Source organism: Poromitra crassiceps (assembly GCF_964638095.1).
Source record: "Poromitra crassiceps genome assembly, contig: HAP1_SCAFFOLD_132, whole genome shotgun sequence".
Taxonomy (NCBI): Eukaryota; Metazoa; Chordata; class Actinopteri; order Beryciformes; family Melamphaidae; genus Poromitra; species Poromitra crassiceps.
Window position 1 is genome coordinate 115,479 of NW_028152229.1, and position 144,179 is coordinate 259,657.

The 144,179-nt window shown below is 43.3% G+C and overlaps 4 protein-coding genes across 11 annotated transcripts; 1 reads left to right on the forward strand and 3 right to left on the reverse strand.

The window, feature by feature from the left end:
• Nucleotides 1–10,789: 10,789 nt before the first annotated feature.
• LOC310800900 (stereocilin-like) lies at nt 10,790–18,912 on the reverse strand (the record flags this gene model as incomplete). Its single annotated transcript, XM_083664785.1, has 5 exons — nt 10,790–10,986; nt 17,154–17,304; nt 17,485–17,582; nt 17,732–17,880; nt 18,872–18,912. 5 exons carry the CDS (start codon nt 18,910–18,912, stop codon nt 10,904–10,906), a joined length of 522 nt encoding a protein of 173 aa, XP_083520911.1. The 3' UTR covers nt 10,790–10,903.
• On the reverse strand, nt 17,790–53,976 carry LOC310800917 (uncharacterized protein). Of its 3 annotated transcripts, none has more exons than XM_083664797.1 (17): nt 53,839–53,976; nt 47,057–47,222; nt 46,845–46,888; nt 45,511–45,800; nt 43,917–44,023; nt 40,882–40,984; nt 39,703–39,779; nt 39,426–39,532; nt 38,847–38,923; nt 38,492–38,639; nt 35,581–35,798; nt 33,727–33,929; nt 29,155–29,357; nt 28,954–28,997; nt 23,255–23,410; nt 22,910–23,052; nt 17,790–17,880 (listed from the first exon to the last, which is right to left on the reverse strand). In XM_083664797.1, exons 10-16 carry the CDS (start codon nt 38,530–38,532, stop codon nt 22,949–22,951), a joined length of 969 nt encoding a protein of 322 aa, XP_083520923.1. In that variant the 5' UTR covers nt 38,533–38,639; nt 38,847–38,923; nt 39,426–39,532; nt 39,703–39,779; nt 40,882–40,984; nt 43,917–44,023; nt 45,511–45,800; nt 46,845–46,888; nt 47,057–47,222; nt 53,839–53,976; the 3' UTR covers nt 17,790–17,880; nt 22,910–22,948. The 3 variants fall into 3 exon arrangements, with proteins under 3 accessions (XP_083520923.1, XP_083520924.1, XP_083520925.1); XM_083664798.1 differs by lacking the exon at nt 53,839–53,976 and adding an exon at nt 48,661–48,678; XM_083664799.1 differs by lacking the exons at nt 45,511–45,800; nt 46,845–46,888; nt 47,057–47,222; nt 53,839–53,976 and adding an exon at nt 44,200–44,331.
• Nucleotides 53,977–54,320: 344 nt separating this feature from the next.
• LOC310800918 (PDZ domain-containing protein 2-like) lies at nt 54,321–113,996 on the reverse strand. Of its 6 annotated transcripts, XM_083664801.1 has the most exons (8): nt 113,896–113,996; nt 89,035–89,217; nt 79,352–79,830; nt 68,728–68,897; nt 68,177–68,310; nt 67,669–67,775; nt 57,887–57,935; nt 54,322–54,483 (listed from the first exon to the last, which is right to left on the reverse strand). In XM_083664801.1, the coding sequence occupies exons 2-4, from the start codon at nt 89,152–89,154 to the stop codon at nt 68,735–68,737; spliced, it is 762 nt and encodes a 253-aa protein (XP_083520927.1). In that variant the 5' UTR covers nt 89,155–89,217; nt 113,896–113,996; the 3' UTR covers nt 54,322–54,483; nt 57,887–57,935; nt 67,669–67,775; nt 68,177–68,310; nt 68,728–68,734. The 6 variants fall into 6 exon arrangements, with proteins under 6 accessions (XP_083520929.1, XP_083520927.1, XP_083520926.1 ...); XM_083664803.1 differs by lacking the exon at nt 57,887–57,935 and having other exon boundaries at nt 54,321–54,483; nt 68,728–68,868; XM_083664800.1 differs by lacking the exon at nt 57,887–57,935.
• Nucleotides 89,233–112,077, forward strand: LOC310800901 (Golgi phosphoprotein 3-like; the record flags this gene model as incomplete). Its single annotated transcript, XM_083664786.1, has 5 exons — nt 89,233–89,241; nt 90,992–91,227; nt 91,330–91,390; nt 101,406–101,520; nt 108,972–112,077. The coding sequence occupies 5 exons, from the start codon at nt 89,233–89,235 to the stop codon at nt 109,394–109,396; spliced, it is 846 nt and encodes a 281-aa protein (XP_083520912.1). The 3' UTR covers nt 109,397–112,077.
• Nucleotides 113,997–144,179: the final 30,183 nt, after the last annotated feature.

The window sequence follows — 144,179 nt, forward strand, 5'->3', positions numbered from 1 at the left end:
TGATATCTTAAAACCGTAGGTCCCTGGCACATCTGTCACCAAGTATTGTAGTCGACAAATGTCGACAAAATGTGTAACCCCCCCCCAGACACACACACACACACACACACACACACAGTGTCTCACACTTGCAATTGCAACATTTCAATAGGAAGAAATTCACAAGTTGATGTACAGTTGTTTTGCTAATGAGTTCTACAACAACGGACATGACGCAGACTACCACAGACATCACAGATTTCGACCAAATGATCAATTATAGAAATGAGGATGATAAACGACAAAAGATCAACAGGCAGGTGAAAAATCTGTGGATAATACAGGATGAGACCTGAAGGGAGAGTAACTGCTAAATCGATAGCAAAGGAATCTATCAGATTCTGTTTCAATTTACAAATATGCATATTTCCCTACTAGTAAACAAAGTTAGCCGGTGTGACAGCCTAACTGGTCGCTCCACTATCCTGTCTCCATACAATATGCGTGCGTGTGATTGTTGTTTACTGTGCGTGTGATTGTTGTTTACTTCCTGCAGCAGCTGTTGTGCACTTCTGTCCGCATATTCAACAACTCCACAATGAAACACTGAAGTCTCCGGCGGATGAAAACTACCCTTCTTTGCTTTTTTACCATCTTTTAATCTCCACTGTGCCTGTCCAACAAATAAATAAACTTAGGCTGTCACACCAGGGCTAGAGTCAGACACTCACGCCTCGCGCCACTTGGCGCTAATGGAACTAGGTTCCATTGCCGTTGCCACCCAGTGACGCGGTTTGTTTACCAAAATACTGCTCGGCTGATCCCTCGTATAGCACTTGTCTTAGTGACAAGCAAGACAACAGTAAACGGACAGGTTTTGGCATTGAGTTTGGCGTTAAGAGAGCGAGCTCCGACCCCCAGTAAAACAGCAGGAGTAACGTTAACTCTAGCCCCATAACATGACGCCACTGTACTTACTGTAGCCTACAGCAGTCAGTAAGTACAGTAAGTGGCGTCACGTTAACTCCAGAGTGTCCCTACTTAAGCTTAAGCTTAGTTTTCATTACATGTAGCAGCATTTAAATACAGTACTGCAAAATGCTGCTGATTAAACTGGTAGCTTGTTGGCTACCCCGCTAGCCGGGCGCTTCAGTATGAGTGAGAAACGCTCAGACTCGATAACCTTACCTTTAGTAATTGTATCTTCACTATGGCTCGTTTCATAACTTCTGTCGCCATTTCAGGACAATGCTTTGCCCCTTTCGGAACTGCTAACATAGCTTACGCTACTACGCAGTCCCTTATTAGTACACCGCCGATGTAGCCTAAACAGGTCGCTCCGTCTGCAAAATTGTTCTAACTACTCGATAAAGTTTCGCAAATGAAATTTCAAATGTACTTACGGGTACTTAAGGGTTGTGTGAACCTCCGCGGATGATGTAGAAACACTAGCGCCACTAATAAACATGTTTAATCCCTCACTGAACCCCAGGTCTAATTTCTTCAAAATGAATCAGCTAGAAACACTCGTCTTCTTCTGCGCTGCTGTCATGGGTGGTGCGCAAAGCAACCATAGCGCTCGCTATCACTTCCGGCCCCTGGCGGCCGGAAGTGGCACTTTTGTAGTCTTTTGTAGTTTTTTGTAAGGTATCGGACTAGTGCCATGGCACCGGAAAATAGGGGAAGCTATTAACAGAATTACTGTAATAATCACATGGCTGGCTGTATGTTACTTTTTTTTTATAGCTAAATTATCGCTGGAAGATAAACAATGGAAAATAGGGGAAGCTATTAACAAAATTACTGTAATAATCACATGGCTGGCTGTATGTTCCTTTTTTTTTAATAGCTGAATTGGAGACATGTACTACCGGCCCCACAATATTTTTAAAATACATTAATAGAAACACATGACATTAAAAACATTGGCAAAGTCATGACAGATTGTAGAGTTTAGTTACTTTACAACAATATTATTCAAGTAGTACTTCAAAGTAATCATCAGTAGGGAAATAGTAGTAAAAATCAGGCTTATTACCTTGTCCATTAAATTTCCAAAAAGACCAAAGCAGGCACTTTTCCCATATCCAGTTGGCAGGACAGCAAATACATTTTTGCGGTATACCAATGCTTTTAAAATTGCCTTTTGTTCCACTTTTAATGGAAAAGGTGACACCTCTTCAATTAACCTGTCGACATCCATTCTCACGTGGTGAGGGCTTCTGACTTCATGTGTAATGTGATTGATATAGCGGTTCCGACCGCCAGGGGCCGGAAGTGATAGCGACCGCTATGTTTTTTTTTTTTTTTTTTTTTTTTTAACCATTGACTTTTAATTTACAACTGTAAGGCAATCATCACAAGTGTATACAACTTCGACAAGCATGAACAGACACAAGGCAGCACATTCACACATAATACAGGACAGACGGGGGGAAACACGAAAAAAAATAAAAACAATTTAAAATAAATAAAACATAAGATGGCTAGAGACTTGTTAAAGATAAATAGAGGTCTTTGGTAAAATTCGATTTAATAAATTTCAGGGACTTCATGTAGAGTTGGGTTTCATTAAAGTAGCAGGTAAAGATGGGTGGAGTTTTGATATATTTGCCCTTATGAATAAAGAATTTAGCTAAGATTAGTAACACATTGATCATTAGGTCCAATTTTTTGTCTTCTAATATTACACCAAAAACAATACTATTATAATCAAGAACAGGCATTACTGTGTTTTTTCCATGTAACCAATCGATGAATTATTTCCAGAACAGTTGGGTGTGAGAACATGAAACAAAAAGATGCTCAGTTGTTTCAATATCACCTTTACAGAATATACACTCATTGCTCTCAAATCCAAATCTTAATCTTCAAAATTCACTGGAAGGGTAGAAGTCATTCATTATTTTGTAGTGAATTTCTTTTGTTTTGGGTGGAACTGGATATTTGAAGAATTTTGTTCTCAATCTACATACTGCTGGTTTGTCAAAAATATTCAAAATATTATTTCTACAAGAACGGGCAGTGTATAAATCATTTGTTAGAATAGACCTTGTGAATTGGTTTGAGCACCTTTTATCAAGAAAATGTATTCCATTGATAAAAAGAGTGCTGAGATGAGAACACAACAGAATCTAGCTGTGGCCGGACTGGATAATGATTTAAGCGATGTTCTGTTGAATCCTTTCGTTTTTATTTTAATTTGTTCTTTGCAATTGCTGCATGTATGCTCCGACATCGCGAACACGAAGCCTGCCTGCGCTTCCAAAACTCTTCTGCGCGCATCTTACAAAAAACTACAAAAGACTACAAAAGTGCCACTTCCGGCCGCCAGGGGCCGGAAGTGATAGCGAGCGCTATGGTTGCTTTGCGCACCACCCATGACAGCAGCGCAGAAGAAGACGAGTGTTTCTAGCTGATTCATTTTGAAGAAATTAGACCTGGGGTTCAGTGAGGGATTAAACATGTTTATTAGTGGCGCTAGTGTTTCTACATCATCCGCGGAGGTTCACACAACCCTTAAGTACCCGTAAGTACATTTGAAATTTCATTTGCGAAACTTTATCGAGTAGTTAGAACAATTTTGCAGACGGAGCGACCTGTTTAGGCTACATCGGCGGTGTACTAATAAGGGACTGCGTAGTAGCGTAAGCTATGTTAGCAGTTCCGAAAGGGGCAAGACAATGCTAAGTTACCAACGAAAATACATAAATAAAGTAAAAAGTTGCCAACGCCTGCAGCCTGTCCACGCCAAGCAAACACTAGCAGTGCACTCCCACAACAAGAAACCTCGCGCCAAGCGCCACACGGCTTGTTTTGTAACTAGCTACTCCCCTCTGCGTTGTAACAAAATTCTAACAGCTCATTGGTTGATATTTCCATGTGACACACTTTAGGTCATGCGGAAGCAGTTGCGGAAACCATAGATATGGCGGAAACCAGTTCGAGGCATGGCCGCTCTGTCCTGCGTAGCGTACCTGATCTCTCCTTTGACAGAGGAGAGCCCATGCGGAGCCCATGGGGGAGATGCGTTACTGAGGCAGGAAGTCAGAAGAAGACCCGCCCCCGTCTTCCGGTGGCCTGTGCTGCAGTGTTTTCGTTCCCCCACAGAAATGCAACAGTAGGCAGTCGCTACGATTTAGAGAAAAAATAAGAAGCATGGCCATACCAAACGAAGTTTTTTTTTTTTAGCTAACGTTACCCAGCAAACATCGTCTTGACCGCGACGTCACCAGACGATATAATTGTGGTTTGGCATCTTACTCGCGTCGCCCATGTTTTCTAAACGGAACACAAAATTGAGCGGAATATTTTTCCTGGAGCACAGCACGGTCTTCCGCCCATAGCCGGAAAACTCGGAGTCGGAGCAAGGTTTTTCCATCCAGGCTACGTGAAACAGAAAGCAGTGGGTAACCGTGCATTCCTTTGCACTTGGAATTTTGAAACAAGACCTACGACAGGGAGAAGTGCAATTCAAGACGGAATTCCGAGTGGGAAACTTGGGCAGCAACACTCTGACGTCACAATCAACATGGCGGCGCACAAAGAGACACACACGGTGATAAGTAAGCAGTTACTTTTTCACAAATGTTTCACTTTGTGTTATGAAACAACTTAGTTGCCATTTCGATTCCCATATAGTTGATTTGTGCTTGATCGAAGCATGCACAGCGGTAGCCTTCTAGCGTCCATGTTTGTAGGCATCCACGCAGTTGGAACGCAGAGCGGAACATGGATATTCCGACTCCCGACTTTGAATGGAAGGCAGCAGCATGTGACCATGACGTCCTGTGCCAATACAGGAAGTAGCCGAGCAGCTGCTAGCCCGCTACCGCTACTAGTCATAACAATAATGATTATGATGAGTAACATTAAGTTAATCAACGAGGTGAATTAAACGATTTTGCGTGTCATAAACGTGGATTATTGTTGATGCTGCGCGAATCGGTAAAAAAACGAATGTTACCATTATGGCAAAAGCTGTCATGATCATCATTTTATCAGTCATTTTCTTGTCATCGAAGGTAAGTTGAAAGAGGAATAACGTCAAGTCAAACTCGGTCGACAGGCCTAACGCCTGAGAGTACTAATAGCTAGCTACTGTTAGCTGGTTAACTAGACTTTAAATCCAAATGTTCTGCCTGTTGTCATTTTTGTTTATGTTGTATGCATGGTTTTTTGAGTACGGTTAGTGAAACGTTAGGGTTTCCTGGAAACCTGAAAAAAATCATGGCATTTCAAAATCTTTGTTTTCCAGGCACTTTAAAAGTCATGGAATTAGTCAAATCCTTGAACCCGTAGGGAAAGTAATGGGATTTTGTTGCGACTGCACATGAGTGCTTCTTGTATTTTATGCTATTTTTTTAATGGAAAAATTCACGTTTTGTTTGAATAGCGTCCAGGTGAGGCAGTGACTCTAAGCACTAAAATCCAATATTAAGAGACCGGGGTGAAATTGGTTTTATATTCGATATTCGCCTGTTTTACCCGTTTCTAACTGTAATAGCTTCATGAAAACGGCACCAATTAATTCCAGATTAGTCTTATTTTGTACAGATACGCGAGGCCGACATTTCACAGCTTTGATCAACTCCCCAACCGCAGCGGTTATCGCGCAATTGCCGAGGAACGACTCTGAATATCCTTCTGAGTGCGTGCGGCAAGCTGAATATCTAGGGACCGTCGTCAAAGAGCAATATCCGTAGTTTCACCTTTGTAACAACGGTTGTATTTCCTAAAAAAATAAAAGAGTAGAAATACAAATAAAAGAGTAGAAATACAACTGTTATGGCCATTCTGTTTCTCCACAGTCTAGTCACAGCGCCACCTACTGGCAACACAAAAAGCAGTTTATTCTGAAGACCGTTTGCCCGATTGACCTCAAATTTGGCGTGTGTGCTGCTATGAACCAGATGTAGTCTGGCACTGAATTTCGGACATGTGGATGGTCATAGCGAATATGGTTCTGTGACATATTGATTGTCTAGCAAAGTCCCAAATGTTTTTTTCTGCTAAACAAAGGCTGTGGAACCTTAGCAGTGCGCTTAGCAAAAGATGAGAGGTGGTTTGGTGTCGATCGCTTGACTAACGGCAGAGCTATTTCAAAATAAAAGCCGCGAATATGGTTCTGTGACATATTGATTGTCTAGCAAAGTCCCAAATGTTTTTTTCTGCTAAACAAAGGCTGTGGAACTTTAGCAGTGGGCTTAGCAAAAGATGAGAGGTGGCTCCACGAAAATATTGTATGCTTTAAATCTAAAATGGTTCATGGATTACATTCTAATCTAACAAACCTATCAATTTAAAAGTCAAGCACGTTACCGTGGAAACAATTAAGCTTAGCCCAAAATCACAAATCAGAATGAGGTATATTTTCTATCTTGTAAGGGCTCCTTGGCTGAAAAACATTTGAGAACCTCTGTGTTAAACGTACACAATGATAAAATGTCAAAATTGTCATCTTCAAGAGTAGCATTCATACATTATCATCAACTATCAACTCATTATCATAAACTATTTAAATAACAACACAGAGACATTTTATTAGCTAATGACTTTATTGGGAAACATTGTGCAAAACGTGTGTTTTCTCACCTCTTCTCAGTTCTCAGTGTCCTGGTCTGGACTGAGGAGGCGAAACGGAGGCAGATGGGTCCAACCCATGGTCCAACCTCACTTGTAGACGGGGAGCAGTGGAACATGCCAAGTGTGGTTGAGTAGGGGGGGGGGGGTTAATTGATTACAGTTTTTCACAATTGCTTAAACACATTTCCTGATAGACTACCTCACTACCCATCTCAAAACTCACACACAAAATGCAAAATCCTACACTTCTCTTGCAAAAGCACACTTTGCCCTCAAAACGGTGTTAACTGTTCACATGACAAACACATACATCATATGAGTAGACATTTCTAAGCACCCATTGAACACTGGTGTGCAGAATGGAAAACACTATGAATAGACTACCTCACTACCCATCTCAAAACTCATACACAAAATGCTAAATCCTACACTTCTCTTGCAAAAGCACACTTTGCCCTCAAAACGGTGTTAACTGTTCACTAAATGGTATTTTCTTTTCAAATGACAAACACATACATCATATGAGTAGACATTTCTAAGCACCCATTGAACACTGGTGTGCAGAATGGAAAACACTATGAATAGACTACCTCACTACCCATCTCAAAACTCACACACAAAATGCAAAATCCTACACTTCTCTTGCAAAAGCACACTTTGCCCTCAAAACGGTGTTAACTGTTCACTAAATGGTATTTTCTTTTCAAATGACAAACACATACATCATATGAGTAGACATTTCTAAGCACCCATTGAACACTGGTGTGCAGAATGGAAAACACTATATGAATGCTTTATCAGTAGAATTATGCCTTTGCATGTTCAGTTTCAGGTTGTGCACATTGTGTCTAATGTGTTTAAACAATTGTGAAAATCTGTAAAACCAATTTTTGAGGGGTTAAACTACTTGGAGTCATTATAAATGATTAGGTTTGATGTATGGGAAAGTCAATGTACCGGTAATAATAGTTGTGTTGAAGGGGACTCTTGTTGTATTGTGTGGTTAATTGAAAACTAATTATGTTTGTCTCTGCATAGGAGGGGCTGCATCCTTCAATGGGGGATTCATGTCCCTGCTTCTGACAGGGGAAGGCACCAGGACTGCTGCCTACATACTGTAACTGGACCCATTTGCAGGGGCTTAGCCTACTGGTTTAGTTCAGTTTTGTCTTGTCAAGTTTTGAATAGTGATCTGTTGAATTTATAAAGTACAATAAAACCTTTGTGGGGAAAGCCATAACAAAACTGCCTAGAGATCCATTGTAAGTTACCCAGGCTGTAGGGGTTAAGGCGGAGGACCTCTCCTCTGCAGGCGCAATCCCTGCAGCGATGGTAGAGTGAACAGGGTGAGAGGAAGGAGGCGGGGAGATAGATGGCAGAGGAGGGAGAGGAGGTAGGGAGGCTAGAGAGAGGACAGAGGCAGGAGGGAGGCTAGAGAGAGGAGGCAGGAGAGAGGACAGACAGGAGGTAGGGAGCTAGAGAGAGGAGGCAGGAGAGGACAGGAGGGAGGAGAGGACAGACAGGAGGTAGGGAGGCTAGAGAGAGGAGGCAGGAGAGGACAGGAGGGAGGAGAGGACAGACAGGAGGTAGGGAGCTAGAGAGAGGAGGCAGGAGAGGACAGGAGGAGAGAGAGAGAGGACAGACAGGAGGTAGGGAGGCTAGAGAGAGGACATGAGGGAGGAGAGGACAGAGAGGACAAAGACAATGCAGGAGGTTGCACCTGCGTAGGGAATAGCAAGAGAGGCACCTCCCCCCCCAACCTCCTCCCTTCACTCCCACCTGTCTCCCTCCCCTTCAATCCCTCCTGTCTCCCTCACCCCTCCAACCTGTCCACCACCATTTCCCCCCCCCCCCCCCATCTCCTCCTCCCGTCTCCAACAAAATCCCCTCCTCTGCCATCTATCTATGTATCTCCCGGCTTCCTTCCTCTCACCCTGTTCGCACTCAACCACTCTACCATCTCCGCAGGGACTGAGCCTGCAGAGAGAGGGGAGCAGGCACAGTCCCTGCAGAGATGGTAGAGTGGTTGAGTGAGAACACGGTGAAGGAAGGAGGCCGGGAGATGGCAGAGGAGGGAGGGAGGGGGGGGGGGGGGAGGGAGGGATGGGGAGGAGGGAGTAGGGGATGGGGAGGAGGGGTGGGGGATGGGGGGGGGAGGATGGGGAGGAGGAGGGAGGGGTGGGGAGAGGAGGAGGGAGGGGTGGGGAGGAGGGAGGGGTGGGGAGACGACTTCAAATCCCCTGCAGGAATCAAACCTGCACTTCTCCGCATACAATGCGGCTGTTAAGGTGATCGCCTTAACCCCTAGACCATCAGCTAGGTAACTTACAATGGATCTCTAGGCAGTTTTGTTATGGCTTTCCCAATGAAAGACTTGAAAAGGTTTTAGTGTCCGTACCGGGATTCAAACCACAAACCTTTGGGTTGGAAGGCATGGTCTTTCACCACTGGACTACAGCCCAGCTCAAACACACAGCACATGCAGCAAGTCAAATAGATGTGGTTAAGATCAGGGTTTTCTTAACCACGACCATACCCTAACCCAATTGATATGGTGGTCGTGGTTAAGAAAACCCTGATCTTAACCACATCTATTTGACTTGCTGCATGTGCTGTGTGTTTGAGCTGGGCTGTAGTCCAGTGGTGAAAGACCATGCCTTCCAACCCAAAGGTTTGTGGTTTGAATCCCGGTACGGACACTAAAACCTTTCAAGTCTTTTTTGAATATTTTGTTTTCAATTATTAATATTATTTTCACATTTACTAATCATTAACCACTCTATTCAGGAATTGACCGACTAATCAGCAACTATCTAATGATTAACTAATATATTCACGAACTGACATGTATTAAAACAGTTAACTACTCTGAGTCTGCACTGAGTGCTCATAAGTGTCAAAATAGAAAACCAGATTCAAACATAGGCAGAATGGTTCCAGGTCCATGTTTATCATACCAGAATGTTAGCACAACAATACAAAACTCACAGCAACAAGTAGACCAGTGGTTTATTGATAGTATTCTGTGACATCACCACACAGACATCTTGGTCTGCTTGTAATCAATTAACAGGTGATTAACCACACAGCCAATGAGCTGTGTGTAGTGTAAAGTGCCATATTGGTCGGAAATGCATGTGACATCATGGGAATACTATGAATAGACAAGTCCAAGTGAATCAGTTGTTATTAAGCTTTATGAAGGCTACTTAAACAAGATAATTTAGGATAGATATAAATGTACCAAATGTTATAGCTATGTTATAGCAGACGTTTTGTCATTTCTAAAAAAATAGATTTTTCAGGTTCGCACAACATAGTATTGCATAAGGAGTTGCTCATAATAACTCTTTTTAAATCTTTAAAGTATTTTAGTTGCTGTTCTGGGTATGGCATTGCATCCCTGAGAAGGCTACATCGGTACAGCTGGGTTTCATTCAGGTTCATGTGTAAGGATACTCATTCTACAGCGGGTGTTTATATGATATACTGTGCAAATCTATATTTTTTAATCTCTTAAATTACATAATATTCCTTTGGTTTCTTCAGTGCGGTTTGCTGATATGTCAAAGAGATAGTTACACAAATAAATGACAAAACTCATAAGCAAACAGAAATGGTGAAGTGCTGCTCATTTCAGAGAGATACCGTATTGCACAGACAGATGAGATCATCTTCACGGTGGAAGAGGTTTCTCCTGCTGGAGCAGGAGTGAGCTCATCTGCCAGGGTTAAACAAGGTCGTGAGCCAGGGGTGAGTGAGGTCGTCTGCCAGGGGTGAGCGAGGTCGTCTGCCAGGGGTGAGTGAGGTCGTCTGCCAGGGGTGAGCGAGGTCATCTGCCAGGGGTGAGCGAGGTCGTCTGCCAGGGGTGAGCAAGGTCATCTGCCAGGGGTGAGTGAGGTCATCTGCCAGGGGTGAGTGAGGTCATGAGCCAGGGGTGAGCGAGGTCGTCTGCCAGGGGTGAGTGGGGGTGAGCGAGGTCATCTGCCAGGGGTGAGTGGGGGTGAGCGAGGTCATCTGCCAGGGGTGAGTGAGGTCATCTGCCAGGGGTGAGCGAGGTCATGAGCCAGGGGTGAGCGAGGTCATGAGCCAGGGGTGAGCGAGGTCATCTGCCAGGGGTGAGCGAGGTCATCTGCCAGGGGTGAGTGAGGTCATGAGCCAGGGGTGAGCGAGGTCATCTGCCAGGGGTGAGCGAGGTCATCTGCCAGGGGTGAGTGAGGTCATCTGCCAGGGGTGAGCGAGGTCGTCTGCCAGGGGTGAGCGAGGTCATCTGCCAGGGGTGAGTGAGGTCGTCTGCCAGGGGTGAGTGAGGTCATGAGCCAGGGTGGATGGGGGCAGATCAGGGCATGGTGGGGCAGGGCAGCAGCATCAGCATGAGACACAGAGGACTGGGGCTCAGTGCCAGCCCCGATGAGTCTCTCCCTACACACACACACACACACACACACACACACACACACACGGGTCAAACCAATAGAACTGGAAAATAGAATGCCCATTGGTCACACTGTATTTGGGCGTGTCACAAACAAAAGGCAAAGTAAACAGAGTTCCAGTTTAGATGATGCCGTCACACTTAGTTTCTGTTGCTCCATTAAGACTGAATGGGAGGAGCTGCTTTGTAAGTGTGGCAACACCTGATTCCAGCAATTCTGGGTACATGTTGTGTTTCAGAGCTGTTAGCTACATGTTGTGTTTCAGAGCTGTTAGCTACATGTTGTGTTTCAGAGCTGTTAGGTACATGTTGTGTTTCAGAGCTGTTAGCTACACGTTGTGTTTCAGAGCTGTTAGCTACATGTTGTGTTTCAGACCTGGCTACACGTTGTGTTTCAGAGCTGTTAGCTACATGTTGTGTTTCAGAGCTGTTAGCTACATGTTGTGTTTCAGAGCTGTTAGCTACATGTTGTGTTTCAGAGCTGTTAGCTACATGTTGTGTTTCAGAGCTGTTAGCTACATGTTGTGTTTCAGAGCTGTTAGCTACATGTTGTGTTTCAGAGCTGTTAGCTACATGTTGTGTTTCAGAGCTGTTAGCTACATGTTGTGTTTCAGAGCTGTTAGCTACATGTTTGTTAGCTACATGTTGTGTTTCAGAGCTGTTAGCTACATGTGTTCAGAGCTGTTAGCTACATGTTGTGTTTCAGGCCTCTTTTGGTATGGTATGGTGTTTATTCTTAATCCCCGAGGGGAAACATGGTTTGCCACCAGAGCGAGAACAGATACAAACAAGAAACAGTAACATACAGCACAATAACAATAATACAGTGGAGAGAGAGAGAGCCTCACAAAGCAAGGCTAGCAGTGTTCATTAAAGAATTTTACAGAAGCAGGAACAAAAGATCTTCTAAATCGCTCAGTAGAGCACCGAGGCATCAAAAGCCTATTACTAAACGAACTGCGCAGGGCATTAAATACATTAAACAAAGGATGGCCTTCATAAGAAAGAATAGAATTCAATTTTCTCCTTGTTCTCTTGGCTATAATCATCTCCAAAGAATCAGGGGGAAGGCCAATCACTGAGCCTGCCTTTTTAATCATTTTGTTTATCCTATTTTTGTCCATGACAGTGAGGCTGCCCCCCCAGCAGAGCACAGCATAGAAAAGGACACTAGCTAGGATACCTTGGTAGAACACATGAAGAAGTGACCTGCTGATGTCAAATGATCTAAGCTTCCTCAAGTGGAAAAGTCCAGACTGGGCCTTCTTGAACACAGAATCTGTGTTCTTCTTCCAGTCCAGCTTACTGTCCAGGTGGACACCGAGATACTTATAAGACTGGACTATTTCTACCTCCAGCCCTTTAATAATGACAGGGGAGACTTCTGCCTTCTTCCTCCCAAAATCAATAACTAGCTCTTTGGTCTTTTCAACATTGAGCAGTAAAAAATTGTCATCGCACCAGGAAACAAATAAATCAATCTCCTTTTTATAGGCCCGATCGTCACCTTTGTTGATGAGACCAATAAGAGCAGTGTCATCAGAGAATTTCTGCATATGACACATGGCCTCACTATGTCTGCAGTCCGCAGTATAAAGAATAAAGAAAAAAGGAGCTAAAACTGTTCCTTGAGGGGCTCCAGTTTTTGTCCAGATGATATCTGATACAGTGTCGTCCAGCCTAACAAACTGAGGTTGAGGCACAAGATATCTCATGCACCAGGCGATGGTTGAATTATGCAATTTATATTGAATCAGTTTATTTGCTAGAATGTGTGGCTGGATAGTGTTGTTCAGGCTCCATCTGGGCCCTTCTTGATCTAACTTCGTTCTCTCTCTTTCTTAAAAAAAAAAAAAAACTAACCAACCTTGTACCACTAACCTAAACTTGTACCACTGTTCCTTCAGAAGTTGTAGTTGTCATAGACTGTGCTCCATAGTTGATTGCTCTATTGCTGACAAAAAATGTGTTATTGTAAGTCGCTTTGGATAAAAGCGTCTGCCAAATGACGTAATGTAATGTAATGTAATGTAATGAAGGCGCTCGAAAAATCAAAGAACATTTCCCTAACAGAGTTTAAATAAACGTCTTACAAATAAAGAAAAGCCACTGTCAAATCATGCGATTTAAGTGAATGTTTTGAGCTTTGAGAGGTTTGTTCATGTTTACCCATTTTGGTGGATTGTCCCAAGATCATACAAATGATGTGATTTTTGTGAACTTAAAGGCCCAATCCGTCAAAACTCACTATTACTGACGCCGGTGGCCGTTAGTGTAACTGCAGGCAGCGTGTGAACGAGCTGACGCGCGGGCACCATACTCGCACGCGCACAAGCAGTTGCCTGGCAACAGCAGAGCTGTTCGTTGCTTTGTAACGTTAACTCATAAAAGTCACTTGAAAACGGCAACCTGGACAATTTATCGGTCAGATCAGCCTCGAGATGCCCAGGAAGGATTCTGGGTGAATTAGGGGACGTTATTGTGGCATGTTTGGTCGTGTTTTGGCTTGCGTTGACTGCGGGCAAGTCGATACTCATGTTAGCAAAAGCCAGGAAATAGCCTTCTCCCCCTGTATGTATGGTAATGCCTGGAGTTGACCAAACTGAACAATCAAACAATGTTTCATAAGCATAACAGTAACGTTAGGCATATTTAGGACTGTTAAATTCATTATCCACACAAGACGGTAACGTTATTAGTGGGGCTGGTGGTAATTTCTATAAATGTAAATGAATATTAGTTAGCCGCGATTAGCATCAAGCTAATGCTACTAGTATGTGCAGTCCCACTGCAGTCAGAGCCTGCTGGCTGCGGGAAGTGGATACTCATGTTTGCACAAGCCAGGAAATAGCCTGCTCCCCCTGTGTGTACGGTACCGTCAAACAATGTACCGTAAGCATAACAGACAGTAGGCTAACGTTAGGCATATTTCCGACTGTTAGATTCATTCATTATCAACACAAGACAGTAACGTTATTAGTGGGGCTGGTGGTAATTTCTATAAATATAGCTAAATCTATTAGTTAGCATCAAGGGGAGCGTGCCTATGTTCCCACAGCCCTATGTTCCCACAGCCCTTTCTTGACTATTTTATAGAGCAGCAACGCGTTGAAAATAGAACAGTGGCGTAACATAGAGCAGCGCGTGTGCTGCGCGTTGCATGCTGACAAGCCACGGCCGGTGTGAGACTTTACATTAAATATAATTGAATCTAAAAGGCGCGGCGCGTTTTTTTGCGCGACATACATGTTCGGTGTATTTTGGCCTTAAGGAGCTAAGTTTAGCAAAGGACGTGTCAAAATTATGCCAGAGAACAGCACATGTCCACAAGCCAGGGCTACTAGCAAACAATCAAAATAAGATTAATTTTTTATTTATTTAAATAAATAAAAATATTGCACTATTTATGCAGTTAACTCAACCTTTATTGCACTATTTATGCAGTTCACTCAACATTTTTGTGCCAGGAACAGGCAATCTGCAAGTGCTGTCCTTTGAAGACTATTTCAAGATTTATATTTCTGGCGCCAGCAACGCCAATGGATCTTTTCTCCTCTCGTTTCATGACGGTGGAAACAGAAATTCTGAACAACTAAAACCTTTCCTCCACGGTTTCCAGGGATCAAGCTTCCATGAATAGCAGCCATCTGAGCAAACACTGTGGACCACTCAGCACCAATGGGGCATGGCCGCGAATTACGATCAAAATATAAGGGGGTCGTCGGAACTACACCTCTCCACCAAATATCGTGAAAATCCGTGCTGTAGTATTTACGAAATAGTGCATTTGGTTTTTCAAACTGTCGCAATAGAAACAACTATGGACGGATCGTGATCAACAAAAAAGTGTTCCACGCAACACGCCTTCACCAAATTTGGTGCAAATTGGAACATTCTGCATCGAAACGTTTAGATCACATTGTGTTTTGTTATTTTTTGTGGTTTTTTGTCTCTTTGACCTTACTCAGTCATTCGTAGTGATGCATTGTGTAAGTTGGATTGTGAATGCCTTTTTGATTCTTCATTAATACAATAAAATAAAATTAAAAATTAAAATGCACACAGACAAAGAGTAAGTAAATCTTAGTAAACGTGGGAACATTATGAGAACTAGTGCAAACCACTTCTTGTAGTTTAGGGGGCTGGGGCCAAATCTGATATGGATGAATTGCTAACTAGTGCTAGTCATATTGTGTATTTTTTCATGATCATGTGTATTCTTGCATGATCAAAGGCACGCAAAACTTTGAGACTGGTGTGGTTGTGCAACAAGACTATTGTTGGGAAATGTGGGAACACAGGGCCTTATTTTGGAAGAAAAAAAAATCTAAGAAATGTGGGAACATAGGGCTGTGGGAACATAGGGCTGAAATCTTAGAAATGTGGGAACATAGGGCTGTGGGAACATTGGGCTGTGGGAACATAGGGGTGACCCCCGCATGAAGCTAACGACTCACCACCGCAGCTAAATGCAGTCAAACAATAATGTTCCATGACCATAAGCATAACGGTACTAACGTTAGGGTTGCATTACTTCACACAAGACGGTAATGTTAGCAGAGTTTCTGACCAGGTGGTCAGATACTTGTACTACGGAGTGACAGTAAAAATCTTGAAAATCCATTAGCAAGCAGCTAACGTTATCTGGTCAAAACCACATTACAGTAGCTACAAGCAGCAAGTTCCCTTCATGAACCGAAAACACAGTCCTGACTCTAGTTTCCCCCCCGATGTCGGTCACATTGCTGCTGTCTGGCCAGACGGGCTTCATTAGATAAATATTTATTTATTTAGTCTGGACTTTTTCTGGAGTCTGTGTTTGTTGTTTCCTTTAGCTAGCAGCTAGCGACGAGCGTAACGTTAAAAGCTACTTCAGCCATTTCCTGTTAGCGTCTAGACAAGAGACAAGCTCGACGTGAACGCGCGAGACGTCACATCCTCTAGCTGTGGCGGGAGATGCTATCCACTTCGAAACTGCGGTTTTCCATGTATCTTCTGAACGGCTGGTCGGAGAGAAACGCCCCTGGTCGCCATTTTTAACACCTTAAGTGCCATAGCCGAAATAATTCGTCTTACATAATCCAACGCTTGAGTGCCAGAGCCGAAATAACTCGTCTTACATGTTTTTTTGACGGTGGGACATCAATCAACCCCTTTTACATCTTCGAGATAACTATAGGAGCAAGAGCATGTGTGTAATCTATTTTACCGACCACTAAGTGGCGACAGAGACAGAGAGAAGCCACAGCCACGGGACCCGTACACCAAAAGCAGCCGCCTCCCGCGGAAATGGCTTGGCGATTTTACAGTCAGAAGCCCGGAGACACACACACAGAACGGACAGAGATACCCTCCCCCCAGAGCCGCGGAGCAACGCGAACACACACACACACACACACACACACACACACACACACACACACACACACACACACCGCGGGAGCAAGCCATTCAAGGAAATGGCTTGGCGATTTTACAGTAATCCATTTCAGACTCGTCCCCGCACGCAGGCAGGCAGGCAGACAGACAGGCAGGCAGCAGCAACGCGCTTCTGACACGCCCGCTGTTAGAGCCAGGAGGAAGGAGGAGAAGACACACGGAGGGAGGAGTTTGAATGAGAGGGGTGTTTCCTGTTGTTATGGAGGAAATTACTGTTCAAAACTATTGTTTAGAATGTCTGACGGTCTTACTGATGCCAAAAATGAATGGTTAAAGTGACTGTTTCACAAAAAGCCATTTATCTCTGAATAAATTTCCAGACGCTGAAACCATGCTGTACTCAACGGCTAATATCTACATAACTACTAACTCTGCAAACTAACTCTTTTAGACAGAGAAAGCACACATTCTATTAGTTATTTTTAGATGATTGGTGTTCATGAATTCTTAACAGAAAAGAATCCTCGGCTGTTCTAAAATGAGCCAGAATCGTCAAAAACACCCCTGGCACAACTTACCTACAGGAATGAAAACATGGCTGGCACTCAATGTGTTAAGTGACGTCAAAGCGCATTCACTCAGTGCCAATAATAAACACTTTGTGCACATTTATTTCTCGCCAGAACCAACGGAATGGGCCTTTAAGTACATGTTTCTAATTTATCAATGGGCTTTTTAATTTATTTTTTTAATGATCCAAGTTGCAGTGGTTTACCTCTGAAGTCGGCAGGCCTGTCCTCCCAAGGTGACAGCACAATACCCAGGGCTTTCCACTGGTTACCTGACAGGGCTGCTTCCTGTTCAGCTGTTACTGCCACAGCCTGCTCATAGGAGAACATGCTGATCTGGTTCGGGTTAAACACCACCTGCAGAAGGTGACATGAGCCAAATGAGGGGAGGCACGAATTGTCAAGATGAACACACCAACATAGATAACAAGACATTTCGGGTCCCAGAACAAAAGCTGAATAGAACTCCATAGACTTGTTTTGTGGAAGTCAGGTCAGTGTACAGTAAACTAGTAATAATAGTCATTTAAGACTTACACTAAACTGCTCAGGTGGTATCATTGAGATAGCCAGAGGTGTGATTCCTTCAATTTGGTCCCTCACCAAAGCTGACATGGACATATCTGGAAGACCAGCTGCACAACGAGAAAGTGAAGTAGCATCAATGCTCCCAGAGCTAAACAGCCACCAACATAACTGAGTGAAAAATCACATTTAGCAGATGATCACAGAGAGGATTGTTCATATCAGGGTGCTCAACATGAGGAGAGTGGATGTGTCTTACCTGCCAGAACTCCAATCTCAATGAAGACATCAGTCTTCCAGTTACCTGTGGGTCCAAATGCAAGACTGTGTTGCAGAAGGTCGACGAGAGCCAGCAACTGGTCTGGTGAGCAGGACAGCCTCAGCTGACCCAGCCACAGCACAGCCTTACTGCAGCCACCAGGGGGAGACAGCAGGTCACACAGTAAGTAAAGGGGACAGAAGTACCACAGGAATGAGTCCGGACCTGGATGTTAACACTTCCGCCTCTTATGTGTAAAAGTCAATGGGATTTATGTGTGAGGATTTTGGTTGAATGCTTGAAATAAGGTCTGTGGTTAACAAAAGTGTATGACTTTTATGATTTTCAGTACAGAAGCGTAGGCTACAGTGCAAATGAAGCTACAGTGTAAATGAAGCATACAGTGTAAATGCGTTTTTTTATGAGATTTTCAGAAAATGCTTCAACAGTCATAAAAGCGGTCCTCATATATCTACACACACACACACACACATACAGTACATATAGTGTGTGTGTGTATATATATATATATATATATATATATACACACACACATACAGTATATACATATATACACACTATATATAGATCTTTTTGTGAATGTACAGCCCATTTTTAAACCAGCAGTATTTATATATAATACTAGTATAATAATATTATACTAGTAAATAGATAATAATATTATAGTATAATAATATACAATATAATAGTATAATAATAATAGATATATATACACATACACTAGGGTATTCACGACTACTGAATTTTAGTAGTCATCGACTACTTCCAAATAATAGTTGACTAGTCGATTAATACCGCTGAAGATATATTTTTTTCACACAATAGAAATGATCAATTCTCATCAAAAGGGTCTCAAAAACAGCCAGTAAAGGGTTAACTTAATGTAGGCGGGACCAATGTGGAGATATGTGACACCAGCTGGCGTTTTGACCCTCAATTAGGCCGAGGGCATTTTTCTGATTTTTACAGATTCTGAAATGGCAGACTGTAAGCTTTCAAATGATGTGTCACACATTGTAATCTGAAAAAAATTGAAGGAGATATGCTTATTTGATTGTTCACACTCTGGGAAGCAGGAACTGAGAAATCTGCTCCCAAAGTTTGAGAAGTTTTTCACACCTGGGACAGCCAGCCAGGGGGGGTGAACAGTGGCTCCTCATTTACATTGACCACTCCCCACAGCTGATCACTGTCACTCTGACACACTGGGACACAGGCCACAAGTAAGACAATGATAGAATGTAATAGCCTACTGTTTAGGTGATGGGTTTCATAAACTTTCTGTAATAAAACATCTGAAAGCAAAAATCTTATCAAATATCTTATCTAATTTTGAGGTATCCATGCTTTTATCACTTCTCATCTGGATTATTGTAATTATTATTACATGTGTGCCTATTATGTTCTTTTTGGGCTCCTTGTGCAGAGAAAATTCCCTGAGGGGCAATAAAGGTTTCATTTATATAATAATAATAATAGGATATAATATGAATAAAGATTTGATAAGAGACAGGAGCTGCTGAACAAAAATAAAACACACACACACACACACCGTGGCTAGCAGGCCTCGCTAGCACGCTAAAGTTTTGTTCTCAACAAGAGATGTGTGTGTTTCGTGTGTTTCCCCTCATTGATTGTTACAGTTGATCTGAAAATAGGCGAATAATCTATGGTTTATGTCCCGCCAAAGAACTTATTGATAAGAAGTGCTGGAGAGGGTCAATCGCACACAAGAAACCCGCAATTTTGGAGACACCCATGACGATGACACCACGCAAAAGGGGACGATTTTCGGGCCAAAATGGCGGCAGCGCTGCGTTAACACTCACTTCTTTCTTTGCTTCTTTGTGTACTCTTCGAGCTAACGTAGCTAGCTGCTAGCTACGTTAGCTTCACGTTACCTTGCATGTAACGTTAGCGGTTGCTTTTGGAGACACAAACCCTGGACGTTTCATTTTGAGTAATGCATGAGGTTCTCTATGGTTTACGCAAGCTCTGGGAGTATGAAGTGCTTTAAATGCGGGGATTTTGGTCACAACAAGCTTGTGGACCGCTGCCTGCTGAACTACTAGCTAGGTAGGCCACAACCAGCTAGCCACCACACAACAGCTAACGTTAACGCCAAACAAATCCGCAACTCCTCCCCATGTTTGGTTTAGCGTAACGCCAGCTCAGACTTTCCCCTAATCTCAGAAACCTTGCGGGACATGTATTGCAAATTGCAATAGTGGTTGTTTTGTTATCATTTGAAACAGTCAGCCACACTGTCTGGAGGGACCATGTTTCGCCCCTCTGCTTGGGTTGTCACTTGTAAACAGAGCTTTGCTCCCCGCCCCCATGTAACACGCTGAATTCTATTGATGTGGCTCATTGGCCGAAACTCGGAACAATAGCAGACAGTGAGCCAGTGAAACGCCGCATGCAAATGAATGAGAAAACCCCCCTCAGCTAGGACTCAAGCCTGAAATCTTGATTTTTTAAATCGCTAAATATACCTATTTACTGATCCCAAAACGTCTTCATTTTATATGGAATGGATAGTTCAAATAATATATTTTGTACTATTGTAAAAAAAAGCAAAACCACATTTTTTCAAAAAAAAACTTTGATCCTCTGCTGTAGAGAACGGCCACGGCCGAATTACGGTACCTTCCGACCGCAGGCGTCACATATGTGAAATAGCAGAGTCCTGATTGGCTCTGAGAGGCTGTTTACAAATGAGCCATTACACCCCAGCAGCTTGTCTGAGTTGGAGATAGCGACTGTTTGACTTCAGTAACAACATAGATGAGTCTTTCTGTCTATTCACCTTATTCACCACACCCACTTTTTCTCTCTTCCGCGTTCAACGCAAACGTATTTGTTCTTCCGGTTCAGCGCTAGTTGCCTACTGTGGCTAATATTAGCCGCTAGTTAGTTATGTTATATGGCAGTAAAATGCCACTGAATGACCAAATTGATATAACTTTTAACCATTTCGAGTAACACTGTTTCCATACGGATCACCAGCGTTAGTTTGTTTTTTATAAACGTGGCTATATTCATAACGTTTCTATCTCGGATGCGTTATTTTGAATCCCACATAGGTTACGCCTGGCGCAACCTAGGTGGGTTTCAGGACAAAACAGTCTCGACTCCACTAACGTCATCTTTAGAGCACAATATTCCTGGAATGCAAGTTTAACTAAACAGTTACATGTCCTCTGCATTCTACATAAAATTAAGATATTACGGGTTGTTTTATTTTGTATGTTACATACTTATTGGCCAAGATATGTTAGTTTATGGGGGAGTAATTCTGCCAGTTTAGGAGGAGAGTGTGGGCGGCCATCTTGCCTGCGAGGTTTTTGGCAAGTCTAAAACGGAAATACTATTACGAAATGACGTAATGCGGAAGCGTCCATGTGTGGGCAAAGAATAAGGTGAATAAGTACCTTCAATTCTGTTGATTTAACATGGCGTCATGTGGAAAATGAGTGTTCAAACAAATCTATGTTCAATTTATGTATTTATTCTTCACCACAGATGAACGATTAGTTGATTATGATGCATAGTGTCGACTAGTGTTTTTTTGTTGACTGTGAAAGCCCTAATATACACGTATAAACACTAGGGCTGTGAATCTTCACTAGCCTCACGATTCGATTACGATTCAGAGGGCTACGATTCGATTCGATTCGATTATCGATGCATCTCGATACATCTTAAATCAATGCATCACTTTTTTCCCCCAATATTCCCCAATGATTTATTTTTTCTCACTTTCTTTTTTCTCACTGCGTGACTACTTTTAAAATAAAAGTGCATTTGGAATTGCATTGTATTATGATCCATAATTAAAATAAACAACTGCATGTACTTCCATTATATTTTATTTGATTATTAACACATTGACTGCCAGCCGTTTTTTTTTTGCTGTAGGTAGCTTCTGCCAGGCCGTTTTTTGAGGATTCTGGCTCATTTTACAAGAGCCGAGGATTCTTTTCTGCTTGGAGTTTGTGAACACGAAGTTCACAAAAGTACTAATAGAATGTGTGCTTTCTCTGTCTAAAAGAGTTAGTTTGTAGAGTTAGTAGTTATGTAGATATTAGCCGTTGAGTACAGCATGGTTTCAGCTGTCTGAGAGTGAAAGCTGAGATAATCGCAGTTTTGTGAAATTCAATCAAACAGGCAGAACAGTCACTTTAACCATTTATTTTTGGCATCAGTGAGAGATCAGACATCCAAACAATATAGTTCCGAACGCCCTCTCCTTCAACTCCTCCCTCCGTGGGCGTGTCTAGTGGCTTTCAGCCTGCGTTTGTCACAAGCGAGTGCTCTGCTGCTGCTGCTGCGAGTTTGAGCAGCCTCCCTCCCTGGCAGCGAGTTTGAGCAGCCTCCCTCCCTGGCAGCGAGTTTGAGCAGCCTCCCTCCCTGGCAGCGAGTGTGGATAGGGCTCACTCGTCTCTTGGGTTTGAGAGCCCCGATGAAGCCCCGTGCGACTCTAGGCTTTATGCTGCCCACCCAGTCCATTTCTGGAACCCCCCACCGCAGCAGCGCGAAAGCGTTCCCGCCTACAGTATGAGAATGAGGCTCGTTCGTTTCTGGGTTTTCGGAATGCGTGCGATTCTGGCCTTTCTGCGGGCGTTTCAAAGTGTGTTTCACCCATAATATATTATGCAAATTTGCAATCCCCCGTGTGCTGCTGCTGGCGCGGCCCGAGAGCGGCGAGTCTGGTGACTGATGACTGTAAAATCGGCAAGCCATTTCCTTGAGAATGGAGGAAGCAGCCGCGGGAGGCGGCTGCTTTTGGTTGACTTTCTCTCTGTCGGGAGGGCACCGTCGCCACCTAGCTGGTCGGTAAAATAGATTATACACATTCTCTTCCTCCAATTCTGGGATAGGAGACGTAAAAGGGGTTGATCGATGTCCCACCGTCAAAAAAAAAAAATGTTTATGTAAGCCGAGATATCTCGTCCTTGGCACTCAACGGTTGGATCATGTAAGCCGAGATATCTCGTCCTTGGCACTCAACGTGTTAAAAAAATAATAATAATAATAATAATCGATTCTTGACATTTGTGAATCGATGCAGAATCGTGCACGTCCGCATCGACGATGCATCTTATAATCGATTATTTTTGACACCCCTAATAAACACACACACACACGTCTCACCTGAACTCCACAGCATTGAAAAAACGCATCTCTGTTGTTTTAGCTCCACACACGATGTATCCCATCGCCACAAAAGTGCTGGAGTCCAGCTGTGAAGGTTTCTGCTTGGTGGCGTTTAACAAGCGGCTGAACAGCACAGCCAGCTAGGATGAAAGCCATGGAGAGAATGAGTGAGCGTAAAATAGCCTCAAACAGGATTGTAGGTGGATGTATTAGCAACGTACTTGTACCTTCACCCTGTATTGTATAGCATGCCAGTGCTACTTGTACAATTTGTTTCAGAAAGCGAGTGAACACACAACACAGTGGATGTAATATGTCTCCGGCTATGACCGAAGCTGATACCTGTCTGTCTGTCCAGGTGTTGACTGATCCCATGGCGTAGATACTCCTCAGCTCGGACAGACGGAGGGTGCCCAGCTCTGCTTCTGACATCTCCACCGCTAGTCCACCCAGCTGAGCGACCAGGGACGGAGACATGGAGCGGATGTGGCCATGCACCTTCATGCGCGTGTTCACGCATACACACACGCATGCATGCACACACACACACACACACACACAAAATCCCAGAGAGACCCCAGTTAAAACATGGCAGACATTTTAGCAACATTTCACATCCATAAAACCATATTCACCAACTTAAAGTCTTTATTTATTGTTTTTGAAAAGCGTAGCAAACAATATACTAAAACAATATATTCTTCCAACAATAAGAAATCTATTAAATCACCTTTGTACATTTGTACTACATGTTTTGCAATTAAAAAAAGACAACCCTAACAACTGGATTTAGGAGGGGTTTCAAATGTAAACAGGAAGTATGGAAATGTCCCATAGGGAAGAAGCCTGGAATGAAATGCATGTGTGATGTGACGTGATGTGATGTTCTCACTGTGGTAGTTCCTGCATGATGGATGGCTGGAAGAGAGTCTCACCTCTTTGACTTTCTTGAGCAGCTGTTGGCGTTGGTAGGGTGTAAGGAACGGGTCGTGGCCCATCAAGGAACGGGTCGTGGCCCCCCCCCCCCCCTCCCCCCCCTCCGGCTCTGGCTGATGGCCCTCCAGGCTTATCACCTTCCCCTCCCCCTCATCCCCCAGGCTATAGACAAGTTTCCCAGCGCTGGCCTAGGGCGGCGCCATAGCAGCCTTATATGTCCCCGGCTTCCGGTTAAGTCCACATAGCGTCCACAGCAGCCTGATGTTGCCAATAAGCTACGACTTAAATAGAGACTTATTACATCATATGTTTTCCGCCCCCTGTATGTTGAGTGTTGGTGAAAAAGAAAAATATAGCAGACACTTTCTTTACTGTAGAGCGCCGTTTAAAAGCTGCACAACAAGCAGCATCAGTCCCGCCGGCCAGCGCTGGACCCGCTGTGAGGAAACACACAGGAGGAAACCGAAATGTCAAAACAGACATCCCTTGCTAGGCCAGTCCTTTTTTTTTAATCGAGATCATGCAACAAGTAGCCTACTTCAGCCGAGGCCAGCAAGACGGCAGGAAAGAAACAGAAGCGTGCCTGCCGCCGTCAAAAGCAAAAGAGACCCGACGTAGGCTGTCAATTTAGCGGAGGTAAAAAGCCTTTTTACCTACTCGGGCGAATCAATCAATCAATCAATGGCTCGCGCTTGTTGCCCGACGCTCGTATGATGAGGAGATGAATCAAAATGCTTACCACCAATAAAGCCACATGCGAGCCGAGAACGAGTGCAGGAGAGCTGACGCAGGTGCCAGGTGTGGAGTGGGAGAGATTAAGGTGCGTAGCCTATTGCTGGAGATTCAAGTTGTGCGCTGTCTGCACTCTGCACTGACACTGTCGCACTTATTACTTTTAGCTGCGTTGTTTTTTCATCAAGGCAATGTCCAGAAGATATGGGTTCATGAATGTCTGCAAATGCAGATAGATAGGCTACAGTAGGAGTGTGCATGCATGTTGTCTGTTTCAATAACGAAAGCGTCCTTACCGAGAACGACGTGCCGACCAATTAAATATTCTTGCTGCGAAATCGGCCTCTTAATGACAACACTGGAATAATAGCCGTAATATTCATTCACAACGGGGGTAATTTGATGAAATACATAGCGTTACAACATACCCGACTTACTTTGTTGCTGTGGAGATATTGGTACGCTTCGGAGCTTTTGAGATTGTTCATCGCGTTGCCATCCACCGCCATTGATTCCTCAAAATACGCTATAATCCTGCCTGTAGTTACGTTCGGCCATTTACACATATTATCTTCCCATGTGTCCAGTGTCAACGGGTGTGGGATAGACACTCTTTCATTAGATAGGAGACTCGCAGAATGATCCCAAGTTTGCATTTTTTCGGCGGTCGCTATGGCTACTACGGTAGTACGTTACGCTTCTCCGTATTCACAAACACCGGAACCGACAGACACGATCGCGGCCGAGTCCGGAAGCAAACCGGAAGTGCCCAGGAAACTTGTCTATACCCCGTCACCCAGAGACGAGGCTACACCGCCCCTCCCCCCCCCAAAGGGCTTCAGAGCTGATGATGCCCCCCCCCCCCCCACCCACGCTGACCATCACAGCGGACCAGGTGAGGAATCAGCTTATGAGGCTACACACTAGGAAAGCAGCTGGCCCGGATGGCGTCAGCCCCATGCTGCTCAAAGCCTGTGCCCCCCAGCTTTGTGATGTGCTACAGCTGATCTTCAACAAGAGCCCGAGTCTCCAAAGGGTCCCCGTGATGTGGAAAATGTCCTGTATCGTCCCTATACCTAAAAAGCCAAGACCCTGGAGAAACTCGTCCTGGAGCAGCTCAGGCCTATGGTCAAACCATCCCTAGACCCCCTCCATTTCGCCTACCAGCCCCGACTGGGAGTGGGGGACGCTGTCATCTACCTGACCAACCGCGCCTACGCCCACCTTGACAACCCGGCCAGCACTGTGAGAGTCATGTTCTTCGACTTCTCCAGTGCTTTCAACACCATCAGGCCGGCTCTACTGGGTGAGAAGCTGACGGCGATGCGGGTGGATGCCCCCCTGGTGGTCTGGATTGTGGACTACCTGTCTGGCAGACCACAGTATGTGCGCCTGCAGAACTGTGTGTCAGACAGAGTGGTCAGCAATACAGGAGCACCACAGGGGACGGCCTTCTCTCCCTTCTTCTTCACCATCTACACCACGGACTTCACCTACCAGACAGAGTCTTGCCACCTTCAGAAGTTCTCTCACGACTCTGCGATAGTGGGATGTATCAAAGATGGCGACGACGATGAGTATCGGGATGTGGTGGCCAACTTTGTCACATGGTGTGAGCAGAACCACCTGCAGCTCAATGTGTCAAAGACAAAGGAGCTGGTGGTGGACCTGAGGAGGGTCAAGGCTCCGGTGACCCCTGTTTCAATCGACGGGGTCAGTGTTGACATAGTGGAGGATTACAAGTACCTTGGAGTGTACATTGACAATAAACTAGACTGGGCTAAGAACTCTGATGCACTCTACAAGAAGGGGCAAAGCCGTCTCTACTTTCTGAGATGGCTGAGGTCCTTCAACGTCTGCCTAGTCTCTTAGAACAGACGAGTTGGCTTCCGCAATTTTCAAATGCTCTCGCCATACCGTCTGTACGTCAGACCCCCAGAACATGCACAAGGAAGTAGTGAAAAAAACCTTCAGACCGGAAGGAAGTTCGACGGAATCTGACCAATCACGACACGCGTGTCCACGAAAAATATGTTCCCCCCGGAAACTTAAACCGATGCAGGTTGCTAATGCTAGCAGTGCTTTAGAATTACCATGGAAGCTACGCCGACGAAACCGGTGAAATAAGACCCTGATAGACGTAAACGATGTATCCGCGGCTTGGAGGAACCTCGTGCAAGACGTGAGTTAAAGAAAGTGATGAGGTAAGTTGCTAACGTTACTGAGCTTATCGTTCGTCTTACTAATCAGCGTTAGCTAACGATAGCTACAGCAGTATACAGCTAGTTAGCTAATGTTAAATTCTGATTGGACGAATGAGCGGAAGTCCCGCCTTTCAACTTCCTCTTCCGTTTGGTGCATGATTCTCCCCCACGAAGTACAGACTGTATATAGCTGCATCTGCCGGATGTAGATAAGACAGTCTGTTTTAAGAGACTAACGTCTGCCGGACCATGCTGAGGATGTTCTGAGTCGGTAGTGGCTAGTGCCTTCCTGTATGCTATTGTGTGCTGGGGCAGCAGGCTGAAGGCAGCGGATTAGTGTTAATTTCGTCGACGAAAAATGTTAGTCGACTACCTTTTTCCCCAAGACTAAGACGAGACTAAAATGTTCAGACTTTTAGTTTCATTGACTAAGACAAGACTAAAATACTCAAACTTTTAGTCGACTAAAACTTGACTAAACAAAAAGACGATGAGGTTGAATAAATATGATAAAAACTAACAAGGACATTTGACACAGGACTAAGACTACGACTAAATTTAAAAATAGACAACAAAATTAACACTAATTATAGACTGTTTCCCCCCCTCAATGCAGCAGTTCAGTTTCCTGTGTTGCAGCATCATAGATCTAGCTGACATTTAGCTGTCTGAAAAACATTTGCAGTAGTTACAACAGAATCCACCCAGTCTTAGCTAAGGGTCTTATCTATATGTGTATGAAGCATTGTGTTCCCAAAATGTACAGCTACTTGCTTGTCTACATTATATCCAGAGAGGTCTGAGTGCTTTCCACACAGCACAGCCAGCCTCCCTCCATTCTCCCCTCAGCTGCGGGCTGAGCAGGGACTGTAAATATGCCGACACTGGCCCGGGTGGGCAGGGTCAGCATTAATTTCCCTGGGAAAGAGTTGCCAACACTGCTTCGAAATACCATTACTAGTGAAGCGCATCAGCAGATTCAACAGTTTTCATTGACTAAAACTAGACTAAAATGTGAACAGTTTTTGTTGACTAAGACTAGACTAATATACTTATGGTTTTATTTGACTAAGCTGAGACTAAAATGCTCAAACTTTTAGTCGACTAAAACTTGACTAAATAAAAACAGGATGAGGTTGACTAAATATGACAAAGACTAACAAGGACATTTAACACGGGACTAAGACTAAGACTAAATAAAAAAATAGCCGACAAAATTAACACTACAGCGGATGCCAACAGACTCAACAAACTGATCCGTAAGGCCAGGGACATTGTGGGGCTGTATCTGGGCTCTCTGACTGCGCGCACACACCTACACACACACACACACACACACACACACACGCACGCACACACCTAAACACACCCACACACACCCACACACACACACACACACACACACACACGGTTGAATGCTCTCATTTAGGACACTTCATGCCCAAAAGAACATGTGGGACCAAGTAAAAGTTAGCTTTCCTGCTCAGGACTAGACAGGAAGTGGTGCGATTTTGCTGCGTCAAGTTACCTACTGTATGAGTTAACCAGGGTGAGACAGGAAGTAGAGCGATTTTGCCTTCAGAGTAAAAGCTTAGATTGTGAAACTTTTTTCAGATTTCCCCTCCATTTGTACTTGGCCAATTTCCCCCTGCTCTGCTGCCCAGGGTCACTGCTCCACCCTCTGCCAATCTGGGGAGAGCTGTAGACTAGCACCATGCTTCCTCCAAGACATGCCAGCCGCTTCAGGACACATACCCTTAATCTGGCTTCCCACCCGCAGACCCATTGCCCGACACCCGACTAATCCGGGGGCGCGAACCTGCGACCCTCGTGTTGGTAGGCAGGGAATCTACCGCTACACTACCTGGACGGCCTAGATTGTGAAACTTTTGAGAAAAGTTGGAAAATAAAGCTGGGCTGTGCAGAGCAACAGAAATTGTTTGAGAGGTATAAAAGTATAATGTAATAATATAAACGCACCACACACTGTCCAGTCTTCAGAAAGTAATACAATTATTTATCTATTATGTATTAATTTAATTTAATTAATTAAAATGTATTTATCAATGTCCTTTGTTGCTCTGTAAAGCACTTTGCACAAGCACTGACAATTGTTTAAAGGGCTTTAGAGATGAATTTGACATAGTTTTCAAAGCTATCTGGTTTTACCTTTGGAGAAAATGAGGAGTTGGAAGATCTCTCTCTGGAGCATTCTGGGGAAATGAAAACACCAGCATGTACACTTTAACTTTGAAATAACCACTAAATAAAGATTGTGAAATAAACTCCTAAGTGTATTACTAATAAATGCCACTGGATGAATTAGAGTACCAGTAGTCATGTGTCAATAGAAGTTTAGAAGACACCTACCCCCTGCACCCAGGGGTGCTGGAGGACCTGAGCAGCACTGAGACGCAGAGTGGGTGCTGGAGGAGCTGAGCAGCACTGAGACGCAGAGTGGCATCCCAGACCAGCAGCTTGGATATGAGGTCCTTGGCTCCCTCTGAGATGTGAGCCCAGTCCTTGTCTGGAAACTCATACTTGCCCTCCTGGATGCTCTCAAACAGGTGACTCTGAGGAGAGATAATATCACAGAAAATTAGTTAATATTGTTCATATATCACAGTTTCGTAGTGTTACAGTCATCCCCCTTTCGCATGTAGATATGATCAATATTTATGTCTTTGTTGTGGCTGTTCATCTTTTGATCTTATGGTGTCTTTTTGTCCATACGGGGCTTAAAATGGCGTCTGCCTCGGCCCTCGAGAGGTCAGTCTGGTACGCACAGCCACATCACCTGTGGACAGTTGATATTAGTGTCTGTCTCATTTTGCTTTGCTTTGTCACTTTTGTCCTGTCTCGTGTTTATGGGACCCCTTTGATCACGTGAGGACGGTCCTGGATCGCCTCACGCAGGATGCTTCTGGAGGCCACATCAGCTAAAGCCTCCAACCTATAGTAGCAGACTCCAAACTAATTCAACCCTACTCCTCCTACTACATTAAGAATTTGATCGATCAATCTATGTTAACCGATTAATCGACAATGTAGGCAAAATGTAACTTTCACTGCTCATACAGTGGAAGAAGAAAGCCAAGCTAGCAGACACAAAGTCCAGGGTGGAGAATTACACCCAAAAAGACAACAGTCATCATTGTAAACATTGTAATACAATGTTGAAATATCTCACGCCCACAATAGTCCATGGGCCAAGGCTGAAATTTTGACATATCGGTACCACCTGAGGTGACCGCACGATTTTGTTATTTTTGTCTTCCTACATGTCTCTAGTTTATATTTTGGTATGATAACCCTTCCGATTTGGTAGCTTAAGGATAGTTATCACTCTGTAAACAAACCTACCCCCAAAAAATGACAAAACCCTGATTTCATCATATCTCTGAACCACACATGATAACGCAGAAAATGTGATGTCTACCCCTATGTTTTCATGGTCAGGGATTACAATGACACTCTATACAACATCATAAACTGTTCACATGAATAGTTAATGGTGAATTCAGTGATGTTTTGGTGAATTCAGTGGTGTTTTGAGAAAGATACAATGCAATTAGTCCATGGGCCAATGGTGAAATCGGTACCACCTAAGGGGACCGCGCACTTTTTGTATTTTTGTCTTCCTACATGTCTCTAGTTTATATTTTGGTATGATAACCCTGCCAATCTGGTAGCTTATTGATAGTTATCACTCTGTAAAAAACCTTCTCCATATAAATGACAAAACCCTGATTTCTGTGTATTAGTCCAGATGATATGTGAAAATCATGTTCACTTTTTCATAAAAGCATGAAACTTGGTACGCATATAGTTTGGGGCCCCGTAAATCTTCAGAAATTGAGCCATCACAAAAATGCTTCGTGGTGGCCATTTTAATTCCGCCATAAGTGAATTATGTAGTTTGCATCATATCTCCTGAATCACACATGATAACACAGAAAAGGTGATGGCTACCATATAGAACATCATAAACTGTTAAAGTAACTAATCAATGGTGAATTTAATGACGTGAGAAGGAAATCACAGTTTCTGATAACTGATGCTATAACCTCAATTCCATGACCACTCTCTGGCTAACATTTTTTGATGAGTAATTTGGGTCAGGGTTACTTCTATGGGCCTTTTGTTAAAATAGCCCCCAGGCCCCTCCCAAACATCCTGCGACTTTCTGCCAGACGGCCAAATCCAAGATGGGGTTTACCATTTTTAGAGTAAGGACGGAGATTAACAATGGTGAATTATAGCTATTTTAATTGCAAATTCATGCCTACCAAACATGGTTTAGTATTGACAATTATTGTGTTTTGAGGGTAATTTCATAATTATGTTAGTCTCGCTGGCCAGCCTCCCCTCCCTACCGGGAGAGGATAGCATCAGTTATCAGATACTGTCATTTCCTTCTCACAACGTCATCAAATTCACAATTGATTAGTCACTTTAACACTTTATGATGTTCTATGGTATCATTGTAATCCTTGACCATGAAAACGTTGGGATAGACATCTCCTTTTCAGTGTTAGCATGTGTGGTTCAGGAGATATGATGCAAACTATGCTTATGGCAGAATTAAAATGGCCGCCACAAGGCATTTTTGTGATGGCTCAATTTCTGAAACTGTACAGGGCCCCAAACTATAAGCGTACCAAGTTTCATGCTTTTACGAAAAAGGGAACATCATTTTCACATATCATCTGGACTAATACACAGAAATCAGGGTTTTGTCATTTATATGGGGGTAGGTTTGTTTACAGAGTGATAACTATCCTTAAGCTACCAAATGGGCAGGGTTATCATACCAAAATATAAACTACAGACATGTAGGAAGACAAAAATAACAAAATCGTGCGGTCACCTCAGGTGGTACCGATTTTTGCCTTGGCCCATGGACTATCTAGGACCAAATAGAAATGGAACTGTGTCACATGATCTTGCATGCAAGGTCAGTGTTTGTTACATGTATGCTAAAGACACGTCTGCTGCAATATCCCACTGATCCCTTCCTCATGTTGGTGTTCATCACACAAGCCAAGGTCACTGTGGGTTTCCTTTCTTACACTAGCAGCTTCAAATATATCTTGGTATAAACAGTGAAGTCTAAATGTAACAGAGGTATTCGTCATTGCAAAATGGCACCATCTACTGCATACAGTAGATCTAACACCTATTTTCAGCATCCCAATGCTGCATCTGACCGTAATTGCCACGATGCAGTGGCATGGTGGTCTGCAACAGCATTGGGGTCAATTCAATCAATCAATCAATCAATTCCAATGAAACATTGGAAGTGAATTGGAATTTCAGGAAGTTTAGTGAAATTAATATTTTTTTTCTTGCCGGATATCTGAGATTATACTGAATATCATGCAATGTTAAAACATTTATCAAGTATTTAACAAGTATCAGCTAGTCAGATACACTAACTTAATTAGGTACAGTGTTCTTGAAGCGGGGCGCAGCGTCGAACGAGATCCGGCACCCAGAGCAGCAGCATCACCAGCTTTTTCTCTCTAAGTCCTGGGGGTCAACAACTAAACAAAAAAACGTAATTTAGCCACCTAAAACAACGCCCACCTAAACAAATCGATATCCGTGTACATGCACGCTCTATTTTGACAATTTTCAGCGCTTTACTTTTCCGCAAAACAGCAGTTTCATTCGGCACTGCTTTTTCTCCCAACCGTACAACTACCGTATTCCTCCGCTAAAAGCCTGCACAGAGCACAGAGCCGCGGTTTACAAAACAGGAAGGCTTAGAAGAGAGATAAAACACTGACTTACTTTAGAGACAACAAGTCACCTGGCCTCTCTGGTCTGGGACGTTTTCCACAATTTATCCTGGGAATGGTGAAAAAGGTCTGCAGCCAGGGCACCCAGGCATTTAGACAGGAGGCGCATCTCTCTGCCTGTTCACTTCACTCTCTGCAAAAGTTCCTCTTCTGTATTCTCTCTGGTTCATAATTGTATCCTCTTGTCACCAAGGTGAATGGCATATCATCCTCGCTATCAAAATCACTCATAAGACAAGCTAGGAAGATCATTGCTGACCCCTCTCATGTCTTGTATTCAGAATACGAACTGCTTCCATCTGGCAGGCGTTACAGAGTCCCAATCAAGAACAAAAAAAGACACCTCAACAGATACAAATACTCTTTCATCCCCATATCAGTCAGTCTCCTAAACTCAGGTCATAGGTAATGTATTGTTGATTGTACTGTAAATTATTGATGTTTGCACTTTGGTTGTGTGTTTGCACATGTCGGCACTGGTGTGCTATGCACTATTGTTTTTTGTTGTTGTTTTTGTTATGGCACTGTGTACCTATGTGGCAGCCTGTATGTCCAAGACAAATTTCCCTCGGGACAAATTAAAATAATCTTGAAATCTTGAAATAATCTTGAATCTTATTAGGCAAATCCTTCAACTAGGCAACACCACGAGACAGACTGAACAGGACTCCCTCGTATGATATGAGATGATCTTTGCGGTTGGTGTAAACTTAGAGGCCATCTGATGAAGCGCATCACCTCACACCTCCTGACAGACTGAGCTGAATCAGTTGTACACCGGGGCAGATAACCCGCAAAGAAGTTGTGTAAACGGGTGAATCATGGAAGTTGGAAACCCTCATTAGTGTTATGCTTGCCCCTGTCTTTACCCTGCCTTTTTGACACAAAATGGCCCCGGTGAAAAGGGTGTATTGGAGCAAACGAGTCAGAGAGATAACATTAGCGTCCCTTACTTAGCCTCTCAGCTGTAATAAACCTTTGCGAGTGACTGTGTATGTAGCCTGCCTGCATGTATGTGTTTACGTCACGGGTGACGGGTCGGGCTCTTATATTAACGCGGCTAACAGCTAACGGCTAACGATGTGACAACACAGTCTGTTGAGTGGGGAACAGAACAGACAAGATGGTGTCCCAGTACCTGGACAAAGACAGTGAAGAAGATGACGGTGATGATGGCGGTGAGGAACATGTCTCTCATGGGGAAATGGTCCTTGTCCAGCAGGTAGCACAGGGAGAAGGCGATGGCTCCTCGCAGGCCACCGTAGGCTATAATGAACTGGTCCTTGGTGGTCAGCTTGACGATGTGGAACTTGTTGATAACGTAGACCAGAGCAACCACACCTGGGAAGGACAATGTCATGAGAAACTGGGTTTGAGTGTGTGTGTAACAGATTTGGGTCAAATACTGTAATATTTGCTATTTTTTTTGCCTATTTAGTTGCCAGAGTTGACCATTTAGGGCCATAGAATGGGGCTGTATCATAAAACTTACTGGCAGGTTTAGAGTAACGTTAGGGGCAGATACCGTCACGGTAGGGTGCTTCAAAATGCGAAATATTGGGAAGCAATTTGCAAATTTTGCATGACCCGTTTTCTCCATTCTTCCACCCATTTTGGTCACGGTCTATTGTAAAAATGAACGTTAACTAATGAAAATTATCATTTTGAAAAAGAGAAGATGACCATACACGTCACATAAACGTTTTAGCAGGTGCTGGAGTGTAGCAGAGATAAAGTAGCCTAAAGAGAAGGCTGCTGCCACCAATGCTCCTATATATTTATCTTACAGAGCATTGATAGGTCTTCATCAGGTGATGATCACCACTGACCAATTCATAATCTCAGTCAGTGACATCATAAACATTTGGTTTACCATGCCCAACATCATCTGCCATTCTAACATGTCTCTGCTGCCCATTGACAGATACAGACTCAGAGGCAGACTGTTGCATATGTCAAGCTTAATTAACATGTTGGTTGTGATTGGCTGTGATCACCTGTGTTGCAGCTGACTAATAACTAATGTGGATCCATCATGGTATTCACAATCATAATTCATAATTTTATGAATCGGGGTAAATTACCGTGGTGCAGATTTTGCGTGCTGCTGTTCTGTCACTGCAGAGTTTTATGAATTAGCCCTAATAAAAGTCAAATGACTTTTCTCTCTGATTGTGTGTTTTAATAAGCTACTCTATGTGAGATGGCTCCGTAGGCACTGAAGTGACCACAAACCCACTGACCGCTACAACTTAAAAACGGTTTTCCATCACAAGCTCTCCCATCACATGATGTGTGTGGCAGTATCTTGTGATGAGCTCGTGACTCTTGGCAACAACCAATGAAGTCACAGACAGACAGTATATCATCAAAAAAATCACTACAAGAGTGACGGTAGCAGCACGCCAAAAATTGAGATGCAAGACTTCAGATTTCCACTTTCTTTTTTTATTGAGGGTCAACGCGTTTCGGCATATGTGCCTTCATCAGAGCATGCTCTGCTCTGATGAAGGCACATATGCCGAAACGCGTTTAAATGCAAATTAAAACACCCTGGCCTTTTTATCTCTCTTATTCTTTTGAGCGGAGTGGAGCGGTGAGTGCGAGCGGGTGAAATCTGTATCGAGCGGGGAGCGGTCTGGAGCGGCCGTGAGCGCTGGAGCGGGTGGAAAGGACCGCTCTGGGAGCGAGGAGCGGTAATTATCACCGCTCCGCTACCCTAACCCTCTGGTGTATATATATGTATATATATATATATATATATATATATATGCTCTGCTCATTGCTTAACATATTATGTACAGTACTTGCTCTATAGTGAACTTTGTGACAAACGTGTTTCATAAGAAGCTATTCACTTGACTTGTGCATAGATTATCAACGGCAGTCCACCATGACATCATGTTTCCGTTTGAATGTATATCTTAACACACCCCCGCCTGCCATCACATATACGTTCAGAACGTTTGGAAAGCACTACAGTAGAGCTGACCTATGACCCGTGCCACCAGACACAGGATGACAGTGACCGTGACGAAGGTCCAGTTCCAGGAGTGCTGTCCGTCCACCGTGGCCACGCCCAGGAAGTTGAAGATGAGCGTCTCGCTGACGCTGCTCCACATCTTCAGGAAGTACTTGATGGTGGTGTGGGACTTGTGGGATATCTTGGCCTCCACGTAGGGTCGCATCACTGCCCCGCATGCTATCAACCTGTAAGGACAAGGGACAAGATGCTAATGCCTTTTGCATCAGTTGAATGGATAATAAAGTGAGTGAACATTTGATTGTTTTATGAGATTTGAAAAGTTTCCTAACTCCTCAGAAAATGTTCGCTCTTCTTTCTGAATCTAGCTTTGATGGTCTTAGTATAAAAGCAAACATTATCAAATCACTGATTATTGCTTCTGAGAATAATATGGGAACAGCAGTGTTTCCCCTAGAAAAATTTCAGGCCTGGAGGGATTTCGAAATGTACCCCGACCGCAACGATGGGGGCCCTCACTGGCGACACTAAACTTTTAGCTAACCTGTTCGCATCCATGTACGCAATGGCATCCCAAGTATCATCATACTATTATGGGATGCGATGCGAACAGTTGTATTATGGGATGTGCGTTTCCCAGGCAACGACACACGTTGACACGTTTTGGAACAGCGCTGCACGCTGGCACAATGCTCCTAAAAGCAAAATGCTTATTGTTTTTAATGATTTGGCATCTTCTATTACTGTCAACACTGTCAACACCAGCATTGTTGTATTGTAATAATATGCCATAAAGGTTTATTGAAATTTTGGGGAAAGCAGGAAAAAAAATCAATCTTTTTTCTGGCCTGGCGGGGGCGCCGTTGGCCTGGAACACACTGGAACAGGCAATCTGAACAAAATAGCATTTTCAACTCTTCTCCAGCAACAAAGGGGAACAGTGATGTCAGAGGTTACTGCATAACAAATTGCTCCAATTTCCAGCCTAAGTTCCATTCTGATCAGAAAACACACACGACAGCCAGAGAGAGACGTCCCCATCCCAGTCTGGTAACCACTTCTACTATCATGTCAAAGATGCATTCTGATCAGGAAAACACACACGACAGCCAGAGAGAGACGTCCCCATCCCAGTCTGGTAACCACTTCTACTATCATGTCAAAGATGCATTCTGATCAGAAAACACACACGACAGCCAGAGAGAGACGTCCCCATCCCAGTCTGGTAACCACTTCTACTATCATGTCAAAGATGCATTCTGATCAGAAAACACACACGACAGCCAGAGAGAGACGTCCCCATCCCAGTCTGGTAACCACTTCTCCATCATGTCAAAGATGCATTCTGATCAGAAAACACACACGACAGCCAGAGAGAGACGTCCCCATCCCAGTCTGGTAACCACTTCTCCATCATGTCAAAGATGCATTCTGATCAGAAAACACACACGACAGCCAGAGAGAGACGTCCCCATCCCAGTCTGGTAACCACTTCTACTATCATGTCAAAGATGCATTCTGATCAGGAAAACACACACGACAGCCAGAGAGAGACGTCCCCATCCCAGTCTGGTAACCACTTCTACTATCATGTCAAAGATGCATTCTGATCAGGAAAACACACACGACAGCCAGAGAGAGATGTCCCCATCCCAGTCTGGTAACCACTTCTCCATCATGTCAAAGATACATTCTGATCAGGAAAACACACACGACAGCCAGAGAGAGATGTCCCCATCCCAGTCTGGTAACCACTTCTACTATCATGTCAAAGATACATTCTGATCAGGAAAACACACACGACAGCCAGAGAGAGATGTCCCCACCCCAGTCTGGTAACCACTTCTACTATCATGTCAAAGATGCAGAGGCCGAAAAACTAATGTCATCCAAGTTGCATAAGGCACTACAGCTGCTCATCATTCCACCTCTACAGCAATATTGGATTGCCTCAGGAGGTCCCTGAAGACCATCAAGGACACAAACCACCCCCACATGTGAACCACATGTTCTCCCTGTTACCCTCAGGGAGGAGATACACTGTCCCAAAAGCACGCACAAATCGCTTGAGGGACAGTTTCTTCCCGCAGGCCACGAGACTCCTTAACATACACAAATAAACTCCCAACAATCATGTAGTAGCTGTACTGCAGCTGCTACCATTACGTATGTTTAATTCTAATTAGGTCTATGCTATTTGCACCTGTGCAAACAGAATGTTTAATTATTAAACATTATTATAATTATGTTTAAATTATGTCTATACTATTTGCACCTATGTGCAGTGAATATGTCACTGTTTTTTGGCTTGTTTTATTGCTTGTTGTGTCTCTTGTTGTTTTTGCACTCATATGCCCTGCTATTTTGCACTATGTTGTAACGGAGTCTACAGCACAAGAATTTCACATGTGATACTTGTACTACGGACTGGAGTGACAATACAAATCTTGAATCTTGAATCTTGGATTGGCTATAAGGGCATGAGGGAGGGGTGAGAAAAGGAATTGACACTGGGAAGCTGTTTCATGACTCTTATATCAGGGGCTCAGGGGCTCCTGGCCTTTCAACAGACTGTCCTTGACTGAGCGTCTCCGAGGTGCTCTTTTAAGAGAGGCATTAAATAGACCAATGGCCACAGGCAGGAATGATTTCCTGTGCCTCTCCGTATTGCATCTAGGTGGAATCAGTCTCTCACTGAACGTACTCCTGTGTTTGACTAGCACGCCGTGGAGTGGGTGTGAGTCGTTGCTCATGATGGAGCGTAGCCTGGACAACGTTCTCTTCTCTGACACCGCAGTCAGAGAGCCCAGATCCAGCCCCACAATGTCCCTGGCCTTACGGATCAGTTTGTTGAGTCTGTTGGCGTCCGCTGCCTTCAGCCTGCTGCCCCAGCACACAATAGCATACAGTGCTTCCCCACCTGGTTCTACAAGTCCTGGATCTCCCGCTGATGTTTCTCATCCTTGATTTTGGAGATGAGCTCTTGGGTCAGCATCCACTCCTTCGCCCCCTGCTCACTGCAGAGGTCAAAGTAGTGGATTCTCTCCTCCTTCAGGCGTGTTGTCAACCTAAAAGAGACAGGCGAGCAGTGAAACTGTGGGTCAGGCAATTTATACATGAATGAATAAAAACAGCTTCATCAGAAGTCCTGTCGTTTTTTCTGAGTCACAAATGAGAAATGGTCTCTTGTCGTACAACCAGCACTCATGAAAAGAAATGAAAAAAGAAGAGAGACTCACATTCCCTTCAAGTGTTTTGAGTCCTTAGGTGCTTACCTGTTGATCTCTAGCTCCTGTTCCTCACGCTGTCCTTTCAGCTTCTCCAGACTGCGTTTCAACTGGATGTTCTCAGTCTGTATAGATAGATGGTTACAGAGTGAGATGAGAAACAGTAAATGTACAGTATGAAATAGGCCACGCCCATCACGGGGGAAAAGCACAGTTCATTTCCACACACCAGTGTCATTTTCCTTGAATTAAACATAGCTAAAAGCTGTTGTGTGGTGGGCTGCGCAGACAACAAATGTAAAAAAAAATCGCCAGTTAACATTTTTTTGTACTCCCAAGGAAAACAAGGAAGCCATTGAGAATTGGCAAGAAGAAAAATGTGGATGTTGCTGTCAATGAAGTTGGAGTGTTCATCTTCCGCATATACGATATTTTTGTGCAACACCCGACCATGCACGCGACATAGGAGGAATGCCAGGATTGGAGGGGAGATTGTGTTTTCCCCCGTTTTGGGCGTGGTTTCTGAATGATGGCACGCTCCGCAGTGTCTCTATGGGGGGGAGGTAGGTGGAGTTTAACAGTTTATGAAAACTCATTCAAATTCATGTGTGCTTCTTCATGCTCTACCTTGCTGTTCCAGCTGCTTGGTCAGCACGGCCACATCCTGCTCCATCCGCCAGTTGCTGCAGGCATCGGTCATGAGCAGAAGGTCATGGAGAGGAGACCAGCTGCCACTGGAATGAAGGCAAATTAAAGTATTACATTTTAATGCCAAATATTGTTCCAACTGTAGGGCTGTCCCAAATACTAATTTACCTCTGGATTCAAATGCTAGCCCTACATTACGCCCTTTGAAGACATTTGATAAATCACACAAGCTTTCAGATCAAGTCCAGAATTATACCTGGTTGAAGGAGAAGGCACTGTTTCACAGAACCATGTCGCTGGGCGGTGGGCTGGGAGCTCTGGCTTGTTTGTTAACTGTAAAAAGATTGAAACAAAGTCATGACATTTAGTCTAAAGACAGGTAGGTAATTTTTTATTTATTTATTTCAGGGACAGTGCAACATTAATGAACATTTCCATGTAAATGTGCCGGATTATAGCCTTAGCTAATTTCCATCCGTAGTCCCTCGACAGGTGAGGTACAAAAAAGTTTAAAAAGAAGAAATAGAAAAATTAGTGCATACATAGGGCAACTGACAGGGGTGCAATGTAGGTGACACATACATACACATAGGGTAAAAAGGAGAGGAGACATACATATACATGAAGGAGGCATTTAACTTTGCAATTCAAGTGGGCACATACAGACCTTCAATTCCGGTATGTAATACAAATAAAACAAAAACAGGAAACATTAGGGACATTGACCAAGGTAGACATAGGACTTACAAGGATATATATATACAAAAACAACACATGAAACAAAAGGGTTTAGATATGGTCGCAGTTTTGATTTGATCTGAGCCATGACTTTAACAGCCCCTTAAAGGTGTGAAAACTGCTACTCTCTCTGACTGACATTGGTAGGCTATTCCACAGTTTGCTACCCCTGTAGGACAAAACATTTTGTCCGACAGAGGACCGTCTCAGAGGTAGTTCACAGTCACCTCTCGACGAGCTTCGCGTGGTGTTCTGGGTAGCTCTCCGTTTGATAAAGCATTCTAAAGGAGGTGGTGCTAGCCCATGAAGGATTTTATAAATCATACAGGCAATTTTAAATTTTTTATAATTGTCAAAGCTGAGGAGCTTGTACTTTAGAAGTATATTGCAATGATGGTAAGATAGGTTTCTTATCTAAAATTTGCAGGGCCTTTTTATATAGAGACTCGACGGGCTTCAAGGTGGTTACTCCTGTGAAGGACCAGTGAGGCAGTATGTAGTATGTAGTATATGTGCAAAAATCATTGAATGGAGAAAGGTTAGAGCCGCACTGTCAGTCAGAGATGCTCTAATCTGCCTAAAATTGCAGAGATTGAATTTTAGAGTGTTCGATACCTTTTTTATATGACTCTTGAAAGAGAGTCATATAATAATAGCTCGTAAAATAACAGGTTAGTGATGTGAGTGACCCACTTACCCAGCTGTGAAGTGACTTCAGGCCCATGGCCACGTTAATTAGCATGGCTGCCATTTTCCAGTTGAACTGATGAGTTGTAGGAGTTCACTTGTTGGTTTGCAACCTGGCAATGTAAAAAAATATTTAATTATAATTAATGTGAAAATCAACTTTTCTCCATCAGATATAGATCAACACATAAGCACAGTGAAACTATAAAAGGCACTTATAGGAACATGTCCACATATATGTGAGTCACAGCACTAAAACCAGGGTTAGTCAGCAGCATGATAATCGCATTCTGAGAAACATTCAGTCAACAAATGAACTACGGTAACTACATCAGATTTCTCAAGACAGCCTGACACGCCCACACAGTCCGCGGGAGAAAATACACTCTAAAAACTAATTGATTCTCATGACTTTTGCCATGACTGTCAAACCTAAATTTATATACTTTGCGACGTTCATCATCGTTCAAATTTGGCTGGTGGCTTATTAACATAGGGTCCTGTGATGTGATGAACTCAAAATGCTAAATAATAAAGAAATATTTCTGGTTTCCAGGGACTTTAAATATCAACAACTAGCCAACAGATATTATTAAAGCTGGTGGGCTTCATGGAAAGAGTGTGACTCGGTTGACCGTTATATCAAACTGGTAATTCAGTGTCGTTTTATTGCCACACAACTAACGTTATTAGCTCACAACTAACAACTATGTTCCAGGTCATCTCAAAAACAATGCAACGGACACAGCGTAGCGTTACATTAGGCCTTGGCCACACTGATCCGTGGTGTCTGTCCGTGTGCGTTCATTTCTCTGTTCACTTCCATTCATTTTCAATGACAGCTGTCCGACTGTCCGTGGAGTACTCAGAAGCGTACGTATCCAGAAGATTTGCATACGTTTTGATGGACAGAAAGTTGAAGAGGGATGAACTTTTTCTGGATAGACGTATCGGATGGTCGGATGGTCGGATAGTCACTGTCCGTTTAGCCAATCAGAGTCGAGGTCTCGAGAGGAGGCGTTCCGAGATTTGTTTCAACTTTTCAAAGAAGATGCCGGCCGAGGCGGTGAAGGAGGCTATAATTAATGCTGTGTACACCATCCCGCTGTTGTCCAACGTGCCACATTGCTCTTAAAGGGCTCGCGCCGCATTAACTACAGTAATAATCACATGGGGGGAAAAAACACATTTTCACATGAGTGGGGCACGCGCAAATACCACCGTGACGTCACGATGTACCAAATCGCCCATTCATTTGAGGGCACAAAAAAAAGCAGGTTTGAACCCATAGAGGGAACTTATGCTGCTGAAATGATAGGGGTTTGTACAATTTTAACAGATTGGTCACAGATGTGGAGATTTTGACCAGAATCCTTCACATACCACCCCAAAAGCCATATATATTGGTTAAAAGCTGAAAAAGGTGTTTGGGGGTTTAGTCCTGCTTTAACTATACTTACTAGTTTCAACTACATTTGCTGGGCAGTCATTATTGGTGTCTACAAAAACAACATTTTGATTGAGTTAAAGGCTACAATGTAACAATGAGAACAATTAGACTACCATAACCTGAACATTACTGAATTTAGTTCATTGATACACAAATTTCAAACCAACTCACTAAGTTAATTTGAACCCAAGTAGCTGCCAAAATAATGGAAGCATTCAAGTAATTGAGGGATGCATTATTATAGAAAGCAGGCTAAATTGGCACCCCCCAATGGGGGGGAAATCGACAGGATGTTTTATTTTATTATTCTCGTGAATTCCTGCCCAGCTTGATCTGCTCTGTGCTGCTTGACGTGACTCTTGAGAGAAGCTAAAATACACAGGCTGATTTGTGGAGCAGAGCGGAGAGCCGCTTCGGGGACGCCTCTGGTGGACACAAGTATTCACTAGACAGGCTACGTCCGCCTCATCTCGCCGTCGTAATGCAACGTTTCCTGGTGGAATCTCAATCTGCCCGGCTGCCCGGCAGAGACTTTAGTCCCAAAAGAAAAAAAAAACTTGAATGGATTTGCATCAAAGGAGATTTAGAAGTGAGTAGACGCAAATCCGTCTGAAGAATAAGTAAGTAGACGCGTCTACCTGCGTTTAACCAGACCGTTTAACGTCTCACATTCAAAGCACTTCATACTCCCAGAGCTGGCGTAAGCCATATAAAAACCCTCTGGCTTTACCCAAAATTAAAACGTCCAGAGTTTGTGTCTTTGAAAACAAACTGCTAAAGCTGCGTTCACACCGACCTATTAAATTTTTTCGCTGGCATCGAGTTTACATACAAAGTCAATGCAAACGAGCGATTGAGCGTATATTCGCCCGGGAGAAAAATCGCTGGGCGTCCGAGCGACAGAGACAGAACGATAGGGCGAAAATACGCCCGAGATGAAATATCCCAACTCGAGCGAAATTACGCTGGCATCAGTCGCTCGCTGTTCAACGCTGATTGGCTGCCGTGTGAGAGTGAGTCAAGGATCACACTGGCTTGGAACAAACCGCTGGTTTATTGTGTGGCAACAAACTGCATTGACAGCTGATTGACAGGCTGACAGCTGACATGAAGTGAAGTCTGTACTACCGGTATAGAGCTCGCATTAGGAGCACGCTGATAGGCTTAGCTTGTAAACAACTACGGTGGCTCGGCCTCGTAGTGGACAAACATCATGACATTGCGTAACGTTATAGCCCCCACATGTCCGTCAATTATTGTGCCTGTTGACGAGCGATTTAAACAGAGCGACAGAGCGATTCCAAAGGGTTGAATCGAGCGACAGAGAGAAAAATAAATATCTCGGTGTGAACACAGCTTAACCAAGGCCAAGACAATAAGCACGTTTCCTTCACAACAACTGGCCAGGTGGCACAATTTCATCTGTTTTCCTCTAGGAGGCAGCCAAACTTCATTTGTCTGAAACATCAAAGCGCTATAATGAAGAAAATGTGAGTTAAGGTTAAGTTCTGGTCCCACACCGGCCCGCCCAGTTGTTTAGTGGTGGAAAAAGCTGAGTGGACTTTCTAGCGGTCTGCAGAGGGAGTGTGTTTTACCCGCATTTCTTCTTCTGGGTGTGTCTTGCTTTGATGAGGGCCAGGATGGCTGCTTCATCATAGTGGTGGTTGCACTTCTTATTCTTCATGGGATTCACCATATCCACCTTGAGAAGCATAATAATGCAATTAGTAAGATAGAACCTAACGAGTGGTTGTCGACTCAACATGGGGTCTGGGGACCATCAGGGGGTCCCCAGTAAGCTGGTGATTTGTTAAAGTTAAACATTTCATTGACAGGGTGGGTCTGGGTAGTGTAGAGGTATAATAAGCACTCGCCTACCACCACGGAGACCCGGGTTCAATTCCCGGGCAGCGGTATTTTCGGCGTGCTCAAGACGTTCCTACAGACACAATTGCCCGTGTCTATCGGTGGGAAGCCAGCGGCGTATGAGTCCTGGTCGCTGCACTAGCACCTCCTCTGGTCAGTTGGGGCGCCTGTTCGGGGGGGAGGGGAACAAGCTAGTTCACACGACTTCATCATCTGTCAATAATGCCCCGACCCACCTCACCAGGTAGGACTATGTGAACATGGGTGAAAAGACGAGGGTAGTAAACATTATCCAGCTGTTTGGGTGTGTTATCGTCAAAAACCCAGTCTAGCATCATCTCTGTTGAAATTTTACTTCCAGGCAGGGGGGGGATATTTAGTGATTTGGGGGCAAGTGCAGCAGACAGATAGTGTCTTGCTTTATTTGTATTTTGCTTTCCCTAGCTGAATGTTGGTATTGGCAGTGGTAGGAGATTTAAATTCTTATATAATGCTGGATATTTAAATTAATAATAAAAACGCACCCATTAAGATTTTGCACCTTTTTTTCTTTCTCCAACTCTCTTTCTTATAGTATATAAATAATCTGATGCAAAAAACAATCGGGACACCCTCCACGTGAACATGCAAAACGGAGGGTTAAGGGCCAAGGGGTGACTTATCATTATGAGAACATGAAGTAGCTATGTAACGAACCTCCCGTGCTGCCGACAGCCTGCTCTGTTTGCTGTCCGAGTGTCCGTCACATAGATAACATCTCCCGCTTTATCTCCCGCTGCTGTTTGTAATCGATATATGGCCTTATTCCATACAAGCAGCAATTTAATTGAATCGTCCATAATCTTGAAATCAGATCATATCTCTATGCTAAGATAGGCTGCTACGCTACAAAACACAACAGACGGAGTGAACTCTGACCTGCCCCGGGTGTGCTTCATGAGAAGAAGCGAGAAGCGCTTCTGTTTGGTAACAGAATAAGAAGAGAAAACCACAGAAGAAGAACATAAGCACATCTGAGGTTCATTACATAGCTAATTCATGTTCCCATAATTATATAACAACCAACTGCGAGGTGACAGAAAATATGTTATTTACAGTGTGAACGACATATGCCCCATTTACGCCTGTTTTGGCCAGTTCCAGGACTCTACTTGGATCTGAATATCTTCTAGGGAGATCAGAATGAAACCAAAGTTATTTGGGCGAGTAAAACATATTTTAAGCTGGAAATAAGGTCTGGGGTGTAAAAAACAGGAATTCTCCTTTAAGAATGAACAATAGAGCGACTTGTCAGTGGGACGACAAAGACGGGAGGACGTTCACCCAAGCCTTAAGTGGGGGGTTGAGTCAGTCAGGGGGTGAGTTCCTCCATGGCTCCTCCTCGCAGGGCGCTGGACATGGCCCTACTGCGGGCCAGCCTGGAGTTGGAGGGAGGAGAGAGCCTCATGGAGCAGACCAGGGCTCCCACCTCCTCCTGCTTCTCGTCGTGCTGGAGCCTCATGGAGCAGACCAGGGCTTCCACCTCCTCCTGCTGCTCCTCGTGCTGGGACAGCTGCCGGTTGAAGGCGATAGCGTGCGCAGCGAACTGGGTCAAGTCTTTGGTGCTGCTGTTCCTGTCAGGAGAGAGAAGGGAGAAGAGCATCTGTAAGATCATGGATGCCTGTCTTTAACTAACTCTTCTGGTCCGAAAACGCCTACTGTCCGTTTGGAGTATGAAGACAAACAGTTTTGGGGACTCCAGAATGGGAGAACTCTCTCTCACACACACACACACACACACACACACACACACACACACACACACACACACACACACACACACACACACACACACACACACACACACACACACACACACACACACACACACACACACACACACACACGCGGTTGAATGCTCTCATTTAGGACACTTCATGCCCAAAAGAACATGTGGGGCCAAGTAAAAGTTAGCTTTCCTGCTCAGGACTAGACAGGAAGTGGTGCGATTTTGCTGCGTCAAGTTACCTACTGTAGGAGTTAACCAGGGTGAGACAGGAAGTAGAGCGATTTTGCCTTCAGAGTAAAAGCTTAGATTGTGAAACTTTTTTTCAGATTTCCCCTCCATTTGTACTTGGCCAATTTCCCCCTGCTGCCCAGGGTCACTGCTCCACCCTCTGCCAATCTGGGGAGAGCCGTAGACTAGCTCCATGCTTCCTCCAAGACATGCCAGCCGCTTCAGGACACATCCAGGACACACCCTTAATCTGGCTTCCCACCCGCAGACCCATTGCCCGACACCCGACGGTAACCCGGGGGCGCGAACCTGCGACCCTCATGTTGGTAGGCAGGGAATCTACCGCTACACTACCCGGACGGCCTAGATTGTGAAACTTTTGAGAAAAGTTGGAAAATAAAGCTGGGCTGTGCAGAGCAACAGAAAAGGTTTGAGAGGTATAAAAGTATAATGTAATAGTATAAACGCACCACACATTGTCCAGTCTTCAGAAAGTAATACAATTATTTATGTATTATGTATTAATTAATTTAATTTAATTAATTAAAATGTATTTATCAATGTCCTTTGTTGCTCTGTAAAGCACTTTGCACAAGCACTGACAATTGTTTAAAGGGCTTTAGAGATGAATTTGACAGTTTTCAAAGCTATCTGCTTTTACCTTTGGAGAAAATGAGGAGTTGGAAGATCTCTCTCTGGAGCATTCTGGGGAAATGAAAACACCAGCATGGGTTCTTCATGTACACTTTAACTTTTAAATAACCACAAAATAAAGACTGTGAAATAAACTCCTAATTGTATTACTAATAAATGCCACTGGATGAATTAGAGTACCAGTAGTCATGTGTAAATACAAGTTTAGAAGACACCTACCCCCTGCACCCAGGGGTGCTGGAGGACCTGAGCAGCACTGAGACGCAGAGTGGCATCCCGGACCAGCAGCTTGGATATGAGGTCTTTGGCTCCCTCTGAGATGTGAGCCCAGTCCTTGTCTGGAAACTCATACTTGGCCCTCCTGGATGCTCTCAAACAGGTGACTCTGAGGAGAGATAATATCCCAGAAAATTGGTTAAAGCCCCAATCAGTAAGATTTTTGACATTTTTTACTGAAATATAACAGCTTTTTATTCACAGGACATGGTAGATTGACTTTTAATAGGGAGACCCTCGTCTTTATTTATCCCACACCGCCCTCCATTGGCCAGCACTGGGACTAAGCAGTTTGTCTGTCACGTCCCGTAGCAAGAAAAAAGAAAAAAGAGAAGCATGCGCTGTACAGCGGAAGCGCTGTGCTCATGAAAACGAGGAAGTAACTCGATTCGGATTTGCTACGAAAATGATGTTTCACCCGATGTCACAACATGTACATAGAGCTTTCTGGCGCTGTGTTTTGTTGACTTTGAACAGCGATATCGTTATCGATACTAATGCACGCAGAGGGCGCAGTTGGAAACTTACTGAATGGGGCTTTAATATTGTTCATATATCACAGTTTCGTAGTGTTACAGTCATCCCCCTTTCGCATGTAGATATGATCAATATTTATGTCTATTTGTTGTGGCTGTTCATCTTTTGATCTGCTCTGCTCATTTAGAAGGATATAGAGGCACCCTTTATACCTCTATATCACCTCTTTGTCCGTATGGTGCCTTTTTGTCCATACGGGGCTGCCATAGGCGTACTTAAAATGGCGTCTGCCTCGGCCCTCGAGAGGTCAGTCTGGTACGCACAACCACATCACCTGTGGACAGTTAATATTAGTGTCTGTCTCATTTTGCTTTGCTTTGTCACGTCTGTCCGGTCTCGTGTTTATGGGACGTCTTTGATCACTTGAGGACGGTCCTGGATCCCCTCACGTAGGATGCTTCTGGAGGCCACATCAGCTAAAGCCTCCAACCTACAGTATAGCAGACTCCAAACTAATTCAACCCTACTCAACGCATGCCTACATTCACCCATTCACTAGGGCTGGCACGGATCACGGATAATCCGTGACCCGTACGGATCAGCCCCCACGGTTCGGAACGCGGTTCGGAACATCAATAGTCCGCGGACCCCCCCCCCCCCCCCCCCCTTCGTTTCATTTAACGTTTAATGTTAGTGTATGAGAACGCCCAGCGCAGCCAGACACAGACAGGCATAATCATGGCAAGCACAATTGAGCTTCCTCATCCCTTGTCGCTGCTGTAAAGTATGTCTGAAGGCTGTGGCTAGTGGCTACTAAAGACAGAGTCACACAAACTTATTTCAACACCTCTGAAAAAGCACAGGAATGCGATCAGCGTGTTGCGCGCTGCACAAGATAACGAGAGCCACAACACACACACACACACACACACACACACACGCGCGCACACGTTTCACAAACACATTATCACCGGACGGTGAAATGTTGCCTTAGGACACATAACAACAAAACAACACGTGGGGCCACTGAGTAGCTTAACGTAGCATCAACGTTATATTTCCAGACTGACCTGGTCTGGTCTGTAGGTCTGTACCCGTGTCATGTGACTGGTGCAAGCAACAGCCACGAAGTTAGGCATAGCAGTGCCACCTAAAACAGGAAGTTGGGTCGTTCTGCCTTCAGAGTAAAAGCATACATTGTGTCACTTATGAGAAAAAAATATTTTTTGAGCTGTGCAGGGCAACAAATGGTTAGAGAATTATAATAGTATTAAAAAAATCTAATCGAAAATCTAATTTTGAGAGAAAAAATCTGATATATATATTTTTTTGCTGATCCGAAAAATCCGTGATCCGTGGCTCAAAATCCGTCACGCGATCCGATCCGTGGGTTTTCTGATCCGTGCCAGCCCTACCATTCACACACACATTCATACACCAGTGGCGGCAAGCTACCATGCAGGGTGCTGGCACAGCCATCGGGAGCAATTTGGGGTTCAGTGCCTTGCACAAGGACACTTCGACGTGTGGACTGGAGGAGCCGGGGATGGAACCACCAACCTTCTGATTAGTGGACGACCCGCTCTACCTCCTGAGCCACAGCTGCCTACATAATATGTTATCTAGACAGAAAGAAAAGTTTTCTGTCAATAGATGAGTTCTATTTAGAAAAGGTTCTATTTGGAAAGGAACATTTCCCCCCCACAAAGACACACTACCTTCTAACGGTGCAAACACACTGGAAATGGAAGCATGTGGATAGTTTAATTTCGGCGTCCTTGTTAACGGAGTAGACGGACCACACCGGCCGTGGCGTGGCACGGGGTGGGACCACACCGGCCGTGGCGTGGCACGGGGTGGGACCACACCGGCCGTGGCGTGGCACGGGGTGGGACCACACCGGCCGTGGCGTGGCACGGGGTGGGACCACACCGGCTGTGGCGTGGCACGGGGCGGGCGGCTCCTGCCCTGCAGCGAGCGTTTCTGCGTCTGGCCTATTTTTGACACGAGCGGTCACGTGCAGCCAGGCATGAAGTCAGTACAAGTTGTGACATTTATCATCGTTTTCAAAGACTCGACTCACGTATGCCCCTGGGTTTCTGTTGCAGTAGAGTGTGAGGGGGCTGTTACAGGAATAAGTGATTTATTTTTCATTGTAGCTATGTAGCTAGAAATATAACCATAAAGCAGTGGTTTATTTTGGCCTTGAAGGCAATAATAAGCTGAAACATAATTTAAATGTAATGTAACACCCATCTATGTTTTACTATCATTACCATCCATTTGCAGATTGTGGGTTTGAATACAACATTTCTAATTCTAACCAATAAAGACTTGTTTGGATTAACAAGAACTGTGATAGTTTAAAAAGCTGACCACCAAAGATCAAATGTATACCAACCACCTACTACTCTCCACCTCTTAAAATGTTAGACTTGGGAATGTTGTTCCTGTTTTTAATTTAAGAGCAATTCTTATGCTTAGGAATAGGGATGCACCGATCCACATTTTTCACTTCCGATCCGATTCCGATACCTGAATTTGGATATCTGCCGATACCGATATTATTCCGATACCGATATTTTTCTTGAATATACAGCATAGGCAAAGATTTGGCCAATTAAAGATTTTTTTTTAAATATAGGCCTACCTTGCAAAAAGCAGACAAAATAAAGAAAATATACAAGGCAAAGAAGGATAGTATTATACATGGGCCCGTGCTGGAATTGCAAAAAAATATATATATATATATATATATATATATATACCGTAAATTCCGGACTATAACCCGCGGCTTTTTTCCTGTTTTTTGGCCTTTTTTGGCCCCTGCGGCTTATATAACGGTGCGGCTTATCTATGGATTTTTTCCCAAAAAAAAAAAAAAATCTCTCTTTTTTAGCACTCTTTCTAACTATAAATCCACTTCTGTTTTAATTTCCTCTCTTGCCCTCTTTTAACAACATAACATAACATAACATAACACAACACAGGTAAGCAGAAAGAAAAAGACGAAAGAAAGAAAGAAGCAATCACCGCCATGAATGAGGAAATGACTCACCTGCTGGAGGCTGGAGATACACGGCTTGGGCTAAACTTTTACTCCGTGAAACACTATCGATTAAGTCCGACATCGCTCAGAGGTTTGAGCAGCTTGAAAACAAGTTTGAAAACGTGCAGAAGTCCATCCACTCACTCACTAAAGAAAATAATGCAACCGTGAACAGAGTTTCTAAAAAAAGCGCATCAGCGCACTGGAGGACAAAAACAACACAGTGAGTCCGAAAGTGGATAAAATGCAAAAACATCGAAACGCTGCACACGCAGGTTGATGACTTAATCAGCAGGAGTAAAAGAAATAACATTCGCCTGATCAATGTAAAAGAGGGAGCTGAGATTGGTGACATGGACGCTTTCGTGGCAAAATCCTGTGTTACATGGACCTGAAGGAAGGCGAGAAACACCAGAGGTGGACAGGGCACACCGGGCGCCTCGGCCACGTCCAGACCCCGGCCTGCCACCGAGGGCCATCTTCATCTGCCTACTCCGCTGGCCCGACCGTCAACTCATCCTCCAGGCTGCGGTATATATATACGGTAAGCAGAAGCACATTGTTTTGTTTTAAAGTTGAAGGCTACATGCCATTTGTTCATTGGAAATGGTTGCATACTTTAATAAAGGAGAATATGTTGAAGAAATATCAGTCTGTTTTTTTTACCGTGGTACCGAAATTGGTACAGAGTACCGTGGAAATTCACTAGTACCGGTACCGAGTCGACTACTGAATTATTGGTACCGTGACATCACTAATTCTCTACAGTATCTCTATACAGTATATTCATTCTGTGAACCAGAAGAGGTTGCACTGGAAAGGACCGGCAGAGAGAGAGGGCGTGGCCTAAAGGACCAGCAGAGAGAGAGGGAGTGGCCTACCTTTCCTGGCCACCACATCCGCATCAATGATGGGGCATCCGAGCTCCCGCAGCATTGAAGACACTGTGCTCTTCCCTGAGGCGATACCGCCGGTCAGTCCCACCAAAAACATCTGGAGGCAAAGGTCAAAGGTCAGGATGTTACCAGAATCACTATCCATATTTACGGTCGGTGGTTCAAAGCCAAAGCCACACAAAAAACTGGAAAAATATTGTCTATTTTGTTGTATTATTAAAAACATAATAGCCTCAAACTGAGAGAGAAAAAAGTCAGAGCATGGTTAACTTGAACAGATTAAAAATACCTGCATACAAGAAAAATACACATCTGCAGATTAACAGGTTGTGCATTTGATGTATATAAAAAAAATAGATCCACACATAATAGTGTCTATTAAAAGCAAATGAAAGGGGATACATTTACAAAAACAGAGTATGGGAAATAAGTAAAAAATCTGTGCAAAAGGGTCTGTTGTACTGCTGTGGTAAGGCTTTAATAACAAGAAGATATAAAACAAGAGCGGCTCAAAGCCATCTATAACTTAATTGGGGGCTAGTGGACTGGACTGGTACATTAATTTCTAGAACATCTAGTTAGGGGCCATAGTGCAGCATGCTGTGTAACGTTACATTGAAAAATATAATTCTATTCTGGAGTGGAAGAGGATTTAGGAATGCATTATAACCATCTAAAATGAGGAAAAAACAACACCAAAGCCTAACTGGGAAACATGTCGAGGAAATCTTTTAAAACTGTAAATAAAAGATTGTCAGTGGGTAAAGCTATGCTGAACAACAACCCTGTTGAGTTGATCGGAAAAACTGTATGTAAATAATGTATGTGACTAGTTACTGAATTGTTACTTTCTCATGCTACCAGGAGGCAACACGCTCTCTGCTGTAAAAGTAACGTTACTACACAGCTGATGTTGGGCTCAGCAGCCAATTTATGGTGTCAGACTTGTTTGAGAGATTTGGAAAGTTATCGTTAGGTGGAAGGTTGTTCTTGGTTCAATGGGTATCTAAACCCCCGAGGCTTAACGTTAACAGAGCCTTACTTAATTTGTAATTAAATTCAAAAGCATTGTGACACTTTACTGTTTAGAGACTAGGGTTATTTGACCCTGCTTTCCAAATAGATAATAACTAATTAGCCTTTTCGCCTTACCTTATACGTGCGGCACTCCCTAACGTTAGTTGAACTGAAATTACAATGGAAATCCGTGCACAGGAGCCAGAGTGGGGAAGACGAAGTAAACAAACAAGCTTGCTAAACAAGCTAGCGTTAGCACAAGTGTATAGGTCAATACGACCACATGTGAGCAAATTATGCCGCAGCCATTTCCACCTCGAAATAAAACAATATGCAGTCAGATGAACAGGTTTAAACGACGCGTATTTCTTAAAACTGCTATCTAGAACTTTGAACTATAACGCATAGTCGAGTCGACTGGCTAACTGCAGTGCTAACAACCTAGCGCTAGACAGGAGCTCGCATCACAAACAATCTTCTTCTTCTTCTTCTTCTTCTTCTTCTTCTATTAGCTTTCCGGCAGACTGGATGCCTTGCGGCACATTGCTGCCTCTCACAGGCAAAGAACTTTTATGCTCTTTGTCACAGGTCTTCTTCTTCTTCTTCTTCTTTCAGATTTTCAGCAGTATAGTGTCAGACTTGGCGTCTTACTGCCCTCCGCAGGTGAAAGATATCAATTATGAAAAAATAAATAGTGTCCACCACCCCCCAATGTGCTCCAGTTAATAATATATTATTGTCCATACTGTCACTCAGACCCAGTTGTCCGGGTTTCCGCAAAAGCATCCCTCAGTATTTTATCGATCTCTGCTCCAGATACATCCACCACATTTAAGAACCTCTTAGCAGCGTCAAGCACCATCTCAATCCTCTCCGTCTTCCCACTCAAATTAGCAGCACAGTTTATAACCATGGCTATGAAAGCCAGGAATTGCTTCTTTTCCATGCAAATGACATTACTCTGGTTAGTTTGTCCCTTTTCCCTCTCCGGTTGTTTTTGCTCTGATTCTTTCTTTCTCTCCTCTGACATCTTAACTGCCTCTGCATATGATATTCCATTTTCCTCTCTAATCTTGCTCACTATTCTTTGCTCAACTCTTTTAGGGCACTGTGCTGACCCCACATGATGATTTCCGCCACAATGCAAGCACTTCACCTCATCTTTTCCTTTTCCTACCATACACCTTTTTCCATCACAATACTTGTCCCCACACCTCCCACAAATCGAACGTCCGCCACATAACCGGGGTGAAATTGGTTTTATATTCGATATTCGCCTGTTTTACCTCCAGGAGGCTTTGTGTTGTCGGGGAGGACGAAGACCCCCGTCTTCTCCTCATCCTGCGGGCTGCCTCCTCCGGCCAGGGGGAGTGTGTCTACGTCCGTCTCCGTGTCGGTGGATGTGGAGGGCACCAGCGTGATGCCTTGAGGGTTCATGTCATGGAACCAGGCCATGATGTTGCCCAGCAGGTTAGCGTTGGCCGCCGCCGCCGAGGACGGGTCGCGGCTGTCGCATGCGGTCCAGTCTGTGGTGTCGCTGGAGGACGAGAAGAGGCCCGTGGATGAGTTGCTGCCGCCCGGGGCCACCGGGATGGGCACGGAGCCGCCGTAGCTCCGCCGGTGACTCTCCGAGTGCCGAGACGCCACGGAGACACTGGCCGAGTACTGGCTGTTGATGTTGCCCAGCCTGGCCAGGTTATCTCCCAGCTCCAGCAGCTCTGAGCTGCTCAGCGAAGCTCTGGGGAGGACCTCCACTCCACGCCTGGAGCGCTCCGCTCCAGCCGGGAGGGCAGCGAGGTGCCGATGGCGCCGAGCGACGCTTCGTTGGCGAGGAACTGGTGGCTGGCCCCGCCCGCCATCGCAGAGTCCTGGAGTGACAGCTGGATGGCCAGGAGAATGTTAGGGTCATCGTCATCTAAAGAACCAAGAGCCTGGAACACGACAGAAAAAACCTGTTTAGCATTTATGCAACCAGGTTTAAAACAATCAAAACATCTGGAAGACTGACCGCAAAGGCGAGACCCTTTTACTTGATTATCATAGTTGTCATCGTCGTCGTGCTTAGAATTGCACCAGTTTGACAACTATAGTGTCACTACTTTTTCAACCATTTTTTGTAAGGGAGGATGCCCATGGAAATGGCACTGAAAGAAACTAGGAAAGTACCTGTGCCCACACACCTAACACCCACATTCAGAGGAATCCTGTTAAGTGAGAAATGAAATGCAGACGTTGCATAAAATAGCCACAGCTATGGCAACGTTTCACAGATGTTGCTCTTAAAAGCGGATTATACTCCATTAGCCCTTCTCCTAATGTCTCCCGCGGGTGGGGCTTGAGCAGAGCACACACACGCAGACACACTGACAAACATACATTTGCATAATGTCCCAAGATGCATTGTGGCATTCATAAGTTGACAAGGAAGCAACCAGATGAAGCTAAATAAGTGGTAGCTGTATTTAAGAGTATTGTTAACTGGTGAGATGATGCAATGCATGTACCTGCACCTCATTAAGGCAGTGTGTTCAGTTCACTTCAGTGTGCCCCACATTTTAGTTCAGCTTGACCATGTTGCCGTTTAAACCTCCTTAGTTCGTCCTGTGTGTTCCAGTTTGTGACATTCGTTCTAGGATTGAGTCCATGCTGTAAAGTAAGTGTCTGTTGTTGTTTTTATGTTAAATCTTGCCAGTTTCACCGTGTGTCTACGTGTGCTCAGCATGAGGAGAGATATTTCCGTTGCAATTGTCACAATGCTTATCTGGTAGCTAATTGACTGGAGTATTCAGTTTATTGTGATCTGTGCTTAAGTTGAAGTGTTTATTTCTGCTGCTGTAATTGTTAAGTAGATAGCATTCCTATGTATGGGGGGAATGTGTGCTCAACTCCATTGTGTGCGGACGCCATTAGCAGTACCTTGTTTGGCCACAGGGCGTCGACATTGCCCTCCGTGATCTTATTAACCATACATAAGGTTAAATTGGTTTATTTCTGTTAAGAGTCGACTATAGTAACTTACTCGGCTGTATGCAGCTTTATGTTATGGTGAAAGGAGCATTACAATGCTTATTGTTATATTTTATGTTTACTGTAAATGGGTCTTGGTTTAATTTCGTAATATGGGGAAATATATAGCTTTAATTTCACTGTATTTTATATTCTGTAGCCCTGAAGATCTAAGTGCCTAATTGTGGTTTATTTGTGTTATTTCAGACTAATGATAATACTACATGTCACAACAATAAATACTGGATCGCAGTACTGTTCAACCAAGAAGTTATGTCTCCTCATCGTCATTCTGTGTCCTGACCGACACCCCATCCTGTTCACTGCTAAAACCTGAAAGAGCTAGCCCTACCTAATTAGCTCAGTAACAGTAGATAATAATGATATTTATTTTTACCACACCGTGCAATTGTGGAATATTTCAATGTTGGCCAAAATAAAAAAATACAATTTGACTATATGAATTAACACCTTGGTCCCTATCGTTGCATCGGCGCTGTTTCTAGGCCGAACGCCTGGCGCAGCTCAAATCAGTGGGCGTGGACAAGCGCACTTGATATCGTCGTGCTGGCGCTAGACGCAGCCTCAACCATTACAACCACGCCTTTTAAGCGTAAAATTATGCACCGTCATGCTCATTGGATAACTGCAATAAACGAATTGCACGCTTGCCTTTTTAGCTCCAATTCCAGTGATCCCGCAAAACCAGACGAAAGCCAAACGCTCTGCCCCCCCCCCCTCCCTTCATCCAGTCTGTCTGTCTGCATTATAGGCTATTATTCCATATTATTATGCTTCTCAAACCAATCTAACTGCAGTTTCAATACTGCAAGCATGTAAATACGCTACACTATAGCAAGATCAAAGTGAAAATAATGTTCTAAAGGCATCAGCTACAAAAATATAGCCTATCCCTATATGATGAGATTAATTTTATATTGGTGAAAGTTTGTTCAGAACGATATCGTTTTCTCTCCCCTGCTGCAGGTAGAATGATGCACATAAATATACCCTACATTATGTAAAGTCATTGCATAAATGTGTTTTTATTGTAAAACTAAATGTGAAGTTGGGCCAAGTTATTGGAGCGGACATCACAGTATAGCACATGCGCGTTCTGAAGCGCGTTCCGCTGACACTTATCTAAATGACGTTAAATCGACAAAGGATATATATAGGCCCAGGAGGACATATATGTTTCACTTAGGGTGGTGTTTTAATTTCGATGATTTATTTGGTCCAATATTGAAATGTTCTACAATTGCAGGCTGTGTTACCATTACACATTATTTTAGATCGACCTTTTATATCTATTTCGCCTCATTTGGTTGCTATTTAGTAGCGAAATGTAGTACCCAATTGCATGCTGGGGCATTCACAGGCAGTCAGAGAGAGACAGTCGTATTGTGCCTGTCAGACTGCCTGCAGCCTCAAAGCGGTACGGACGGAGTTGTTTTACCCAGGCTGGAAGCGTTGTCACACAGGCTTGTGACAGTAACTCAACGCGGAAGGATTTATTTCACAATAAACTGGTAAACGCACACCAATGCCTGCTCCTGTCAGTAGGAGAGAGGGAGAGAGTGACACAGAAAAGGGTGACAGAGGAGAGAGGGGAGGGACTGGCCCACTGAATAGGCCTGCTTTTCAAAGGCGCAAGGCGCTAAATTAACGGCAGGTCGGAAGATAGGAGTACGCCGGTATTTAGCGCCGACACGCCCACTTTGGCCCATTCTGGGACTGCGCCACGCCCATTCGGCCTAAAGCGCATTTGGCAGCCTAAAGCCATATTGATATCGTCCCAAAACAGGCGCAAGGCACGTTTTTTTGCGTTTAAGGCCCGTTTTAGCGCCGAAGGCCTGTGGGAGAATAGGGCCCCTTAAGTCTAAAGCACATTTTTAGAAGGGGGGTATATATATATCTCACAACTAGAACGAGTTGTAAGCATGACTGGGAACTTTGGAGACCATGTTGTGGCAAGCTTGTGCATAATATTTTAGATCCCTTCGCGTGCAGCAGGCAGATTGGCTCGGGCCTGCGCTGCGCTGGCCAAAAATGTTCTAAGTTTCCTTTTTGTAAAACAAACCAAGGTGAGAAAGCACTGGCGGGCGAGCGTTTAATACATTTTTCAAAGGAAATCATTTAAAATATTGTTATGGTGCAGCATCTCTTATCATCAGTAAATTAAAAACCATTCTTCAACAAACATCGAGTTCATGAAAGGTTAAACACTGGTGGTGAGATGTGGTGAAAAATGCAGTGAAATATCTAAGGTGCTCTCGCTAGGGTCATCAGGGTCAGGAGTGTTGCTACGCAGACTCGACATGTCACCTCGCCTCCTTTGCCTGTGTCTCCGCCTGTACTGGAACTCTGCATACTCCTTTAAGCAACAACAAAACACCAAATTAAAAACAGAATTCACCAAAAACACTGATAATGGCAACTTCATAATCCTTCAATGTTGTTTTCATTGCAACAGATGGTCTTATGTCCCTTTTATTCACATTGCATAGACTTTTTTTTTCTCAGGTTCAAATCTGAGTCTTGCCAAAAATGCATCAATGTGACTTGTGCTAGCTAGCTAGAATTACGGTATATATACATATATACCATATATATATATATATCGTAATTCTTCCAATAAGCGCCTGTATTCTAATTGCCGCCAGTCTTCCATTTCCCGCCGGGGGTCCAAGTTGATTTAGCATAATACGCAGACTTGAATATGTGCGCACACACACACACACACACACAGAATTCTAATCCAACCTATGTGTTCCACTTCCGCATAACGTAATTTTGTAATCATCTTTCGTCTACGTAATAATTTTTAGACTTTCCAAAAAGAACCCTTTCAAGCAAAAAAACAAACTGTTTTAAAGTTTCAATATTTTTTCAGATGACAACGTAACATTCCAAATATGTGACCAGTTTATCAGAATAACGGCTATTTGGAAATATTTAACGAGCAGCGAGGACAGAGCGCTGGCTGTGTGACCAGTCGGACTAGCTAGTATCTGTCAACCTACTGTAAGCTACAGTAGAAAACACTGTCCACCCAAAGTACTCCGATTCATAATTACTTTCCATATCACTTAGATGCAGACGCCTGAGTTTGCACAAATGCATCTCTCAGTATTTTATCTATCTCTGCTCCAGATACATCAACCACATCCAGAAATCTCTTTGCAGCGTCAACCACCATTTCAGTCCTCTCCGTCTTCCCAGTCATACTAGCAGCACAGTTTAACACCATGGCAATGAATGCCAGGAATCGTTTCTTGTCCATACAGATAACATTACTGTGACTTGCTGGTGGTGGACGGGTTAGAGGGAGGACAGCAGGTGTTCACTCTCCCCTCCCTCCTCTGCCATCTATCTCCCCGCCTCCTTCCTCTCACCCTGTTCTCAATCTACCATCTCTGCAGGGATTGAGCCTGCAGAGGAGAGGTCCTCCGCCTTAACCCCTATGGCCTGTGTAACTTACAATGGATCTCTAGGCAGTTTTGTTATGGCTTTCCCCAACAAATGACGCGAAAAGGGTTTATTGTCCTTAACATGTTCACTGCCGTGGACGAGATATCTCGTCAAGCAGAAACCAACGGTTGACTGCCAATGACGAGATATCTCGTCCAAATTTTTTTTTTTTTTTTTTTGACGGTGGGACGTCGATCAACCCCTTTTACATCTCCTATTAAAATATGGGAGGTATTGAATGTGTATAATCTATTTTACCGACCCACTAAGTGGCGACAGTGCTCTCCAGACGAGAGAAAGCCAAGCAAAAACAACCGCGTGAGGAAGCCATTCTCATGAAAATGGATTGGCGAAAACGCTTTCGCTTTCGCTTTCGCGCAGGGAGCTGGCGGTGGGGGATTGCAAATTTGCATAATAGATTATGGGTGCAACACACTTTGAAACACGCAGCATAAATAAGACCAGAATCGCAAAAGCTTCATCAAAGCTCTCAACCGAAACCCCAAGAAACGAGCGAGCCCATCCAGACTCGCCCAAAGAGCGGCCGCCAGCAGACAGGCAGCAGCAGCAGCAGCAGCAGAAACTCGCTTGTGACACGCCCGCTGCAGAGCCAGGGAGGCAGGAGGAGAACACACACACGGAGGGAGGAGTTTGAAGGAGAGGGGGGTTTCCTGCTGTTATGGAGGAAATTACTGTTCAAAACTATTGTTTAGATGTCTGACGTCTTACTGATGCCAAAAATGAATGGTTAAAGTGACTGTTCTATCGAATTTCACAAAAAGCCATTTATCTCAGCTTAAATTTTCAGACGCTGAAACCATGCTGTATTCAAGTGCTAATGCCTACATAACTACTAACTCTACAAACTAACTCTTTTAGACAGAGAAAGCACACATTCTATTAGTTCTTTTGAGATATTTTGTGTTCACAAAATCTTAGCAGAAAATAATCCTCGGCTGTTGAAAGATGAGCCAGAATCCTCAAAAAAAAAACTTGGGGAGTCACGTGACCCGAACAAGGATGGCGGCGTAGAGTGAAGGCTCCTCACAACTTCGCACCTAAACTACCCCAAACCTCTATAAACCTGGCCCGTAATAGGGACATGTCTTTGCCAAAACCCGCGGATGTCAAAGAGTGTGACATTTTTACACGAGCTCGCGGAAGAAGACAACAAGACAGGAAATCAACCGTGACCAGCGAGGCTAACGAAGATAGCAACATGGCGGAAATAGCTGAAGTGCTGAACGAGCTAAAAGCACTCCGCTCAGAGGTCGGCTCAAAGCTGGATGGAATCGACAAGCGTTTGAGTGAAATGGCGAACTCTGTTACAACGCTAGAAAACAGCCTGGTTGATATTAAACGAGAAGTAGTAACCAACGAAAAACGTATCGGGCAAGCTGAGACCCGCATATCAACAACAGAGGACGGGCTAGCCAGCGCTGCTACAGCATTAGCCTCGGCTATGAAGCGTATCACATACCTGGAGGCCAAGACGGACGACTTGGAGAACAGAGGGAGGAGAAAGAATATCCGGGTGTTTGGCCTCAAAGAAGGCGCCGAAGGCAGTCGTCCCCTTCTGGACTTTGTGCATGATATGCTACCCCAATGGCTGAACCTGGGCCCAGACAAGTCCTTCACACTGGAAAGAGTCCACCGCACGCTGGCACCAGCAAATCCCAATTTCAGCAGAGCCGTCCTCATACGTTTCCTCAACTTCCAAGAGAAAGAGCTGGTGATGCGCTCAACGAGACAACGGGACATAAAACACAACGGATCCAGGCTCTCATTTGCACAGGACCTGTCTGCAGAAACCATGCGCCAGAGACGGGAGTTCAACGCCGTCAAGAAGCTGTTTATCGATAAGGGGACCTTCCGTGGATTCCACCCCAACCCGTGCAAGCTGAGGGTCCTACACAACGGGAAGATACAGCTGTTCTCCTCACCAAGAGAGGCGGAGGACTTTCACCGTGGTATTGACAAATAAGACACACGACGAGTGGTCAGGTTTGAACTGTTTGTTTAGTAAGATGAAGGGGTGAGTTCCATTCAAACTCTTTCTATAACATAAGCTCAGTACAATTTTTTGTTTTGTTTTTCTTCTTTCTCTTAGACGAATATTTGCTTTCTGTTATAGATTCAGGTGTAAGTTATATTACATAAGCTTAGAGTATTCTCTCTTGTGGGTATTTTAAGTTAGGAGGACTGAGAAGTTTGGTGTTTATGTGTACACATGTATGTGTGTGTGTGTGTGTGGGTGTGTGTGTGTGTGTGTGGGTGTGTGTGTGCGTGTGTGTGTATGTGTATGTATGTATATGTGTACATATATATTTTTCTTTTCTTTTTTTTTCCTCTCCCCTCTATCTCCAAAACCTATGGGAGGAGGGGTGAGTTTGAACACTCTATAAACAGTTGGGTTATTACCAACCCATTTATTTTAGATGTGAAGCTTCTGTATATTTACAGTTTCAGAGGGGTTTTTCTTTTTGATCTATATGCTTTGATGCATCTGATACACTTAATGTGTAAACACAAGCTTAGAGCTATTTTCTCTGACATATACATGAGGGGGCAGCTCTGTCCGCTATATTATGGTAACCAGATGTTTCGTGAGGGGGGAAGGGGCTTATACCCTATTATCATAAGCTAGGAGCAATTTGTGTTCTCTGTTCCCCTCCGTGAGTGTCCTTTATCGGAGCAGGGGTGAGTTTGCTTTCATAAGCATTAAACACAAACAAAAGAGGGGGGAGGGGGGGAGGAGGGAAGAGGTGAGGAAGGAAGGGAAAAAAAAAAAAAAAAAAAAAAATTTTAAGGAGAGCTTGCCTTTGTTTTGTTTTTGTTTTTGTTTTCATCATCTGCTCATGTATAAGTGCAAGCTCAACGCAACCCTCTCTCCTTTACTAATATAATTAGATAGAGTTCAAAGATAGGCATTGTGCGTTGTTGATGGGTATTCACCGTCTGCCAGACAAGTTGAGGGTTTTACTTGTTGCTATGGGGTTGTCTAGTCATTTGGGGGCTAGGCTGTGGGTTTCTTGGGTGGGGGGGTGGGGGTCGAGGGGGCTCTTTTATTTTGCACCTTTTTCTTTGTTTGTTATGTCTGTTTTTATTTTTCATTTTTCTTTTCTTGTTTCACAATGGTCAAGCATCACTAAGTTAACATTCAATTTGCAATATGGCTAATACACTTAATGTGATAACATTTAATGTCAGAGGACTAGGTCACCCAATTAAACGTAAGAGAGTTCTTACATTTTTGAAAAAGGAGAAAGTATCTATTGCCTTTTTACAGGAAACACACATGTCCAATGAGGAACACAAAAAACTTAAGAGAGATTGGGTAGGGCAACTTTATTTTTCAAGTTTTACAAGCAATAAAAGGGGGACGGCAATACTTATCCATAAAAATCTCCCTTTTATACTTAAAGAACAATATAATGACAGTGAGGGCCGGTATGTATTGGTACGGGGGCTGCTTTTTGGTCAGGAGCTTGTACTGCTTAACATCTATGCTCCAAATGAGGACTGTCCAAAATTCATGACAGATATGATCACCCTATTTAGTCAATATAAGGCAGACTTGGGGTTGGTGGCTGGAGACTTTAATTGCTGTATGAACAACAGCTTGGATAAATCATCATCTTTAGCCTCTAATCCAAATGCATCAAAAGCACTACGGATTGCATCTAACGAGGCAGGCCTTATTGATGTCTGGAGAGAATTCAATCCAACAGTGAAAGATTACACTTTTTACTCAGCTAGGCATAAAACATACTCCAGACTAGATTTTTTCCTTTTACCTCAGAATCACCTTTCTTCTGTAGTCTCTTGCAGCATAGGGCCCATTCTCATATCGGACCACTCACCAGTATACCTTCAACTATTTCTTCCCCAACAGACACATCACATCAAATACTGGAGATTTAATTCTTCGCTTATTACAAATACTGAGGCATGCAACAACATTAGAAAATGGCTGGAACAATATAGACAGGACAATGCAGCTTCCCCTGTTACTCCTGCAGTAATATGGGACGCAGCTAAGGCAGTGATCAGGGGGCAGCTGATCTCATATACATCAGCAAAGAAAAAGGCAGCTACCAACCAGGCTGAACAACTTAAAAAGGATCTTGTCGATTTGGAACAAACCCACAAGCAATCACCCACAGATGAAAACCTGAAGAAACTGAATATGGTTAGAGCCAATCTCAATCTTATCCAAACGGAACATATCAAAAAACTTTTATTCTTCACTAGACAGCATTATCACGAATATGGGAACAAACCCAGCAGGCTTTTAGCCTATCAGCTTAAAAAAGAACAGGCTGACCGTACAATAAAATGCATACGCAACACAACAGGCCAACTGAAATATGATATACAATCGCTAAAGACATCATTCTTTGACTTCTATGGGCAGCTGTATACGTCAGACAGCCCTTCTGAATCAGATATTCGCACATTCTTAGATAAGGTATCTTTACCTTCGATTTCTGAAGATGAAAAGGAATGGTTGAACTCTCCATTTACGTCGGAGGAAGTGCTGGAAGCTATTATGGCACTGTCTTCAGGAAAAACTCCAGGCTTGGACGGATATCCGGCAGAATTTTATAAGACGTTTTGGCCTCAAATACAGCCCCTCTTTATGCCCATGCTTACAGATTTTTTCGAGAACGGAATCCTGCCTGACTCAATGAAAACAGCTATAATATCATTGATACACAAGAAGGATAAGGACGCCGCTGAATGTAGTTCATACCGACCTATTTCCTTACTACCAGTAGACCTCAAGATAATATCTAAACTGATTGCCCATAGACTAGAAGATATATTACCTAACCTTATTAACCCGGACCAAACTGGCTTTGTAAAAGCACGATATGCCTCAGACAATATTCGGAGGTTATTGAATGTGATTGACCACTCTGCCCTGCACAAGCAGCCAGCACTTTTGATATCTCTGGATGCAGAAAAAGCGTTTGACAGGGTTGAGTGGTCATATTTATTTTCTGTTTTGGAGAAATTTAATTTTGGTGACAGATGTATCGGGTGGATAAAGGCAATGTATAGCAATCCGCAAGCTCAGATATGTGTTAATGGTGCTCTCACTGAAAGGTTTGGCTTATATAGGGGCTGTCGGCAGGGATGTCCTTTGTCCCCCTTTCTGTTTGATTTGGCGATTGAACCTCTTGCTGAGGCTATACGGATAAGTAAAGAAATCTCGGGAATAAATGCTGGGAAGATGGATAATAGAATCTCGTTATATGCGGACGACATAATCCTATACCTGACCAGTCCAGAGAAATCAATCCCAGCAGTGCTAGACCTTATAAATACATTTGGAAAGATATCAGGCTACAAAATTAATTTAACTAAATCTAACGCTTGCCTATTAAACTCGTCCATTACTAGCGAACTAAAGAGTATCTCTCCTTTCACCTGGGCGCAGAGCGGATTTAAATATCTGGGAGTGGTCGTATCCCCAAAGCTTAAAGACTTGTTCCATATGAACTATACCCCATTACTTAAAAAGATCAAGGAAGAATTAGAACATTGGAACCTGCTTCCCATCTCATTTCTTGGACGAATTAATGTAATTAAAATGAACGTACTGCCGCGATTTAGCTATTTATTTCAATCATTGCCCTGTTACTTAAATAAAGCATTTTTTAACTCTATAAACAAACTGATAAGATCCTTTATTTGGAAGAACTCTTCACCCAGAATAGCTCTTAAAACTCTGACAAAGTCTAAGGAAAAAGGGGGACTGGGACTCCCAGATTTCCAGTTGTATTATTGGGCCGCCCAAACAAAGAATCTGATTAGTTGGATACATGAACGAAAGGCAGCCCATTGGAAGGAGATTGAGGAAGAACTTGTCCACCCCATCTCCTTGCCCTCTCTACCATTTATTAATAACACAAGTGCACTACACTCAGTATTGAGAACCTATGTAACTAACAATAATCTACAAGCCTGGCAAGATATAAAAAAGTTTTGTGGGGCCCATACCAGAATCTCTATGCTAGCTCCTCTATCCTCGAATCCAGATTTGACACCCTCAATTGGAAAGTCCTTGTTTATAAAGTGGAAAGAACACGGTATACATACGTTTTATGATCTGTTCAATGAAGGTTCTCTGAAATCCTTTTTGGATCTGAGATCGGAATTTGACATTCCAAAACAGGACTTTTATAAATACCTACAAATCCGCCATCTTATTACTGACCTTCAAAAGAAGGGACGACTGCAAACGAGGCTGTCAGATATGGAGGAGATTCTGGAGGGCGCGGTAGTGCTTAAAGGAAAAATCTCTTTAATATATAGAGCTCTGTTAGATCATCATAGTTCATCATTGACTTCACTCAAGAAGGTATGGCAAAGAGATCTAGACTGTGAACTCAGTGACGAACAGTGGGATAGTGTGTGTCAGAATGTATTTACTTCTCTGTCCTGTAATAAGATAATCGAACAGAATTACAAATTTATGCACAGAATGTATCTTACTCCGGTCCGTTTAAGTAAGATGTATCCTAACTCTTCTCCCAAATGTAATCGTTGTGGGACATGTACAGGGTCAATTATCCATGTCTTTTGGGAATGTAGAAAACTGAAACATTTCTGGAAAGCAGTACATGATCTGACTGTTAAAGTCCTGGAAATCCCGTTAGAGAGTACACCTATAAGATATCTTTTTGGTGTGGATCTGGACAGGACACTAGACCCCATGTCTGTCAAACGGACTAGCATAATATCATATATAGCTAAGAAATGCATCTTGCTTAACTGGAACCATCAAAAACCTCCAACATTTAATTTGTTTAAAGAAGCTTTGAATGAAACATTGAGACTGGAACAATGTACCTATGCCTTGAAGAATAAGGGAGACGTCTTTTTGAGAACGTGGGAACCTCTAATGGACCTCTGAATATACTTTAATAATCTTGTTTTGACCATTGCCTATTGTTGTATACACTATGTGTGAATTTGTCTGACCGTTGTTATTATTTGCTTGTATTTGCCCCTCTCGGATTTTGTTGTTTTTGTTTGTGTTGTCTTTGTATTGTATTGCAAAAAAGATGAAAATACATAAATAAATAATTGAAAAAAAAAAAAAAAAAAAAACTTGGCAGAAGCTACCTACAGTAAAAAAATAACGGCTGGCAGTGAATTTGTTAATAAATTAAACAGATCACTATTCAAAACTTCCCCACTTGTCCCCTTCAACACAACTATTATTACATTGACTTTCCCATACGTCAAACTTAATCATTTATAATGACTCCAAGTAGTTTAACACGTTCAGTGCCAGCGACGCCATATGGCGTCATTAGAAATTTACCGTACAGTGCCAGCGACGCCAAATGGCGTCATAACTCCAAATTGTTTTTTTGACGGGGGGGTGTCGATCTAAGCTTCTTACGTCGCCTCTAACAATATTGTAGCTATTGGAGGTCGATAACCTATTTTACAAACCCATTAGGTGGCGACAGCACTCTCCTGATCAGAGAAAAAGGAGCCAAACACACAGAAATAGTCACTGGGCAAAATGAGGAAATCGCATCGCATCCGTCCGTATGCATCGACGTGCCTCCATAAACGAGCACAACGCCAGCTGTGCCCCCAGCAGCAGCATCCGCTGTCACAACTGAGCACTTCCATGTACGCTGCAACAGCACATTCACATAATCAGCATTATTATTCCGAACTGGAAGCATGCCAGCCCGTGACAAACACACGCGGAACCAAAAAGCTGAATGTCGCGCACCATTCACTGTGTGTGCGCAGCAAACTCAGCAGAGACTGAGAGCCACCAGACACATAAGACACACCCAGGAGGCGTGTGCAGTTGAGGGGGGGGGGGGGGGGGGGGAGCACGGAGAGCAGCAGAGCAGCATACACTTCACCCAGACAGACCCAGACATCAGAAAATTCGCTTCAGAGTCAGAGATGTGCTTGAAATGTTTAATTTCACAAAAGGCTCATTATCTCAGCTCGTAGAAAAAAAGGTATGTTTTTCGTTCAACCAAGCTATCTTCTCCGGCTCATAACTAAAGAACGGAAAATGGGATCAATAAACTTTTTTTTGCAGGTGATAGAAGAGAGTCTCATCGTTATTTGTGCGTGTTCAGTGTTTACATAGTAATTATTAAAAAAATTATATGACTGTTTTAAAATGCATTGCGGCCTATGTGGCACAGCAAGCAACCTTTTGCCCAAGGGCCGTGGCACTGAAAGTGTTAACCCCTCAAAAAGTGGTTTTACAGATTTTCACAATTGTTTAAACACATTAGACAAAATGTGCACAACCTGAAACTGAACATGCAAAGGCATAATTCTACTGATAAAGCATTCATAGTGTTTTCCATTCTGCACACCAGTGTTCAATGGGTGCTTAGAAATGTCTACTCATATGATGTGTTTGTCATTTGAAAAGAAAATACCATTTAGTGAACAGTTAACACGGTTTTGAGGGCAAAGTGTGCTTTTGCAAGAGAAGTGTAGGATTTTGCATTTTGTGTGTGAGTTTTGAGATTTGTGTTTCGGGTTTTGAGAAAGTGAGGTAGTCTATCAGGAAATGTGTTTAAGCAATTGTGAAAAACTGTAATCAATTAACACCCCCCCCCTCCCCACTCAACCACACTTGGCATGTTCCACTGCTCCCCGTCTACAAGTGAGGTTGGACCATGGGTTGGACCCATCTGCCTCCGTTTCGCCTCCTCAGTCCAGACCAGGAAACTGAGAACTGAGAAGAGGTGAGAAAACACACGTTTTGCACAATGTTTCCCAATAAAGTCATGAGCTAATAAAATGTCTCTGTGTTGTTATTTAAATAGTTGATGATAATGAGTTGATAGTTGATGATAATGTATGAATGCTACTCTTGAAGATGACAATTTTGACATTTTATCATTGTGTACGCTATTTGCATGGCGGTCAGGACTATCACTGGAACATGTCAAATCTGGCTTGATGAAGCACTAAGGGGGAGTAAAAGGATCAAAGGATTTGATTGACATACAGCCACTGGACAGCAGGCTTTGAAGTTTGCTATTTCAGCTATGAATTGCAGTACCTCTATAAATAGCAGAGCATGTGATGGCATTCTACCAGCGGCTCAAAGTGGTGGAAGCGGAGTCGTCTTACCAGGATGAAAACAGCCAGGATGACGATGACCGCGGTGGTGATGGTGGCCAGAGGGAGGCGCACACACGGGCGCTTCACCACCTTGATTACTGCAGACACAGCTGGCAGCTCGACAGCTTCTCTGGAAACAGCCGCTGTGATCGGGAAGGAAGGGAGAGGAAAGATGAGGGATGGATTCAAACAGGTACGAGGAGCGGAGCGCGTGACGTTTATAGACCGAATCACCGTTCAATCAATCGTTGTGCCAACGACAGTCACTTCCAGTTAGACAACTGCCGATTGATTTGAATTGCTTGAATTGAAATCGGCAAAGCTGTTTATTGTTTATCTCCGTTGTCATTTTCAGCCGTAACTGTAACCTTTAAAGATATATACCATAGTTGAACAGGGTGGTCCGACCTATCCAAACCGACGTTATAAAGTGTTGTTATTAATGAGATATAAAAGCATCCCACGTGCATTTGAGCCTTAATAATTTGTTAATAGTTTGTTCCTTGCCCCCCGTTTGGGCCGCTCCATTAAATTGTATGTATATGATGCATTAAACAAACTTGTGGTTCAGTCTATACAGTCATCCGTCTCGCACGAGTAGCCCAGCTTCCTCAGCACCACTGACGTCTCCTCGGCCACCTGGGAGGGAGGGGGGCAGACAGGAACACCTGGGAGGGAGGGAGGGGGGCAGACAGGAACACCTGGGAGGGAGGGGGGCAAACAGGAACACCTGGGAGGGAGGGGGCAGACAGGAACACACAGACGGCAACGCTAGTCAAAACATCAACACATTGAAGCTTCTGTGGCCCCACCTGGGGTGGAAGGACTAGGGCTGGATATCGACCAAAATAACCCAGTAGTACTAGTACCAAATATGATCTAAACATCTCCAGTCATATGATACCTGCATTCCATAATTTTTTTGTAAACTGATCTAGAAAAAAATCGTATTTGTATGGTTTTGCTCACAGCCAATTACAGCGAGCGTTCAATTTAATGCGGCGTGTGATTGGCCCTCTACCGCAGCAGCTGCCACAACCCATACAGTCTTGTGGTGGTGAAATTGAGTGTGGTGTATGTGATGGAGTTAAGGTTAAGTTTATTGCATATGGACATCACAGAGCATTGGAGATGCAACATACATGTATGCACATGTAACACCTACTACGATAATTGAGAAACAATACTATCACTTATAGAAATAGAATGGACCAGAAGGTTCTGGGTTCGGCTACTGGAGCACAGTGAATGTTTAAATGAGACTCAGAGATCAAGAATTAAATGTGTAATATGCCGGCTTCTTTAGTATTGGAAGAATAAAGAATGAACAATGGTTGGTACCAAAAACAACAATAAGACAATGACAAAAATATCACAGCGTGTTGATATCAGAATAGTGATCACTTTTGAGTTGAATCTTTTTCCCAGTTATTCAATCTCGGGTGCACCCTTTAACCCGAATTATCAGTTTCAACCTTTAAATTCAGTTCAATTCAATTCAATTCAGATCAATCAAATCAATACATTTCAAAACTAGAACGACCGCAACGCGGACTTATGCCTCCGCCATTAGTTCATTCTTGAGTCCAAGTGGATGTTGGAGCCAAATAGGAAGAAATTGCATCAAGGCGTTTCTGTGCAGAATTGGATATTTGAGCCAAATGTGAAGAAATTTAGTCAATGTGTTACTGAGATATGGCGTTACCGAGCTTGAAAATGGCATTTGTTAGGTCACTGTGACCTTGACCTTTGACCTTTGATAACCAAAATGGAATCAGTTCATCCTTGAGCCTAAGTGAATGTTTAAGGCGAATCTGATGAAATTCCGTCCAGGCGTTCCTCAGATATCGCATTAACAAGCTTGAAAATGGCGTTTGAGAGGTCAGTGACCTTGACCTTTGACCTTTGACCACCAAAATCTAAACAGATCATCCTTGAGCCTAAGTGAATGTTTAAGGTGAATCTGATGAAATTCCGTCCAGGCATTCCTCAGATATCGCGTTAACAAGCTTGAAAATGGCGTTCGAGAGGTCACAGTGACCTTGACCTTTGACCTTTGACCACCAAAATCAAATCAGATCATCCTTGAGCCTAAGTGAATGTTTAAGGCGAATCTGATGAAATCCCGTCCAGGCGTTCCTCAGATATCGCGTTAACAAGCTTGAAAATGGCGTTCGAGAGGTCACAGTGACCTTGACCTTTGACCTTTGACCACCAAAATCTAATCAGATCATCCTTGAGCCTAAGTGAATGTTTAAGGCGAATCTGATGAAATTCCGTCCAGGCGTTCCTCAGATATCGCGTTAACAAGCTTGAAAATGGCGTTCGAGAGGTCACAGTGACCTTGACCTTTGACCACCAAAATCTAATCAGATCATCCTTGAGCCTAAGTGAATGTTTAAGGTGAATCTGATGAAATTCCGTCCAGGCGTTCCTCAGATATCGCGTTAACAAGCTTGAAAATGGCGTTCGAGAGGTCACAGTGACCTTGACCTTTGACCTTTGACCACCAAAATCTAATCAGATCATCCTTGAGCCTAAGTGAATGTTTAAGGCGAATCTGATGAAATTCCGTCCAGGCGTTCCTCAGATATCGCGTTAACAAGCTTGAAAATGGCGTTCGAGAGGTCATAGTGACCTTGACCTTTGACCTTTGACCACCAAAATCTAATCAGATCATCCTTGAGCCTAAGTGAATGTTTAAGGCGAATCTGATGAAATTCCGTCAAGGCGTTCCTCAGATATGGCGTTAACAAACATCCGTACGGACGGACGGACGGACATCCGTACGGACGGACAACCCGGATCCATAATGCCTTCGGCCTGGCTTCGCCGGCGGAGGCATAACTAATAAAATAAATACCAAAACGACCCCTCTTCTGCAGTAGTGTATACTGCCACTCCACTAACTAATTCACAGTTCCAGGGAAGGGAAGAGGTAAGCCCGTACGATCCAGTCCAAAACGAAAAGAAAACGCGTCGAGAGGTAAGTGTGAGTTCAAAGTCCAGGGGAAAGGGGTGTGTGTGTATCCGGGGGAGATGATTGTGAAAGGGGGAAATGTGAATGAGTAGCCTGAGTGTGGGGTGTTTGCAGCAATCGGCCTCCCACACCGCAGAGTGCAGCAGGACCTGTTCAGTGATCACGACACGGGATGGGGGGTATCCTGGGATAATGGTCCTCGCTCTAGATCCAGGTGGGAAGGCTCGCCATCAAGGTCACGAAGAGATCGATTTAAGAAGAACAAACAAAAAAACCTGACCTGTCAGGGTCAGAGAGGTATCATGAGTATCAATGTACTGTATCTACTGTCTGTTCTACAGCATCATATCTACTCTCTGTTCTATAATACATGTAGTTTTCATCATGTAATTTGCATTACCATGAAGCGTAAAATAAAAGGAAACAATTATGCAATACTGTGTCTGGTTCACATTTGTTGTACATCACATCATATTGCATTTGTAATAAACATTACATCTCTAAACAAGTTATCTGTACCTAAGGTGCAGTAACAGTGTTTTACATAAAGTGCAAAATAAATTGAAATATATCATTGTAAAATAATTCACTCCTCTTTGTAACAAAATAGCTATACAAACAACCAATCATTCAACAAGTGCACACACTTTAAGGCAATAAAGTAGAAAATAAATGACAATCATTTTTGTAAAAGTGCATGTTCTCACCGATTCCGTGAGCAGGCTGGACGCAAAACAGTGTTTGGGGCGCCCAGTAAGGCCACAGGGTTTATACATATATATATATATAAGACCAACGGAATTTCAATGTGTTGTTACTGTGCAAACTGCAGCAGTTAAAACAGCATTTACTCTTAAATTAACTGAAATGAAATAAAATAGTTTGGGATTGAGTGAGTTACCTTGCGTTTAGAACGGGTTGTGACGGAATGTGCTGGAAACGTTCCGACGTGCTCAAAGCTATCTCACGCCGCTAATTCACATGGACAGCCAATGTACTGTAGCTTCCACAGCTAATTCACAAACAGCTAGCAGCCAGGCCCGTAGCTACCATTGAGGACACTGAGGTCATGACCTCGGTATTTAAAAAAAAAAATATATATATATATATATATATTTTTTTTTTTAGAAAAATAGCCCCGGCCCCCAGATCTATTCATCTGTCATTGATATTTTAATGTGACAGTTGATCAGAAATGCAACAATTTGCTTCCTCTCTGTATGCTATAGATGGTAAATCATCTCTTAGTCCTCTGTGACAGTATTTTCCTGTGTGTACCCTCTAACACATACCCGCCACACAGGGGGGCTGTATGTTGCCCATGTGTGCTTTATAGTAACGTTCAGTCAGAACTCATTTATAATTAAGCCCATAGTTAATGAACTAATCATGTACAAAACACACACACAGTCACATATTTTATATACTGTATATGTTGTAAGCCTAATTTTTGCCATCACAGCTGCTTTTTACATGTATGGGATAATACAGGCTAATATACAAAGTGTCCCAAGCTCTGAGTCATTATAAACTCAATTAGCTACAGAAGCTAATGTTCACATTCAGTCCTTGTATATTTCTCTCATGTGTTCATCATTCCTTTCCTCCTCTGTGTGTGTGTGATTGAGAAATGAGATGCAGGTGGTGTTCATCCTAATTGGCCTGGTCAGGTGTCAGATTGCTGCTGGCTGATTGGCTGGTGGAGAGCATTTAAGCCAGCTGATGCCATCCTGTCGTCCCTTGCTCTCCTCATTCCCAACGATGATGGCTGCTGTGCTGACTGCTGTGTTCTGTCAGGTAGGAACTGTGTGTAGACCTACTTTAGTAGTTCTGCAGAACTTTATTAAGATGTGTCTTTATCTTGGTAGACCTGTGCAGTCTAAACTGTAAATAGTTACCTTCCAGATCTACACTTTTGTACACTGTAAATAACACTTACCCAAGTAGCAGAAAGTAGGGGGAAAGCCCTTTAGTTTTTTGTAACATTTTCTGATGTTTATTTTGTAGGAGCTTATAGGTAAGAGCTGTGTCTCTTATTTAATCCATCATTTTCTTTTCTTAGGTAAATTTAAGGTTGGGGATTAGTTTGATTGGTTAGTTGTGTTGGGGCCATGCTGTGCTCTGAAACTAAACCTGCTACTTGTGAACTTGTGATGGTGGTTTGGCTGATCATCCTTGGGAGTGGGAAGAGTGGGGGCACTTTTGTGTTGCGGTCCCATTCCCTGAGGCCGGTTCCTAACATAATTGGGTGCTCGTCTGCTTTCCTCATTCGTCAGCACGTCGTGAGTGTGTGTGTATATTTTATGTTTGTCTGGTGGGCAGTCTTTGTGCAGGTGGTAAATGGTGTTAGTCAAGGTGGCTTTGCATGGAGCTGAGGAAGCTCATGGTGGTAAAGCTGGTGGAGATGTTTGTTGGAGGAGGAGCCGGTCAGAGGGGACCAGTAAGACTGAGGAGGGGCGTGACAAGGCAGGGCCGTCAGTAGCACAGTTTCTCCTCTTTCTGTGTAGACTATGCTACCCTACAAGAGTCTCCGTACATAGACTTGCCTGTGACTCTGACTCCCAAGCCATCTAAATCAGTGATACAGACGTATTTACAAGTGTCACAGAAACATTTCAAAGCCACATATTGAGAAGGGTTCATCGCTTCTCGACGTCGGGGTAAGAAAGCTCGACGCTGCTCATAAATGCCTCTTTTCATCTGAAGTCTGTGCTGGTGATATTTTTTCCAGGTTAGAGCTCTCAGCCGTCAGAGCGCTCAACAGCGCCACTCTGGCCGAAAGCTCGGTAAAAAAAAAGTCAGACTCACAGGCAAGTCTATGTACGGAGACTCTTGTAGGGTAGCATAGTCTACACAGAAAGCGGAGAAACGGTGCTACTGACGGCCCTGCCTTGTCACGCCCCTCCTCAGTCTTACTGGTCCCCTCTGACCGGCTCCTCCTCCAACAAACATCTCCACCAGCTTTACCACCATGAGCTTCCTCAGCTCCATGCAAAGGCACCTTGACTAACACCATTTACCACCTGCACAAAGACTGCCCACCAGACAAACATAAAATATATATATACACACACACGACGTGCTGACGAATGAGAAAAGCAGACGAGCACCCAATTATGTTAGGAACCGGCCTCGGGGAACCGGACCGCAACACAAAAGTGCCCCCACTCTTCCCACTCCCAAGGATGATCAGCCAAACCACCATCACAAGTTCACGAGTAGCAGGTTTAGTTTCAGAGCACAGCATGGCCCCAACACAACTAACCAAACTAATCCCCAACCTTAAATTTACCTAAGAAAAGAAAATGATGGATTAAATAAGAGACACAGCTCTTACCTATAAGCTCCTACAAAATAAACATCAGAAAATGTTACAAAAAACTAAAGGGCTTCTCCCCCTACTTTCTGCTACTTGGGTAAGTGTTATTTACAGTGTACAAAAGTGTAGATCTGGAAGGTAACTATTTACAGTTTAGACTGCACAGGTCTACCAAGATAAAGACACATCTTAATAAAGTTCTGCAGAACTACTAAAGTAGGTCTACACACAGTTCCTACCTGACAGAACACAGCAGTCAGCACAGCAGCCATCATCGTTGGGAATGAGGAGAGCAAGGGGCGTCAGGATGGCATCAGCTGGCTTAAATGCTCTCCACCAGCCAATCAGCCAGCAGCAATCTGACACCTGACCAGGCCAATTAGGATGAACACCACCTGCATCTCATTTCTCAATCACACACACACAGAGGAGGAAAGGAATGATGAACACATGAGAGAAATATACAAGGACTGAATGTGAACATTAGCTTCTGTAGCTAATTGAGTTTATAATGACTCAGAGCTTGGGACACCTTGTATATTAGCCTGTATTATCCCATACATGTAAAAAGCAGCGGTGATGGCAAAAATTAGGCTTACAACATATACAGTATATAAAATATGTGACTGTGTGTGTGTTTTGTACATGATTAGTTCATTAACTATGGGCTTAATTATAAATGAGTTATGACTGAACCTTACTATAAAGCACACATGGGCAACATACGGCCCCCTGTGTGGCCTGCGATGGAATTGCAAAAAAAGTTTTTTTTTTTTTTTACAGTGCACCTGAACGCAACATGCAAGATACCCGCTGAATAAGTGTCCAAATGTTCATGTCATTCTGGCCAATATTCTTCTGTTATAGCATTTCAGTCTGGAATATGGAATATCTTTCAATAATCTTTATGACTAAAAGGCCAAAAGTAATCTCATGTGTAAGAAATGGCTGTTCTACATTGAGGTAGAAATTTAAATAATTAACTTGTTGGTTTTGGATTTATTTAGCTTCAAGAGTGCATGTTCGTGTGACCCTCAACACAGGCTTTGAGAATCCCGGCCACTTACTGATACTTATGCTTAAATTAACCCACTCATATTCTGGTTTATTTCAAGAAAAACATTTCGGATAGTGGAAATTCTAATTGGCTGGTAACTTTAAAATCTAGCAGCCATATTGGCAGGTGGTGAAAAAAGTTAATTTCAAGCCCTGCAGGGAGAGTGTGGTGACATAGGAGTGAGTGAGAAAAGGATCAAATATTGGTGGTTAAGACTGAATAATGACATCACAACTGTTAATTTAAAATTAGTTATTCCTCTAAACCTGGCTTCAAATGCCCCAATTTTTTCGCGCTGGCGCCGTTCAGCCCTCAGCAAAATCTGGTAGCGAGGACTTTTTTTGTGGCCCTCTCTATCATCAAAGTTGCCCATCCATTACGGCATGACAATATTTGTTCGGCCCCCGGCAACAATCTGGATTTCTCATGTGGCCCCCCATGAAAAATAGTTGCCCACCCCTGCCCCTAGCGTCTCCACCTCTTTTAACCTTTATTAAATATAGATCTACTGCCAATCCGACCCGGCTAACTAGAGCCATCACCAACAGGGATTGTGAAGTTCCGCTCAGAAGAACCCTGTTTGGTCAAAACGTGCTATCCTTTAAAGCAGTGATCCTCACTATTTCTTCGATGAGAGCAGCACTGGCAGGACAAAGTCAATAGGAGAGCCACTTTTACCGCAAAACACCAAAAGCCACCCCAACCAAGCACATCTGCCTACCATTTTTTTGTTTGATTGTTTTCCACACACACACACACACACACACACACACACACACACACACACACACACACAGAAAATCTTTCAGGCCTGGAGGGATTTCGAAACGTACCCCGACCGCAACGGTGGGGGCCATCGCTGGCGACGCTGAAGTTTTATCTAACCTGTTCACATCTATGTTCGCAATGGCATCCCTAGTATCATCATACTATTATGGGATGCGATGTGAACAGTTGTATTATGGGATGTGCGTTTCCCAGGCAACGACACACGTTGACACGTTTTGGAACAGCGCTGCACGCTGGCACAATACTCCTAAAAGCAAAATGCTTATTGTTTTGAATGATTTGGCACCTTCTATTACTGTCAACACCAGTATTGTTGTATTGTAATAATATGCCATAAAGGTTTATTGACATTTTGGGGAGAGCAGGGGGGATGAAATCTTAAAAAAAAAAAAAAAAAATTTAGAGCCGCCAACTAAAGCTTCGAGAGCCACGCAATGAGGAGCTAGGCTTTAAAGGAAGCGCTGTATGGAACAGCCTACCTCCCTCTATAAGGGGTAGCTCCAGCTTGGCCACCTTCAAGGGCCATCTGAAGGCGTGGCTGAGAATTAACCAGTCTTGTGACCATGTGTGATTGTGCAGGATGCTCACACATGTACTAACTTTTACATTAATCATTTATTTTTCCTTTTCTCTCTTTTACTAATTGTACTATTACTGATATGTAATGTATATGCAATGTGTATCATCACACTGTTGAGATGACTGGAGGTTTCCCAGGTCATTTTTCTTATTGCATTTATACTATACAATGGCGTTCGTCCTTTCGCTAAGAAGTAGCAGCATTATGAGCAAAGGCTTGTTGGCATGTTGTCTCCTTACTGTACTGATCAGTGAGACAGCCCCTTACACCAGGCAGCATGTTGGACTGAGAGACAGAGACAGTGGACCATAGTCTTTTAGTGGCATCTGCTGGGCGGAAGTTGAAGAACACATTAGGATCTAATTCAACATCCATTCTCCTGTGTGATATTTTTTAAACCATTGAGAGGTCTGAGATTTGCTGCAGGGTATTGTGCATCATTTCATCAATTCCCATAAATCTAGTGCTTAAAATCCAACCAATGTTTGCACCGCTGTAGAACACCGCCAATGCAGACGACTGGCCAGATGCGCTGCATCAATGGACCGAGTCCGACTTCCGCTGGAGTGTTGCATCGGCCCTCACGGTTTCTCCCGTGTCGGGGGTTGGCTATATTCTTTGGTTGCTAGTAGGGATGGCGAAAATGAAAAAACTAAATTGACCACAACCAACCCGCATTAACCGATCATTAATCGGTTAACCAAGAACATTAAAATGCGCTATTTGACTGTCTGTGACCGTCTGAAATGGGAATCTTTTTTTATGTTAATTTTTGCTTGCACGTTACAAATATACATACTTCAGCATGCGCTGGGAGGCGTCAGCAGTGATGTTAACTGGGGTCGTAAGGTGTTTCGGGTCTGTTCAACATCATACACCCTCGCCCAGTAGACCCAGCCGAGGCCGATTAAGCCCCCGACCCGCATCCCAGAAGCAGCCGCTCACGGATCAGCCTTCCTACTCTGTCTGCAACGTTGCCCGCGGAAGGGTCGATCACGCCCAATCCACTGCAATAGAGTCAGTGCTACACCGCAGCATTGCAAGACCCTTCGGTGCATGGAGGCAAGTATGCTGACACAACCACAGTAAATTCTTCACTTTCCTGAGAGTGATTTACATACTTAAAGTCGAACTGAACCTGTTCGTCACGTGCATAATGCGTCCGTTTCAGACTGAAAACATAGTTTGTCTAAGATGACAGGTTGAGAGGCGGGTCATAGTATCATGTCGATGATTTTATTTGACAATTCTGGGGACTGGATTGGGCTTTGGCCAATCCTGGCGTGTTCCGCCTCCAAATCGAGTGGGATTCAGTGTGTTGTGGCGCTCCCCTCGGGAAGACCCTTTTGACGGGAGGTTAGTGGCTGAGTGGAGCTCAGCGACCCGCAGGCAGCCAGCTGCCTTCGTGTTGCTGAGCGGAGAGTGCAGCACGTCGGCCTAGAATCTCCGAAGTGCGACCCCTAACAACCAAGCTCTCGGATGCGCACGCCATTATCGCTACGATATCCCTGGAATGCGCGTTTTAACGAGCCAGTTACATTTCTTTGCATTCTCAGAGATTATAGTTTTTGTTTTTTGTTCATGTTTCTAACAATTGGCCAAGTTAGTAGTTAGTTTATGGGATAGGAATTCTGCCAGATGACAGGCACTAGGCGCCATTTTCTACTTCATTTGGAAGAGAAAATTATCCAGAAATGAAGATTTGATTGACAGCTGCATGTCGTGATATGATTGGTTGAAATGGGGTAGAAATTTGATAGTACTAGGTGACGTCAGCAAACTGTACATTACTGTTATCAATGAAATCTTGAAAAATGAACTTTTGATGTGAAAAAGTGTGAAAAACTAAAGAAATTACCGGTAGATTGTTGTGATTTTGTTTGCATACATTATTAAATACCGTAGGTGCACTGCATACCCAGGTATTTGAACTAAAATAAAATAAAAGTCATTTTTGGGTTCAGCTCGACTTTAAGAGTAAATCCACTCAGAGTTTGAGCACAGAAGTCTCAAATTTGAGTTTGCTTAAAACCTTAGCTTGAGAGTGTGCTATTATCTTTGTTTGTGTCTAGCATTGAGTTATTACAGTATGTATTCACCTTATGTAGCCGCACCCATTTGACCCAGCTGTAAGGTCTGAACATAAGGTGTATACTGTGTTCATTTGTCAAACTTCTGTAACACTTATTTTCAAAATACTGGGGGGGGGGGGTGAATATTATGAATAAAGGACTGAGAGGTTGATGTGCTCTACACTTCCTTGTTCTCTCTCCCTTTGCAGCAACAAATAAGACACTCTTACCTGTAGCGATAATATACAGTGAGTGGTGGAATGAGGGTCGGCAGCAGGGCAGACTGGCAAAACTGTCTGTTTATCTAACTGTTTACCAAAAAAAAGGGGGGGTAGGCTATTCGGGAAATATTGCAATATTTTTCAGTTACACCAGAAGTGATCCTACCTGGCTCCGCTGACGTCCACTCCAACCATCAGCTGTCCATTGAGGGACAGGAGTTCGTCTCGGAGTTTGATGGCTCCACAGCAGGCGGCCGGGCTCCTCTTCCTCACCTCCGTCACCCAGAGGCAGCCCACCTCCAGGACGGGCCCCGTAGGTCTCCTCCTCCTCCGGCTGCCCTTTGGCCTTCCCTCTGGGTCCCCAAAGATCGGGATGTTCCCAAAGCTCAGGCCAAACTCAGCCACGTCCCCTCCAGACTTATGAAGGCAAACAGCACAGACTTCCACCTCTACAGCCTCCCCGGATGAGGGGGCTCTGTCAGCCTCCCTGGAGGAGGGGGGTTTGTCAGCCTGGGTGAAGTTGAGCTGGATGTACTCCACCAGCTTGTGGATGGCAGCCAGGCAGAGGACCATGTCCCCCCCAGTAACACTGGTGGAACTGCTGCTGCTGCAGACACTATCAGGCTCCCCATGCTGAGAGGACTCCTGGAGGAGGGAGAAGAAGAGCAGCCACATGCTAGATGAAATGTGATGACATTGTTTCATGCATTAGTAGGACTGGATTCCTGCTAGTTTGCTTAGCACACTGGTGTACTCACCACATTATGAAATAATAAGTAAGGGTTAATGCACGACGAGGTGTCCATTATCACTTTTTAAGGGACGACGCGAGAGGCGTGAACCGGTCCGAGGCGCCAGCCGAGGAGCGGTTTGTATGTAAACATACTTGGCCAATAAAGCTGATTCTGATTCTTCTTGTCTTACTATCGGGAATATGGCAAATAGGTGAATCTCCCAAAATGTTGGCGTGCTCCTTTACATCCCCTCCATGCGTTTCTGAGTCATATTGTAAACGTATTGTAACATATTGTAACGTTATCAATAATCAATAATCAACTCAAGGCGGATTCCATTTCTGCACTTAATTTCCAAGACGTACAGCTGCTGATGGCTTGGCCGCAGTCACGCCAAATCCTACGCCAATCCCGCAAAACCCCGCTAGCTCTCTCTCCTTAGCTTCACACCACCGCCCTCTTCTCCTGCTCCACAACAACTCCCTTCAGTTCCTCTGCCCTCTCCCATTCAATCCCCGGAGGAATACAACACGTGACTAGCACTACGCAGAGAGACGTTCAAGACTATACAGTCTTAAATCTTAATGTCTTAATCAGTCTTAATGTATGGATAAATAAACCCCACACAAACCAGCCCTCTACAATATTATTTGACAAACAACTTAATCTTCTGCTGAAGTTCAAAATGTTAAAGGTGCTGGAAGCGGTATTAAAATAAAATAAAATAAAAATACCGCATCAGATGTACAGATGTTTGGTGTTTCAGGAGTAACCAACATCGCCATTTGCAACATTTTGTGTTGCAAAGAGCTTTCTTCTGTGCTGCACTTTCTTGCTGAAACTTTGTTTGTAAGTTTTATATGTCTTGTTTTTTCTCTCTGTTAGTTTGAAGTGTGTAGATATTCCTAACCAGTGATACTTGACCTGTTTAAAACCTGTTCATTGCTCACAGCCTGGCCTGAGGTGGCCAGCCACTGTGGTTAGACGCTGATTGCTGGAAGGTGTGGCCTGACTCCCTGTTGAACCAGTATTTCTCAGCATAGTCAGTCTAGAGCGGCAGCTCTAGCAGCAGCCTCTGGGCATGAAGACTCTGGGCACAAAGGGAGTCTATCTGTGGGAGTCCATCGAGGGTAGGCCAGAGAATAGAGTTTTTGTTACTTCTCTTTGTCTAACTACTTGCTCATCTACCTAACTATGTGTCTTTTCCTCATCCCTGTAACCTCAGCCCAAATCTGGGCGATTTCAACATCCAGACCAAGGTAACCTTGCAATCTCTGCCTTTCCTTAACTTCTTCTCATCCTTCGACCTCTACCTCTCTCCAACCTCACTGTCTGTGACTCCTCTTCCTCACTGTGACTCATCCGACCACCACTTTATAACATTCTCCCTTCCCACCTCCTCCTCTCTCCTCCAAACCATCTCACCTGACCTATCTCCCTTCCTCACTACTCTCAACTCCTTTCTGTCCTCAGGTCTTGTTTTGGCTACTCTAAAGACTGCTAGAGTCAAGCCTCTGCTTAAGAAACCCTCCCTTGACCCTACTGCTATTCAGAACTACAGACCTGTCTCTCTTCTCTCATTCCTTTCCACACACAAAAAAACTTTACCACTCTATTCCTTCAAAGGGTCAGAGAGTGGAGGTTGTCCAGGAGTTTAAATACCTGGGTATTATTTTAGATAGCAACCTCTCGTTCAAAAAGCAGATAAAGAAAACTGCAGGGACTGTCAAACGTAATCTTCGGCAATTTAGATTAATTCGATGTCAGCTGAACACAGATGTGGCGAAACTGTATCTTCATTCTTTCATTTTATCACATCTGTCTTACTGTGCCACTACTTGGTCCCAGGCCAATAAAACAACAACGCAGCCACTCTTTACTCTATTCAAGCAAGCGCTGAAGGTCCTGGATAAAAAACCTAACAGTTATCATCATTGTGACATTATCAAGAAATATAACTTTCTAACACTTGAGAATTTTCTGTTGATGGCAAATGTCTGTTCCTTGTGTACTGTCCCTGCTTAAATAAACAATAAAGATAAAGGTTGTAGCTGTCATAGATTATGTTGCATAGTTGATTTCTCTATTGTTGACAAAATGTGTTACTGTAAGTTGCTGTGGATAAAAGTGTCTGCCAAATGACGTAATGTAATGTAACGTAATGTACCGTAAATTCCGGACTATAAGCCGCGGCTTTTTTCCCGTTTTTTGGCCTTTTTTGCCCCCTGCGGCTTATATAACGGTGCGTCTTATCTATGGATTTTTTCCAAAAAAAAAAAAAAATCTCTCTTTTTTAGCACTCTTTCTAACTATAAATCCACTTCTGTTTTAATTTCCTCTCTTGCCCTCTTTTAACAACATAACATAACATAACACAACACAGGTAAGCAGAAAGAAAAAGACGAAGCAATCACGCCATGAATGAGGAAATGACTCACCTGCTGGAGGCTGGAGATACACGCTTGGGCTAAACTTTTACTCCGTGAAACACTATCGATTAAGTCCGACATCGCTCAGAGGTTTTGAGCAGCTTGAAAACAAGTTTGAAAACGTGCAGAAGTCCATCCACTCACTCACTAAAGAAACTAAGGCAACCGTGAACAGAGTTTATAATGCGGAAAAGCGCATCCGCGCACTGGAGGACAAAAACAACACAGTGAGTCCGAAAATGGATAAAATGCAAAATCGAAACCCTGCACACGCAGGTTGATGACTTAATCAGCAGGAGTAAAAGAAATAACATTCGCCTGATCAATGTAAAAGAGGAGCTGAGATTGGTGACATGGACGCTTTCGTGGCAAAATCCTGTGTTACATCCTGGACCTGAAGGAAGGCGAGAAACCACCAGAGGTGGACAGGGCACACCGGGCGCCTCGGCCACGTCCAGACCCCGGCCTGCCACCGAGGGCCATCTTCATCTGCCTACTCCGCTGGCCCGACCGTCAACTCATCCTCCAGGCTGCGGGGAAGAAGCCCCTCACCTGGGAGGGTACGCGCTTTTTCGTCCGGCAGGACCTCTCCGCATTGGTGCAACAGAAACGCGCAACATACAACAGCATCATCGAGTCAATGGATATCGCTTTGGCGTACTGTACCCAGCGAGACTCGTCATAACCAGACCGGACTATCTTTAGCACTCTTTCTAACTATAAATCCACTTCTGTTTTAATTTCCTCTCTTGCCCTCTTTTCACCACACCGCGGACACTGTGTGCCCAGCGGCGGAACAAGAGCTCAAAGTGAAACTGCCGAATATCTTTTGAGTTGGACTGGTCAATAGTACTGTGAGTAACTAAAATAAAAAAATAAAAAACGGAATTCTCTCTTCTTTAGCACTCTTTCTAACTATAAATCCACTTCTGTTTTAATTTCCTCTCTTGCCCTCTTTTCACCACACCGCGGACACTGTGTGCACTGTAAAAAAAACAAAAAATACCACAATGTGTGATTTTGTCTGGGGATTAGTGACCTGACTTTTGTTTTGTTGAAATGTTAATAAATGGGAGCTTCCCCAAACAGCCATCTCTTTCCCGACAATCCCCTCTGTGCACGAAGCCTTACATATGGTAATTAAACATCAAAACACCCGCGGCTTATAGACCGGTGCGGCTTATAGAAGAAAAAAATAGTCACCTTTGAAGGTGCGGCTTATAGACCGGTGCGTCTTATAGTCCGGAATTTACGGTAATTTGCCGCGGTGCACCACGACGGTATAAAAAATCTAGGCTGCAGTAATACATGGAGAGGATAGGTGGCAGCAGAGTACTTGAATCCTTTTAGGACGATACACTCTGTGAGCACAATGGCAAAGTGGCGCTGTCCATTTTTCGGTTCATTGACTCCACAGGAAGCAATATTTTTTTTCGGATGATGGCGAAGGCTGGAAGCACCCTCTCTGCCTGTGATTGGCCTAGCGTCAAACGGTCATCCAATCACATTCGCTTGGCTATCCTGCGTCTCTTTCTACTGTCTGTGGTCAGACAGACAGCAGTTTTGCTTGGTAGCATATAGGCATGGGTCGATTTCCGGTTTTACCGGTTCGATTCGGTATACGAGCCCAAACCGGTTTGATCACGTGCAAACCGGAAAAACCTTAAAGTCCCTGGAAACCAAAATCCACAAAAGTCCCTGGAAACCAAAATCCACAAAAACGTTCTAACTATGTTATTTAGGGTCTTATGTTAGTAATTTTGTGCCTCCGAAATTATTATACATTACTTTCAACCCAAAGCCTTAAAATCGACACTTTTCTACAAGATTCTACAAAGTACTTCCTCATTGAAGACAGCAGTGCGCGAGGTGCTAAAACGCAGGAGCTTATGACGTCATAAGCTCTATATAACCTTTGTACACGCGCGCAATCCGCACCCACCCTCCTTTTTTTATTTTTTTATTTTTTTTATTAACAATATAGATGTACAAAATATGTCAGACAGACAATCACACATCACCATACTTAACACATTGAGTGCCACAGCGCTTCAGTAAAATTGTCTGGAGCCTGTGCCAGATTCACTTCCATTCAGTTGAAAACAGCTATAGAATTTTTTCTATTAGGGCTATATTGACAGGGCTGGACTCTAATGAAACATTGGACACTCCTGCTTCTTCCAAAGAAGAAATTTTGTTTCTAGACAGTTCCATTATGAAATGACAGCCTCTGAAAGAAGAGCACTTTCAAGGGTTTTCTGCTTTTTTTTTTTACTTTTCAAGATAAAGTCACTTTTATGAATACTTTTTGCACTCTAATTTCAAGCACATTCACTGACTCTGGCTGGTGTTTTCTGATGTGGTGGCGTGGTGTGGTTCTGTGCAGCCTGCGTGCCCCCCCCCCCCCTCTGAGCTGCGGGCTCCTCCCCACACGCACACAGTCTGTTTTCGCTTCCTCCGTTTTTGCCCCGGGTGGATCCCAGCGCAACAAGGAAATGGCAAACGGGAGTTACGGGACTGAAGGAAAAGGTTTGGCCGTTCGGCTTCGGGTGCTGCCTTTCTGGCAGGGAATCGTGTGGAGGAACTATATGCAGACGGATGGACAGAAGCAGAAGAGCTCAGTTGTGGGCGCGGATGCAGCCAACTGTCAGCTGCAGACAGAGCAATCTATATGGCTCTGGCTGCAGCATGCATCGGTTTCCCCTTTGATCACGGCTTTTTTTTCGCTTTCTCCTGCACAAAGTAAAGGATCTGAGGTGGGTGGCGCAGCTCCCGTGTAGATGTTTAAGGTGGCGCCGTGTGATCCCTTGAAGGGATTCATGCTCACTGGCTGGGTACGACCTTAAACAGCAGAATTATGGAATAATATGAATTATGATTTTAGGACGTCCACAGACGTCCTTGGCACTCCTCGTTACTTTTTTTTAGGACGTGCACAGACGTCCTTGGCACTCAATGTGTTAAGAGCTATAAACAAACAAATGAATAAGACATACACCCACCCTCCTTTTGTCCGTTCTTTGCCCCCAGTGACAGCGTTCCCTCGCTGTCCGTCTCCCTCCCACTCTGTGTGCCGTCGTGCCAAGCGCTATGCCTCTCTCTCTCTCTCTCTCTCTCTCTCTCTCTCTCTCTCTCTCTCTCTCTCTCTCTCTCTCTCTGGACTAGTGAGAGAGAGAGCACAGAGAGAGACACACAGGCTGGTGACGCGAGGTTACTCTCTCTCACACACACACACAAACAGACACAGTAGCAGCAAGTCTCTCTCTCTCCCTCTCCGAGCAACGAACACACACATACACACACACACACTCGTGCTGTGGACACACAGCACGAGTGCTGTGTTCGACACACAGCACTCGATCTCTTTCTCCGTTTCCCCCCCCCCCTCTGTCTCCACTCAATCTCTTTCTCCGTTTCCCTCCCCCCCTCTGTCTCGCGCTCTCTCTCTCTCGGAAAACCTGCTGCAGACGGGACACGCCCACACAGTCCGCGGGAGAAAATACACTCTAAAAAATAATTGATTCTCATTAGTTTTGCCACGACTGTCAAACCTAAATTTATATACTTTGCAATGTTCATCATCGTTCAAATTTGGCTGGTGGCTTATTAACATATGGTCCTGTGATGTGATGACCTCAAAATGCTAAATAATAAAGAAATATTTCTGGTTTCCAGGGACTTAAAAAAAAAAAAAAAAAAAAAAAAAGATTTTTTTAGTTTTTATTTGCCAGTCCATTCTGATTGCACTATTGTTCGTATTAGCCTCTTCTCAAGTTGCACTAGTAGGCAAAAGTCTTATTTTGTTTATTATGTTGATGTTTGAAGAAAAGTTAAGCTGAATAGTTATGAGAAATAAAAACAGTGTGTTGTTACAGTTAAAATGTTCTGCTTATTTGTATTCAGTGTTCGTGCTGGTTGGCAGCATACCAGCTTAGAGGTGCATTATCGCCACCAACTGCAGTCGCTTTGATACGTTTTTTTGGGGAATATCGAACCGGTTTCAAAATGTTCAAACCGACCCATGCCTAGGCCCTATATTGTGTGAATTTGTGAGTTTTGAAGTTTATAAGGCAGCTCAGCTGTAAGCCAATCCATTCTGATTGCACTGCTTGTGTTTTTATTAGCCTTTTCTCAAGTTGCACTATAGGCAGAAGTCTTATTTCATTTATTATTTTGATGTTTAGAAGAAAAGTTGAGCTGAATAGTTATGAGAAATAAATACAGGGTGTGTTTGTTACACAGGTGTCCTGCTTCTTTTTATTCAGTATCATTGCTGGTTGACAATACCAGCTTAGAGGTGTATTATCGCTATCAGGTGGACTGAAGTTACACTACAGACAGTTATGGGCCACACGGGAGCCCTGCTTAAAAAATTTTTTTTTTTTTTTTTATTACAAAAAAAATCGGTATACCGGTTCGATCCGGTTTAGACGGCAATATCGAACCGGTTTTAAAATTTTCAAACCGACCCAGCCCTAGTAGCATACATGAAAGACGCCACTGTGTGTTTATGTTTTTGATCTCTGGTTTATAATGCTGCCGCTACTCTTGGCAGTGCACGTATGTAGCCTACAGACAAAAAGAAAAGAAAAGATAAAATATTAATGAGAATTGATCAAGGGTTATATAAAAACAGTGTCAATGCCCATTTACTCATTCTAACACAAGAGTGACATGTATTTGAATTGAAATATTAATCAGAGCAACAATGTGATTGAATTTGGAATGACAAGAAACAAATACATGTCTGTGCAATAGGCTAAGTAGGCCTAAATAACTCAGATATAGGGTTTGCAATTGTAACGTTCCATATAATGAAGTATCTCATGCTTGTTCATTTAATGATTGTTTTGCACCTGCTGCTCACGTTATGAACAAATGCTTAGATGACCATAGCCTCAGCAACAACTAACTGCAGTCATGTATGAATGTTAGCTGTCCAGCAAACACTAATATCTATAGGAATCATGCTTGGAAGTAGCCTACTTTTCCCCCTGCTGCATCGTGACATTGAATGAAACTATGTTTAGGCTCGTTTGAGATACTTCTGGCTCGCCTGGAAAGAAGGTGGGAGCAGCCGATTACAGTCAGCCAATCAGAGGCAGAGAGGGGGCGGGTCATGGCTTCGCCTAGCCTTCGCCATCATGGGAAAAAAAATATCGCCCGCAGGAAGTGAAAGAAGAAGTTAGCCAACCCTATTTTTGTTTTTCTTCGGTTGCTAACAGAAAGTTAACAGAAACATTGGAGATGGATGGATGGATGGATGGATGGGGCAAGGGTTCTGAGAGTTGGGGAAAAGTCTGAGCTGGTGTTACTTCAAACCAAACCTGGCAAGGATGCAGTGGATTTGTTTAGCATTCACGTTAGCTGTGGCTAGCGAACGTTAGCTCTGCTGACGTGGCCTACACAGGCAGCAGCAAATGAAACGTCCAGGGATTCTGTCTTTAACTCCAAAAACAACCCTCTAACTGCTAACCGGGAGCTAAGTCCGACTATAAACCATAATATCCGTATCGTTTCACCTTTGATTGATTTTTCTTACACCAGATTAAAGAAAACATGTATGTGATATTGACTGATGCCCTATTCGGTCATGGTTTATAGTGGGACTTAACATGCCTGGCCCATTCACTTCAATAGAACTGGCCCCAATGCTAAATTCAACACTAACATGTCTGTCAACATAAAGGCAAAAAGTGGGACGCCTTTAGACCCAGGGCCAGTCATTGCTACTGGTTAGGGTTAGTCAGTCATTGCTACTGGTTAGGGTTAGGGTTAGTCAATCATTGCTACTGGTTGTTCATGTAAAAGAGTAGCGAGGCAGGGAAACTAATGCTATTTCTTTATCTAACGTAGCACATTTCAAACATAATGGCACTTACTGGGCTTTACAAAAAACATATACAAGCCTATGTGTCATTCATTGTTGGGAGGGTTAGGCTACTTTTCAAATATATATTCCACTACAGAACACTGAATACATGCCCTAAAATGTATTTTGTAATGTATTCCATTAGAATACTCAAGTACCGGTACCTATTAGGAATACTTTGGAATACTTAGATTTAAGGTTTTAAGCTTTAAAACATTACATAATAATAATAATAATCATCATCATCATCATCATAATAATAAAAAATACTAATAATAAAAAAGAAAATGATAATAATAATAATAAAGACATGTATAAAAAAAAAGATACTTTAGTACTTTAGCATAAAGAGATACTCAACAACCCAAATCAGAGGTATCAGCTCAGCCATTGGTCATGTCAGTTTTTCAAAAAGGGGCGGGCAGGTTTGAGACTTTCGAATCCGCCCACTCCACATTTGGATAGGATGAACTTTTGTGGGGTGGGCAAATTTCAGAGCCAATGGCAGACCTCTGTGCAGTTCCTGCTCGCGCATGTGTGGTTTCATTCACAGCCAGCCTCCGTTGTAAACAGACTGCTCCTCCAAAACTGATCACAACAACAGCAGAGCCAGGGCAGGCTAGCCCTAGCCTAGCAACATAGATTGATAGTAAACTACCAGAAACACAGTTATCTTTATGATCTTTTAATAATGTTAGTAGAGGCAAATTTTAAGAAATTCCCTCAAGGCATTCCTGAGAGATCACGTTAACGAGCATGAGTTGTCATGATGGTGGTGGGAGTCTGCTATTTTAGAAAGGGGGGAAGCAGTTACCTTGTAGTGGTTGTTGTCATGACGGTGGTGGGAGTCTTGGTCAGGTCTTGTGGTCTGAGCCCTGAGCCAGTCCTGCAGCAGTGGGAGGAGGTTGTGGGCATTGTCCTGAGTGATGGGCATCCTGCCATCCTGCCAGGACCTGCAAGCACTTCAACAACCCCTGGTGTCTGCGTGTCAGGCCATCTATACACAACACAGATGGGAAAGGTACACTCATTGTAGAAGTACAGTTACACTTACTTGTGTAAAAAAATACTGGTAAAAGTAGAATTACTGATTCAACAGCACTTTGAGATTTATCTTAAATGAAAAGTACATGACAAATAAAATGTATTATTATTATTATGTCTACGCAAACAAAAGTAAAAAAAAAGTACAGGCTCTCAAATGTCTGTCGGCTGTTTCTGTGCAAAGCCAGGGATGTACACAGTCACGCCACCGACTTTGTCCCAGTCAGGTGTAAACGGTGTATAGGGCAGAGCTCATTCCTCTACACAGCAGCTGTGCTGTGGAACAGCCTGCCCACAAACATTAAGACTAGTTTATCTTTTTCCTCTTTTAAATCTTCTGTAAAGAGCTGGATCAGGAGCAGCAGATCCTGTTTTTTAGGTTTTTTTACTGACTGTTTTCATTAGGCCTTTTGTACTGCTTTTATTATTGTGTATCATATTTTTAGTCTCCCTTGTTTCTCCTTCCTCCAGCGTGGTGGACACACACACACACACACACACACACACACACACACACACACACACACACACACACCATAGTCTTTGACACCTGCACTTTAAAACATGCACTTATATTCTTACACACTCACACGCACCCATACATTCATTCACCAGTTCATATTCCACACTGACACCTCAAGGACCGCAAAGGAAATAAGCTTCTAGCTTTATTGTGTTTATCCTTTTGATGATGGTGTTTCTGACTGTATATCTAATGTATACATGTTTTTCATTATCAATAAAGATGTCAAAATCTAAATCAAAGGTTATGGAGTATTTATTTATTTATTTTTTATTTATTAGTTTAGTTGTACAGGGACAGTGCACATCAATCAACATTGCTGCAAATGTGCCAGTTTTAGCTGGATACCTAATTTTCAACTGCAGTCCCCTGGGCAAGGTGTTGATTGCCGGATAAAAACAGTAAAAACAAAGACGAATGTCAGATGTTGCCTAGTCTTCCTTGGCCGGCCCGTGGGTGGGTACGCCAATCACCAAGGTGTGCTCTGCCTCTGATGCAATCATCATCATGGTTGTAAAGGTATTTTTTTAACCCATTGATACCTGATGCATCCCTTTAAGACTGTGAACCACAGGAGGTACGGTGTTGCAGTGGTAAGCACTATCGCCTCACAGCTCGAAGGTCGTGGGTTCGATTCCCACCTGGGCCGATGTGAACACTGAAGGAATGCGTGCCCGTCCGCATGTCGTCGAGTGCCCACCACCCGGGTGGGGTCGGCAAAATGGCCTTTCTGTGTGGAGTTTGCATGTTCTCCCCGTGCCTCCCGGGGGTCTCCTTCATATAGGAACCCCCTTCACAAAAACATGCAACATCCTTGTTGCTTATATGGTTCCTCCTCTGATCGTTAAGGGCGCCTGTTCAGAGGGAACTGGTTGGAATAGCGTGAACCTCCCACGTGCTATGTCCTACCGGTGAAGCTTCCTCGGGCAGGTGAAAAGAAGCGGCTGACTTGACTGCCCATGTCTCGGAGGATGCATGGAATCAGTCTCGGCTCTCCCCAGATCGGCAGAGGATGGAGTAGCAACCAGGATTGAGTAATTCAAATGAGCACTAAAACGGGGGATAAAAATGGGATAAAAAAATCGGGGGGGGGGGGGGGGGAAATTAAGAAAATAAGACTGCGAACCACGTCACGCGGTTCGCGGTCTTGAAGGGATACACACACAAATGAGGGATATACATCTCCAGCACACTCACCTGGCAGGACAACACCACAAGCATCATCAAAAAAGCTCACCAGTGGCTGTACTTCTTAAGGAAGCTGAAAAGGGCGGGGCTGAACTCCAACATCCTCAGCTCCTTCTACAGGTGTGTGGTGGAGAGCACACTGACACCATGCATCACCGTGTGGTATAGCAGCTGCACGGTGGCAGAGAAGCAGGCGCTGCAGCGGGTGGTCAACTCCTCTCAGAGGACCATCGGCTGCAGCTTATCACCCCTGTCAGACATCTATAGCAGCAGATGCAGAGACAGAGCCCTCTGCATCATGCAAGACTCCACCCACCCTGCACATTAACTGTTTGTCCCTCTCCCCTCGGCCAGGAGGCTGCGCAGCATCCGGGCAAAAACCACCAGGCTGAGGAACAGCTTTCTCCTGGATGCTGTCAGACTGTTGTTCGACTCTGCCTGTGATTACTGCACTTTAAACAGATTAACTCTAAAATAATGCACTTTTTGAGAGATTTATCATGCTGCTACCCCATTGCTGCTGTCTTTTACTTCCCTTTAGTCTTTTAGTTGTTGTTGTTTTTAGTCTTTTTTAGTATGTTTTTATTGCTGTCCATTATTGCTGTCCATTGTTGTTTTAGCTGGTTGTAGTTTAGATTTTATTTATTTTAATGTAACTTAATAGAGCTGTTTTGGTTTTAGGTATTTATTCTTAATCCCTAATAGTTATATTTTTTATGCTATAGTTTTTAGGTTACTTAGTACTGAGACCTGAGTACTACATTTCGCTCATTATGTTTGGCATGATGAATGACAATAAAGTATCCTTGATCCTTACCACGGCCCCTCCATGTATTTCTCCTCACAAAAAGTGCTCCAGGGCAGCAGCGTTTTTTCTATGCAAAAATGCTAACGTTGTGAACATCCCCATACACAGCAGATAGGATACCCTAACCCTACCACTGCTCTCATACTAGATATTCTTACAGGCTAATGTGAAATTAACTGCTTAACACATTCACTGCCAGCCGTTTTTTTTTTACTGTAGGTAGGTTCTGCCAGAGGGTTTTTTTGAGGATTCTGGCTCATCTTTCAAGACCCGAGGATTCTTTTCTGCTAAGATTTTGTGAACACACAATATCTCAAAAGAACTAATAGAATGTGTGCTTTCTCTGTCTAAAAGAGTTAGTTTGTAGAGTTAGTAGTTATGTAAGCATTAGCAGTTGAATACAGCATGGTTTCAGCGTCAGAAAAATTATTCTGAGATAAACGGCTTTTTGTGAAATTCGATAGAACAGTCACTTTAACCATTCATTTTTGGCATCAGTAAGACGTCAGACATCTAAACAATAGTTTTGAACAGTAATTTCCTCCATAACAGCAGGAAACCCCCCTCTGCTTCCAACTCCTCCCTCCTTGTGTGTTCTTCTTGGCTGCAGCGGCCGTGTCACAAGCTCGTTTCTGTTTTGCTGCTGCTGTGCCTGTCTGCGCGGCCGCTCTTTGAGGAAGTCTGGATGGACTCGCTCGTTTCTTGGAGTTTTGGTTGAGAGCTTTGATGAAGCTTTTGCGATTCTGGTCATATTTATGCTGCGTGTTTCAAAGTGTGTTCCACCCGTAATCTATTATGCAAATTTGCAATCCCGCACCGCCAGCAATCAGCGCGAAAGTGAAAGCGTTTTCGCCATCCATTTTACTGTATGAGAACGGCTTCCTCGCGCTTTTCCCTCCAGTTTTGGCTCGCCTCTTTCTACTGTGGAGAGACATGTCGCCACTCAGTGGGTCGGTAAAATACATTATACACATTCAATACCTCCAATTCTGGTATAGGAGACGTCCCACCGTCAAAAAAAAAAAAATGATTTTTTTTAAACGTAAAAACACGTCATTGGCAGTGAACCGTTGGATTTTGTTTGACGTAAAAACACGTCATTGGCAGTGAACGTGTTAACATAGGAAAACTTTGGTTCCGTTTATGTTTCCACACAGACCCGAGCGAGTACCCGATTACTCATTCATAAGGAGAGTACTCGAGTATTTAAATAGCTTAAAATGCCCATCCCTACTGCTGAAGCTAAGCTTGCTGAGTTAGCTTGTCAAGACAAGGTTTCAGATTATGGCTAATCAGTGGGAAATGGAGGAAAAGGTTTATGGGCCCCATTGACAAATAAAGGCTCCTATCTGAAGGAAGGAATCTGGTTGAGCCTTTATTTTTGTGCTGAACTATGGAGCGCTCACTGTGGCAGATATAGACACAGAACCAGGCTACCATGGGACCACAGTTAAATTACTATCCAGAGCTCTCAGCTCGGGCTTCAAATAAACTGTTTGGCTTTGTGGTGCCATCTGGCTCTGCTATTTCTATGGGCTTTAACTCAAAGCAAATGCTGCCAGGGAAGCTTTGTGGAAGACTGAGGCAAACATACAGAAAACATCCCAATCCTCCTCAGTCACAGGTGCTGCTCAAAGACAAATAAATGCCTTCTATTTCCATTTTTCATTTGTGGATTTTGATGGATTGTTTTCACTTCTGTTTCATTAAATTTAACAGAACTGACAGATCGCCTAGGGCCAAAACCCTAGGCTCGCCCGCTGTGCGGGCTCGCGTGCACGCAGCTCAGCCGCTGCGCAGCCCCGCCCGCAGCTTGGCTGCTGCCTGGCCTCACCTGCTCTATTGACATGTGCAACACACATTTGCTCAACTTCACATCACTGATGACATCGCTGTCACTGATGATGTCACAATCCCTATTACATCACTGTTGATTTCACCATGCCTATGACATCATCAGTGCGTATGACATCATCAGTGATGTCAACTTGATGGTCAACAATGATGTCACTGATGACATCACCGATGATGTCATAGACATTGTGACATCATCAGCGGGACAAAAACACAGTCCACTTGCTCCCTTTTATATAACTAGCCATCTCACGCGCCACAAGTGCTCGATTCCTAGTCGCTATCAGCCTCGCCCACCCTGCAGCTCGTCGAGCTAGCCATGCAGCTGACATACGCAGCTCGGCCACATGGGCTCACATGCTCTTATGACATCCCTGATGATCACATGCTCTTATGACATCACTGATGAATGACATCACTGATGATGTCACAACTTCCATCTTATGACATCACTGATGACATCATCAGTGATTTATGACATCAATGATGACATCATCAATGATGTCACTATGACATCATCAGTGGGACAAAAATGTAAACAGAGAACAGAGCCTACACTGCAAAATTTAGGCCATGTTTAGACGACAACAGTCTGCATAAAACAGCAAACTCGCGTTGCGTTCTCACCTTTTATTTCATGTTTATACACAGCGTTTGTGATAACGATTTGCGTGCAGACTGAAGCCGCAGAAATCTCAGAGCAGCATCAAGTGAGTCAGAATAACATTGAAGCTTCTGGTTAAAACAAAATAATGGTCATTAAATAAACTAATAGCCTTATTGATGCATGTTGCAACGTTTTGTGTGTGTGATCCGAAATATACAGAAGACAACACAGGCAACTAATAGGGCTGGGTCGGTTTGAAAATTTTAAAACCGGTTCGATATTGCTGTCTAAACCGGATCGAACCGGTATACCGATTTTTTTTGTAATTAAAAAAAAAAAAAAAAAAAATTCAAGCAGGGCTCCCGAGTGTGGCCCATAACTGTCTGTAGTGCAACTTCAGTCCACCTGATAGCGATAATACACCTCTAAGCTGGTATTGTCAACCAGCAATGATACTGAATAAAAAGAAGCAGGACACCTGTGTAACAAACACACCCTGTATTTATTTCTCATAACTATTCAGCTCAACTTTTCTTCTAAACATCAAAATAATAAATGAAATAAGACTTCTGCCTATAGTGCAACTTGAGAAAAAGGCTAATAAAAACACAAGCAGTGCAATCAGAATGGATTGGCTTACAGCTGAGCTGCCTTATAAACTTCAAAACTCACAAATTCACACAATATAGGGCCTAGGCATGGGTCGGTTTGAACATTTTGAAACCGGTTCGATATTCCCCCAAAAAACGTATCAAAGCGGCTGCAGTTGGTGGCGATAATGCACCTCTAAGCTGGTATGCTGCCAACCAGCACGAACACTGAATACAAATAAGCAGAACCTTTTAACTGTAACAACACACTGTTTTTATTTCTCATAACTATTCAGCTTAACTTTTCTTCAAACATCAACATAATAAACAAAATAAGACTTTTGCCTACTAGTGCAACTTGAGAAGAGGCTAATACGAACAATAGTGCAATCAGAATGGACTGGCAAAAAAACTAAAAAAAAAAACTAAAATTTTTTTTTTTTTTTTTTTAGGTTTTTTCGGTTTGCACGTGATCAAACCGGTTTGGGCTCGTATACCGAACCGAACCGGTAAAACCGGAAATCGACCCATGCCTAGCAACTAAAAGTCAATTTTAAGACGTAGCCCTGATTTTTATTGACCCAGTTATAATTATGGTTATATAATTTTAATTTGAAGATAAAAATGCTTAGCTTCTTCTATTCTGTCTATTTCTAACGGGCTTGATTTAACTTTGTAGGATTAAACTTTTAATTAATTTAATGATAGAGTGACACAGAAGTCACCAATGGTAATAAACTGCTCCAGATTGGATTACAGAATAAAACCCCAGTGAAGCAACATAAAAAAGACCAGTTTTCATTGGGGCACAATTGAGTTTCAATTATTCAATGCGGGAGACAGTGATTAATAGGCTATGTGCAACGTTAGTAGCGGGCACTTAACTCAGATTACCGTATGTGTTTTTAGCAAATCGTTATCACGTTTGTTGAATGTCAATGCGACTCATTGTGCCTGTGCCATAAGCCTGTATAGTATTGGGCTAGTTCAATGCTCATATTGCCTACCATTGTCTTCCATGTTGAAGGGCGGCTGTGTCATCACTTGAATTGCATTTCTCCACTTTACACAGCAACAGAGGGGCAGCGTTATCAAGAATTCCACTCTGGGACCTGTTTTCATTTTTTTGCGTTTTCATGCCCCAAGAACGCCATCACCGTGTAAAAGGAATGCACTAAAAAAGTTTGCAATTTTATGCAGGGAGCGTTGCCGTGTAAACAGGGCCTTAGATAGATAGATAGATAGATAGATAGATAGATAGATACATACATACATACATACTGTACATACATACATACATACATACATACATACATACATTAGGGATGGGCGCGAGTACTCGGGTACTCGAGCACTCGTTCATAACGTCAGTACTCGAGTAACGTTTCTGCTCTTCGGGTACTCGCCCCACTCCCCACCCCTTTAAAAATGGTCTAGAAGATCTACGCACGCATCATCATGTGGATCTGGAAGCATGAACTGCACGGGCGTCAAGTCAGCCAGAATGTACAAGTACGTCATCCGCTTTGTTGCTTTCAAAATAAAACGCTTATTGTAACGTAACCTTATTTATTTTGAGTAATGCGTTACAGCCACAGCAGTAATGCGCCTATTCCAAGCGTGACACGTGCTGAAGCTCGAGTAACGTTTCTGCTGTTCGGGTACTCGCCCCCGGGCTGGGTATCGTTCAAAATTTTTCGATATCGATACCATTTCGATACTTGGATTTCGATACCGGTTCCTGAACGATACTTTTTTCGATACCAATTTTTAGAAAAATCAATTTTAACAAAAATAAAACTGCATTACACATTGAAATTATTTTACAAATCTTTAGTTTTCCCCCCATCTTAAGTTTTACAGCAGAAAAAAATAAAACCTACTGTATTTAACATAACTTTAAGTTCTCTAAACGTATTGCCGTCCCTACAAAAAATATTGGAAGTACTACAAAGGAAAGAAATGTAAAACAAATAAATCAGTGGAATAGTTTTCAGTGCAAAACAGAGAGTTGCAAATCAGGGTTTAATGCTCACTGATGCAACAGAACTCTATTCTTGTCCAAACTGATGAGATGGCTCCACTTCATGCATGGAAGACTAGTTGAGCATTGACTAGCCTATCAATATAGCCAATGGCACAAAGTGAATCCCATTTATATTCAACAAACTATCATGACATCAGCGTTTGTTAACGAGTTGCTAAAAATACATAATGGGCGATAACGTTTGCACATAACGTTAACGCTAATTAATTAAACATTAACGCTAGTGTTGCAGATCAGTGTTTAATGCTCACTGCTGCAACAGAACGTCATTCTTGTCAAATCTGACGAGACAGCTCCACTTCATGCATTCACTGACTAGCCAATCAATATAAATGAATCGCATTTACATTCAACAAACTATCATGACATCAGCGTTTGTTAACGAGTTGCTAAAAATACACAATGCCCGCTTGCGCATAACGTTACGGCGGCAATTAATTAAACGATCTGCTAGCTACAACTCACAGCCAGATGCATGGTTTGTCAGACTGAGGGATCTGATAACCGCTAACTTGCGGTAAGCTGACCCACCTCTCAATTATTTCTCTTATCTGTGGAAACCAGTCCGTGTTGTTTCTGTTTCTTTTCCTGCTTTTCATCATCTTCGCCATATGGTACTCCAGGATAGGAGTAGCTTCTTCTTCTTCTTCTAGTGTTTTATGGCGGTTGGCAAACAACTTATGGTGCATTACCGCCACCTTCTGAAATGGAGTGTGGATCAGAATGGTTTCCTAAAACACTACACTATCCTGACTATATTCTTTTACTTAGTCCAGTTTCTTCTAGAAATGAAAATATATCCCTATATCCCACATTCCCTGAATTCAACTGCAATATTGCTTTTAAATCCAGCTTGATACTATTGCTCTCCAATCTGTTGTTGAGGATCTGTCTTTCCTGTTGATAGTATGGACAATAGGAGTAGCTTGAGTGGCTAACTTCTTGTATAATATATCCGCACCGCACGCCTGGCACAACAAACACACCGGCTAAAGTGGGCGTAACGTTTCCTGCATGCCTCTACATGACAGCCAATCACCAGCCGTATTAGAGCGCGCGTGCAAGCATGTCGCATGCTTATAGGCTCAATGACGCTGTTTTGTTTTGGTATCGAAAATTGGTATCGATTGACAAGGGAGGCTTCGATACCCCTTAGTATCGATGTTTCCATTTCGGTGCCAAGTAAGTATCGAAACTCGATACCCAGCCCTACTCCCCACCCCTTTAAAAATTGTCTAGAAGATCTACGCACGCATCGTCATGTGGATCTGGCAGCAACCAGCAGCAACTGCACGGCCGGGCGTCAAGTCAGCCAGAATGTACAAGTACATCATCCGCTTTGTTGCTTTCAAAATAAAATGCTTATTGTAACCTTATTTATTTTGAGTAATGCGTTACAGCCACAGTTTCACACCATATAACATCACAACGAGTATTTTGATACAAGGATGCTGCTTCATTCGTTGAAATACCTTTTCTCTTCCAACGTGCATCAATAAGCTATTTACTTTTGTTTAAGTAACATTATTTTGAAAGTTTTAACCGGAAGTTTTCCAGCTCTTCCCGAAAATGGTGGCTGGAGATATTCTCCCGAATGAGAAGCACGCTTCTTCATAGCGCACGCCCGATAAAACTCATTGAAAACGTTGCACTAGTTTACTGACTACACTGTCGTTTCCCATAACGTTAGTCACAAGAAATGTGGAGAAAGAATCACTTTTTGGGAGACAATCGCTTCATGGTGATCACTATTCAGCTGCAGCTAGGGTTGCCAACCGTCCCTTAAAATACGGAATTGTCCCGTATTTGTAAACAAAAAACGTGTTCCGTATTGAACTGATACGGGACGCGCTTTGTCCCGTATTGGAGAAACAATGCAGTGCAAAGAGTGACGGGCTATTTGTATTGAGTGAGAAACTCTGTAGCTGCTGGAGCTGCTCTGCCCCTCAGCCTGTGTGGTGTCATGTTACGTCCAACTACCCTAGAATGCGCTTCTCATTGATTGTTGTGAGTCACGACTAATGAGAAGCGATGTCAGCATTACTAGATTCAACTAAACTCTGACGACAGCACATTGAGTAAGCTATTTACATTGTATCTAATCTATAGTAGTAACATGCCATTTTGTTGTGTTCAGAAGATTTAATCTGAAATCTAAAATGTTTTTTCACTAATGATTTAAACTGCCAGGTTTGTTCTATTCAAAAGAATATGTAACGTTGCTGTTTGCACTGTTAAAAGAAAATGTAATGAGTAGATGCGAAGTTGCATTACCGGTAGGCCATATCAAAATACCGTTTGCACTACTGTTTATTGTTCTTTCTTAAAATACAGCTGTTTTAGCCTATTAAGAATGAGAAACCTCTGTTTTGCAATGCCCAAATAAAATTCTTGAATGATAATCTAGGAATAGGCTATACGTGCAAAAATAAAAAAAACTGATCAAATTCAGGTTTGCTTGTCTTAAAGGAGAATTTCATTTTTTTTTAACCTGGAGCCCTCTCCTCACATTAATTATTATCTGACGACTCACCCAGTGTTCTTCTCCGCAGCGTTTTTTTCCGTCTTAGGCGTTGTTTTGAGATCAATAGTGTGCAAGCCAGTCCTAGAATGGAGCTCCGTGGGGGCCACGTGGCAGCATGCTTTTCATCCATGTAAATAGACAGTTTTATTCCCGTTTTCGACCCATATCGTCATAGTCTGATCCCTAAAGAATTGTTTTGGTGTTATAAAAAAGTGAATCAGGCTCTTCCAGCCAAAGTCTCTCCAGGTCAGTGAGTTCGTGACAGAGCAATGAGCCTCCCAAGCCTGAAGCCACACCTCCTCCGGTACTTCCACACTCAAATCCTTTTCCCAGCGCTGTCTCACATAATCTGTTGAGTTTTTATTCATTGATGTAATGGCGCTATACAGTTTACCGATAATTCTTCTTGTATCTTCCCCGTTATAAGCTTCTATAAAAGTGTGGATCAATCTTGAGAGAATTACAGGTTCGGGCCCTCTAACCTCCTTCAGAAAATAATGACGAGGGAGGTACGGTAGTGCAGTGGTAAGCACTATCGCCTCACAGCTCGAAGGTCGTGGGTTCGATTCCCTCCTGGGACGATGTGAACGCTTAAGGAATGCGTGCCCGTCCGCATGTCCTCGAGTGCCCACCGCCCGGGTGGGGTCGTCAAAAGGGCCTTTCTGTGTGTAGTTACAGAAGAAGAAGCACATCTGGCAGGTTATAGTTGACTTGCGGCCAGTTTGTTATGTTCTTAGTTAGCCTAGCCTAGCAGATATTTATCTGATTTCAAGATTATGGATGATTTATTTGAATTCGATGGCTGCACGTATTTATTTGAGTCGGTCCGGAATAGCGTCATGGATTACAATCTGAGGGGGGGCTCAGATTGTAATCCATGACGCTATTCCGGACCGACCCAAATCAGGAGCTGCTATGGACAGCAGAGCCAGGATGAACACACTGTGCCAAGGTAATACATAATTAATTTTCTTGTTGTCGGGATGATATAATAAGGATATGATCCGCTGTGTCGGAAAATAAGCTATTTATAGTACGTAAATATAAGCATTTCACATGCCCCGTATTTCTCGTTTGTAGCTGGCAATCAAAACTGATTATCGTTTCTGCTGATGCTAATAAAACCGAACTTCTCAGGGTGACTTAAAAATAATATTTAAAGCTGGAAATAAGGTCCAGGTTGTAAAAAAAAATGTAATTCTAAAAAAACGAAATTCTAAACGTAACGGCCCGGTACACACATCTTGCGTCTGCTGTGCGTCTGCGTGGCGTTACCTGTTGATTTTCATTTCGGCGCCCATGTTAACAGGTTACAGCAGCCACACCACCGGCATGAGACGCGCATCTCAGGCGCATGTCTTGCGAGGCGTGAGACGCGCGTCATCTAGAGAATAGAAGCGACGCCTATTTTTTCTGCTTACCGCGCGCGTGTCTCTAGCGTGTCTCTACACAAATAGACATTAAAATTATATTTTACAGGGGCAGCCACAGCCAAACAAGGCTCGTTTTGATTTGAGACAGGAGGAGGAGGTCACAGCTGCAGTTCTCCTGCCCTCTGAAAACCACATACAGTACATAGGCTACAACGTGGCTTCGTTCCTCCCCTCCCCTCCCCACACACACACACACACACACAAATCAATACTGCCTCGATTATGAAGTGAGCCCAAGCGATCTTCAGTTAAAATCATCATTGTATTGTTTAGCCTATAGCAAATTTAATAAAAGGTAAACTCTATAGGAAGAGAGTTGGCAGACAGACAGCAACGCAGCAGCTGCAACGCAGCAGCCACGCTGCCTGTATGGATGCCGCGGGCGTGCCAGCAGCAGCCCCCACGCCACGCACACGCACTAGGTAGGTAGACGCAAGATGTGTGTCCCGGCCGTAACCCTCACTGCATCTGTATTGTTATCCGATTTCAACATCTGTCATTGTCATATGAGGGACTAGATCTCGACTGCTGTAGTTGTAATTGCCTGTGGTCATATTTCATATCCAGGTGATCTGTAAGTCTGATGCACCGACAGGCGATGTGCTCCTGGACGAAGCCCTGAAACACATCAAAGACACCCAACCACCAGAGACTGTGCAGAGCTGGATCGAACTGCTCAGTGGTGAGTCAAGCTCCTTCAGTGGCCTTCTGCAGTAGTATCACATTAAACAATTATTTGGACAGTTTTGCATCAATGCACATCTTACAAAAACTAATTAATGGGCCAATTCACAATTCATATATATATATGTATGTATGTATATATATATATATATATATATATATATATATATATATATATATATATATACCGGTATATACTGTGTGTATATATATATTTACACACACTATATATATGTGTATATATATATATATACACACACACACACACACACACACACACACACACACACACACACTATATACAGTATATATGTATATGTATATATATATACTGTGTGTATGTATGTATGTGTATATATATATACAGTATATATACTGTATGTGTATATATATTAGGGCTGTCAAACGATTCATTTTCTTAACACATTCACTGCCAGCCGTTTTTTTTTTTACTGTAGGTAGCTTCTGCCAGAGGGTTTTTTTGAGGATTCTGGCTCATCTTTCAAGACCCGAGGATTCTTTTCTGCTAAGATTTTGTGAACACAAAATATCTCAAAAGAACTACTAATAGAATGTGTGCTTTCTCTGTCTAAAATAGTTAGTTTGTAGAGTTAGTAGTTATGTAGGCATTAGCACTTGAATACAGCATGGTTTCAGCGTCTGAAAATTTAAGCTGAGATAAATAGCTTTTTGTGAAATTCGATAGAACAGTCACTTTAACCATTCATTTTTGGCATCAGTAAGACGTCAGACATCTAAACAATAGTTTTGAACAGTAATTTCCTCCATAACAGCAGGAAACACCCCTCTCCTTCAAACTCCTCCCTCCGTGTGTGTTCTTCTTGGCTGCAGCGGGCGTGTCACAAGCTCGTTTCTGCTGCTGCTGTAACCTCGCGTCACCAGGCTCACTGCTTTGCTGCTGCTCCTGTCTGCTGGCGGCCGCTGGGCAAGTCTGGATGGGCTCGCTCGTTTCTTGGGGTTTCTGTTGAGAGCTTTGATGAAGCTTTTGCGATTCTGGTCTTATTTATGCTGCGTGTTTCAAAGTGTGTTCCACCCGTAATCTATTATGCAAATTTGCAAAACCCCACCGCCAGCTCCCAAGCGCGAAAACGAAAGCGTTTTCGCCAATCCATTTTCATGAGAATGGCTTCCTCACACTGCTTTTTGCTTGCCTTCCTCTAGTCTGGAGAGCACTGTCGCCACTTAGTGGGTCGGTGGAATGGGTTGTACACGTTCGGTGGCTCCAATATTTTTATAGGAGAATATAGGTCAATTTTTTTTTTTTTTTTTTTTTTGATGACTCAACTCGTCATTGGCAGTCAACCGTTGGATTTTTTTGGACCACTCAACTCGTCATTGGCAGTGAACGTGTTAATCGTGATTAATCGTGATTAATCGCGATTAATCGTGCGATTAACTATAATTAATCGCGATTAATCGCATCTTTGTATCGCATGTTTAAAATGCTATTATTTTGCATTGCAAAGCATTTTTAATTAGATATTACTAATTATTACCAGTGTGTCGTGATTGGGAATCAAATGAATGCAAATAAATGTACTTTGTGATCTTGAATTTTAGATTTATTTTCAATTCAATAGAAATGCAATGTAGTCAGGAGGTCACAAAATGTCTACAAAATGCATCTTGAATAGAAAATAAATGCACAATAATTGTAAACACGCTCCAGAACCGATACTTCCGGCGGTGTCGCTGTGGAGCAGTCGAAACCCAAAATGACACAGCCGAAGAAGGCTGTATCTGAGCTAGAAACTTTGGCACTTCCATGTGAATAATGGCTCAGTATTGGAAACTGTATATTGATAACGTGTATATCGCGTGATGCCATTGGAGCCGACCTCCCAGTGGTTAGAGGACCCGCGCATCCGAGACTCCGAGTCTCGCACTAGCTAGCTGGCCGCTGGCTACTTTTAGGTGATCGCTCGCTTCAAACTCGATGGACTTCGGTGATATTTTAATTCCGTTTTACACAAGGTGCAAACTACGGCTCTTGACTTATCCACTGTGCCATTTGGGAAGTAAAACGAGCCATTTAAAAGCGTATTGCTGTCGTTCTCTTCCATGCCTGCCTGCACAAGCAGGAGACAGGAAACCGAACGGCTTGACTACAAGTACGGTGCGAGGAAGGGACAAAATAGCGGCATGCGATTAACGCGATAAAAAAAAAAACGCGTTATGATCGGCGCGCATTAACGCGTTAACGCTGACAGCCCTAATATATATATATATACTGTATATTTATATATGACATTCACATTGGATGCACATTGCACATGCAACATTGCGTATCTGATTAATATGACATATTTGGGTGATGTACCCCATCAAATTGCTGTAGTGGGCTGTTTTAAAGCTAGATCAAAGTTTCTGGTGTCATCTGAATGGAAGAATTACTAAATTTGAATATGAAAAATATAAATGTTGCTATAATAAACTTTGATTACCAGTTCTTTTCATCAAATTATTAGCTATAATTGGGAGTGATGGTGTTACAGTAGGCTACTGGTGGAAGTGCACGGTCACAATCTGGCCCTCTGGTAGCGAGGATTGTTTTTGTGGCCCTCTCTATCATCAAAGTTGCCCATCCCTGGCATAAAAAGTCATGCATGCATGACATTTTGCAGTAAGTATGCTGGAACATAGGGGGAAGTATCGAGGGAAGTGACAAAATAAGATTCTGGGGCTTGCTGCAATTCTATTTTAAGATTTCGCCCACAAAAATACAAAAAAAATGCTGTCCGTTTCACAAATTCTCCTAAAAAATGATTATTTTCCAGCACTTTATGGTGAATATCACTTCCTCACTTGTATTTAGAAAACTGCCAAAGTTCATAAGCTTCAATTTGAGCCCAAGATGAAGTTCCTACCTCAGAAATTACACTTCCTTTGGCTGAAATTCTGCACTATACCTCAAATCAGAGAAAACTGAATTTTCAGTCACTGGCCGTCCAGGTGATGTGAAAATGATGTTCACTTTTTCATCAAAGCATGAAACTTGGTGAACTTGTACAATTTAGGGCTCTGAACATTTTCAGAAAGGGAGCCATGTGGCCCGCCTACGCAGCAGTCAAGCGCCGGGATTGGCCAGGAGCGAGTCTTTTATTCCCTTTTGACAGCTCGGATCTCCCACATCACAAACACTGCGCCCAGCCCGGCGATTTCATTAACGGCCCCGAACAAAATTATTTTCGCTTGTGAAACAAGCGAAAATAAATTTTTAGGTGATATTATGATGCATGGTGATATTAGGTGACGCTAAGCTAACATCTAAAGCCTACCTTTAGACAGTATCTCCGATGGTTGGATTAGCGCTTTGGAGCAGACAAGTTGTGAAACAAGCGAAGGCATGAAACTAAAGTTTCATGCTTTTATGAAAAAGTGAACATCCTTTTCACATCACCTGGACGGCCAGTGACTGAAAATTCAGTTTTCTCTGATTCTCTATAAATATGTAATTGTATGCATAAAATAAGCATATAATTACATATTTTAGAAACATAGGAACACAATACAGATATCAATACATTTAGAGGAAGCAGGAGAGGCTGAGCTCATCATTAAGTCCATTAGGCTCCACCGTATTCAGTGTGTGAATCCAGAAGGCTTCACGCCTCAACAGTTTTGTGACAAATATTAAGGCCGGGGAGATGAAGCAGCGCTTCTCGGACAGAGGGTATGCCAAGACTGACATCGCGGCAGCCTATGAAAGAGCTGTGCGCACCCCGAGAACCCGCCTCCTCAACAAAACTGTCTGTATTACACCCGTACAGCCACGCCTCTGCTTTGCCACCGAGTTCTCTCCCATCAGCGGAGCCATCAAACAGATCATGATGAAACACTGGCACATTCTTCAGTCGGACCAAATCATGAAGTCCCTCTGTACTGATCCCCCCCGAATCGCCTTCAGGCGAGCCCGATCACTGAGAGACAGGTTAGTACACAGCACCATGACTCCACCCCCCTCTACTCTCACCTGGCTACAACCCCCTCCCTCGGTTTTCTACAGATGTGGCCACTGTACTCATTGCTCAAACTGATCGGACACAAAACATTTCCTTCACCCCCGGACTGGTAAAAAATATCCAGGTTTCGATATTGTCACAAAACTGTTGAGGCGTGAAGCCTTCTGGATTCACACACTGAATACGGTGGAGCCTAATGGACTTAATGATGAGCTCAGCCTCTCCTGCTTCCTCTAAATGTATTGATATCTGTATTGTGTTCCTATGTTTCTAAAATATGTAATTATATGCTTATTTTATGCATTGATCCTCTACCCCCCCCCCCCCTCCCCTTTCCCCCTCCCTCCCTCCCACCCCACCCCAACCCCCCTGACCAAGTGCTGTCACAGGATTGGCTTATTAATTGACCACCCCCCATCCCGTCTAACCAATTGCAAACTGCCTTGTGTATTGGGGAGGTATATTTAAACTGCTGTCATTCTGTCATTCCTGTTTGACCCTGATGAAGACGCGTTGCGTCGAAACGTTGGTGCACTTAACCTATTAACACGTTAACTGCCAGCGACGTATGCATACGTCAAGCAGAATCCAACCGTTAACTGCCAGCGACGTATGGATACGTCAAAAAAATCGTTTTTTTTTTTTTGACGGTGGATCCTTGATCTGGCCCTTTTGCATCTTCTATTATACTGTTAGAGCCGCCGGGCGTGTGCAATCCATTCCGCCGACCCACTGAGTGGCGACGGTGCTCAGACTATTGAGTGTTGTTTGGCCAGAAACGCACGCATTCCAGCTGAGCTCAACCGAGGACCCAGAAGCGAACGAGCCTCATTCTCATACTGTAGGCGAAAACCTTTCACACGGGCGCACCCGTGCGCCGGGGGCTTCCACAGGTGGACTGGGTGGAAAGCACACTTTGAAGCGCGCAGCATAAGCCTAGAGTCACACAAGGCTTCGTCAAAGCTCTCAACCGAAAATCCAAGAACGGATTAAGCCACATCCATGCTCGCCGACGAGGGACCGCCAGAGAGAGGCTGCTGCTCACTGCTCAGACAGGCAGGAGAGACTCTGGCTTGTGACTGACAAACACGGAGACACGCCCACGGAGGGAGGAGTTGTAAGGAGAGGGGGTGCGGGTGCTGCTATGGAGGAAATTACTGTTCAGAACTATATTGTTTATGTCTGATGTCTCACTGATGCCAAAAATAAATGGTTAAAGTGACTGTTTGATATTGAATTTCACAAAACTGCGATTATCTCAGCTTTTTGTCTCAGACGCTGAAACCATGCTGTACTCAACGGCTAATATCTACATAACTACTAACTCTACAAACTAACTCTTTTAGACAGAGAAAGCACACATTCTATTAGTACTTTTGTGAACTTTGTGTTGACAAACTCCAAGCAGAAAATTATCCTTGGCTCTTGTAAAATGAGCCAGAATCCTCAAAAAAACCCTCTGGCAAAAGCTACCTACAGTAAAAAAAAAAAGGCTGGCAGTGAATGTGTTAAAAGAAACCTTCTCACCAGTGACCCGTGTGCTCCAGATTCTTCCTTTGCTGTGACAGTCCCATGAGACTCAGGTCCCACACACAGTCCCATGAGACTCAGGTCAGGCAGATGGAGGTCAATAGAGGCGCTTCCATTTCTCTCTGTATGATATAATAATATTAGCCTGATGCTCCGTCTGCATCTGTTCCAGCCTGTTGTGCAGCTGGATCTCGCTCAATACTGCATCAATTTAAAAAATGTCTGCTCTGGTTTAGGGCTGGGCGATATGACGATAGATATCGTTTTCATGATAGAAAATGTATTTCGTTTCATATGATGCTCTATCATCGTGTATATCGTTGTGTTGCAAATCACACTTTATCGCAATATTGTCCGTCATTTGGACGACGCTGTGCTTTCGTCATTCTGTTTTCACACACGCACCAGACTCTTGTCAACAATGATTATGAGTGACACAAATCAGCCGGTGAGTAGAAAGAGCAGGGAAAAGTTAGCTCCACTCTAGTCTCACGTAGTCAGACCCACCGTCGACTCATCAAGCTTCCACGTCTGGCACTGCCGTCCGCCTAGTCTACCCAGGCATTTGCGCTGTGTTAAGTCCATGTTTCATCCATATTTTTTGGCAAAACATCTCTCGTCCTCCCAAGGAAATCCATTGAGGAGCCGAAAACCAAACGTCTAGCTTGCTAAAGCTAGCTAGTTAGCTTTAGCTTCCTTGGGTGAGAGTTGTGTTGGATAACCGGGAAATCACGAAGTGGAGCATTTTTGTTCCTTTAAACTGGTTTTATGCTCACACGAAATCGCCGGCGCTGACTGCGCTGATGGTGTCGCCGCAGCTCGGCGGAGGGTGCGTACAGCTGCTCGAAAATGTGACTCCGCGGCGTCAATGCGGACGTGACGTGACCAGCACGAGAGCTGTGATTGGACATACTTGTTGTGAGGAATGAGGAAATGCAATTTCCTCATTTAACAGTGCTTGTCCCTCATCTAGCAAAGCCTTCTGCAGGCTCACCGGAATTAGTTTTGAAATGGAGGGACAATAAAATGTCCCTCCACCGACATGATTGCAAGTTCTTGGTAAACAACACGATAGCATCATATGTAATGGACATGAGTGAACCACAAGCCACCTAGTGTTTTAGAGGTGTACCACAGCCAACGTGCTGAGTTACGTTCGACTGCAAGGCTCCAAGTCGAGGCTGCGCAGAACCCTGTCAGCACCTTTATAAACAAGCTGAGAGAACTGGACTAAACTATAAATAACTTATTCTGCTGAGGAAGGCTTACGCCGAAACGTCCATTGTCACTGCTGCTGCTTGAAGGTATTAAAAAAAACCCAAAAGGATTTATTTTGAGTGCTGGCTTTTTGTCCTTCTGTTTATTGTTTGCGCCTTGCACCGTAATTTTTTGAAACTTTTGAGAGTGCTCACCAGTCGTGACTTTCAGTCACTGACTCTTTGGACAGCTCTAATGTAATCTTTGAAAATTGAGCTGGTGGTGTGGTTCAGTTTGTGTTTCATTCTACTGCCCTGCAACTCATTATACATTTGTTTGGGTTGTAAAGAATAGCCAATATTAGCCATGCATATCTGTATTCTGAATGCATGTATCATTTGTGGGATTTGACTGACAAAATTTTAACTGGTTTAACTGCTACATAAATAAATGGCCATGTGGTAATTTTTTATAAACTATCAATTGAATTTACAAAAAATATGCTATATCGTGATATATATCGTTATCGGGATATGAAATGACCTATATCGGGATATGAGATTTTGGTCATATCGCCCACCCCTACTCTGATTAGTTAGTTAAACATAACACATAATAATAATAATTATATGGTCCAGGTTGAAAAATACTGAAATTCTCCTTTAAAAGTTTGATGGGGGAAAACTGCTATCCCAGCACTAGTGTTAACAGTCTTGCTGTGTTTGTGGTCCATCTCTAGGAGAGACATGGAACCCGCTGAAGCTCCACTACCAGCTGAGGAACGTGCGTGAGCGTCTGGCCAAGAACCTGGTGGAGAAAGGAGTCCTGACCACAGAGAAGCAGAACTTCCTGCTGTTTGACATGACCACCCACCCTCTGACCAACAGCTCCATCAAGCAGAGGCTTGTCAAGAAGGTCCAAGAGGCCGTACTGGAGCGCTGGGTGAATGACCCTGCCCGCATGGACCAGCGTCTGCTCGCTCTACTCTTCCTCGCTCACTCCTCTGATGTCCTGGAGAACGCCTTCTGCCCCCTGCTGGACGAGCAGTATGAGCTGGCCATGAAGAGAGTGCGCACGCTGCTGGAGCTTGAGCCAGAGGCAGAGAGCCTCAAGCCCAACACCAACCAGCTGCTGTGGGCTGTGGTGGCTGCCTTCACCAAGTGAGACAGACCAAAACAGCTCTTCCTGGTGGTGTTCAAGTCTCAGTGCACGTTGAGGTAGGACTAGAGAGCCAAAGTCGACACCCCCTTCCGGGTTAGGCATATGAACCAAGAGATTCATCCACCATTTTATGTCCCAAAGACGTTTTGTAAAATGCTTATGGAAATAGTTTTACTTTTTTGTTTGTTTTGGTCCGAGTGAAATGTTCTATGGCAGGGATACTCAACTTGCTTTGCCCGGTGGGCGCTTTTGCAAAGTGACAGGAGGGCAGGGGCCGGTTAATAAACAATAGGAAGAAAAAGCCAGCACTCAAAAAGTCCTTTTAAATATTTAATTTACCTCAGTAAGGAGCAGTACAACACATACATGTTTCCTCAGTGTGGTCGGTTAATAAACAAACATTATTAATAATTTTTCTTTTTTTCTGTAGCGGATTCTAGGTTTCTTGGGTGCCAGCTGGAGTTTTGTCTGACAATCAAAGCAATAATCAGAGTGATAATGCAAACACCGTTCAATATAAATCCAATGTGAAAACCATTCACACAAAAGAAAAATATAATTTACAGGCAAGGCCAAATAATCAAACAAACTACCGGTAGATGTTTTTCACCAAAAATAGTGTTTTGTTTTTAAATAAATAATACCGATAAACAAAAGTTAGAAATTCAATTTGTTCACTTCATTTCAGTTCTCAAATCTGTTCAGAGTAAACCCTTGCCCCAAACAAATCAATAAAGGATCTCTCCAAAAAGAAAATTAACCAAACATCTCCGACTTTGTGCACACAGGACAGTTATACTTAAGTTAAATGCCGGGCGGCAAGCAGGCGGCAATATTTGACAATTTAGCTGGAGCTCAGTCAAACTTTATTTAACATTAATTTTCATTGTGAATTAGAAAATGGTTGGGGGGCCACTCTACACCCTATCGCGGGCCACAAGTTGAGTATCACTGTTCTATGGTCTCTCTCTCCTGATTCTGAACATAGCTGAATTGCTTGGTTTGATGGAGTAAAACTATTTTTATGAGCATTTTACAAAATATCTATGGGAAAATAAATGGCGGATGAAATCTCTTGGTTCGTATGCCTAACCCGGAAGTGGACGTGACTTTGGCTATGAGACTACTGGCCTCAACACAGTGACCTGACTGACTGACTGACTGAGTGGAGCCCTGCCTTAGGATTGGCAGTGGGCAGCTCAACATACAGTTTGTCCCTCTCTGTTGACTCTCTCTTTTCTTTGTAGATATCTCTTCTTGTTTCTCCCTCTCGCTCCTCTTTGTACCAGATCGTCGATGCCTTTCTGGCTAAAAGAAAAACAGGAACTCTTGGAGCTTTGATCACAATGTTTTTGATGATGGAGAAGGGAGAGGCCAAGATGTTGATTTTTGATGTTGATTTTTGTTCTTTCTTTCCTATTGGTCACATTTCCCCCCCAATGATTCTTCAAAGTATGTACAGTATGCTAAAGTGTACCAGCTAACTAGCTAACTCACCTCAAAATATAACATGGTGTACATGTACAACACCATGTACAGACCATAGATATCTAGGAATGACATTAATGCATTTTCCTGACAGTTCTTCAAACAATTTCTTCTTCCAAACGCGATTGAAGATTTCCTTTATTTTTTCTCTTCTGTTTATGAAAGCTGCTCTTAAGACAGTTTATGGGCTTTTTTAATCTGCTCTCCAGGCATTTTCTGTGACTGTGACGTTTCTTGGAGACGGTGTTTCGTCTTGGAGACAACGTAAAAACTGACATGGCATGTCAATCTGAAAAGATGAATATATAAAATAACAAGATAAAATGTGTGAAAGTCTAGATTTCCCTGGTTGTATTAGGGATTCTAATCTAGAAATAGTGATGTCTGAGGGGAACAGTTGAAAGCTAACATAATTTTAACCTGGATCCAGAGGTTAAAATTCCCTCTCAATCTGTAATCCATGGATCACAAAGTGCTTTACATACAGGAAATAAGTGGTGCTTTACATACAGGAAATAAGTGGTGCTTTACATACAGGAAATAAAAACAATAGGGGGCGCTAAACAATTCAGTTGAAGCAGTGGGATATGGATGTATGTTTCTAAATGCATGGTTCTCTGACTGACAAGCAGGGGTATGTGTTGCATTACCTGTTTAACCATGCTGGTCATTATAATTCTGTTGGATTGTTGGTTGAATATTGATTTTTGATAGCCTTTTAGGCCAATGGCCATGCTAAGCTACAGTATGCCTGAATCCAGCACTATCAATGATGTTCATCTCCCACTGTCTAAAATAAGGGTTTACATAACTGAAATAAGGTTTACACAGCCTGAACTGTTTCATTGTTAAATTTAGATTAGTAAAGAACTGTTACTGATATGTAGTGTATGCCAATTCATGTTTTAGTGGGTATTATGAATGCAATGATTTGATTGTAACAAGTTGTGGCAACAATGTGGATGCTTTGAATATTTGAACTGTACCTTTATTTTTGGTTTAATTAATATTAATTTAAGATTAGCCAATTATGGAATTATGGTCTGAACTTTACAAAGACTAAAACATGTTCTTGTCCACCATGTCTTTTACAGTTTGATGGACTTAATAAGTCCAAGGATCATCCAACTTTCTCAACACTTAAATAAACAATTAAGCAGGTAAACCCTAAATGTAAGTTGTGTCAGTCTACTAGTTTTGTGACATCTGGATCAGAATGTTAGGAACTTCAGGTATCTAAAAGAACGTAGGTATCTATGCTATACATTACATACATATGGTATAGGTATTTATTTATGTAAATCAATGAGCTGGCTGTTTCATCACTTCCAGATGAGAGCGGGACATTTGGGGGGGGGGGGAACATAATTCTAAGATGACTGAAATATTAATGTCCAAGAGCCATCAGATGGTATTTGAGATACAGCGTACTCACAAACACAACACACATTGGAATATTGTGCCAACTGAGCGCTGATTGCATGAGCAGGACTATACAGTAATAGCATTTCACTTGGGTTTGTGTCTATAAATGTGCAGGATGGGGTGGGGGGGAATCTGAACACTTAAAAATTATGTAGACTTTCAATTTGAGTTAAAATATGAAAATCACCAAAAACAGAGTTGCTAGGTTTTCACATGACAATAGCGATATGTACTATAGAGACAGTCCGCATGTCTGGGGAATGCCCATACAGGCTCTAGGAATGCCCACAATAGACGCTGGTTAGCCGGCTCAGCCTGGCTGGGGGCGTGGTCAGGGTGGGGTAAAAACCCCCGTTCTATCCATTCAGCAAAGTTAGAATTTAGCCGATAGCCCAGCCCAGGCAGACACGATTGGGGATTTAATCACCGCAGTAAACGCACATCTGAGCAGACATCTTGTGTTCTGCTCTAGAACCCCCGAACCTGTAGTTTAGAGCCGCAGCAGCGTCTTTTGGTGAGTCAGCCCATGAGCTATATCGGTGGTTTTACTCCACTCGCGGCCAGCCGTTTAACATCTTGTGGGCGTTCCCAGACATGCGGACTGTCTCTATGTCGATACGTCAATGTGTTTACTCAGTGCACCAGGTGTCCGGACAGCACCTCCTTGCAGATGGGCTTGTTGAATCTGTCTGTGCCAGCAGACTGAGCTGGCCAGGGAGAAGAAATCACACCTGTGTGTCATGACCCAAATTATGACCATATATGGGATCTAATTGATGCAAGCAGGGGGGTGCACTCCAGGTATATACCTGGGCACCAGACAAAGCGCGCACCATGTGAGATCCATCCATTGTTCCACATCCCCTTTCCCCAAGTCTTAGGTTGTAACTTATAGGCAATAAAAGAAAATAATTGTGAAAATGCCAAGAACTGTCTGAGATCATCTTTCCTGCACTTACAGGGCTGCTCCGCCAGGGTAAGCGAGAACTCACAGGCCTCCAGAGCTACGTTCTCATGGGTGTTTCATCACTTCCAGATGAGAGCGGGAAAGTTTGAGGAGGAAAACTTAAAGGAACACTCCGCCCATTTTCAAACAGCTTTGTATCATTAGAACATCAGTAGTATATCAGAAAACTGTAAACTGTTTTGACAGTTATTGAGTGTTAAAGTGTGGACCAGTGACATCACTGGTCCACACTAACTCAAATTAATAACTAATTAACTCAAATCAACTCTCAATAACTGTCAAACTAGATGAATGATCAATAGTTTGACAGTTATTGAGAGTTGATTTTAGTTAATGAGTTATTCATTTGAGTTAGTGTGGACCAGTGATGTCACTGGTCCACACTTTAACACTCAATAACTGTCAAATTAAATGACAGACTTCAAAACCGTTTACAGTTTTCTGATATACTACTGATGTTCTAATGATACAAAGCTGGTTGAAAATGGGCGGAGTGTTCCTTTAAGCCGACTCAAATATGAATGTGGTGCAATTTGTTTTCACTTACAACTCAACACAGAGAGGTCTGATGATAACATGTCCCAGACACATCAGTTGAGTGGGGATTTGTGTCCACGCTTACCTGGATGATGCTGTGCATGTGGGCGGACCTCCAGCAGCATGACCAGAGCCCAGCACACATTCTTCCTCACCTCAGAGTCCTCATCTGCTGCCAGCGCAAACAGACTCTGGGAGGGGAGATCAGCGTGAGACACAAGACAGAGGAAGGAAGGAGGAGACAGGAGATCAGCGTGAGACACAAGACAGAGGAAGGAAGGAGGAGACAGGAGATCAGCGTGAGACACAAGACAGAGGAAGGAAGGAGGAGACAGGAGATCAGCGTGAGACACAAGACAGAGGAAGGAAGGAGGAGACATGAGAATCAGGCAGTGTCAAAGTGAGGGAATAAGACAGACATGCTCTGTTACGCCTAACCACACAAAATATTAACGTGGTTATGTCTCCCCTCTGAACTTGAGCGCACAGCTGATAGGTATGTGGTTTGTTTACATGGCGTAACACTGTGCGCCTTTACGCACAGCAGGTCTGATCCACGTTCACTCATACAGTGGACTAAATTATCACCTGCCAAACAGAGTATGGTAGCGCTTCACAGATGACACACATGTGCAGTTGGCGACTGCACATGTGTCGGAGGATGCATGTGCTCATCTACAACTCTCCCAAGATGGGCAGAGAAGGTGAAGCAACAACGGGGACAGCAGAGGGAAAGAAATCTGAAAAAATAAAATAGGCTGATTGGTCCAGTATGATGCGAGATCGACTGAAAATAAGCAGTACAGCTGATGACAGTCTGCTTTGCTTTTCTCATTGTTGAACACTACTCTTGTCACTCAGTCTACTTTGTGAAATCAGAAATCTGGATCAGAAATGTTAGGAACTTCAGGTATCATTGTAAATCAATGAGCTGGGTGTTTCATCACTTCCAGATGAGAGCGAGAAAGTTTACAGAAGGAAAACTTAAATCTGACATGAGTGAAATATGAAAACTCACCTCTATGAAGGTGTCAATGTTGTCCATCAGGGCCTGGGCTCTGCTAATGATGAAGTGGTTCACACAGGCTATGCGTGGGACCTGCAGGGAGAGAGGAGATCGACCCAAACAGTAACCACAAGTCAACTGGTGAGAAGGATTACAGTGGTAGACGGATCAATAAGCGTGCCTTACCGCAAGCTGTGTATTGACGCGCGGCGGCATTAAAACTAATTGAGGTGTAGTTGCACCGTTGACCACCAGGTGTCATCTGTGAGCATCCTTGAGATCAAGTGTTGAATGTGACACAATAGGGCGCGCCGGGAAGAAAACAAAAGGTAATTACGGCAGCTAAATAGGCCCCAATATAGCGTTAAAATAAAATAAAAATGTAGGCTATCATGCAAAAAGTAGCCTGTAATGTTAATTTAATTTCGGACCGTCTGAATATGTTTTATTTATAGAGAGCGAGGCGAACCAACAGCAAGCAGAGAAAGAGAAATGGAGATCTGAGAGTTTCTTCATTGCCCAACCGTGACAGCAGCGAGAAAAAGGGAGCTGGATATATCATTTTTCAAAATGATTTACATGGACTGCGGGCGCTATTAGAAAAGGGTGATGGATTTGTCTTGTCAGCTGACATTTGGACAAATAGGAGAGGGCACAGCTTCCTGGGCATCGTGGCCAGTTTCATTGACGGGACGTTCAAGGGGCACACCGTTCTGTTAGGCTGTGATCACATACAGGGTCCCCATACCGCTGATCGCATTTACCAAAAGTATGAAAGAATTGGAACGTGCAACGACGTGTTTATTCGTGTCATATGCGGGGCAGGTGTTGAAACTGAAAGTAAGACTAGCGCCATATCAGAGAGAGGGAAGGAGGGGATGGTGTATGTCTGGACATGTCTGGATGCATGCAGGGGCAGGTGTTGAAGCGAGTCATCCTGGAGCAGATGCCCCAGAAATATGACAATGATTCAACCCAGAGGATTATGCGGAAAGCAACTCTTCTGGACCCAAGATACCGGGCGGAAAACATGGATCCCACCGAAGTGATACCCAAGCTGAGCTGGTAGCAGAGATTGTGGCAGCAGTCGGCCCCGCTGCACGCGTGAGAGTGGAGGGTGAAGAAGACGAGTCAGGTGCTGGTGGAAAGATAACCAGGCACGGCTTCCACTCATGGCCGGCTTGGCAGGGAAATATTTGTGTATTTGTGCCACCAGTGTACCATCCGAGCGTGTGTTCAGCACAGCAGGGATTGTTGCAATGCCACTCCGAAGCAAATTATTGCCCGAAAAGGTAAAGCTGTTGGTATTCTTGGCCAGAAACCTGTAATGGTAAAACGAAGCAAAAAGGCTAATGGCTAAAGGCCTATAGCCTTTAACCAAGCCCAAAATGTTTAATTTCGAATTCCTTTAAGTTTATAAGATCGTGTGGTGGGCTTGTGTTGTTTAAATCCCTGAAGTTCGTTAATACAAGCTTAATTCATTTAAGATAATTGCATAATTCGTTTTGTATTTATTTTACACAGCAATATCTACTGGTTAATTTTACCAGGCTAATTTATTTTAATTTTTGTGTGTGAAATGATGAAGGTTTTCCCAATGTCCCACTGTGTTTTTGCAAATAAAGTGTTGTACGGAAACAAGCTTGTTTCTTTTATTTCTGTTTATTATAGTAACATTTTTATTTGTCTTATATGGCTATTATTAGGAGGGGGGGGGGGGTTGATTAAATTTTATGAAGTCGTTGCGGTGCTGTTTGGCTGCCCGGCCTGGCACTGCTGCGAATGCGCATTCACAAACATGTCATGTCACGGAGTCAGGCGCGACATAAACTGCAGGCTAGTAGGCTGCTCAGTTAAAAACAACAATAAATATGCTGGTCGGTTACTTATTTTATTTAGCCTTCTATATTTTAGAAGCATATTTTTATGTTTACATTTTCTCAGTTTCTGGGATAGTCGGACAAGTGAACATGAAGGAAGAGTAGAGACTTATGGAACCCTGACTGAAGACGTTTGTTTATTCATGTAGCCTAATTAAAAACATTTTCAATGATAGCCTGAGGTGTCTGACTGCTGAATGTAGCCTATTAAAGGCCTTTGGCCTAACTGCAAAGTGCAAACTCAGCAAGCAACAATAAATTAAACAAATAGCCTATAGCAGCATTATTGGGCACCTAAGTAAATACATGCACTGTCTGGCATGCCTAGAATGTCTCTAGAACGTGAAATTAAATAACTTGAAAACTAATAAATGAAGAATCACTTGTAAAAAAATTTTTTAATAAAGTGGCTGGCTGCTCGGTTCTGCCCGTTTTCGTTTAGCATTTATTTGCGTCGGGACTTCACTGCATTGAACTGCTCCGCTGCATGTGCAAAGTTGAAGGCCTCCAAACCCTTTCCACAACTTGCGATCTGCATCAGCCTTGTGACTTCTGCAGGGACACTGACTGGAATTGGGGGAGGGGGATGGAGGGTGGAATGTTTCACCCCTATTAGACCCTACCTGTCTATTGTCTCATGTGGCCAACCTATTGAAATGTAAATAAAGGAACGGGGGCAGTCCCGATGAGAATAGGCCTACAGTAGCCTATATTACAATAGGCTATATATAAAATCTGTGGCTTTCAAGGCTGGTGTGAAAGAGCCTACATAACCAGAGTAGGCCTATATTGTTTGATAAAAATATGTTTTCAGACAATGGGCACGGCGCGCGCGCGCGCACACATACACACACACACACACACACACACACACACACACACACTGCTCCCCTAGGAGAACCGCAGGCTCTGCGCACGCTGTGCCTGCTGAGCGACATGACGGGCGGCCAGCGTGGCCGAGAACCAGATGACAAATAAATAAAGTAGCTACTCTCACCTCTTGATTAAGGTGTAGGCTATGGGAGTTATTTATTTTATTTATAATAATACAGATATTTATAATAAAACATATATTATAGTTTTTATGGTAGCCTAGCCTATAGCCTATTATTATTATTATTATTATTATGGATGGCCCTCTGCAGCTGTACTAAATACGAATAAAGCAAGGCCATAAAAATTAGTTCGTATAGTCTAGAGGGAACAAATAAAAGGAGCTGAATTGCCGTGGAGTGCGCAGTAGTTTTAATGCGGTTGATCAGACTTCTCTCTATTATAGGCTATTGCTTTAAGGGATGCAGCCGCGCGCCGGTCAAGCCACTGCTGTTATTTCCAAATACACACACAAAGGATACTGTTGGCAGAGTACATGAAACATTCCACCCCCCATCGCAAGTGATTTTATTCTGCATGTAGAATATTCAGCAGGAATGCACAAATGTCACACAAAGGAATAATAATAATAATAATTATGACGTGATAAGATCATTCATTTTAGCACCGCGTGCTCCGCTCTCTTCAATGAGGAAATGGAAATCCAGACCTTGTAGAAAAGTGTCGATTTTCGGGGTTAGGGTTTGAAAGTAATTCTCTCTCTTTTCAGAGGCACACAATTACTCACATAAGACCCTACATTTAATAGTTAATTTAATAGTTAGTTTGTGGATTTGGTTTCCAGGGACTTTAATCATCAAGGGGAGACAAAACACGATTGATTTCGTAGGCTGAGAGCGAGAGCCTCCCTGCTTGCTGCATATACTGTACTGTAGGTAGTTGTGCACTGCCGCCCCCTAGTGTCCCACTTTGATACCACATACTAACGGCAAACAGAATTAACGCCGCGTTGCGGTAAAAGACGCTTATTGATCCGTCTACCACTGTAGAAATCAAATCAGAGGGTGTGGGTTTTAAAAAGGGAATATCGCCCAGTTTAAGATTTCATATACAACAATGCTGCCAAGTTGGCACAGCCCTCAACCTCATTGTGATGTGCTAAAAAATATTTCAAAATCAAAGCATTTGGGATTTTTGTGCAAAATCTGGATACCACTGTAGCACTCTACTGAGGTCACAACATTCACATATTTGTGACTGTATAAAATCTCAATGGGTTTTAAGGTGTGGGTTGAATTCCAATTCAGTAAACAGTAGCTTAGAACATGCAGTTCATAAAAAGAATGCATTGGAGTCCATGTCTAGGAGAAGATTTAAATAAAATAAAAAATATGAGTATGTGTGTAATTACATAGGTTAGCCTCCACAGATATTTTTACCTATTTTTCCAACAAGTCAATGTCAATAGGACCGAAAACACATCCCATGTAGTTTCTTTCATGTTGTAGTGTGAGGGTGGAAATGTCTCATTGAAACCTGGAGGAGTGGATTCCACTGGCAGAGTTGGTGGAGCTCACAAAATATTGATCATAGGAGTCAGCAATGAATACTTAAACTGAGCGGTATGTAAGTGTGAGGGGTAAAGTGAGAGACGGAGTATCTGGATCAGACAGTATGAATACAAACACCTTCACTGACAGTCACATGATGTTGTGTGCATCACGCCCAGATGCTAAGTAAAGAGGACTGAAGGGAACGAGCACGAGGGGAGAAGATACCCGTTCATATCTGATTACAGTTCCCTGCTGTACCTGATGTTTGGGCTGCAGTGCTTGAAGAACTGGAGGAACTTGGGGATCATGATGTTGAGGGGTCTGTTCAGAGCGTCGCTGTCCAGCAGCTCCGACCAGTCCTCGCAGATCTTCTGCAGTGCTCCAAACGAACCCTGAGACACGGACACACACAGATAGGCTGTCAAATCAAACACAAAACATAGAGGGAGACAAAGGAGAGAGCGAGAGTGGATCAGAAAGTCATCATGGGAACAAATGCCTCCTTGTGTGTGTGTGTGTGTGTGTGTGTGTGTGTGTGTGTGTGTGTGTGTGTGTGTGTGTGTGTGTGTGTGCGCGCACGCATGTGTGCGTGGTGTGTGCCCTTATGACATCACTTTTGACATCATCACTGATTACATCACATCATTAGCTAATTAGCCTAATTTAAAAAAATGAGGCTCCATCAGGTCACCCGCACGGGTGCCCTTTACACACCCTGAAGGTTTCAGCCCGATCGCACGTAAAACGACATAGCTGTGGCCAAACACAGAACTTGAAACAAACAAAGTCAGATTTCTTTGCTTGGCTGAATATGATTTGATAAAACTATGGGGGTAAAATGGTGTCAGATCAGCTGTAAATGGACAAATTATGATTCACAAATAGATAGTACAATCTGTAAACACATAACACGATCCACAAATGTGAAACCCAACTCACAAATATATTTAAAATCCACAAACACACACACCATGATCCACAAATGTGAAACACAACTCACAAATATATTTAAAATTCACAAACACACACATCATGATCCACAAATAGAATTCAGTGACTTGTATTTCAAAACCAGAATTTCTGTTTGTAGATTGTTTCGCATTTGTTTTCAGAGTTTTGACACTATTGTACCGCTGTTTTATGGTGTAATTTTCTACAAATGCACTCTTCACAATTTGCAAACAAACACAGTCTAACTTGTATTTTCAAACCACTGTTTCCAGACACACATACAAATCATGTGCAATGCACAGTGTTCAAGTCTCAAATCTGTTTGCACATCAGTGTGTGCGTGTGTGGATCGCTATGCTAGGTCTTCAATTGTTGAATTGGTGTTTGCACATCACAGCCTGTGTGTGGAATGCATTGCATTTGTGTACAAATCGTTTTGACACTCTTGTTGCACAGATAAAATCCACAAATGTAATCAGCCAATGAGGGGGATCGCTTGCAATGGGATGTCCCGCCTCCTCCATAACCCCTCCAAAATAAGAGCACCGGGCTTTTGCCTGTCTGTCTGGCCGGCCGCTACCTCAGGCAGGAGATATGAAGTGAAGAGAAAGATGATGGTGCCTGCAGACTGCAGAGACTGGGTGTTATGTTAGTGCTTGGAATGACCACTAACACATGCATTCAACAGGGAACGTCCAGTGTATTTAGTGCTTGTTTACACTCTTCTTCGTTTCTGATCTCCCACTCTACACTCTACTCCTTTACTAGCAGCGCCCTCTAGCGTCAGCAGGCTGTAACCAACATATATCCGATTCTGAACACAGCACTGGGACGAATGGAGGTCATGGTGAAGGATATAATGGGATGTGTGGGAGACTGTGAGCAGTGGAGGGAAAGAAACTGATGGTCCGCTTTTTTTTAGAGAGACTGGGCTAATTACAAGACTTTGGATGGATTAATCCAGAAGGAGGCGCTAATGCAACATTTTGGGTGCCAACCCTCCATTAAAATAAACAGAAGAAGAGTATCCGGTCTGTTAAACTTTACAGTCTGTCAGGCGTGGAGTTCATGTTCCCTTTCAAAGCTGCCAGTAATACGTTTAGATGTTACTGTCAATGGTTAGATGATGTAAGACGACTTGCAGACACATTTTTGCTCACAACAATAGACTGTCGATACGTTCGAAATGCGATAAAGCCTGCATTATCCTACTTGCAGAGGCATCTGTTGACTCCAGGAGACTTGAACAGCTCAACAACTAATGCTAGCTCAAAGTAGCATTAATTTCTAAAGGTAAGAAGACTAATGTTTATGTAATTTATATTATTTTCTTCTTCTTGGTAACGTTCACTTTACCAATCATTTCCAATTCACTGTCCATTCTGTAACTGCCTTAACGTTAGCTAGGTTGAGAAAGTAGGCTAGCTAGCAGCAACGTTAGCAACAACTCACGTCAGCTTGCCTACCTGTGCTATGTTAAGTTTACTGCTTGTGTTTGCTTTTTATATTAGCTAATGCATATCGAACACTTGTTTACAATAACCATTAGTAGCAGTTACAACTAATGGGGATCCAAATAAACAATAGATTGATACTGACTCTTAATCAAAGCTATAGTTAAGCTATAGGATTGATTAAGAGTAGTGTCAAGGGTGTGTGGTAAATACAGAGATGGTAAACTATCCAAGGTGAGCAGTCAGTTGATCTTAAAATAGGTGAGTAAACTGCCTCATTTCAAAGAGGTGTGTAAACTGAGTTTACTTGCGTTTAGCCTCCACTATGCCCCTGGCTAGCGTTAAATGGTAATCCATTTCCATGCTGATCTGATTAATCATTTTTGCTCTTTTCTTTCTCCCTGTGTCCATCTCTCTCAGCAGCCCATCCATCCAACACGCATGGCACAGTCATCAAGATGATGCTACTGCAGCGCTCCATGTTCGAATAAACAACATTTTCCCTATTTGAGATTAAACAAGTTGCAGTGCCAACTAGATTCGACTGGAATGGTAGGTAAAGGACGACGGTGTTAAACGTTTAACAATAAAGGTCATAATAATTTGTTATATTAAGTTCAGTGCCTTACAATTAATTATAATATTTGTTTGAAATACATAAAGAAACAATTCTGTGAAGGTTGAGTATTGAGTTTGTTTTGCATTTGCTTTTTAATACAGCTTGTATTAATCCATACCAAAAATTAAAGCACAATAAATTGATCCATGCAGGGTGAAGGAGTACCATATTTGGGATGGGCTTATTCCTCTTTATATGGTAGGTTCAGTCAATCAGCTGTGGGTCATCTGTTGCCTAATGTCAAACTATCAGGGCCCTCTTTATATCAAAGGGGATAAACCAGTCTGAAGCCTCCCCTCACTGTGACCTTCAAGTCACATAATTTCTTGGATGAAGAAGCACCTAATTACTTGCTTTCAAATGTTTGTTTGCTCAGTATATTCAAGAGTTGAAACAAAATGATCACAAGGAGAGGATGACTTTAAGTGCATTTATTGCTGAATAAATAATCAGTTTAACTACCATATTGCAAAACATTTCAGGGATGCAAACTCACAAGCTGCCAAAAGCAAAGGTTTATTGATTTGAATGAATGTATTTGGTGTTATTTAGTGCTCATATTACTACAACATGTGTTTTGCTGTATTACAAAGGTTTGTATTGAAAAAAGAAAAGAAAATAAATTATGACGTACAATTGCATGGGAAACACTATAATCTGAAGTTTAAAAATAAGTTTGGTTCTCACCTTTGGAGGGGAGCATAGGTCTAATTTAAAACTTATCAAGATTTCATAGTGGTATAAACCCTTTTCAGCATTTTCTGTCTCAAAGGCAGGCTAAACACAGGTGTAACCAAAACATTCCATTTACGTGTTCCAATGCCGGGGCCCTCGTGAATGTTTTTCTTGCATCTGTGTTTATCCTGCCTTTGAGACACAAAATGACTGCTGTGAAAAGGGATTAAGCGGAAGCTACAACTTCCCTACAATATATGTTGTGAAGCATTCTGTAAAAATGTTATTAACTGCACAGAGTAAAATACCTACATGTATATTTTTCACATTAAATGAACAAATTTTTTTATTTTAAACTCTTTTATTTACAGATTTGTTACTCATCTCATCAGTTTAGAATTTCAGTCCATTCTCAGGTCATTGATTATTATTTTTTCCAACAGTCTATATATAAACTGGTATTTACATGTTCTGCCTCAAGGTTTACAACTTAAGAAAGAAGATGTTATTGTAAGAGCTATTTCATTAGTTTGATAATTTCATTATTATTATTTGTTAATTAGTTGTATTTTAGGTTTGTAGACACTAGGGGCACTGGGAACCAGCAATCACTTGTGGGGAGGTTAAAGGTAGCAGGTGTGTCTTCAGGTGATGCACCACTGAAAGGATTTGTATTTATTTATTTTTTACCAGAGGAGAGAGAGGGAGCAGGATCAGCACATGTACCCTGTTTGTTTGCTTTTGAACTGGATGGAGAATAAAAACACCCAAAACGTGGATTTTGCCTGGACATTGAACTTCTTGATTGCCTGAGTACACCATAATTCAAATGGTACATCAGTGGTCTTTTGTTAAGATTGATTTTGAAGTTTGTTTTGAAAGTTTGACTAAGAGCCACTACAGTTATGATATAAACTATCCAGCTTCTGTCGCATTGAGTGGATAACCTCAAACCTACAGATTCTCTCAACTGAAAGGGAGGTACGGTGGTGCAGTGGTAAGCACTATCGCCTCACAGCTCGAAGGTCGTGGGTTCGATTCCCATCTGGGGACGAGGTGAACGCTGGAGGAATGCGTGCCCGTCCGCATGTCCTCGAGTGCCCACCGCCTGGGTGGGGTCGGCAAAAGGGCCTTTCTGTGTGGAGTTTGCATGTTCTCCCTGTGCCTCCCGGGGGTTTCCTTCATACAGGAACCCCCTTCACAAAAACATGCAATATCCTGGTTGCTAATGTGGTTCCTCCTCTGGTCGTTAAGGGTGCCTGTTCAGAGGGAGGGGAACTGGTTGGAATAGCGTGAACCTCCCACGTGCTATGTCCTACCGGTGAAGCTTCCTCTGTCAGGTGAAAAGAAGCGGCTGGCTGACTGCCCATGTCTCGGAGGAAGCATGGAGCCAGTCTCGGCTCTCCCCAGATCGGCAGAGGGTGGAGTAGCAACCAGGATTGAGAAATCAAGAGAGCACTAATGGGGGATAAAATGGGATAAAAAAAATCGGGAAAAAAATATTATAAAAAAAAAGAAGATTGATTTTGAAGTTTGTTTTGAAAGTTTGACTAAGAGCCACTACAGTTATGATATAAACTATCCAGCTTCTGTCGCATTGAGTGGATAACCTCAAACCTACAGATTATCTCAACTGGAAGTCAGTGGTCCACTGAAGTCTGCTTAAGGATAGGTGGTGTTGAACCTGATAAACTTATGGCCCTTCTTAAGGCAGGCCTGGCCTTTGACTGTGTGCAGGTGTTTAACTTGTGCAAAGCTTTCAACATAGCAACTTTTACTTCAGCCAGGCCAAATGGTGACTTAGGGACTGTTCCCATTCTGCAAAGCCCTCTGAATGCTGAGCAGGTGGAGCAGCTGATGTCAACTATTGACCCTATGGGACCTACAGACTCCCTGGGCATGGACATTTACCTAAACACAGTGCTGTTTGTTGAGTCACTGCTTGAAAGGGTTGATGGCTAATCAGTCTACATGCAACTAACACAGCACAGTTGAGAAATGGTGACCCAATCAAACATATTTTTAATTGTTTGTGAGCTTCTGTTCTCATTATAAAAAGTGTCAGTGTTGTAACAGTAATTAACCTTGGTCTGTGTCCCAAAACTATGCCGTGTTGGGGCCTTGAATTTGGGGAATTGGGCCTTGAGAAGTCCTTGAATTTCATGTTGAAGGTGGTGTGGGAGCCCTGCTCATTAAAATTTAAATCGTATAAAAAATGTGTACCCAGTGTACTGAAATGAGCTGTCTGATCTAACTGATGCAGCTAGATGCAAACTTCCTCCAACAGGACAAGAGCACATGCCGTCATCTCACGTGGTTTGTAGTTTCAAAGGTGGTCTGAAGAAAGTGATGTCAATACTTTAATATATGAATCATTTTATATATAAAAACAAATATTAAAAGCTGTTCATTTCATGATGGCAAATCTAGGTAAATTTCAGACTAAGCAAATTAACTAGAGTCACATGATCAAATGGTTCAACGTGGGGTCCTTGAGAGGGTCACCAGCAGTTTGGTGAATTGTTAAACTTCAGCATTATTTCATTTACAAGAAGTTAAATGATGTAGAAGAATGACTACTGATCATGTTATCTCTATAGCTGTCATGGAATCTGGACCGGGGGCCCCCTCCCCTGACTCCCCTGACTGCAGTATACAAACAGCAGCCCCCGCCACACTGCTCTCCCCCCCCCCCCCTCTCTCCCTCTGGCCCCGGCTGATGGCCCACCTCCCCCCCCCCTCATCCTCCAGGCCATACCCCGTCTCCCAGTGACGAGGTCACACCCCCCCTCCCCCCCCCCGATGGGCCTCAGAGCTGATGATGCCACCCCCCCCCCCCACCCACGCTGACCATCACAGCTGACCAGGTGAAGAATCAGCTGTTGAGACTACACACAAGGAAAGCAGCCGGCCCGGATGGCGTCAGTCCCATGGTGCTCAAAGCCTGTGCCCCCCAGCTGTGTGATGTACTACAGCTGATCTTCAACAAGAGCCTGAGTCTCCAAAAGGTCCCCGTGATGTGGAAAATGTCCTGTATAGTTCCGGTACCGAAAAAGCCAAGACCCAGTGGCTCCAATGACTACAGGCCGGTAGCTTTGACGTCCCACATCATGAAGACCCTGGAAAAACTCATCCTGGAGCAGCTCAGGCCTATGGTCAAACCTTCCCTTGACCCCCTCCAGTTCGCCTACCAGCCCCGACTGGGAGTGGAGGATGCGGTCATCTACCTTACCAACCGCGCCTACGCCCACCTTGACAACCCGGCCAGCACTGTGAGAGTCATGTTCTTTGACTTCTCCAGTGCTTTCAACACCATCAGGCCGGCTCTACTGGGTGAGAAGCTGACAGCGATGCGAGTGGATGCCCCCCTGGTGGCCTGGATTGTGGACTACCTGTCTGGCAGACCACAGTATGTGCGCCTGAAGAATTGTGTGTCAGACAGAGTGGTCAGCAATACGGGAGCACCACAGGGGACGGTCTTCTCTCCCTTCTTCTTCACCATCTACACCACGGACTTCACCTACCAGACAGAGTCTTGCCACCTTCAGAAGTTCTCTGATGACTCTGCGATAGTGGGATGTATCAAAGATGGTGACGATGATGAGTATCGGGATGTGGTGGCCAACTTTGTCACTTGGTGTGAGCTGAACCACCTGCAGCTCAACGTGTCAAAGACAAAGGAGCTGGTGGTGGACCTGAGGAGGGTCAAGGCTCCGGTGACCCCTGTCTCAATCCACGGGGTCAGTGTTGACATAGTGGAGGATTACAAGTACCTTGGAGTGTACATTGACAATAAACTAGACTGGGCTAAGAACTCTGATGCACTCTACAAGAAGGGGCAAAGCCGTCTCTACTTCCTGAGACGGCTGAGGTCCTTCAACGTCTGCCGGACCATGCTGAGGATGTTCTACGAGTCGGTAGTGGCTAGTGCCTTCCTGTATGCTATTGTGTGCTGGGGCAGCAGGCTGAAGGCAGCAGATGCCAACAGACTCAACAAACTGATCCGTAAGGCCAGGGACATTGTGGGGCTGGATCTGGGCTCTCTGACTGCGGTGTCAGAGAAGAGAACGTTGTCCAGGCTACGCTCCATCATGAACAATGACTCGCACCCACTCCACGACGTGCTAGTCAAACACAGGAGCACGTTCAGTGAGAGACTGATTCCACCTAGATGCAAAACGGAAAGGCACAGGAAATCATTCCTGCCTGTGGCCATTGGTCTATTTAATGCCTCTCTTAAAAGAGCACGGAGACGCTCAGTCTCCCTGAGACTGAGCCAGCCGATAGGTTAACTGTGCCTGGCTGAGCCACGTGTAACGTATAGGGCAAGCCGACTTAATATAAATCACGTGCAATATGTGCAATATGTCACAGGCAATAATGATAATTGACACGGAATGTATACTATACTTACTCTACGTATTGGTATTTTGCTACTTAGACATTCTACTTATTTTGTGCTTTTGCTTCTATCGCACTACTAGTTATTCTATGCTATGTTGTGTTTTTCTGCTTATTGCTTAATATTGCATCTACTACGGTTTATTTTTATTTTATTTATGCTATGTGTGTTCTGTGAGCGAGCTACTGTAACTTGTCCCAATTTCCCCCCGGGGATCATTAAAGTCTTTCTGATTCTGATTCTGATTCTGATTGTACACAATATGATCTAATGGATACTGAGCAGCTCCACTGGAGCAGGTGGGGTTAAGGGCCTTGCTCAAGGGCACCTCAGTGGTGGTAATGGAGGGGGAAAGCACTACTTTTTCACTTTCCCCACCCAGATTTATCTTGCCCGATGACTGTCAGAAGCTCGCTTCTCTAATCTTTAACTTTAGACCCCCACTGAGCATCTGGCCATAATTAACGTTACCACTTTCCCTGCAATATAATATTCCCTGCAATATAATTTAATTCTAGTGAAAACAAATTATTACCCTTTTTGCGGGGGGCCCCCTGGTGCCCCCTCGACCCATGGGGGTCCCCCGCACAGCCGCACCCCACCACGTGCATAAATTACGTTATATGTTATCTAGCTAGTTGTGTTCCTGCATGTAAATGGCATGACTGGTTACAGCCTGCTGACGCTAGAGGGCGCTGCTAGTAAAGGAGTAGAGTGTAGAGTGGGAGATCAGAAACGAAGAAGAGTGTAAACAAGCACTAAATACACTGGACGTTCCCTGTTGAATGCATGTGTTAGTGGTCATTCCAAGCACTAACATAACACCCAGTCTCTGCAGTCTGCAGGCACCATCATCTTTCTCTTCACTTCATATCTCCTGCCTGAGGTAGCGGCCGGCCAGACAGACAGGCAAAAGCCTGGTGCTCTTATTTTGGAGGGGTTATGGAGGAGGCGGGACATCCCATTGCAAGCGATCCCCCTCATTGGCTGATTACATTTGTGGATTGTATCTGCGCAACAAGAGTGTCAAAACGATTTGTACACAAATGCAATGCATTCCACACACAGGCTGTGATGTGCAAACACCAATTCAACAATTGAAGACCTAGCATAGCGATCCACACACGCACACACTGATGTGCAAACAGATTTGAGACTTGAACACTGTGCATTGCACATGATTTGTATGTGTGTCTGGAAACAGTGGTTTGAAAATACAAGTTAGACTGTGTTTGTTTGCAAATTGTGAAGAGTGCATTTGTAGAAAATTACACCATAAAACAGCGGTACAATAGTGTCAAAACTCTGAAAACAAATGCGAAACAATCTACAAACAGAAATTCTGGTTTTGAAATACAAGTCACTGAATTCTATTTGTGGATCATGATGTGTGTGTTTGTGAATTTTAAATATATTTGTGAGTTGTGTTTCACATTTGTGGATCATGGTGTGTGTGTTTGTGGATTTTAAATATATTTGTGAGTTGGGTTTCACATTTGTGGATCGTGTTATGTGTTTACAGATTGTACTATCTATTTGTGAATCATAATTTGTCCATTTACAGCTGATCTGACACCATTTTACACCCATATAAAAAGCATCAAAAACAAAAACCCATGTGGATTTTTTCTTCTTCTGATGTGAATCTGAAGCGTCTGATATGATGGAAATCCGGCACCTGGCCGGAGGTCTTTAAGCCCTAACACTACTTGCCTCTCACTGGCATACTTGGGGTTTAGTTCAACACCAGCTCTAAGCTGCTCTGGACACGGCCATCAGCTACACTGGTTGGTTGATTAAGTAAATGCTCCATTCCATCCTTGAAGGCTATTCGTTAGCATGCTGCTGAAGACAGTTTCATCTAGGGCCTAAAAGGGTCGGTAGGGATTTTTTAAATTTTTTTTTCCAGTGGCAGCAAGGGATAGATAGGAAATATATATATATATATTTATTTTCCTTAAAATTGCAGCAGCGATGGATACTTTTTTCATAACATAGCCTACAACATAGCCTACATGTACGTTTACAAGGGCACTGTTTAACTTCCTGAAGCACGTTTTCAAATGATTTTAACCCCAATCTCACAATTTTGGTTGGCACGCTAGTGCTGCATGGGCAGAGAAGCGACACAAAGCACATGTCCGTCATGCTCCCTGCCATTTCGTTTTAAAGTATCCGTAGCGAAAAGCACCTTCGTGCAGTGGCAAACCCCGCCCCTTAACCCCCTCAAATCAACAAGCTCATAAAATAAATTTGGGTCGCACGTAAATTGACAGGGTCGGTCAGAAACCGGAACCGAACAAAAAAATGTTTTAGGCCTAGGCCTAATTTTGCTCCATGGATAGTGAGGGAACCAATGACATGCCCTGTTGTATACTGACTAAGGGGGTTAAAAAAAAGATAAAATCACTAAACCGTGCATTCCTTCTTATCTGGATGGCAAGTAGTATGCAGCCTGGTCAGCTGGATGTTTTGTTATGAGATGACAAATTGCAAGGAGCAAACAAAAAATTAATTCCACCTTAGGGATGCGCCGATCCGATACTGGTATCGGGTATCGGCCCCGATATAGCACAAAATTCTAGATCGGGTATCGGTGGCATGTTGGCCCAATCCATAGACTGATTCATAGGGGCCATTCTATTCACTCTAATTCTATGTGTGTGCAGTGTGTGAAGTCATACGCTAGCAACGTGCTCAGCACGCCTGCCTGGCTGTTTCCAAACAAGGCCAGGTGGAAACCTGGCATAGGCCCGTGTGCTGCTAATTTGAGTGGGAAGAGGGAGAGGATTTGCTAGTGTAACAGACTGTTCCGCTTTTTGCCCATATTCGGAAAATGACAATATTCCGACTAAATTAATAATCCACTAATATTCCTATTTACATGCAGCCGTAGCTCGCCCTCCCCGACACGTGAGGGATGGGGGGAGAGAGAGAGCTAGATGCAGGTAGGCGGAGCCGCAGAGTTTTTCTGTTGAGAATAAACAGAGCAGCACTATTCTTACGAGCATCACTTGGTCCATTTCAGGAGCTTGCTGCTGAAAAGTTTGGTGTTGCGCATCCAAGTCTTTCATAAAAAAGTAGGCTAGTAGCCTACGTTATTACCTCGCAGGCTCGCAAGCATTGTGGACTTCCGTGGGCAATGGGTGGGCACTATGACTACTCTCTCTCTCTTTAAATTAGGGCTGCCACAAACGATTATTTTGATAGTTGACTAGTCACCATATTGCACAATTACTCAATCGCTCTGATTTAGCTATCATCAGCTTCTAAATTTAGCTTCAAGTTGTTTTAAGCATGTGCCAAATAAAAATAAAGACAATTAAGATGATAATTCACTCAGAAATAATATTTTCATGAACTTTAAAGTTTAGAGCATGTAGCAGAATATTTATTTCTGGCATCAATGTACTTGCATGTAATAAATGTAATATAGTGCAAATTGCAAAACTGCAAAATAGTACACATTGAAATTGAAAACATATAGTGCAATGAAATATGTACTATCCATTGAATGAATAATGCAAAATAAAATTAGGGCACTACTACGTGGAATGGAAATGGAACCAAAAACTATTCACTATGTATGCAACCAAAATATCAACAAAAATAAATTGTTTCAGTCTTCTCAGGCATCAAACACATTTTTAAATGTCGTAAGTAGAGTGCAAACTGCGGAGTAAAATGAGGTTTCCAGTATTCCCGTCAGCAACACATGAGCTTAACGTTGCTATGATGACGCTAACGTTAGCAGCTCAAACTTAACGTTGCGGTTGCCTGTGAGCTAACAAGCTAAGTTCAGCTTATTTAGCAGATTTTGCACTTCACATTATTGTGCGTGAAATGCTCCCACACTTTGGACGTATGAGGACGGCACTGGGAGCAAGCTGCAAGCTGCTTGTTTTTCCGCTGACGAGAGATCACATGCTTTTTTTCACCAGTCACCATTGGTTCAAGGCAACGCTGTGTTGCCTTCAAGTGAACTGGGACACAGGCTCTCAACTTTAATGCCGTTCTGATTTTGATTTTTAAGGCTCTGAAAAAAAATACATATATATTGAAGGGCGAAGTCACATCAGCAACGAACTTTGAAAGATGGCAGAGCCAGAGGGAGCCACTGGCAGTGATGAAGAAGACGTTCAGGTTTTATTGTCTGTTTTTGAATATTGTGCCAGTGAGAGTTTCAGTGTGTTTTATAATATAATAAATAGGACTGTCAAACGATTAATTTTCTTAATCGCGATTAATCGCATCTTTGTATCGCATGTTTAAAATGCCATTATTTTGCATTTCAAAACATTTTTAATTAGATATTAATCATTCTTACCAGTGTGTTGTGATTGGGAATCAAATTAATGCAAATAAATGTACTTTGTGATCTTGAATTTTAGATTTATTTTCAATTCAATAGAAGTGCAATGTAGACAGGAGGTAACAATGTCTACAAAATTACGCTCCAGAACCGATACTTCCGGCGGCGGCGCTGTGGAGCAGTCCAAACCCAAAATGCCATTGGAGCCGACCTCCCAGTGGTTAGAGGACCCGCGCATCCGAGACTCTGAAGGAAGAATGAGCTGGCTGCTAGCTGGCCGCTAGCTGCTCGGTATGCTTACTGTAGCTTTTAGGTGATAGCTCAAACTCGATGTACTTCGGTGATATTTTAATCCTGTTTTACACAAGGTGCAAACTACTGCTGTTGACTTGTCCCACTGTGCCATTTGGGGAGTTTTTTAAAGTAAAACGAGCCATTTAGAAGCGTATTGCTGTCTTTCTCTTCCATGCATGCATGCAGGAGACAGGAAGCCGCTGCGAACGGCTTGACTACAAGTACGGGTGTGACGAAGGGACAAAATAGCGGCATGCGATTAACGTGATAAAAAATAACGCGTTATGGTCGGCCCTTAATCGCATCGCAATTAACACGTTAACGCTGACAGCCCTAATAATAATCAAAATGAGATTTTTTTTTTGCCTGCCTATTTGTTGGTTGGAAAGTTGTTCTTTGACATGAAGTTGATTCAATGTGAGAAAAAAGTAGCTTTGATGTAGCAAGCTGCTTTTGGCATGTTGCTCGTAGCTTAGCTTGCTACATTTCTCTGGGGATAGCTTCAATGTAGTTTAGCTATATTTAATCGAGAGTAACTGACAGCTTAGCTTACTACATTTTCCAAGTAGCTTGCCCATCAAGTAGCCTAAATCTGTATCGCTTTATTGGTGTATGGACACATTTGAAATGTTTATTATTCTCCCTTATTAAGTAGGGGTGTCAAAAATAATCGATTATAAGATGCATCGCGATGCGGACGTGCACGATTCTGCATCGATTCACAAATGTCAGAAATCGATTATAAAAAAAATAAATAAATAAATAAATATATATATATATATATATAATGGAAGTACATGCAGTTGTTTATTTTAATTATGGATCATAATACAATGCAATTCCAAATGCACTTTTATTTTAAAAGTAGCCACACAGTGAGAAAAAAGAAAGTGAGAAAAAAAAAAAAAGAAGAAGTGATGCATCGATTTAAGATGCATCGATAATCGTAATCGAATCGAATCGTAGCCCTCTGAATCGTAATCGAATCGAATCGTGAGGCCAGTGAAGATTCACAGCCCTATTATTAAGACAATATGTTAATATGTGCTAAACAAGAGGTAATGTTAGTTACTTATATCAATACACAGTGTACTTAGCTATTGTATAACAGAAATAACTGTCATATTTGGATTTACATTAAACTTAAGACCATTTATTTGCTTATGTTTATTTCAAACCCTGTAATATCTGTATGTTCAACTCAGTTCATGGAAATAATCAAAGCTCAAACAATACTGTTATGTGTGTCTACTAACATCATTAAAATATCATAACGATAACGCTGTTTCTGGTAGTTTACTTTTAATCTATGGCTACGTTGCTAGCTAAATAGCCTGCCTTGGCAACTGGCTGGGCTGTGGTTGGGATCATCTGGTTTGCTGTGGCTGGTGTCAATCAAGGAAACTTCGCTCCAAAAGTTAGTCTTTATTATCACCTCTTTTACTCGAAATGGGACCATAATTTAGAAAACGGAGCCCATGAGAGCATGAAAAAGACTTGAAATTGTTTATTCGGACCATAAACGCATTTGGAAAATGTTTATTTAAGACACAGACCGAGAGAGAAGTCGGCTCATTTTTCCATTGAGGCCAATGTACGTGACGTCACTTCTGGACCGTGACGTGCGCCCCCTTTCAGGACTGGCTTCATCAATTTCCCCATTGTGTTGGCCACTGCATGCAATGCAGCTGCTAGACCTACAGTAGCTAGACTGAGGACAGAAAGCAGCCAAAGATCTCACAGAACAGGAGCGGAGAGCAGCCAGACCTCTCACTCTGCAGCAGATTCCAAAACCAAAGATTGCACACCGACCAAAGATTGTGCAACGGGAAGAGCTCTCACTCTGTCAGAGTTTCCCAAACCTACAAATCACTCACTTTTTTAACTACTTAACACATTGACTGCCAGCCGTTTTTTTTTTGCTGTAGGTAGCTACTGCCAAGCCGTTTTTTGAGGATTCTGGCTCATTTTACAAGAGCCGAGGATTCTTTTCTGCTTGGAGTTTGTGAACACAAAGTTCACAAAAGTACTAATAGAATGTGTGCTTTCTCTGTCTAAAAGAGTTAGTTTGTAGAGTTAGTAGTTATGTAGATATTAGCCGTTGAGTACAGCATGGTTTCAGCGTCTGAGAGTGAAAGCTGAGATAATCGCAGTTTTGTGAAATTCAATCAAACAGGCAGAACAGTCACTTTAACCATTTATTTTTGGCATCAGTGAGAGATCAGACATCCAAACAATATAGTTCTGAACGCCCTCTCCTTCAAACTCCTCCCTCCGTGGGCGTGTCTGGTGGCTTTCAGCCTGCGTTTGTCACAAGCGAGTGCTCTGCTGCTGCTGCTGCTGCGAGTTTGAGCAGCCTCCCTCCCTGGCAGCGAGTGTGGATAGGGCTCACTCGTCTCTTGGGTTTGAGAGCCCCGATGAAGCCCCGTGCGACTCTAGGCTTTATGCTGCCCACCCAGTCCATTTCTGGAACCCCCCACCGCCGTGCGCCCGTGCGCAGCAGCGCGAAAGCGTCCCCGCCTACAGTATGAGAATGAGGCTGCTTTGCTGCTGCTGCCTGGCAGTCTGCATGGGGCTCGCTGGATGGGTTTCGCTGGTTTCTTGGCGGTCCGGTTGAGAGCTCTGATGAAGCTCTTGCGATTCTGGGCTTATTTATGGTGCGTGTTTCAAAGTGTGCATCCAATCTATTCTTGGAACCCCCCACCGTTGCCACCGCTGTGCATCAGCGCGAAAGTGAAAGCGTTTTCACCATCCATTTTACTGTATGAGAACGGCTTCCTCCTCGCGCTTTTCCCTCCAGTTTTGGCTCGCCTCTCCTACTGTGGAGAGACATGTCGCCACTCAGTGGGTCGGTAAAATAGATTATACACATTCAATACCTCCAATTCTGGTATAGGAGACGTAAAAGGGTTAGATCAACGTCCCACCGTCAAAAAAACAAAATCAAAAAAAAATTTTGACGTAAAAACACGTCATTGGCAGTGAACGGTTGGATTCTGTTTGACGTAAAAACACGTCATTGGCAGTGAACGTGTTAATAAATGAAAACCTTAAACGAGTAAATTTAAATGTAAAGACAGCACAGTAACATCAATGCTGATTACACACACACACACACACACACGATTGCATTTTGTGAGTTTTTCTTGGGACGAGGGGGCACCATGAAATAAATTACGCTTAGGGCACCCAAATGGCCAGCAGCGGGGCTGGGGAGAGTGCAGACTTACAGTATCAGGCAGCACAGCATTGTGTGATAGTGGTAAGTTTCTTACTTTCTGGTGAAAGTTGAAGGGAAAATAAATCAAATAGAATATGTCTCTCACACATGGACTCAAATTGGGGAATGTTTTCCCTCACAAAATGTTTAAGTTGCATAATATAACGTGGGGGAAATTGAGGTAAATTGTACTTTAACTTTAGTTGATCGAACGATGCAAACTTGTTGTCTACATAGAAGTTTTTTATACACTTAAAAGTCCTTTAGCACAGTGGTTCTGAACTCGGGGGTCGGGACCTCCCGGGGGGTTGCAAGATTATTTTGGGGGGGGTCGCGGGATAATTGTAAAAAATAAAAATAAAAGATAAAAAGATGAAAATCTCCAATACCAATGATTCATGTCCTGTATATAAAGCTATCTAAACTATAAACTGTATCAAAAAGATTTCAGTATGTGAGTGAGGGGGGTCATGAACCCTACCCTCAAGGTTTTTGGGGGTCGCGGCTCAAAAAGGTTGAGAAGCACTGCTTTAGCACACCATGTGACAAATGTGTTGTCCAGTAATGCTGGGACAAAGGCATGGTTATGGCAAAATGGTGTATATTGCTGCTGTCGGGTCAAAACCTTGAATCTCCAAGAAAGCAATTTTTCACAAGGAAGAAAAAAACTTTCACATTCATATATAGAAATATTGGGGACTTTGTAAACATAATTAGTGCTTAGTGCTTTAAGAGCAGATGTGGGATTTGTAAACAGCAAGGAGGACAGTGAGGCATCATAGGCTTTTGCTTCAGCATGCGCGCACCAAGAGATTAATATATACTGTATATAATATATATATTTAGAATCAGTAGAGAGTGGTTTTGTGGTCTCTCCTGTTTCTAAATATAGCTGAATTGTGTTGTTGACTTTGGCTCTCTATTCTTCCTGCTGTCCCAGTCGTTGCTCCAGTTGTAGAGTTGTAGATTAGCACATGCCCCCTCTGATACATGTGCAGTCACCTGACAGCGAGGTGTTTCACCCGCAGGACGTAGCGTGTGGCAGGATCACACAATTCCCCCAGTTCCCCTAGCCAACAAACGAGCACCCCGACCAACCAGAGCAAGCGCTAGTGCAGCAACCAGGACTCATACCCCACCAGCTTCCCACCCGCTGACACGGCCAAATGTGCCTGTACGCCAGACCTAGCCGGAGGTAACATGGGGGCTTGCACCTGCAACCCTTGGGTTGGGAGGCAGGGAACACCTACACTACACGCGTTAACTCATCAAGATGGCAGCGCGCAGCAGTGCAGCGGCTACTCTGGCTCCTGGTTTTAACGATTTGAGTGGTTTTAGTGTAACGTATAGTGCTAGGAATGCCTCATGTAAGAGCAACAGTAAGCTGAAATATAGCGTGACCCAACTTGCAAGCCTTAACAACTTGTCCGCCTCACTTCCAACCAATCTCAAAGCGAAGCTCGGCAGGCTAAAGCTCCTGAGACCAGTGGACTGGCGTAGCAGACTCCAGCGGCTCAAAGGCAAGAGGAGGCGGTGCACACAGAAGCAGAAAAGGGGCAAGCGGGCCGGCCTGCTAGCAAAGCTAAAGGCTAGCACAAACAGGCTAGCTATCCCATCACTCTTTCTGGCTAACGTCCGCTCGCTGAACAACAAGATGGACTTGTTGCGACTAAGAATGAACGCACATCGGGAGATGAAGAACTGCTGTGTCTTACTCCTAACCGAAACATGGCTAAATAGCAGCATGCCGGACCAGGCTTTCCAACTAGACGGACTGACGCTCTTCCGTGCAGATCGGAGTCACCTGTCGGGGAAAACTCGAGGAGGTGGATTATGTATCTACGTCAGCGAAGGTTGGTGCACAAACTGTTCTCTGATCTCTGGTCTCTGAACGCAGAAGTCTGCGCTCTGCTAGTCTCGCTAGCCAGCCTCTCTTCCTTTCTGTCAGAGAGTCTGGCGTCGCGGAAACAGGCAACGGGGATCAGCCCGCCCCTGCTCTAAAGCTGCTCTCCCATTCGAGCGGCTGTTTCGGTGGCAGCAGGATATCCGCTCCCCCGCTTGCAAGCTCTGTCACGCTCTGTCATTGGCTCCGACCATGTCAATCAGAGCGGCTTCCGCTGTGTGTCCCTGTAAATGCTCCCGGCTGCCGAACAACGCTAACTAGCTAGCGTAGAAAGCTAACGGCAGAAATCTATGGGCTAACTCGTTGCTACAGTACATGCTGAAAATGGCAAGTTTTGAAGAAGATATGGATTGTGCAATAAAGAAGGCCTGCTCGGCACTTTCGGTGGATGGTTGTAAAGATATCCAGAGAATATGTTTAGAACATTTGCTGTCTAACAGTGACGTTCTTGCATGTTTACCCACTGGTTATGGAAAAAGTTTCATCTTCCAGGCATGGCCTATCGTCTACGGTGAACTAGCACGGATAAACCCAGAGAGATGGCGTGAAAATCCGATGGTTTTGGTAGTCTCTCCCTTGATCGCGATAATGGAGGACCAGGTCAAAACCCTGCTTTCAAGGGGGGTTTCTGCAGCCTACGCCGGGCAAGATCCAGACTTGAACGAGAAAATAGCTGCTGGCGAGTACTCCATTGTATACGGATCAGCTGAGACATTCGTTGGACAAGATAAATGGAGAGCGATCCTGCAAACGACGACGTTTCGTGAGCGATTGGTGGGGATAGCTGTGGACGAAGTACATACGGCGATCCACTGGTAAAAACAATTACGATTAACCATCTATGCAGTACATTTATATAGATAACGTGTTGTGTGCAACTTACACTAGCTAAGTCAATGATCACAATCACTAAAATGTAGCCAGCAATTATCATTTCATCCATAAACATTGCCAAAGCACAATCTTGTTAAAAAAAAATACTGTGTACAATTTGTAGTAGCTACTTAACACTAAATTGCAAAACCTAAACTTCCGATTCAGTATCATCTACTTTAGAACCCCATTCAAGGCAGACGTACTTAACCACTGCATCAATGTTATTTCTCCATTTGGTTAATCACTCTGTCTTTGTATTTACAGGGGAGAATGACAGGGGAGTGAGGCTCCTTTCAGAGAGTGGTGTGGAAAAATTGGTGAACTGAGATCCCTTTTGCCCACTTCTGTGCCCCTCCTGGCAATAACTGCAACAGCCTCCAAAGCCATGAGACAGAAGCTGAGGAAAAATCTTGGAATGCAACAATGTTTAGAGCTTGTTAAAAGCCCGAGCAGGGACAACATCAGACTTGCTACCAAAAAAGTCTCCTCTGATCCAGCCAACACTTTTGCCTGGCTTTGCAGGGAGCTGGAAAGCCAGGGGCCCACAACAGAAAAGGTGGTAATATACTGCAAGAGTATAGCAGAGTGCTCACTGTTGTACTCTGATGTTTTCAAACTTACATTGGGGAAGCATGCATGTTATCCAGTAGGTGCCAAAGATGTTTCAGCAAATAGACTGGTGGACATGTATCATTCAGAGACACCAGAAGACGTCAAACTGCATATACTGAACTCGCTCAAAGACCCATTGTCTGTTCTCAGAGTTGTAATTGCGACTACAGCACTCGGAATGGGTGTTGATTTTAAGGGTGTCAACCATGTTGTCAACTATGGGCCCCCAAGAAACATTGAGGCCTACATGCAAGCCTTTGAGGGCAGGGCGAGATGGGTGTCAGGCACATTCAGTTATCTTATACCACGGCAGACAGCTACAAGGCTTATCGGATGAAATGCTCCAGTATGTCTCTGAAAGAAAACGGTGCATGAGAGTCAAACTGCTGCAGCTGTTTGATGGTGAGAAAACAAAGCCTCTTGAACCCAAACATGCATGTTGTAGCTCCTGTGCATTATATTGTGACTGTCTCGATACCTGTGATGGACGTGCAAGTCCACTAGAGAAACATGCAGGGGATGGGCTTGTAAAAGAAAGAACTGTTACAGATGAACAGAGAAACATTCTTCAGGAATGCTTAGAGAGCATAACACATGACATGCCGCAGCAAGGTGTTTTTGGAGCAGTCTCTGTTTATTCCACTCAACAAGCTGAAAGCCACACAGGAGCACATATTGTCAAAGAAGTGCTTGAGTCAAGCAACAGACTTTTCACATTGGTGGATGTATTTTGCAATGTGCAAGTTTTTAAGGTTGCTGAGGCACAGGCGATATTGAACATTGTGTCACAGGTGTTCGGAGATACAGAGGAGGAACACTTTGAGGAGGAGGACAGCTTGAGTGGTCTTGATGTATTTGGAAACATGACATTGTTTTAAAAAGGCTTCTCAGTGCTCCACGACTAGTCACGGTTTCCACATACTTTTTGTTAGTAAATAGTTTTTACACAGCACAGTTGAGAAGTGTTAACACAAGCAAGCCTCTCTTTTTTATTGTCTGAGGTCCTGTAAAGCCTGCTACTTCTATTCATATACGAGGGATCAGTCGAGCAGCATTTTGGTAAACAAACCGCATCACTGGGTAGCAATTGAACCCTATGGAGCCTGAGCTTTAGGAGGCTTGTGTGTCTCACTCTAGCCGCTGACTCGGTTTACATTTTAGGAACTGCGACAGTTCACACAACTTCAACACAACTTTAACACGACATGCATAATTATAAATCATCCTCTTGAGCTAATTCTGCTCTCACACATAATGTCAAAATATATGCGATGTGACGTTTAGTTTTTGAGATATTAACGTTTGTTTGGTACAACTCATACTAGTTAACTACCACAGAGTTACACATTTTTGGGTGGCAGTGACATCACGCTGATATATTCTATAGAGGGGGGAATGCTGTAATTCAGTTTTATGGTCTGCCAATGTTTAGGAAATAAAGACATTACTATTTAAAATTCACATGTGTTTTACAAGATGTACAAAATTTGGCCAACACAGAAACAGAAAAATCTTTGGTTATTGTAATAGATGTGTGTACATTGTGTGATTATTTACATTTAACGTGTTTCCACACATTCAAGCCTTTTTTTGTGGGCTCCTGTAAAAGCTGGTAGTTTTCCTAGAGAGGGAAAAATGCTGTTTCTCTTATCTTTGCTTTTCCTAATTTTTTGAAAATAAAGACATTGCTATTTCTAATTCAGTGTTTTAGTGTTTTATAAGACGTATAATATTTGGTCAACACAAACTTGTTTTTATGCTGAGCATATGTACATCAGCAAATATCAGATATTGGCCATAACAGCAATCTTAACACTGGTTATCGCTACAGATCCAAACATCGGTATAGAACCAATTCAAGATTCAAGATTCAAGATTTTTATTGTCACTCCATGGTACAAGTATCACGTGTGAAATTCTTGTGCTGTGGACTCCGTTTACGACATTGCAATAAGCAATAGGCAACAATAAGCAATAATGAGCAGCAATAGGCAATAAGGCAATATAGTGATAAGACAAGTCCGAGACAGTGGCATATTCACTGCACATGGGTGCACATGTCATGTGCATACGTTAGACGTGCTTAAACATTTTAGATTCGACGTATTTGACATACAGGTGCAAATAGCATGTACCTTATTAAACATACAATTAAACTTGACCAAAGCACCGATCCGTTCCACCTCACATGAGCTTCTGTGATATCGATTTAACAACATTCTACAAGAGCCACATACAGCTAATAAATCGTCTGTGGTTTTAACGGGTGCAGTGAGCCCCTCCAGCGCTAAAGTAAATGTAGGCTTCGGCTCGTGCGAACTGCTAATGAGGCGATGTCTGTCTTTTCTTCTTTGAAAACTACCATCACACAATCGACATATGTCTGGTATTATTTTGCGAGGAGTGTTAGCTTCTTTCGGTGAGGTCGCCATCTTTATGCCTGTGAGCTCTCCTCCCGTCTAAATGTTCCGCCGACACAAGTTCCACCCCGAAACGATTTTCCAAGGGCACTAACGCTAAGCACCGCCCAAGACGAAGCTGATTGGTTAACCCAAACAGAGCATTTTTTTCGCAATCCCAAAATCGAAACCTGCGATGCCAGACTCTCTGACAGAAAGGAAGAGAGGCTGGCTAGCGAGACTAGCGCTCTGCTAAAAGCCCGTGACACAGCGTTCAGGTCTGGTGACACAACCGAACTCAGGGCAGCGAGGTTATGTCTCAATGCAGGCATAAAAAGGGCCAAAGCGGACTTCCGGTGGCGCTATGCTTTGAGACACACGCGTCGGGTGCTCGCTCCCCTAACATTTAGCTGTGATTAGCTGCTTATCAAAGTTATAGAAGGTTCTGAACATAACTAACACGATATAAGTTAAGAAGATGTAATATGAACACACGGAATAACAAGAAAAGGAAAAAGGTGAAGCAGCAAAACGTGTTTCAAAAAGACGAAGAAAGAGAGAAGCCTCCGCCGCCATTACCCGAGGTGGAAACTAAGGAAGACGAGAGTAAAGGGAACATGGAGGAACTAATCCGAGAACTGAAAGAACTGAGAAAAGAAACTAAGGACTCATTTGCTGATACCAAAGCGACACTTTCCAGGCTGGAAACGTCGGTGGGGGAGTTGAAACAACGAACGGGGAAACTTGAGCAAAGAACCGCGGAGGCGGAGACCAGAATCGGCGAGGTCGAAGACAACAGCCGGCGGCATGAAAGGGCTATCCGCCACCTGGTGAGAAGAGACGCTGCTCTCACTAATATGTGTGATGATCTGCAGAACCGTATACGCCGTAACAATTTGAGAGTGTACCAGGTCCCCGAAGAGAGTGAGAAGAATGACATGGCTGGCTTTATGCAACAACTAATAAAGACCACGCTACAGCTCCCCCCGGAGATGAATATACAGATTGAGAGGGCACACAGATCACTGGGACAAAAACCAGCCAACAACGCACCACCACGCTCCATCATTATAAAGTTTCTAGACTATACAGTGAAAGAAGCGGTGCTCCGTCAAGCCTGGGCACAGAAGCGGGTCATGTTTCAAGAGAAAGTCATATACTTTGACCAAGACTACTCTCCAGATGTACAGATGAAAAGAGCGAAGATACGTGGGGTGATAAAACAGCTGAAGGAGAAGGGGATCCAGGCCAGATGTCGCTTTCCAGCCCAGCTGAGAGTCAACCTGACGTCCGGAGTGAAAACGTTTCCTACCCTGATTGAGGCGGTGCCAACACTCCAAGATCTGGGCGTCACAGTCCAGGTGAGCGAGAGGGAGAAGATGGAACGAGAGCTCTCCAGAGAAACGTGGCGAAGGCAGGATAACGGGAGAGGGAGAAGAGATGAAACTCTGTCAGACGCGGATTTGAGATCCTTTCTACAGGTCTGAAAGGACAGCTACAGTGAGAGGTGCTCAGGTAACAGAGTCAGACTTGAGTGACAACAGCGAGGTAATATGTTACCCACTCATATTCGGGACACTTTGGGGCAGCATACTTAAAATAAAATAATAATAAAATAAGAATGTTTAAAAAAAAAGAGTGAAAAACAATAATAAAAGATTATAATAATAATTTAAAAAAAAAAAGAAAAGAAAAAAAAAAAAAAAAGCTAATCACACTGAACAAAGAGTGTAAGTTTACAAAAAAATTGGTAAACGTTTGGGGGAGGGAAATATCCCGTTTCTTTTTATATTATGGAAATGCCCGAGATAGGGTTCCAACTTCACCGGAGGATTTATTTTCTGTGGTTTGTTGTTTGGATGGCACTTTGTGCATACTCCCCAGAGAGAGTTAGAGGCCACTACTCTCTGCCTATAACACAAAGGGAGCTGGGCACACAGGTGCACCCAGCTGGGTTTTTGGAAGTCATTTTTGTTTATTTTGTTCATTTATTGCTATGTGTTATAAGTTCGTATAACACATCATGTTCAGAACTTGTTTCATTGATTCTCACAGAAGTGCAATTGTATATTATATCATGGAAATCTTTCAGGTGCATCGTATTAGAACTGAGGGTTGGGTTAGCAACAAAATGGAAAAACATTAGGACAAATTTGAATACCCTAGCTTTACATCCATGAATGATTTGAACGTAATCACATATAATGTCCATGGACTGAATCATCCTATTAAAAGGAAGAAAATATATAGTCAATTAAAAAAACTAAGATGCTCAATTGGCTTGTTACAGGAGACACATCTGTCAGAAGGAGAACATAAAAAATTGAGAAGGGAATGGGTAAATCATATATACAGTGCTTCATTTGGTAAAAAAAGGGGAGTAGCAATCTTAATTAATAGGTCGTTGGCCTTTTCTTCAGAAAAAGTAATTCAGGATCAGAGGGGGAGGTTTGTCATGGTAATAGGCACAATAGGGGAGGTGGAGGTATCCATTCTGAATGTATATGCTCCAAATGAATATGATCAGGATTTCTTTAAGGAAATTGCCAATGTTATTGCCGATAATGCTAAAGGCATGTTAATAGCGGGGGGAGATTTTAATGCCGTACAAGATGGGAAATTAGACAGAGTGCCAGCAGAAGGAGGAGCCCAGACTAAAAAAACTAAAACACTTAATAATATGCTCTCAGAATTAGGACTAGTTGATCCATGGAGACATATAAATCCTAAGGGGAAGGACTTCAGTTTTTATTCTAATGTCCATAATAGCTACTCGAGGATCGATTTCTTCTGCCTTCCTCAACAGTGTATGTATAAAGTAACAGACTGTCATATTGAACCAATAACTCTGAGTGACCATGCTCCCGTCATATTAAGCATAGATCTAAACAAAGAATTTTATTTCAGATATTGGAGACTAAATGTCTCATTACTGACTAATACAACAGTGGTACAAGACTTAAAAAAGAACCTTAAGGAATACTTTGAGATTAATGACAACGGAGAAGTGACACCATCAATTTTATGGGAGGGGGGGCTAAGGCAGTCATAAGAGGGAAGATGATTCAAATTGCATCAAGGTTGAAGAAAACACGATTGGAAGAGCAGACTAGGTTAGAGAATAAGATAAAACAATTGGAGATAGAACATAAGTCCACAGGAACACAGAACACTCTGCTAGTATTAAAAGAAACAAGGAAGTCCTTGGATAAGCTCCTTACATATAAGGCAGAGGGAGCCTTAAGGTTTTCTAAACAGAAATACTATGAGATGGGGAACAGAGCCAGTCGACTACTGGCCTTTCAACTCCGTAAAGCACAGGCTAATCGTATGGTACCTAAGATTATACATCCCACACTCAAAAAAATTGTAACACACC

Excerpts from the sequence above, each read along its gene's own strand:
- LOC310800917 (XM_083664797.1), bottom strand. The coding sequence starts at position 38,532 with ATGAGAAACATCAGCGGGAGATCCAGGACTTGTAGAACCAG. Across the intron at positions 35,799-38,491 it reads TCCAGGACTTGTAGAACCAG|GTTGATAGCATGCGGGGCAG; the intron begins GTGGGGAAGCAC and ends TTGTCCTTACAG. Across the intron at positions 33,930-35,580 it reads TCTGGTGGCACGGGTCATAG|GTGTGGTTGCTCTGGTCTAC; the intron begins GTCAGCTCTACT and ends TGTCCTTCCCAG.
- LOC310800918 (XM_083664802.1), bottom strand. The coding sequence starts at position 89,154 with ATGCCCATCACTCAGGACAATGCCCACAACCTCCTCCCACTGCTGCAG. Across the intron at positions 79,831-89,034 it reads ATGACAACAACCACTACAAG|GAGTCCTCTCAGCATGGGGA; the intron begins GTAACTGCTTCC and ends TCCCTCCTCCAG. Across the intron at positions 68,898-79,351 it reads GTGGACGTCAGCGGAGCCAG|GTGTTCCTGTTTGCCCCCCT; the intron begins GTAGGATCACTT and ends CCTCCCTCCCAG.